The following is a 144179-nucleotide window of genomic DNA, read 5'->3' as shown; positions in this document are numbered from 1 at the left end:
TGGAGCGTGTCCAGAGAAGGGCTACAAAGCTGGTGAAGGGTCTGGAGGACAAACCTTATGAGGAACGACTGAGGGATCTGGGGTTGTTTAGCCTGGAGAAGAGGAGGCTGAGGGGAGACCTTATCGCCCTCTACAACTACCTGAAAGGAGGTTTTAGAGAGATGGGAGCTGACCTCTTCTCCCTGGCGACAAGTGATAGGACAAGAGGAAATGGGTTCAAGTTATGTCAGGGCAGGTTTAGATTAGATGTTAGGAAGCATTTTTTCACTGAAAGGGTTATTAAACATTGGAATAAGCTGCCCAGAGAGGTGGTGGATTCACCATCCCTGGAGGTGTTTAAGAAAAGGGTAGATGAGGTGCTTAGGGACATGGTTTAGGAGTGGTGGTGTTTTTATCAGGGTAGGTTAATGGTTGGACTTGATGATCTTAAAGGTCCCTTCCAACCTCACTGATTCTATGATTCTATGATTCTATGATTCTATGTCTTCTCTTCCCGCTGAAAGAGTTAGGAATAAATGGGGGAAGTCATTGACGCTAAATAAGTTTCTTTTTACCAGGTTGGAGATTATAAACTGCATGGAACCCTTGCAAACCAATCTGTCAGAGTGCAATAGGCACAGGTTTTATTTCCCTCCAGCAAGTAAGTACTTGCTGTACTTAACAGCCATCTGTCTTACATTCCTTGCAGAAGCAATTTCCCCGTTCTGCCTTTGAAAACCGTACAGGGAGCTCACGTCAGCATCGGGGTGACATTGTCCTACGGGCTTGAGACAAGCGGCTTTTCTGCAGTTGCTGCTTCGAGCAGCAGTGTGCAGTCTCACACTACACTAAGACTTTGTACAGGAAAACCAGCAGATGTCAATGGCAAGAAAGGGTTAAATGAGAGTGGCGGGGAGCACGAAGTTCAGGAAAGGAGAAATGAGCAATTTGGGAAAGAATGTTTTAAGCGTTGGTGAGGGATGTAACCACATGAGCTTGAAGGAGGAGAAGGTAAATTTTCCACAGGTGGCCATAAGAGAAGACAAGGTCACAGGCAGGGGGGATACAGACAAGAGAAGGAAGAGCACTGGGAAGACTGATCAGCTGTGTGGGGCAAAAAAAAGCCCACGGTAATTGCTCTACTCTGGCTCCTGCCCTTGGGCATCTCTCAGAGCAGAGCTGTAGCCAGCAGGGGAAGAGAGGAGGACATCACGTTGCTTCCTTCTCACAGGCCCTGGGAGGCAATTATAGGTACTTGGTGTTCCAATTAGTATTAAAGCGAATCTAGTTCAGTGCAAGCGAGGCTACTATATTCCGATTTGGATTTAGTCCAATGTTTCTAAGACAGCAGATGGGTTTTAGCTTAATTCTCTGACAAAAACAGAACCTTCAAAATGATGCTGCGTAAGAGTCCTGTAAGACATTTGTTCATAAGCACTTTCCTAAATAGCACCACTTATTATTGAAGAAAACAGCATTTGTGGACTGTTCTCACCTTTCAAAGATAGGGCACATGCTGTAGTCAAGATTCTTCTTCTTATTGTTCCATTATTTCTACAGACATAGGACAGAACATTGACTAGTAGACTATGAAGCATCATAAATAATTAAAGATATGCTAACACTGACAAAAGAGAAACAAAATATGTTTACTGAAGCAGTAACCATCCTTGTAAAATGGTTTACTTGCTAGTGCACAAAATTCACTAGCGTACAAGTTTTTTCATTCACCACTGCAAATTAGCAAAGGCTTATAGTTCTGGTGAAGGGAATTAAAATCATAGAGTACCAAAACACAAAGGACAAACCCCCATATTTATACATCAAAGTAGATGCCTGAAGTCAATGTAGTTGTTTCCTCGATTCAGCCATTTCTGGATCACACATTATGTGTTTGATTTTCCGAAAGGCAAAGCACATAAGTTTAATCATAGATTGTATATGAAGCTTATACATATGTATATAAAAAAAAAAAGAGAAGAGCTTCAGCTCAGATGGAAACCGTATCTCAAGTTGTGGTCTCTGATGCAATGTATTCACAATGCAGTTAATTATACAGAATAACCAGTTGTCAAGTTTCATGAAGTGAGATTCTATAATTTGTATTGCACATTCCTATATTAAAGGATGGTTCCTTCAGTGATTGACTTTTCTACCATTTAGAGTGTTTCCATTTACATATTTATGCTCATGAGTTTTAAAAGCAGGATGTAAACACATATCTTTTGTTAGACATACATGACAACTTTCAATGTCTTTTGACTTCTTGGCTTCCATTTACAAATTTTCTGACAAGAAGTTTTAGTAGTACATTCTTATTCTAGTTTAGCAAATGAATTATCCATTATCACACTTGCATACAGCATACTGAGATCAAAATTACCTCAAAGCCTGTAAGCAACTATTCCTCAAAACTAATTATCCCATGTCCTAATTTGTTTTTTCATCGGTAGTTCAGAATACAGTAGAAAATTACATGAAAACAGATCTTGATGTGGGGAATAGCTGTGCATATCCACGCTCTCCCCATTTCATGCCATGGACACTATAATCAAAATCTGGGTTCCTAAGCTTTTGTGGGCAGTTTTCAAAATTGAAGCCTCAGAGAAAAGTGAGAGCTATTCTATGTGATCACACAGAACACCATTTTCCATGGTTCTTGTTATAAAACGTAGATGAGGATGTCTTCTCCTTTACATCAGGGTGGATCAGAAACAATGCGCTATAAACTGTTGTATTACCTTGATGTAGAATTAGTGGAAAAGGTGAGCCGAGCCAAGGGAATTTAATGACTACACAGCACTAAATGTCTTCCCAAAACAGTTACCAAGACACACAAGGTTTAGTAGTTGCAATGAATTTTGCAGTATCTCCATATTCTTTAGTTAATGGCAGACATAACAACCCAACAGATTCAGGTGGTTCAGGCCACTTGGCAGCCCCAGAAAGAGGATGGGATTCTTGCTGGAAATGTTCTTTAAAGGGACTGTATCTTTAGTTATGTTCCAATTTAATAGTTACCCTTTGGGTTTTCTAAGTCTGTTCTCCTTAAAAAAAAAAAAAAAAAAGCTAGAGTAAAACAGTCTTACAGATTCCATGTTTATGCTAATTACCAGAAGTGTCACCCATCCTTTATTGATGATGTGCCTAAGCATTGGTTTGCAAGAGCTTGTGAAATAAGCTGCAGAACTGAAGTTTATTCATCATACTGCTACTATACTTTGATTTGCTACCTGTGTAAAATCAATTGTTCAAATCCCTAGGAGGTGTGTGTGGAGGGAAAAAAGGTTAATTCTTTCTATGCCCTTACTTAAAAGGCTTCACTATATTTAGAGAACAACCATTTAGCTAATTACTTTCATCACCTTAAACTTGAAGGATTGGCGATCCACAGAAAATGCTAGAGGAATTTGTATTAGAACACGTGCAAAGCTTGAAAGCATGAACTTTGAAGATGTGAAAATTCACCAAGAAAACAGTATTCAAGTGTTTTTTAAAAAAACATGTAAGAAGGCTTAAGTCACTCTTTTCTCTTTGAAGTCTAACTCACTCAAAATACCAACAGCTCGAGGCTAAGGATGGGAGCAAAGGGCAGGCAGAAGTGAACCGAGGTTGCACAGCTGGGAGGACCAGGCAGTCTCCCTGCCACCTCGCAGGGTTTGGCACTGCTAAGTTCATCCAGCGTGGGATGGCTTTCCATTAAATGGAAGGAGGATCACACAATACCTGTCCTTCTCAGTCGTTCTGTTCCCTATGTATTCGAGTATGAAATGCATGTACATCAGTATTTTGATTTGGATCAGGATTGTGCATTTGAGGCAAATCTCTCTCACTGACCACACTTTTGGCTCACATTATGGAGTGGCTTTGGGTACGAAAATTGGATTCCTTTTGGCCAGAACTCAATTAGACAGTGCGCTCCAAGAGTCCACTTAATGTTCTGCAGCCACTAATGGCCACCGAGTTCACAGCACCAAGGTACAGTTGACCCAGAGTAAACTGTTGAAATACACAGTGCTGTGTCCTCAGCCCCAGCTGTTCTGCTGCACACATCTGCTTCTGTTAAACAGTGCTACTTGGCAATACAGACATAGCCGTGAATCCTGCTTCACTGAGACCTCGGTGCTTTACGTGGTCTATGTCTTTTGAGCAAGCCTTTTCCAACTACGACGATGTACTACTATTTCAACTCTTCAGCATGAGAGCATGTTGCTAATGCAATCAATTAACACTGCTGAATTCTGCTGCAGCTCTGCAGTGGATTGGAATCCATCCACACACCCAACTGTATTTATGACACCAAAGGTTCAAAGCCTGTGCATCAGCAGAGAGCTCTAGTTTTCTAGAACCATTCAAGTTTTCTTTTCCCTAACACACAGAGGTGCTGCACCACTTTGTATAATAGCAGGAGACCATCTGGCTTGCTAAGTCACAAGATCTGTAGGAGAAGAGTCTCGCACTATGCCACAAAAGCCTAAGACACTGTCCTACCTCAAGGGAACGTAGAGTGCAGCCATTTGCATGAGTCTCTCCTAAAACAGTTTCCCTTTCGCAAAAAGATTTTACCTTATGGTCTTGATAGGACAGGCTACTTGAATAAAAATGGTAGGGAAGATAAGGTAAGTTGGAGAAAAACACACTGTTCCAGTTTGAAGCCTGACTATTTCTGTTCAGCCTTGGATAATCAACAACAAACTCAATGACAACATGTCAAAGCGTTATACAACAGGACCGGCTCGTGGCTAATAGCTGTGAAAAGGACAAGGATATTTAATCAAAGCCATAAATGTGCAGAACTGGACATGGGAGAAACTTTATCCTTTAAAAGGCAGAATGGACAGTCTTGCAGATAAATCATTCTTTAGCATGACAAATTATACATCTTAGTCTGCATTACTCCATTTTTGGAGTCATAGTCTGTATTAGATCATTCTCTCAAGATTAAAATTCTACTAGCTCTCTGCTGTTTTAAATGGAAATTCTCATCTGTCTTCCCTTGTTTATAGTCTTGCTGCTGAAAACTCTTCCCTCCCTCTCACAGTAGCGTTGAACCGCAAGGTCATCTCTTCCTTGTCTCAATCCTAATGGCTGGACTCCAAATTCTCCTGTTTTTTACTCCTTGCTGAAGCTCCTTTCTAACACCTTTTGCACTTGCTTGACATAGACAAAATATTTAAAACGTAAACAGCAAATCCAATATTCATGAAAATGTGTGTTACTTCAAGTGTTGGCAAATGGCCTTTGTTGTGTGTGAAGACTCTCTCAGACCTTTGAATATAACAGAAAACTCTTGGTTCTTTCCTACTCACCCATGTAATTAAGAAGCAGAGCATCAGTCAGTAGCTTATACATGTAGAGGGCCTGGTGTTCAACAGAGGCCGACTGCCTGGCTGTGCTGAATTCAGAGATATGCCTAGGAGAAACCGTGACTTTAAGGCACATCAAAAAATAACTTTATCAAAAAAATAACTTTATGAAATCACGCTTCACTTTGAGATTCAAAACCTATTTCATATATTCAGAATTTAAAATCTTGGAAGGCTCTCCTTTCATTTAGCAAAAATAATAGCATCACCTTTGAAAGGAAAGGGAAATCTTCTATTAGGCTGCTGGTTGTCATGGTATGAAAAATTGCCTCGTCTAACCGAAATCTGATTCAAATAGGTTGGATATCAGGATTTGTTAGGTTGCATTCTTAACTACATGAATAAAGATTTTTTATCTGCACAAATTCATCTGAGCAATGTGATTATTTAGGTGCAAAGACAAGGAAAAAAAAAAAAGCCGATTACAGCAATGCTCACCTAGCTCCACATTAACGTGAATCTAGTAAGTGTATTTCGCTACATGGATATTTCACAATCTATATTTAGCAGCGTAGCTGTGGACCAGACCCCAATGATGTCAGACTTTGCAGAAGCACAAGAAAAGGAGGACAAGACAGTTATTGCCCTAGAAAGCCCTCTGTGCAAATACAGTAAATGGTTTAGCCTCAAAACCTCTCGCTTATCCTAAGAGTATACAATTTTCCTAGGTATGAAGGTTTTCGGGTACCACAGCCTCCCTTACAGGGAATCTAAGGGCAGGTCTGCTTTTGCGTGGAGAAAGCAAAATGGTTTTTCTTAACACTGCAACACATCCAGACTGTCCTGTGGGCTGCACTGACTTCACTTTGTGTCCTATAGCTTCATCCAGTGGAGTCTTTAATGCCATGATCTAGGCTAGAGAATGCTTCTCCCCTACCCTGCTTGGATTGCTTGCCTGATAAACCTGAGACAGGATTGAAGATGGAAACCTATAGCAATTTTGTGGTCGTTCAGCACAGCAAGAGAATGAGAGCAATGAAATACAGCTCAGGAAATAAAGCAGATAAACCATATCTGGATGCTTGGGCTTTCCCCCACACCACCACCTTCAGCTCTCCTCTATGTCTCAGTTACATGTTCATACATCAGAGAACTTGCATTAAACCTGAAACGAGCTTCCCTGGGACTGGGGCTGAACATGTTTCCATATTTTGGTTGGTGTTTCCCTTTTGACTTACATTTATTAACAGCCCCTTTGTTGAAAAAATCTTGAATGAAGGCAAATAAAGCTGTAACTCAAAATTTTTCACAGCACTAAGCTGCCGTGAAAAAAAATTGTGGATTTTTGGTGGTAAAGAGTGAATGTACTAATACCATTTTTTTTTTTATTCGTATCCAGAATGCACAAGTTTTAATAAATTTAGTGAACAGAAATCAAAAACATGAGAGGATAGAAAAGAGACTATAGAAATTCAGCATCTATAGCAATTTTGTATTAAAATGAAGACTGTTATAGCTTAACCACCAAGTTAGGAAAAATCCAGTTCACACATCTCAGCCTAGTCAAAAGAAATAAACACCAACAATAGGCAGCATATCTTTGACCCTCTAGACCTTTCAGATTTCTCTAATTAGTGCCATTTTGTACCAATCAATATATTGGTATTATCTGACAAGCAGGCCTACTAGTTACAGAAAACAGGGCGTACCACCAAAAATACTACATCACTGAATACTGATGTGTGAGTGTAAATATCAACTCAAACACTGCTTGCATTACTTTGGCCTAATTGTTACTAGAGAAAGACATTAAAAGTATGCTGTCAGTTTTAGAGATTTGCTTTGGCCAAGTGAATCAGAATCACACATCATTTCACCTGTTTGAAATAAACAAACAAAAAAAAATCGACCTGGTCAATAAATAAACCTTGTGGTCAACAAGTAAAAAAGCCAGTAGCAAGTCATCTGATCTGCTGTCCCCTCCAGAGCCCATTACTCACTTTTCCTTTCACAGCAGAATGAAGGAAAAAAAGCAAGAAATGGTGTTGTAATTTTATGGTCAAGCAAGAGGTCAACTCTTCAGAAAAATTGCTCTCTTGCTAGTAACTTCTGAAGACACTATTCACAGGCGTAATGCAGTGAGTAATGTCACTATCACTGGAAAACCCCTCAAGACCTCGTGGCCATGTGAATGATGAAGCATACCAGAAGGGCCCCAGACTAGTGAGAACAGAAACAGAGCGAAAGAAAGTGGAGATAATGCAACGCCCCGAAGACCTGCCAACTCTCCCGCTGGCCCCTGCTCCTCCATAAACAGACAGCAGAGTGAGAGAAGAGGAAAAAGATTTGTGAATGAGCTGCAGTAGTCTCACTAGTAAGAACTCACAGCACTCATCAACTTTCCCATTGCTCCATTTCACTATAGTTTCTCTTCTGAAGCTCAAACCTAGCAGGCTGTACATCTTGATGTTTTCAGTGACAGACCAGGAAAGGCATTCGACACAGAATCATAGAATGGTTTAGATTAGAAGGGACCTGGAAGATCACCAAGTTCAAACCCCCCTGCCATGGCCAGGGACACCTCCCACTAGACCAGGGTGCCCAAGGCCATGTCCAGCCTGGCCTTGAACACCTCCAGGGATGGGGCATCTACAACTTCCCTGGGCAACCTGGGCACCACCCTCAAAATTAAAAATGTCATCCTGATATCTAATGTCAATCTCCCCTCTTCCAGTTTGAAGCCATTTCCCCTTGTCCTATCACTACATGCCGTTGTAAAACATACACATACCGTAACCAATAGAAGAGCTTTCTAGAATAAATATGCATAAGTGATCTTTTCAGGTAATTAATGATGCTCAATAAACACAGACCTGTTCTTGTCAAGAACATATTACTTTCGCATTTTACACCACAGGTTTCTCTAGGACTTAAGCAAACCACAAGCAGAAGATAATGTACTTTATGGGAAGGTTCTGTGTAGCCTAAAAAAAAGAATAATTGAAACAATAGAATGCCATAGAAGACCCATGGATTGATACAGAATTACTGTGAAAACCTGTGGAATTTGTTAGACAGAATCTTGTTTTAAAATTGTGTTAAACTATCCTATAGAAATTGTCACAGATAATATCTTTATTAAAGACTACAGAATGGTCCAATTTAAAAAATTTTCCATTGATACATTAATATGACTCCTCCAGAAAACTTACTTGCAGTTGTCCTAGACCATATGCATGCCATATGCAATATTATATGTTTTTCCTATATATTATATTAAATTTTTTTATTTTATACATCTACTAAATAACATATATATTTCTATTGCCATATTTTTAGCTGTTTTACAACACAATGCCCAACAGCAACTACCAGTATGCAAACAGCTTTACATCAGAAGAGAACAGGTAATTAAACTATTACATACAGTACCTGAAACAGTATTGAACAGTCATAAATTTTGGCTGATTCAAAACACACTAAAAAAAAAAAAAGAAAAAAAAAAAACAAACAACAAAACCAAAACAGAAATCTGTATTCTATGAAAAGCTACAGCAAATTGAGGTTCCAGTCTGTGATACAAATTGACATCCAGAGACGAGTAGGAAGGTGGAAAAGAGGTACATTATCATCAATGGTAGAGAACAAACAGTAACAGTAAAGCATTTAATTTTATCTGAAGAAATTATTCAAAACCTCTTAAATAGTAATGCAAAAATACAGAAATGCAATACCAGAACTTAAACGAAGTCATTTATAAGAGAATATTTGTAGCATATTTCCAACCTACTGCAAAAGGAAAATAAATGAATAATATTAGTGGCATTTATGTGATCCACTTTCTTCCTGTACAGTGTTTGCCTAATGTAATGAGATCTGGACTGGCTGAATATAATATAAATTTTAGAGTGTTATACCTGAAACCGATCATGCGTGTTTAGCAGAGGGAGGAAAAAAAACGTGGCAAACGTAGTATTTTTAATGCATATAATACCATGTGTTAATATTGACACTCAGCTGCACTAATATAGGAGGTTATTGCTACTGAATTAACAATGGTCACAAATTAACAGCCCTAGAAGCCCCACAGATTACATGGGCATCTTCTATATAATTTTTTTTTTTACTCTTGTTTCTATTCAGGTCAAGGCCATAACATCCTAATTTCATTTGAACAATTCAAATCCCATTCTCTCAGGCAATGTGGAAGAAGTATGACCGATAGAAGATGGATTTGCTTTATTCTCCGAAATTGAAGTGAAAATTACTTTTGTGTCACTACATTTTAATACACTCTTCCCATGAATATACATACCAGTATACATATCTATCTATCTATATAGGCGCAACTTATTACCATTCTAATCACTAAAAGTTGAGTAAGTCTCATTTACAGCTCCAAGAATTCAAAGAGGACGAGACAGAAAACTTCTACTTTTGTTTGCATGCACTGCATAAACTTATGTACAGTACTTTTCACCAAGCAGACAGTACGCAACCCTCTTCTACCCTGAGAATAAAGTCAGAAGATTTTAGGTAGGGTAAGACTGGGCTTGCCTACAGTATAAGTTAGAGAGAACTCTGTGTTTTAAAAAGGGAAACAAGTCAGTAGCTTGTTAATTGTGGTCTTATGTCTCTCTTCCCTTCTTTGAGCTCTGTTTTTTTGGATTCTTACTTTCTGTGCACCACCACTTCAGCCTCTTTTTGAATAATCAGACAAATCCCGAGTAGCTGCTACAAGTACCTTCATGTCTTCAGAAAGTTTATGCTCGTGGGGAAAACCAAGGGACACCATTCCCATTCCTCGGAGAAGGAAGCAACCTGCAGAGCTTTTTTTTTTTTTTCCACTCAAAGCACGTTACTTATACTTGATTAGTCTTGTACCCCCGGACCATCTAAGGAGTATAGTCCTAAACTAATTGCTAAGCCAAGGCGACGTGAAAGCCGGGATCTTGCAAGCAAAAACTTCCAGAAAGCCTTTCCCTCTCAAAGAATGGAGCAGATTCCCAGCCGGGATTAGCTACCACCGCTCTGCTGAAATCGTGAGAATTTACGCCAATGGAGCACCTGTCCCCAGAGAGAATTTATACCTAATTAAAGATTTGCTCCAGACTTCTGCCTCCTTGTCATGGTCGCTGTGGCTACAATCCCAGGAAGACTTAAGATATAAGAGCTATGTATTTTCCTCCGTTTTTCAAGCACTGCTTTTACTCCATCTCCTTTCTAACAGGAAACCTGCAGCTGACTTATTTGTATTAGCATCAGACACAAGGGTCTCAAGATAATTTCTTAACAAATCCTTTATAAGCCTGCGAGCATAACTGCCAACCTTGATAGGGGAAATATGGCATGCAAAGTACAATAGGTCTGTAGGGAAAGAATGCAGAGCAAAGGACCTCCTGACATAGACAGGAGATAATGTTTTCAGCGTGTAGACTCAGAACAACAGGGACGGCTACAAGGTAAGAGCAGTTAGGAAGTCTTTAAGTCTAACATATGTATTGACATCCTTTAATGGAGTAGGTTTGTGAGATAAACGTGTTATAATATTGGTCCCAGGAAATAGCTACGAGTTGAAATGAGCTGACAGGCCCGTATGTGAGGCTCAGCAGGCTCATCCTTCCTGGAAATACAGAAGTGAAACTAAGCAAGATTAGAACTGACTCTATATCCAAACATAATACCCGAGACACTTCTTCTACAGTAGAGGTTGCAATAGCTCAGATCCAATATAAATTAAGTCAATGAACTGATGCCAAACCTCCCTTTCACTCCAGTTTGCATGGATACTTGAAACTTTTACTGTTTTCCCATCCTCCTGTAAACTTACTAGGTTGGCATTCAAAATAGATTTTGCACTTCAGTGTAAGCATAATCATACCTTTAGGAGAGGTGAGAAAATCAATTATTCAACTGAATAATATTTAGATACTACAGAAGAGAAAAATACTCCCAGCTGAAGCCTCTGAGAGACAAAATGTTAGCATCGGTTACACATGTCCTGATCTGAGTACGAGAGCAAAAGCTCATTTTTGGCTTTAAGTTAACATTTTCAAAGTGCTAAAATGATTTTGAAAGCCTAAGACTTCAAGGAAGTGAATATGACTTTGACACATAGGTCACTTTTAGCCATTGTTAACCTCACTCCATTTCAGACAGACTGAAGGTATCGTGTAAAGAGCAAAAGAGAGAGTTCTTGTTTTCCTTTTAATGTAGGATTCAACAGAGGATGTGCTTTCCTAGAAAGCTTTTTATACTCTCCTTGTTTTATAGTCTATTTCAGAAATAGTAATTTTGCCACCTTTTCTTTAGCAAAAAAAACCAACAAACAAACAAAAAACCAAAAAGGCCCACAAAACAAAAACAAAAAAACCCTTTAGAAGTCTTAGGATTTTAAGACATTCCTCCCTAGCATAGGGGTTTTTTTTCTCCTTCCAAATGTTCTGCTTATTCAAAATAAGTAAAAGAAATTAATAATCGAACAGGTTCAATAAAACAGACAAAACAAAACACACCCGAAAGCATGTAATCAGCTTTCATTTCCTTATCTCTGATCCCATGAACCTAACTCATCCAAAATTGGTGACAGTAACAATAATTCTGTCTCTTCTGAGTCACAGCTTATTACGCTCTCATTCTCAGAAGCATCTTGTGAAAACAAACTTCCAGTTGAAACGCAGCATTTCAACTTCATGAACTTGGAGTTTCCCAAGTTTTAATGATAAAGATCTTGCTGCTTGCAGAGTTTGAGAAGCTCTGTATCTACAAATTTATGCCAATCAGACTATAGAAAGGAGACAAACCCAGCAGTTCTGTTTTGTTCCCAAGATTCTCTTTTTCACTTTAAGCCGGTGATTCAAGTTTTCTGTCACTTGAAAACAGCTGGAAATAACTGACAAATTGTTATTCCAGTCATTATGATAATTACGATAATTAGCTTAATTTTCTTTTTACTCATTCTTCCAAATAGTTGATTCCAGCATGGGAAACATGGAGCTCAAAATCCATCTTATGCATAAGTTTCTATTTACCAGTATTTGTAATATTCCAATCATTCCAAGCCTCTGTGTACTTCTTTAACTCTAGCAATTAAATCTAGCATAAAGTCTGATAATTTTATTTTTCTCTTTAGCTCAACGCATCTCCAAAAGACACAAAACATTGAGTTCCTTTAAGCAGCGGAGTAGCCTTCAGAGAGAGAAATTTGATAATGTCCCCTTTTGACATCCCTTACCTCTGCAATCCCACACAACTGTAAATGCTTTTCCAAATCACTTTCTCTTCTGCATTGGGTGCCAGTTTGTGTGATGCCACTTCAAGAAAAAGAAAAGATGCCCTTTGTGTTTCCTGAGTCAAGCATCAATAATTTAAAAAAGCAGCAGCACATCTCAGACTAAAGCAAAACTGAGTTTAGAAGTTAGAGCATTTTGTATTCTGCAAAAAGAAAATGTACGGGAGACAGGCAGGGTCAGAAGCCCAGACATTTATGGTTTTTGTCTAAGAAAGAACATTTTATGTCTTTTTTGTTTAACAACTTTCATTTATTTTAATCTTTCACATCTCTAGAGTTCGCAGTATACTGCCACTGTAACATCTGCTAGGGAGAGCAGAAACAATTTGCAGGTTACCGACAACTGCCGTGGGTCGCAAGACTCTGTCTTTTAAGAGACACCACGGGAAGAAAATTTATGACAAAAAGCTTTCCTCATCCCCACCTTCTGCTATTAAAGTACTGTACATTCTCAGCAAAAATAATGAATTCTCTCATTAAAAAGTAGCCTCATAATTTAAAAAATAAATTCTCAGAGTAGTCAGCTTCTGGAAATTGGTAGAGTCAGTCAGACCTTTACAAAGTAAACAAATGCTACTGGGCCAAGCTTGGCTTTTGTTGCTCTAAGACCTGTGCGGCTTACACATATCCATGAATTTATCCTCACTTCTATGAGTAGAACACATAATTCTCAGTAGAGAGGCGGAAAAATGAGACCTGGAGACTTTGAGAAAAAAACAGTAAATGCGCTTCAGTCAGTCGCAACTCTGTTTTCAGATAAGTCAAAAGGAATTCTTGATTTCGATAGCAGAGTTAGGCCTACACCAATTGCTTCTAAAAATCACATCAGAAGCAAATTGCCCAAAGAAAATCAACAGAAAAAGTAGCAACTGAACTCTGACCTCCTGAACTTCAGGCTAGTGCTATAGCCACAAAGCCATCCTCTCGACAAAGCCATAGTGGTAGTTTATAGGTGCTCTACAATGCATGGGTTTATGGTGCACAGTGCAGCACTTGGCACGCAGCTCTGTGTGAAACTGGTTTCAGCACTTTGTGTTTTCAGCACTTGAATTCAAGGTCTGCATTCTCTCGCAAACCACGTAGGAACAAAAATCCCAGCCTAACAGTTCGAGTCAACTTTGTATGTCTAATTAAAAAGAAGGACTACTTACATGTTCTTTAAAAAAAAGAAAACCCAACAACAAAGCAACAAACAAACATCTGAAAATATCAAGATGGTGAAAACCAACCAACCAAAAGCAGTTAATTCATATATGTCTTAGATAGCTACTTTTTACAAGAGTGGCTGTAAGAGACTGGATGCAAGTGGACTGCTAGTACATTTAGATGATGCTCATGCCCTTCAGAATGGTGGCGTTTGTCTGTTCAATTACTGTGTCACCCCAACACAGCACAGCTACTTAAGTCAACGCACTCATAAAGAGATACGCTTCAATGTCATAGCACTAACTAAAGGCAAGTCAGGGTACTTCAACAAGCTGGATATACTCTTGCATACATCCAGTCAAGGAAAGAGTTGGTAAGCCTTTGCACAATCCCATTCCAGGACCTGTGACTGCAGCAAGCACTAAGGGGAAGAGTGCGTTGTACAGTAAGGCTAGTAAGGCTGCACCTGCAGTGCAGTCTGCTAATTATTTAGTCTCTCCTGGTACATAACTCACAACTACACTCCAAGAGTTTTAGTTAAACTGCAAACTTCTCATTTGGGTCCTCTACAAACCCTGCTCTCTCATTAAGATGGGAATGAGACTGCTCTCCAGCATACATTACTGCGACGAAAAGAAGCTTCTCGAGCGAAGACATCGGCCTTTCAAGCAATTCCATTTCCAGTACGCATATGCTGAATGCTGCTAAGAATTCAGATTTTTCAATGCATAACCAGCAGGGTTTACAGCTGCTAAAATATGGCTCATACATTGTATATTTTCTTTAAATAGGGTCAAGGATGATGGGTTCTGGAAGAAACAGACACCTTACCACTGTTTAAAACACCTCTCAAGAAGAACATTAGCTGAAATACCCAAAGAATCAATAATTAATTTTTTATTTTTGGTTTGTACCTTGCTAATTGAGTGAGTCGCTATCCAAACAGATGCTTTCCAAAAGGGACCTTTCTTAGACTCTGGTGCTGCAGACTGCTGTCTAATGTACTAAGCCACTGATCCGTGCTGCCTTCAATTTTCTTTGATGCTTCCTATTTTCCAAATGCTGAAGCATAATTTTAACCTTGCAAGTGTAACATCTATTTCTAACATAGTTACCTCCTGCAAAGTATTTGAGCAAATTTTCCAAAGACAGTACTTTACACATGGAGACCTTCTATGTGCATACCATGCCTAAAATAAATAAACAAATACGTGGATATATAGATAAATAAATGTCAATCTTTAAATCTCGTTTTGAAGACAGATCACGTTATCTCATCAGCTGGAGACTACATCAACGGTTGTGACTTAGCGGCTTTATAAAACATTCTCTGAACCTCAGATGAGAGGCACGTTATACACGAAAAATAGTGTGTGCAGGAAATATACATTGTATATCTACAAAATGGGCCATATCCCACTGCCATTAAAATTGATGGGAGTTTTGCCATTCAATTCAATGGGATCAGAAGCAGTATATAAAGATGAATTGGCTATAAGCACACACACTGGCGCTTTATGGGCGTGACAATATAAAAGCCCTGTGTGAAGTAATGAAATGAATTATAATAGTGCTGGGTATGTCAATCTTCCTTCTTCTACCTTCAGTTGCTGTATTGGGAACATTAAACGTTTCCCTGGTTAGCCATAGAATCATAAAAATTACAGATAAAAAAGTACTATTAAGTCTACTTCCTGCCAACACAAAATTATTCCTCCCTGTACCTTTTCTAATCCTCTGTGCAGTCTAGTTTTTCACCACTCAAATGTTCTGGCATCTTCTCTTCCCTGTAAAGAATTATTCCATCAGCTACTTAATTACACACACAGCCAAGCTAGATTTTTCCTAGAAAATAAATCGACAAAGCAAAAAACCCTACCAAAAAACCATGATATATCGCTCTGAATTTCCTCTTATTTCACTTTGGGACAATTCGAAAAATACTTTTCAAAGAACTCTATCGGTTAAGTATTTCCCTGCTTTTCATAGCCCACCACATCCAGATGGAGGCAGGAGTAGCTGTGCATTTGTTATTGGTGTGACGGTGAACACCAGAAGCAGGCAGGGAGGTGAACTGACCGTTTAGGTCTCTGAATTTTGAGTAACAGAGTTCCAGAACTGTGTTCAAGTGGAGACAAGAAACTGGAAATCTTTCAGGTAAAGTTTTAGCAGCTTATGGCAGGCATATTGGAGACTTACCAAAGCAGGGAACTGGAGTTGGTGATATGGAAGATCCTTTTCAATAATATGTTCATAAGGCACACACAACGCCAAACCCCTTGATACAGGTAATTCTTATTTTGTCAGTCAGACAGCACGAGGGGTTTGGGGCCACAGGTATTTCTGGGCAGCATTTAATGAAATGTTCAGTCAAGAAACCACCATTTAATTCTCAGTAATACACACATGCTTGTCTTACGGTTCTCAATCAGGCTGAAATCATTAAAAAAGGAAGCTATCGTCATCCTGCTGTTACTGTCATGTTGTTCCTTGCCCATCCACTCCCTACTGCCTTATCACACTTCTGGGCTTTACCCTGTTTTAGTTAGGGCAGAGACCACCATCCTCCTCCCTCTTTTAGGGCAGGATGTTTAATAAGCACTGAGTACGCTAAAAAAAGGGCAGAACTGCATCTAAAATATATACTACGTTTTTATGTGCCTTCGAATCAAGGGACCTCAAGCAGGTTGAGATGCTACAAGAATACCTATTCAGCGATGAATTTTTGCCTTGTCAGTCTGTGCCGTACTTGAGTACATCAAAAGATGGCTGGAAAGCCGTTCATTCGCAGAGTCTCACTGAAGCCAGACACGCGCCTCTAGAGATCCTCCCAGTAGCAAAGCAAGTTACTCCATACAAAGGGAGAAGCCGGAGGAGTCGTGTCAGGGCCCACCCGTGACCCAAGTGCTGCTATACCAGTATTACACCAGCACGGCATGGCTGATGGGCACAGTGACAGTTAACCCAAATCTTCTCCTGATCCCTGTGAGAGCTACTCCGATGCTGCATGTAAATGAGCCCCTTGCCTATTTTGACTGCCTTATTTGATTAGCCTTGTCAGAAGTAAGGTCAGGCCAAACTGTTACGGTCATTAAAGATGAAAGCCATACATCAGGGAAGCGCAGGCAAGTTTTGCAAAGAACCAGGTAAGAATGTCCCTAATCGGCTGCAGCGCTGGCCTCATTCAAATTTGGGTAGCTGTGCTGCTTTCTAGTGCTTCTATCTTCTTTAACAAAAGGCTTAGTTCTGCAACAACTTTTGGAGCACTTCTTACCATAGAATTTATTACTAGCTGTGGTTTTAGGGTAGCAGATCCGTTTCCTTTTCCTTTGTGACCACGAAGGGTTACATCACCATCACACACTGGTAAGTGACCATGGTACTGCCACATCCATACTGCCACACTATTACAAAGTGAAACAGCGAGGAAGCATTTATACAAGCGACCACCTTAAAACACAGCTGTAGGGAGTGGAAATTCTGCAGTGGAATACAAAGACTGACACGAAACCTAGGTTTACGGTCTATCTTTTTCTCTCAAGAGCAGTTGTGACTTTTTGATCGAGGCATTTTATTTTGGTACCACTTGAAACACGTTTTTTAAATGGGGCCATGGAAGCTCTATGATGCTTGGCCCTGCCGAAAACTATGTGCAACTACTAAGAAAATAAAACCTTCCGAGGTCATTAGGCCTCGACCTCAAATCTTAGGAGACAGCCAGGAATATCAGCCAACAAAACCATTTTCTGACAAATGTTTCATGATTGCTATGAACTGTTTTAGAAAACCTATCTTTAGCAAAAAAACGTGGTGGGGACACAGCAGCACCATTTAAAAACTAGTAACTGCGTATGCCCTGTGCTCTCTGATCCGAGTTTGACAAGCTGATAACTGAGAACTTAAAGTTTCACTTTTACCTGGAAGTTAAGAGACTACACCAATATGTGCTCTTCAAGTTTCCCCTGGAAGAAAGAGTCTCATTTATAGCTGATATTGCATAAAGTTAAATCATCTTACCAGCAGGCCACGTCTCTATGACAGGACAGACTATTTAAGCCAGATCAGATTCTCAAAATTTCCTCCCAGCAAATCAATTTTTCTGATAGGAACGCTGCACCGATACAGCCATCCATTTTGCAAGGAGCAGGTAGCCATGCTCTATTTAAGGGCTCATAGCTAATTTAAATACCCTGCAAATTTAAAGCAAGCCCCCTGCAGTTTTCATGAATGATGTCCTCAAAGACATTTTTGTCCCAAGACAGCCAAATGAACTAAGGGGATCCTCCCACCCCAGCACAGGTAACTGTCTCTCTCCCCCAAAGCAACTCTCCTCTCTCCACCGCCCAGACACTCACTGACCTTCTCCTCCGCAGGGTGCAGCGTTGCTGCTCTTCCACGCTAAAAACTACAGCATCTCTTCTCTAGTACTTCATCTTTTGCTTCTACTGCTGTAGTCTTGATCTTTTCATTTTACCCCTCTTTCAGCGTGCTTCACCTTCTCTTTGCGCATCTTACCAAGAAAGCCAAGAGTTCGTTAGTCCCCTGGTTGACTGTAACAGTCCACAGCCATTTGTATGTAATCTGTTTTTCCACTCTGTTCCACGGTGGAGAATGCTTTTGACAAGCCGTAATTGAATTGTGTCAGATGTCACTGAATAAAGGATAAAATTTGACAAATACCAAAGTTGCCTTTACAGAAGGCCTTCATTTCTTATCCCCCTCCCCCCCCCGCCGAAACTAACAGGGAAATTACTTTTTGTATGTTTGGAAAGGGAATGGCAGAAAAGCATGACAGTATTTGAGCTCAAGTTATCTCTGCTGCCTCCAAGGTATACTGGCACTGATGTGTGCTATGCATAATATGATTGTGAGTAGTTGCACAAACACTCTCTTAATTGCCTTCATTAGAGACCATGCAGATTTCTCTGGCTACCACACAATACAACAAAAATGGTAATTTTCTAGCACTCAGCTTGCTCACCTGCCTTTTTCCTGGGGCTGCAATTTCCTCTAAGTTAGAGAGGCTGACTTGTTTGCTACCCCATTTCCATCAGTGTTGCTCGTGAAAGAGGAGGCAGGATGTAGTAAAGGAATTAAATTACAATTCCATGGGAAAAAGGTATAAAAAGAGAAAATGTTGCAGCCTTGTCCTGAAGGTGAGCAGAAGTCGTCTCAGGACACCAGAAGTATCTTAAGAGGTACCTGAATGGACATGAAACCTTTTCAGGAAGTGCCCTTGAGCAGAAGCTGCTTCCCCACATGTGCAAGTCTTGCCCTTTACCTCTACAGGCATGCCTCCCACCCTTTCTGCTTTTCCCTTCTCACCCCCTCCCTCCCTCCACACATGCTTACCAAATCCCCGTCACCAGCCACAACTGATTAGAACAGAACAAAACAAAACAAAAAATCCCAAAATCCCTGCACCACTCTGGACTAGCATTCACCTGCTACAAAGCAAAATAAATATCACTTATTAATTACCCTCATTTTTTCTTCCCTTTTTAGTGCATTTTTAGACTAGTTGAAAAGAAACTGCAGGAGATCAGCATAGGGTTATGCAGAACTCAGTGCAGCTTTTACATACATCAGGAGGCCTTGCTGCATAATTTAGGTCTAATGCAATGCAGTTCACGGGGACTCTCCCAGATGCTGAGATTCAGCGAAGTTCAGTTTTCAAGGATCCCTTTGTTCTTTTTGTGATTACCTAGCCCACGTTCTCCTCAACCATTCCGTTTAAGCACATATTTTAATTCCATCCCCGAGTAAGTTACATTCTTGGCTTTCCATTTCAATTTCCACAGGGCAAATAAAACTGATGGAAAGCATTTTGACAAGGGTATTGTTATTTCATCCAGTAGCCTGAGATGACTCCAAATCTGGATATTACATTTAATGTTTCCGGGACAGATGCTGTTAGGTCTTTTCATAGGAACACAATATCATCTGCATACATTAACTTCTGTGCCTCAAGTCGCACACGCTTTATATTCTCTTAAGTTTTCAGAGCCACTGCTGACAATTTAATACTACAGGGGCACCTCAATCATTTTTCATCACAAAGCAGGGGTAAGGATAACTGTGGAAGCCCATGCACCAAAGTGGCAGAGTATCTTATGCACTTATTTCCTTCAGCAAAATGCATAGCAGCAAGACACTATTCTGAGGGCAAACTTAGTCATGGAAGGCTGAAGAACCAAAGCTGCTCCTCATGATCAGCATCTGCTTTAAGCAACTAAGATTTTCTCCAGTTCAGGTGCTGGGCTTCTGAACGCTGCCCTCTCGCTGCTCTAGACAGCAGGGACAGGACCTTCTCAGCGGCCACAACGCTCAGAGTGGGGACAAACGTTGAGTGCTCCATGACCACGGCTGTACTGACGGAGAATTGCGACTGTGAATGCAGAGCCAAGGCTCATCAGGGTAACATAACATATCTTAACTTGGTGGACACGCCACTTTTCCAAATTGTCTGTTTTGCTCATCATGACTGTAATTATGTAACAAAACTCTCTGAACACTGTGCTATTATTGTGGTTATTAATCAGTCTACTTCTGTTTCAAATATGTGCTCTGGCCAATGCTGGATATATTGCATTATGTCACAAACTGAGCACCAAAGCTGAACACATCTAAATCTACTGTTTTAAGAACATTTCAATGTAATTTACTCTTTCAATTCATATTTTCATAAGATCAAAAATATATAAAAAAGAAAAAGCTGGTGTTAATATAGCTGCTGAACTTTGCAACTGTAAACAAAAGACAGTTTTTAACCAGTAAACAACGTAGCAAATATGAAACCTGTTTTGCCAGTGCTCGGAATAGTCAGTACTTAAGATGACAAACTCTGCATACAAATCAGTTCTTACAGGAAAACAGATTTCTATACGTGTTTGAGAGAGAATGCAGGATTTTCCATGACTTCAGACCATCGAAACCATTTATTTTAAAATGTAGTGTATTAAAAACAAATCAGTAATTAAAAAAAACAAAAACCAGTGCAAAACCCCACCACAGTAGACCTCCATTCAAGGATACAAATCCATTTAAGTGCATCACCTTAAAGACAATACAAAGCTCCCTTGACTTCATAAGGACTTCATTAGAAGTCCACATTAGAAGACACATTCAGTATTTTAAGCTAAACTAAGCGTCTAGCTTCCTTTTTATTATGCAGCTGCTGATACAAAACCACAATGCTCTAAATACAAGTTGCCTTGGACATGTTTGCATACACATACTATATTAGAAATAAATATTAATTTATCACATATCCCTTATAAAAAAAACTAACAAGCATCAGATGGACTACATTTTCTTTAACTTAGCTACGTACATTGGACCCCATGCTCTCCCTTTCTCTGGGAGAACCAGAAGTTCATGCTGTTGCGTACCACTGAGAAAAGTGAATTCCTGAGAAACAGCTTTAGCCATTTCACTTATGTCTACGGGCATAACATTACTGCAGGAGTTTAGAATGAGATTTATTACGTCGCTGTTTTCTGCCTTTGAGAGAGTGCATGTAGAATAGACCAGAGATCCACCAGGACGCAATGCTTTAATAGCAGACCTGCAAATAATAAAAAAAATAAATAAATCAACATAAGAAGCGACATACTGGGGGGGGGGGGGAGCAGGAACATGTAAAACTTCTAAATCTAGAGTTATAAATAGATATAAATACATATGAGAAAAATAACATAATAAAACTGTCTTAACAGTTTATAATTGACAGTTCAGGAAACTAGCTGCAACACATTTTGTTTTCTCATTTACTAATGTATTCTCAGTCAACTGAAGTGGTTTTTTTTTTATACAACAATGACAAGTAGAAAGCAGCATCCATTCCAAGCTGCAGAATATACTTCAAACATTTATATGTGCAACACAACTGTGAAAATGCTGTAAGTGTGCGTACAAAATGGGTTACACCACATCAAAAGTGCTAGTTAGATACTTAGCTAGCTGCTTGCATGAACAAATATCAGAATGTACAATAGCAGTAATAGCCTGAACTAATTACTGGGCTGTATTTTCATGAACATTTCTGCAACTTGTTTAGCAGGTTAGAGGACTCAGGGGTTTCACTGAGCTGCTACTTTTCAACCCAATTTCCTAAGGAAAAAAGACTTATTGGATCACATTGTCTGTTTATGTGCCCTTTCCTATTAATCTGTTGACAAATTTTGACTAAACAAAGGCAAAATAGTGCCTTAAGATTTCAAGTTTCCTGAAAGCTTCGTGACTACTGGTGGATGAACAGAACAGATGTTCTTTTTCACTTCCCCACTGAAACACAGTTTAAACAGATTGTTTACTTTACATTAAAGCAGATCTGCAAGGTCCTTTTTCAGACAGATAAAATATAACCTATAAGAGTATAAAAATGAGACAGGCAATCTATATTCACCCATTGCAAATTAAAAGAGTATGGAAAAATCCCCAAATCTTGCATCACAGAAGAGCATTCTTCAAATTTGGTGCCACCATGTAACTGAAAGACGAAGCTACACTAAAAGTTCATTTGCTATTAAAATGCTCTCTTAAGGTAATCCCTTTTAATCAAACGCTTTGGAGCCTTCGAGGACATAATGGCTTGAAGACTGAGTTGTAAACTAGTATTCAAACAGATCACCTCACTGCTTCTGGAAAAGGGATAGTACTGGGCTAAAGCAAATAAAATTAAAATACAGCAAGAGAATTGGAACAGGTGAATGCTGTTACTCAGTTTGTGAATATCAGAGAGACAACAAGGTAGGTGCTCAGGGGACTGCAAGTGTGTCACTGGGAATTTAGCAGGTGCACGAGGGCAGGGCAGATACTGGAAGCATGGACTCGTGGAGCACAATGACACGCAGTCATGCTGTATGGAAAGACACTGAATAATCTTAGATTGATAGATATTACTGACAATACTGCATTGACACAGGAAAAAAAAATCTACAGGAAAAAATAAAAAAAAAAACAAAAAGAAAAAAACCCCTTATCCTCAAACCACATTACATGAGCAGCCCCCAAATGCAGCGAGCATAATTCCAAGCCTAGATAAACTAACACAATGCCATTGAAACAGCAATTCCTCCAGAGACAAGCTGAGGACTCGCTAAGGGTGATATCTGAACAAAAACAGTTGAAAAAGGAAAGAAGAAAATACAAGGGAAAAAAGACAAGTCCTTTTAACAGGATTGGGCCTTTTCAGGAAAAGAGTCAATAAAGAAAAGCCTCATCACGAGCAGGATCAAAGCAGATTGCAGATCAAAGCTACTCTGAAAGTCCTGTCCGAAATAGTAAGGAAACACCAGGACAAATGACTGTTTCAAACAGAGATAATGCAGCTCTGTTCACCTTCCTAGGTGAAAACTCCTGCATGTTATAACCAATCTCTTTCTCTGGGGAGTGTACACATTATCTTGCTCACTTCTTCTATGAGTCTTGGTTATGTTTATCAGCAAGCCAATTACATATTTTACTGGAACCTATACCACTCCTATTTTAGTTAGCGTAAGAGAACAGAGCTTTCTCAACAGAGGATGCTCAAAGAAAAATCAGTGTTTAATACCTTTGTTCTATCAGTGGAGAGCGAGCAGATGGCTAGCCTATTTAGTCTAAGTGAGTAAGCAGTTCAAGTTCAGCCTGTTATAGGTAAAGAACAGGTTACAGAGTACTTACGTTGTTTGAATATTTTCAGTTTAACTGAGCCTAATGTACTTATTCTAGGATGCTTCCAAAATTAGCTAAAGCTATCACAAAACTGCAAGCTTATCTCAGACCTCTGAGTAGCTTTTTAGAGTCTGCAAAAATGTTTAAGAATGTTTTAGACACAGGTTGATATGGGACGACATTTACAACGCCACCTTGAGACAGTCAAACAGAGCAGGTGTCATCCTAACATGCCTTCCAGATCTTATTTTCTAAAATTCTGCAGTTACTAGAATGCATTTGAATTGCCCAGTTCGAGATATTCATCCTTCTTCCCCTCCATGTTCCAATACACATGTACTCCTTAGCAGGTTGCAAAAGCACCAGTACTGGACCCGAGGCCCTAAGCTGTTTCCACTGTCCCTCCAGCTACCCTCCTTGTTCACAGCTGTCCTGGCACAGCTCCAGCTGTGCAGACAGCAGCTGGGCTTATCCTGCTGCTCTCTGGCCTGTCAGAGCAACCACAGTGGAAGGTATGGAAGGTAACTAACATCAAGCAGAGCAGGAATGTACAACCTTCCCTTCTCATGAACAAAAAGCCAGCAAGAAAACTGCACACTGATTCCCCGTCTACTTGGCCCCATACCAGCTCTGGAAAACATAAAAGCTCTTTTTTTCCCCCATGTAATAGTTGCCAGCTTTCTAGCTTTCACATTAGAGCTCAAAGAAAACAAAGCTGAAGTCTAAATGGGCTCTCAAAGTTGAGCTGATCTTCACAGTATGATAAGAAACCATCTACTTTACTCATTGTCATAGAATTTCCCCCTCCAGCTACACCTTTTCTATGCATACAGAATACCAAGCCATGAGAGGGCAGCTAGTCGGCTTGGAAAGGTGAAAGCGTTTTTTGCATGACAATCAAGATGTACATTTAGCATACCTGATAAATTTACCCGTAGAAGCAGATAACGGCAACTGGTTTTCTACCTATAAGCCAGATACTACATGAACATTTAAACAGGTGAGAAAATATTTTTACTTTGAAAAAAGTAGAAAAGGTAAAAGGTAAAGGTAAATACCAAAAAAGTGGATATAGATACAGCTTACAGGGTTAAAACCCTGGATACTTGATAAGTGTCCTTTTCTTACTATATATAAAGTAACAACCATTCAAGTCAACACTTTCAAAGGCACTGTGCTCCTACAACTGAGTCACTGGGGCAGTGATTAAGCACAAAAAGCAACACAGGCTTCTGAACAAAATCCTGAAAATCTCACATCAAAACCCTCCTAACTCTAAGCCTCCTTAGCTTGGGAATCTTCACTGGCCCGTGACCCAAAGAGGTCAGGCTGCTCAGTGCAGTTATCTTTATTCGGAACCTAAGTCACGAATTAAAATATCTAAGAAGGATTACTTTATGCTGCAAGGTTAATCAATGTATCTATCCATCTTGTCAAGTTCAGCAACAGTTGTTTCAGTGGCTGTGTTCAAAGTCAACCGACCGCCATCCCTGATTAAGCCGTGCCTGGCTTTTGATAAACCTGCACTGAGCTGCAAAATTCAAAGTGAAGAAGTGCTGGGCTCAAAGTCACAGGGTGATACCGTGCTGGGCTAAGCAGATTCAGGGAGTTTGGTCCCCTAATCATCAGCATGACAGAGAATTCACTCATAAGAGAATTTGCGCAAATAAATTTAAGAAACCAGTCATCCTCTATAGTCAATGGAGGGAAACAAGTTTATCCAAGGGATAGGTCAGAGCTGGAGCCTAACTTACAGACATCTAGCAGAACCCACCACTGCTACTATGAACCCACCATCTAAGAATGTAAGATTCCTCTTACATTAGGCATCCTGATTATCCCCCAAATGCTTACTTAAAGCTCGACTCCTAGCTGAAGGGATTTGATGCCTGTTATACGGTACTTTGTTAGTTCCAGAAACGGGCTCCAAATCCAGACTGATTAAAAAGGATGCTAGGGCAGAAGACCCTAAAATATTTTTTCATATTCCGCTTATTATATTATATATACATTTTCTAAAAATAAAAAATATTAAAGGTAATTAAACTGCAGTTACTTTTCTCTTAGTGGTACAGATGACCTTCATGTTTATTAAAGAACTAAAACTTTTAGTTTAAGTATAGATTAAATATAGTTATACTCAATTCCATAATATTAAATTCAGGTATATACATTTGCCATAATGAATTCTACATGTTACAGGCAATAAGACTGCAAAGTTTCAAGCTTTATATGGAGAAACATAAGAATACACATTAAAAGCATAGGAAACCTTTTCTGGAGCCTCATGACTTGTTCACCTTTCCGTACAACCACTTCTCTTTTAGCAACAGGACAACCCCTTAGTACTTGCAATCAAGACCCTAAAGAAGCACTACCACTGTTGGCAGCTGACACGTAACTCAAGCTTTTACATTGGATGTTATCATACTACACCACTGCAGAAGTATGAGGTTACTGGTTTAGATAGTCAAGGCATAGCAAAAAAACCCTAAAATTGGTGAAAGCCATTAATATGCCCTACTAACCATGTAAGGCCTATATACAACATCTCCAAGGTTACTTCTTCCAGGAGATGATATACAACAGTACACAAAAAGTAATTACATTATAGAATTGCAAGTACTATTGCATATTTGTTACAACACACATGCTAAACTAAGAGAAAAAAAAAAAAAAGTCGTTTCTCTTCTGGGGTTCTGAACACAACTTTAGTACATATCAGCGTATGACAATTTAGGATACTCTAATGACGTCAAATAGTCCAAAATTTTAATGATATTTCCTAATCTTCAATAGCTTGGAATTACAATAGCAGGAAAACTGCAGGATAGAGCGAGATTCTACATCATTCTGTAGAAATGTGCCTGATGCTTCTCCACACTTGCTTTATACTACTGACATTACCACTTTATAGCCATCGAATCCACACTTAAATCTTCCCAGCACATAAGCACAAGACACATCTGTAATCCAAACAAAAGGGTGGTTGATGTCCAGTCCATCAGTCCATTCTGGAAGTATTCTAAAACAATTTAATACATGTAGATTGCTCTCCCCTCCCCCCCGGCAATGAGGTTTTACTAAAAAAAAAAAAAAAAAAAAAAAAAAAAAAAAGATTAGCAATACTTTATATTTTTGCAGGGTGTGTCTTTGGATACAGGTTTAATGGCACGTATTGTACTATGGAAGTCAGGGGTACACAAGATGCATTAGAATAATCTATCCTAACTGCTCGTATAACAGGAGTATTGGATAAGATTTTAAAAAGAAATTTATTATTTTAAAGCAGTTTTGTTTAGTTTATTTCTCAAGATTTACTTTAATTCCAACAATGGAGAAGATGCTAACAATAAACTGGGGAAAACAGAGCAGTATTATTATTTAATATCTCACAGAAAGAAGACCCCTCAAGAGCCACATGACAACTCTAAAACAAAAAACATTCTTACATGCAACTACAACATGGTTAGCAAGAACCTAAAAAGAGGATTTTTTCACACTAACAGAAAATGAAACATGATAGGCTGATATTTTGTTCATTCTAAAAGTCTTGGTGTCTCAAACAATTTTAAAAATAGGCAGACAATAAATATGTATTTCATAGTATAGCTAGTACCTGCATGTTCAGCCTAGTCCTCCTGTGCTTGGGTTTATGTTGCATGCCATTGGAAGGGCCAGTATTAATCATGTTAATCATTCAACCATTTTTAGTGTTAAAGTAAAAAGATTACATATATTCTAGGGCAAATTTAAAATAATACAACACTTCAACAGTGCCATCTTTTGGCAACTAGGATGTACTTCTGCTCAATATGCAAAATAATGTCTGATCAGAATAAACACTGCCAACCCTTTTACAAGCTATTCAAGACATAAAGCATCTCAAGATGCATTTGCTTTTATCCTCAATCCTATTCTTTTCATTGATTAAAGATATCACACATTTCCTTCTTCCTCTTACAACAGTCCAGATAAATTGTGGTCTTATGTCCTGCATGTTAAAGGTTTTGTGTTTGGTTTTTTTTTTTTCCCTCCATACTAAGTCAAAATGATAAGGAAATTCCTCCTGTATCAAAATACCAATTTTAATACTTTGTGATGGGTGGTGACAGATGTGCACAGGAGACAGCGACACTACTTCAAGTATTCTCTCCATACCCCAAGCATGTACTCCCTCTGCTCCTCTCTAAGTAAGCTTTGCTACTGTGGAGAGACACTGCAGTTCAGAATAACACAGTAGCAATGGGAGAAACATGAAGTGAACTGCTTTTTTTTCATCATTAGACTGAACTATAAATAAAAGTAGACACAGCCACCAAAAAAAAAAGCCCAAACCTGCAAACCCCCAAAACCCACCCTGTTCTGCTCTCGCCAAAATTTGTCCGAAAAAACACTGATAAATAACATTTCTATAGCAAACAATTTGAATTCTTCTAAAGCAAAGACTGAACCTTCAGTTTAACATTATTGTGCCTTCTCCTCTAATGCACGGTGACTTCCAAAATACTCATCCTGTTAACACAGGGCTATGAGATATCCTTCGCAACAGCAGAACCGCACTACCCTTGTAGTGGTAACAGATTGGGTCATTTCCCATTCTCAGATTTAAGAGCCACAAGTGCCAACACAACGTTCAAGAATTTTGCTTCCACTCTCAGCATTGCAGCTGCCTCGCGTGCCCACGTGCTGCGCTTCCGCACGCTCGGTATCACTAACAGCAAGGCTGTTTCTAGCTGGCGAGCCTCCAGCAGCCGGAGGTAGTCCATTTCTGCTGTGACAAACCTTCAATCCTTCCGTCGTTTTAGTCATCCCAGAATTACCTTCTTACTTTACACACTCTCAGAGGTCCATCCCTCTTCCCAGCCTAAACATTATTTGCAGGAAGAAAAACATATATAGCCCGAGCAGAACCGTCTAAGCTACACAAGGGAGAACGAAAGACCTCTGAAACCCTCTACAGACTTTGCCACACACCTTTAGAGTTAGCATTTTTCATTACAGCTTATGAACCATACATAGCAAGGACTGAAGGTGAAATTAAAGCAAAATTTGTGTCTGAATTTAAATCCATGATCCCAAAACAGCTACCTAGCTTCTGGGTGGCTTACTTGTTTATTCATGCATTTATTTATTAACTGAATAAACTTTGTGTTGCAACATATCATAAGGGACTTGATCCGTAAGTTATTTACAGGGCACTGCCAAAGGCTTAAGAAACCAGGCAGCACTTTAAAATCAGAAACTTTTTATTTTAACGTCTCTGATGGAAGACAAAATGGAGCCACAACAATGGCCACAGCACTCACTTTCTTCACTTTTGTGAAGAACTTCAAACCAACCAGGAGTCTAAAAAACTCAGTAAAATGACTCATACCTCCAGCAACATAACATACAGCGTTTCAGGGAATGGCACAGCTCAAACATGCCACCAGTCAACAGCTACCCAGCCATTTTCATCCAGAGGGGTAAGGACACAGTTTGCCCAGTAAGACACCCTGAACAGCATGGCCAATTTGGAGCCTGGGGCGATCAGTCCGTTCAAACTATTCAGCTTTTCCAAGATGGAAAGTACTTAAAGAAGGAATCATCCACACAACCCACAGAAGATTTGTTGGTCCAACAGTTGCAATTCTGAAAAATTCCCAGTGGAGCTAATTGGCTAGACAGTTATGGATAACAAGTGGATTAAATGGTCCACTACAGCAGAGCAAAGGGAAAAATTCCATGGAAAGAGCTTAAAAACAGTGTGATGAAGCAATCCTCAACGTGATTTTCTCCACTTTCCTATGTGCCTTTTTCCCTTTCTCCAGAGAAAATGGCATCCACTTTGCTTCTCTCCTCAGCTCACCTCTTCGCCTCCAGTACCATGGTTCAGAATTTCCTCCGGTCACTTCAGAACGCTCCCTAAACTTCACCCAGGGAGCTCCTGCGCAGGAGTCCAGCACACGCTCATACAGAAATCTGTTGGCACAAGGCAGTGATCGTACCTCTGGAGGCACACCCTTGTGCTTCTCCTTACCCCACGACATTCAGACTTGCCATGCTTTTAATGCCGGACACTAAAACTCAAGCAACTTCTATGACAGTAAATTTTTTTAAAGGCTCAAGACACTGGCTCTCCTTGCTGTTGCAATGAACATTAAAGGCTGATATTGTTTTCATCAGTAGCAAATGACAAACAAAACCGAATCACTTTGCCTGGATATGACAACTACCTAATTGTGAGTATTTTCATTTTTACTCCATCATTACATGTCTATGTGCCATAAAGGCTCTTGTCTTTGTGAAAGCAGAAATGTTACAGTGGTACCATATGCTGGTACCCAAACTATACAGTGGTATATTTATAAAAAACAATTTTTGCCTTCATTCTACAACAACAAAAAAACCCCACAATTCAGAACACACAATTCCTTTCCTAGGTACACGTGTAAAACTCTACATTTCAGTGAAAATACAGAGGTGACACTGAACGTGGGAGGAGGAATATCAGTATTTTTCCAGTAAATAACAGTATTTACTACACACTATGCGAAAGACTCTCTTTCAACAAATAAATCTATGACTATATGTATTCTATGAAACCACATCACTAATTTTCACATACCAGAGAAAACAGAGCAACTTGTAACTTAAGGTTTTTATATTTGTGTCCTACATTTTCAACAAAGTTTAACATTTATTCTCAGTGTAGGATATATTTTCAAAGATCTGGACTGGAGAAAATAAAGTGGGTCCAGTGGCATGTACGTTAGCCTTTAGAGACTTAGGTTGCCAATTCTACCTGATGACGTAAGGGAAAATGTCAATCTCACTTTAATTTCCACGTGTGCAGATTGGTAAATCACCATGCAAAGTCGCTGCATCATCAGCAGTCTCTGCTCTGGTGAAAACCGGGTGAAGCAGCAAGACAAACACAAATAAAAAGCTTTATGAAGCTGCTTGCACAACACCTGTTTACTTACATATGATATTAAGTAATGCTTTAAGTACCCTTTAGTTCAGAAAAATAGGTTCAGAATACTTGGGTTGAGGCTTTTTTATTTTTCCTTCCAAGTAAAACCATGTGCACAACCCTTCTACCTCCCAAACTATTCATTGAGAAAGGAAAAAAAAAAAACAACCCAAAACTTTTGGTAACCTTTTCGTGAAAATGATCAGCAATTTCAAGTACCATGTTATGATTGATATCCAAAGGAAAAAAGTTCTGTGTAGAACTGGAAACATTCATTTTATCTCAGTATCGCATAGAGTTTGTAAAAGGAGATATGTAAGTTACACAGAATCAGATATAGTTCCTTAAAAACCATAATTATAAGCAAAACAGGGATTGAAACATTTCATTAACTAGGATGTATAAAGCGTTTCCTGTTTTTATCCATGCAAGTTTAATACTTCATCATGAGTTTTGAAAAATTAGCATACAACTCAAAAGAGATAAACTAGGAAAATGAGCATTTTGCATGGCTTATTTCATAGAATCATGGAATGGTGTTGGTGGGAATGGACCTTAAAGATCACTGAATTCCAACCCCCCTGCCATAGGCAGGCACACCTCCCACTAGACCAGGTTGCTCTAAGCCCCATCCAGCCTGGCCATGAACACTTCCAGGGATGGGGCATCCACAACTTCCCTGGGCAACCTGTTCCCGTGTCTCACCACCGTCACACTAAAGAATTTCTTCCTAATACCTAATCTAAATCTACCCTCTTTCAGTTTAAAACCATTACCACTCATCATATCACTGCACTCCCTCCTCATCTTTCCCGTAGCCCCCCTTTAGGTACCGGAAGGCTGCTGTAAGGTGTCCCCAGAGCCTTCTCCAGGCCAAACAACCCCAATTCTCTCAGCCTGTCCTCATAGCAGAGGTGCTCCAGCCCTCTGATCATATTTGTGGGCCTCCTCTGGACACGCTCCAGCAGGTCCATGTCCTTCTTATGTTGAGGACCCAGAGGTGGACAAAGTACTCCAGGTGAGGTCTCACAAGAGTGGAGCAGAGGGGCAGAATCCTGGACCTGCTGGCCACGCTTCTTTTGATGCAGCCCAGGATACGGTTGGCTTTCTGGGCTGCAAGCGCACATTGCCAGCTCATGTTGAGCTTCTCATCAACTAACACCCCCAAGCCCTTCTCCTCAGGGCTGCTCTCAATCCTTTCTCCGCCCAGTCTGTATTTGTGCTTGGGATTGCCCTGACCCATGTGCAGGACCTTGCACTTGGCCTTGTTGAACTTCATGAGGTTCACATGGGCCCACATCTCAAGCCTGTCCAGGTCTCTCTGGATGGCATCCCTTCCCTCCAGCGTGTTGACCTCTCCACACAGCTTGGTGTTGTTGCCACCAGTAATCCAAAGCACAGAATGTTCAAGGTCCTTCAAACTTCTCATGCACCCTGAATTCCCCCAAATCTCTTAACTTTGTGTATGCATGTCTTCGGCACTCAAAACAGTCTCCCTTGTAGCTAACTACTAGGGAGAAAAAGGTGAAAAAGTCAAGTCAGCCAATATGTATCATTTAAAGTTAGTCTGAGCTCCTGTGGACCAGAACTGTATTAAACACCAATTAGAGCTATTTAATTACTGAGAGATGTTGTGTACAGAAGAGTTAGAGTAGTCTGAATGCCTTTGCCACGTTTTCTAAATTGTATCCTGTTGGATTTACTTTCAGCTGAACCCTAAAGCAGTTTCTTTCAGCTGCAGTAACTGGTCTAGGAATAATTACAACATCCGTAACAGTTTCCCCACTAACTTATTATGCACTCGAGCTTAACCCAAAATTTAATTTCTATCTGAAAACAGATAACATTGGTAAACTCACTTATGGGAACCGCTGCATTTTGTGCTAGCATTCAGTATCAGGAAATGAACATTCCTTCCTTACTTTGAAATTTATTTTCTGCATGAACACTCCAAATAATAACAAGATTTGCAGTGTGTTCTTGGATTATAGCACTCAGCAGGGATGCTTTGGTTTTGTTATTAACAATCATTACAATCTCAATTTTGTTCAAATCAGTGGTGCCCTCACTACTTATAAGATTTGCTGTTCAGCATTGATGACACTTATTTACATTTCAGATTTTATACAGGCTGGAGTAGGAAGATCGCTGCATCAGTTTCAATACTTCTTTCAGATCTTCATTCTCTAAAGCCTCTATGTACTTAATAAATTACACTATATTGCAAAAAATAGTTTTCCTTCCTTCATTTCCCCTCTGATGTTCCCAGCTTCCCCCCCCCCAAGTTGATCTGCTAAAATAAAACCAAAACCAAAACCAAACCAAAAGAAGAAAAAAGCACAAGACCAAACCCAGAAAAACAGATTACAAGTGAACCATTTCCTTAATTAAAAAAGTGGGAATCCCAAATTTTGGGCTGAGTACCACTTGATAGAAATGAAATAGAATTCCTCTTTGCATTTCATTCTTCTCATTTTTGTTTTACCCTTATACTTAATACTACTGTTAAACCAAAATATTGCTTGGTCCTTATACTTTAAGTTTCATCTTCAAATCACACAACATTTCTTACACTACTCTCAGCAAAATCGCTGGGATACAGCTTTATACTTGTTTTTGTTTTACAGATACAGGAACCAAGGTGAGAAATGCCCATGAGCATAAAGCATCAGGTAATCTGAAAAGATAAGACACAGGTAGCTTTGCATGAGCTGACTCACATAAAATGCAGTACAGCTGGATTAATGTAGGTTCAGCCTCTCTGAATATTACTGAAGTATCAGTAACGGGATTTAAACTCAATTTTTTTATTTATATTATGCAGTCTAGCCATAAAACAAAGGCTCTAATAGGTTAGCATTCCACAATCTTAGTTTTGCCAAATTTCCAATGCACTTGCATGAATCATTTAGCCTTTCCTGGTCTCATTTTATAATTTTGTTTTTACCTCTCACACAGGATCTGAGATGTCATTAGTATTGGAAGTTCATTCTAAAGTGATCAGATAAAAGAAACAATAAAAAAACAGTGGACAGCTACATCATTTACTAAGTATATGTTAAATACTGTAGCCGATAAAGCTTATAATCTCCAAAATTGATACCTAAGCATTTATTTCATACGCTCCAAAATATATTAAAAGACAAAAAAAATTTCCAGCGCACATAACAATAGATTGGTCAATTTACAGAACTACTCAGACCTACACTGAGCTACAAAATTGAAATTATCATCCTTTTACTGCAACTTACGAATCAAAAATACTTTGTCCTTACAAATCTAATTCTTATTGCTGTTGCTATAGTAAAGTATACTTTCAACAGAAGCAAAGTTCTCATCTTGATTTAGGAATAATTTAATTAAATCTGATTTGGACTGACAGGAACGTCTATATTTTTTTAAAAATAAGGTTCCTGCTGTCATGAGTTCGCCACTTCAGGATTACAATCTGGAGTGATTTATGTAAATTCTTAAAATTTTTCTGCATGATATATGCTTTCTTTTGGTAGGGGTTCACAAATTGGATTTCATATGTCAAATATTGAAAAGAGAGAACTGAAACAGGTCAGTGTTTTAAACGTGATTGATTTCTTCAAAGGAAATGGGTGACATGATGCATTACTGCAATAAGATACCCATATTTCTGTTATAAATCATAGGTTTCTGCTGGGCCTTTTTTCACGGGAAGTCATGCAAAACTATCTTCAACTGCTGCAATGGGAACTTTCCATAAAAACTTTCTTTTTCTTTTTTATAATATGTTATTTTTCCCTCAATTTGATTTGACAGATGGAGTTCAGACATGACTGTTACTTTGCAAAAAAACACTCAGGTCTAGAAGGTATTATTGGGAAGTCACTTTTTTTTTCCCCAGCAAGAAAAACAGCAAAGTTTGAAATGCAACACAAATGCTAGCCTATGGCCGGTGTCATTAAAAACTGTAATACATGACAACCTTGATTTGGATTATTGGGTGGATGTTCTTGAAAAAACAAACAATCCCCGCTCCCTCACCAAACCCCACATTCTTTTACTTTTTTACTCTATTAATTACAATCAGTAGTCTTTCTGTGCTACAAATAGTCAAATGGGTCTTAAATTCAAGCAGCATGTAAGAACGCGCGATAGTAGACTCAATCTCTTCATATAAACAGCCCAGAAAGCAAATTCTGCGGCAGCATTAACTAATGACCTAAGTGATGGTTGGTAACAGCTCAGTTATCAAAAGACTGTAATAAAGAACCATAAGGGATAATTTTGTGAAAGAACAAGAACAGCAGCAGCAAAAGGAGTTTGGGAAAGAGTGCCCAGCTTGGCAGGTTTATAGACTATTTTCACAGATAGTTAAAAAAAATATTAAAAATTGTATGCATGTTTTTGCTTCAGCTGAGGAATACACGTGAAACCACTGTAGCTGTGTCCACTTGTCCTGGTTTCAGCTGGCATAGCATTCATTTTCTTTCTAGTAGCTGTTGGGTTTGGTGTGAGGATGATACTGATAATCCATATTGTTTTAATTGTTGATAGGCGATACTTCACATTAGTCATAGACTTTTTCAGCCTCCCACAGAAGCTGAGAGGGAGCATAGACAGAACAAACTGGCCAACAGAATATTCCATGCCATAGATGTCATGATAAGTGTATAAATGGCGGTTGGCCAGGAACAGGAATATACGATCACTTGTCAGGATGTGCTGGGCAACCGATCACTGGGTGGTGAGAGTGGCTTGTGTTAAATCACTTTATTTTGTATATTCTTTTACCTTTGTTATTATTATAGTTCTTATTTCCTTTTCCATTATTGTTCCATTAAACTGTCTTTATTGCAACCCAAAAGTTTTTTCCCTTTCCCCTCCTTTCCTCCCTCTTCTCCCTACCCTACTGGGGAGTGGTGAGGAAAGTGAGCGAGCAGCTGCATGTTTCTAGTTGCTGACTGGGGTTAAACCACGACATCACTGAAAATATTTTGATATGGTAGCAGACTGTTCCGAGTCATCTGAAAATGGACATATATTTGAATAAGTGAGTTAACAGGACTGTACAGCAGTATGGTAGTGGAAGACCTAGGCCTCACTGCTTTATATTACCCCCTACAAATTTCCATATTCACATTAACCTAGATTAACTCTTTATTCTAAACAGCAATTGCACCAACATATTCTTCACATTCTTTTCACATGGTGAAACCTGATTTTAGTTACTGCCCCCATGTCATTCTTATTAATTACAAAAAGCTCCTTTAGTAGCTTTCCTTTGCACTCCTCACCTTAGCAGCTGGAATTGTAAAGAAGATAACTCCTTCCTTTGTATTAGCCTAAGTGTAGCTTGCTGAATATCAGAAGAGAATAGCCAACTTCTGTCATTTGAACAAGGAGCATCAACCAGTACCTATACAACAAATAAGAGCAAATAAGACAATTCACAATAAAGAAAAAATCACTTTATGAACACTGTATGCCAAAAACCTACTCGACTTACTTTTGCAATCACTTAAAACGCCTTTTTTATTCTCCCTTTTAGGGGCAGAAATTATCTAATATCATTTTGAAATGTTTTTATGGAGTTATTGGGGCAGGAAAAGATAAGAAATTACTGCTCCAAAACTTACCTCTACCTGAATAGCTCTCACTTGTTTCCTCCTTTCCTAATTACACATCATGTAAAGAACACAGCTACAAGGTCTTCAGAATTCACTACCAAGGATAACATCATCTAATACATGAATAAATGCACAACAGGCTTCATAAAGTGATTCCTGAGGCTCTGCAAATCACCTACATGATCTTGGTTCCCTTTGATAGGTCAAACATTTTTGCGGGGACCAGAAAAAAAAAGAAAATTAAAGAGAGCAGCATATGAAGAAAAAGAAGCATAACGCAGAAATATCATTTGCTAATAAGTAATAACATTACCTTGTCATATAATTCAGGTTTAAGATCTCCAATCTGTCTACCATCCAGTTCAGAGACTGTTATTAAGCTAATCAAAGGATCCGGGATGAAGGATTCTATTGTCTGTTTCAACCATCTTGACCTCAGATCATCATACTCATTACAGTGAAACTGACCTTAGAAAAATAAAAAAAAAAAGTAAACACCCTAAAATCTTTGTTTTTTCTGTTTTTTTTTTTTTTTTTACAGCTATGAGGAGTTACACCAATTTCAGAAGTACCAATCTTTTGCTATGACTGCCATAGAGTTTACACCTTATATGCATATGTTACTGCACATTTTATAACACTGATGAATTTCTATAAAGCCAAGTAAATTTCAACATGCTCCTACAGAGTAATCCATACATACTTACTAGCATATACCAACTGTAGCAATAGACTTCCATGGTAAAACAAACTTTAAACATGATCCATACCCAAAGACTAGTGCTAAGTGAGTGCCTTTCCAGGCTCCTTGACCCATTGTCTCAATGAAGTACATACCCCTTACTAATTAATAATTGCCTTTTAAATAAGTAAAACATCAATTTTGTGTATCCTGAGCCAAGCAGTCTAACCCCTTATTTATTTGAAATTTAAGCTAGAAATGTTTTAACAACAGCCTTTTGGTTGCACTTACGTTTAACAATGTAGCTGGAGTAGCTACCCCTGCAGAAGAAACACTGCTGTTGCTTACACCCAGACCAGCAAAACAGCATGCTATTTTTTCCTTAGTCCTGTCTTCTAATTTAATAAAATTTCTATTTTCACATCTCCACAGGTTGTCCAACACCATGCTTGCCACACACAATACAGTACATCTTAGCATTCACTGAGGTATATTAAGAATCAACTTTCTTACATCTTAAACAATTTGGTATGTTCAGAAGCAGCCATGTTATAAAAGTGGGTTTTTTCCAAACCTTTTGAAAGGGCAACCCACATTTAATTTACCTCAGTGGCATCACCTCATTCCTCTAGAAAAGGAAGGGAGAACCAGCTATAATCAAGAGGTGCGGGTGGTTATAGTAACAGTCTCATCAGTAAGAACATAAGGTGCTGTGAACATTCTGAGACAATTACCCCCTAAGCTAACATATAAACTTGGAAACAGCAATCACAGATTGCTTTAACTCCGTGGCCTGGAAGAGCTGAGCTGCTGCTTGCTGTTTCGTTTTAAACGCTGTGATTATCATAGCGCCCTCCGGCAACATCAAGGTGGATTGAGACACGGAGCTTATTAAACACTGATACAGACCAATTCCTCATCATTTCAGCTTTCTCCCTCTGCCTAGATCTTGCACGCATAATTTGTTATGTTCCGTTTTACACCAGTACACTTAAATTTACTTATACTATTTGCATAGCACTGGCCAGAGAGGTAGCAGAGAAAAGAAAAAAAGAAAGAAAAAGGTACAAGTGTTCTAAGATTGCAGGTTACTTACCTCCCTGTGCCAAGAAATCTACACGATTTTAAGTAACTTCCTGAGAAATAACAATAAGGGAACCAGTGGAGGAATTAAAACTTAGAGCTACTCCACTTTTGTCTGTCAGCCTGCAGTAACCTATATTTAAATAACTACTGCATTTTTTATCCTCCTTTAGGGAAACTGACTTCATGAAAATCTTACTAACCAGCATGGAACTACCTGGAATATCAATTGTTTGGGTTTTTTTGCCCCAAATCTAAACCTTGTACAGAAAACAGGCACAACTGAAATAGCCCAGGCACAGAGACAGGGATCAGCTTCTAAAAGCACCTCGATACATTACCTGGATAGGCACACTGCAGCACAGCTACTGATTTACCCCCTGGTGCAGCACAGAGATCCAAAACATCTTCCCCATCTTTCACTTCTAACGCCAGCACTGGCAACAGCGAAGCAGCATTCAGCAGATAATACTCTTTCAGTTTCCCGGCCCGGTGTTTTTGTGCAGGGAATCTCCCAGGAGTTCTCCTAATGTAACACTTCAATGATTCCGGAAGATAGGGCAAAGGTCCTTGAAAGGCAGGATGATATCCCTTCACACGCAAGATGTTCTCCAGTTCAGTGGACTGGCTGAACTTGTTAAGCAGGACAGCGTACTGCCAGCACAATGGGTATGTGAGTACATCTCTAGGTGGAAAAAAGAAAAAGCTATTTAATAACTTGGCAAATAAAATGAGCTTTCCATAGCGTAGGAAGTCTTTTCTTACATGAGGGTAGCAATCTCACCATTGGATGATTCTGGTACAATCAAAAAGGAATCATTTTGACTAGATAAAATTAAGAAAAGTATGCAGGAAAAGAATTTTAATAGGAAATTCTAATTATTCCATTTAAAACACTTCTGAAACAAGATGTTCTCTATTTTTCCTAATTTTTTAATAAATGACTGTAGAAGTTATAAATTATGAAATCTAATGCTCTTTCTGACTATACAGTACTTCCCTAGGGACAAAGAATGACTGCAATACTACTTGTAAATATCCCAACAAAAAGAATCACATTGGCTTTGCAATCATTATTCCAGCTGACACTAAAATGCAGTTTTTACAAGTGTTCTTTTCTAAATTTCCTTTTATGTTCTGCAACCAATAGATACTCCTGGAAGACAGTAAAAAAGCAGCACTTATTTTGTAGGAACACACTTGTTTGCATTTCAGGTCACTTTTTCAGACTTTTCGCCCATTTTCTATTTGAATTTCTCTCAGTATTTTTTCATTTAGCCTCAAGAAATACTCCTCAGGAATATTCACCACATAAAAGAGATATACGCCAAGAGACATTGATCCAATCTAACAAAGTTTTTAAGTTGATTCACTTAAACTAATGCTATAAATCTGTGCTTTAAAAAAAAAAAAAACAACCAAAACCAAACCAAACCCAAACAACAATGGAGACACTTATTATAATCTACTTTTTAATCCAAACAGGCTAAACCAAAGAGGGCCCTCAGTGAAATCACATGGTAAGATGCCTTTCCCTTCAAAGTAACATGGTAATGATCATGGGAGCACTCCTTATGCACTTCAGGTCAAAGTCAACTGCTTTTGTTCAAATTCCTGTTGAAAAGTGTATAAGCTAAGCAGTGAACTTTTCCAGAAGAAATCTTCTGATGGCTTTCCTACAAGCAACAACCACCAGCTAGCAGGAAAGGGAAGATGGCTTCTCTCAGTACCACAGCCAGATCTTTAGCAGCTGTGTGATCAAGGCCCAGATTAAGTGATAGCCTTTTCTGTACATATCGTTAATATTCAATTTCTTCTAATGAAAGAAATCAGCAGATGTACTTCTCTCCTAACACCTTTGTCCTAGTGTCTCAGCATACTATAAAGTTGTAGAAAAAAACCCTAACAGCACCTGTTAAGTATAAAGGGATGATTTTTAGACCATGTTTTTACAAAATAGTTGAAAACAGAAGATAGCAGTCTATTTGCAGTTGTCGTGGTTTGGCCTCAGCCAGCAACAGAGAACCAGGCAGCCGCTCGCTCGACTCCCACAGCCGTGGGAAAAATCAGCAGAAAAGGGCAAAACTCGTGGGTTGAAATATTATAATTTAACAGAACAGACAAAGGGAAGAAGAAAGAAAAGAAAGAAAGAAAAACAATAACACCGGTAAAGGAATAGAAGAACGCGATTACAGTACCGCCGCGCAGGGCACCGACCGGACCCGCACCGCCGCAGCCCGCCCCCGAGGGCAACTGACTCCCGCTCCCCGGCTCGCGCCTCTTATAGCGGGGCATGGGTCACGTGGTATGGAACACGTGCCTCCCCTGCCGGCTGCTTGGGGAAATTAACCCCATCCTTGCCGGAACCAGGACAGCAGTGCATATGCATACAAGAGAATAGAAACATCATCACGTCCAAAAGAATCATGTCAAGGAAAAAAATAAAAAATTCTAAGTTTTAGTCTTCTGTTATTTCATACTTTTATGCTAGTTCTAAAGTGAAAATAAACTGAAACAGTTATTACAGTCCATGAGTCTCTTCAAATTTATTTTATGAAGCACTTAAAAAAAAAAATAACAGAACCTCTCCCATCTCCCCAAAACAGACCTGACACTGATCCATGTATCTCCCAGTTCCGTTGTGTACTGCTTCTCAAAATGATCCAGAACTACTTGACAAATCTGCTTTTGAAGTTTCCCTGTTGTTTTATTTTCCAGCTTCAGAGAAAGGAAGAAAAAAGAAAAGTCATGAAAACAAACAAATGAAACCCTCCCTAGTTCCCACTAGAATTATTAAAAGAACTTTTTATCAACTTAAATCAACTTAGCATCAGTGATATTAGGATGCTCAAATATCAAGGTCACATTACACATGTGATTAAGACGTAACAGAAATTTCAGAGAACAAGTTAAGCTAGCACACTCTGTTCTTCCCTACCTGTGAAGAGGTCATTCAAATCTTGTTGATAATACTCCTTCTCCGTATCCACTATGCTAATAATACAGTGGTTCCTGGGACTCTTGATATACCAGGAGCAGAATACGCAAAGCATGATTATGATCACGCACTGTGATCACCTCTGCCAAGAGGTACCCACGTGCTTAACTAAAGGAAAGAAATTAATTTGAATCACTGCGGAAATCAGCTGGATTCGAGCTGCAAAGCACCGCAGTAACTACTTTATTCCAGGAGTAAGAAAAATAACATAAAATAAATCGGCTATACTTTCTGGTTCTTTTAACCTATGAAAATTTTATATTTTATTGGTCGGGGGAAGAACTTTTGTCTTCTAAGCAAACTTGTGCTATTCTGAAGGAAACCCCCCAGGGAGACACTAAGTGTTGCTGTCCGTCCGTCCGTCCGTCCGTCCGTCCCCCTCCCCTCCCCTTCCCGGGAGGGGGATCTGCCCGGCCCCCGGCCGAGCACCGCCCCCCGCCGAGCGGAAACAACCGGCGGAGAGCAGAACCTGCTCGGCTCCCAGTTACTTCTGTCGTCTCTTAATTTCTTAATTAAACCTCACAGCGCGCTTGCGGCTCCCGTTTTCCTCTCTCTAACGTGAAGCCACCCGCGTACGGGAGGGCGGCGCTGCCCCACGGCGGAGGCGGGGAGGAGGGGGGCACCGCGCTACCACAGCCGCACACCGCCGGGGGCAGCGCTGCCGGCGACAGTGGGTTCGAGGAGCTCTCCGTACGGAGTACGAACACCCGAGACACACAGGCCCATTTCCAGAAGGGACGCGGGGATTACAAACGAGGTCCGACCGCTGCCGAGCGGGACGCCGGCGCCGGTCGCCAGGCGGTGTCGGGGTTCCTTCTGCAACTACAAACGCCCCCAGGAGCGTTAAACCACCCCAAACCGCCAACGCCGCCGTTTCAAACTCAGAACCTTCCCTCCACAACGCACAGAGGGGCCCCTCCGGCGCTGCCCGCCACCCCCCCGCAGCCGCCGGCGGCCGGGCCTACTCCCATACCGCTCTACGGGCCCCAGCCCGCCCGAGGGAGGCGCAGGAAGGGGCCGAGCGCCCCTCCCGCCGCGCTTCCGGCTACCCAGGCCCAGCCGCGCCGCTCCCCCTCCCTTCCCTGCCGCCGCCTCACCTGCCCCGCAGCCCGGGCGACCGCTCGCCGCGGCACCAGGGCGGCCCCGGCCCGGCGGGGGGTCGGCAGCAGCCGGACCGCCGTGCACGGCAGCCGCATGGCCGGAGCGGGGCGGGCTGGGGGGGGGGGGGGGCGCCCCCCGGCGGTCATGGGGAGGCAGCTCCGCCCGTCCGGCCCCACCACCGCCCCCCCTCCCCCTTGTGTCCCGTCGCTCCCAGGAGGTGCCGGCGTGGGTTTGAGGGTTTTTTGTTTGCTTGTTTCATTGATTTTTTTGGTTGATCGTGGTTTTCTTTTTATTTACCGTGGGAAGCTGCACTGTCCTCCAGTCCCCTCCGCCTTTCCAGGAGGTGAACCGGGATTAGGCAGTGACCGGACCCTCCATTAATGAGCTTAACTGGTCCCCAGCCCGGACCAGCTCCAGCTGCTGCTGCCACCCGCGCCACCTCCCTCAGGCCTCTGCTAATGACTTTTCACCAGACCTTGGCTCCTGGCTGGCCCAGCCTCACCCCGACTTGGCGGCTGCTATTCAGCTGCTCGACAGCCCCCTCTGGACCGCGCCGGGGATCAGCTCTAGCTTAACCTGCTGCCGCTGCAAAGGGAAAAAAAAAATGTGAGAAACTTGGGAATTATTCACACAGATGTCTTACGCACATTTTCAGACAGCCCGTTCTCTGGGAACGGCACTCAGGAGAACAACCAGGCCCCAGTTCAGCAACTGTAACTGGTTTAGCAGCGCTAAAATCTGAGGCTGCCGAAACGCTCAGGCAGTTCCTCTTCTGAGCGCTTTGCCTGAATAGGGCCCCGGTGACCCACAAACTCCCCCCGTGAGAGAGGGCATCTTGCTCTCTTGGCCATCTCCTGCTGCAGTCGTCGTGGCCTGGCAAAACAAAGTCACCATGTACCCTCTTTCTTTCTCCCAAAAGCTCGCTTGTCCACCAGCATTTGTGCGCTCCTTCAGTAAGAGCAACCCCCGTGGCAACAGCAAGTTTGTTTAATGGTAGTTTCAATTAATGGCTGCCCACCCAGCTTCTGCGCGCCGAAACCGGCTTCCAAAATCCAGGCTGGAAAGGCTTGCAAAGGTAAAGGCAGGAGTGCTATCACGTAGATAAATATTTGAGTTTCAGGCACTGACTAATGAAGACTAAGAACATTAATGCAAACTTAATGCAAATTACCATCAAACTTGAAAGCTCATTTGCCATGTTTCAGTCAGGATCCTGACCAAGAGCCAGTAAGCAAAATGGAGACCTCCTTCTTATCAAATGTGAACGGAAACCAGAAAAGCTTTTTGATAAATGCGTTGTACCCGCAGATACAGAACAAAACTGGTGCCAAAAGTACAGTTCTCTTTGGTTGTAATTCTGCCAAAACCAGTAACATACAAGAAAATACATACAATAATTGAATTTTACAGTACCAATAAAACGAAAAAGTATGCTGAGTCACATTCCCCTAAATCCAGGGCTGTATTCCACTTGTAGATGGTGCTGTCAGTTTCGCTTAATGTGTCTGAAACCAGTAAGATTGACAACACATCAGAAGCAAAGAAAGGACTTCAATTAAACAGTTTGTTCATTCGCAACACCACAGTCACAAACAGATGAACTGCAACCAAAACAGTAAAAATGCTACTGCAACCGCTATCTCTCTCGTGTGCTACTGAAGATATGGGTTGACGCGGGGGAGAACAACTTCGGTATATTTTGAAAGGCAGGCCACTCTCTGTACCGGAACTGTACAGGAACGACATCCTCGTAATAAAAAGCAATCCAAAACTAAGTGATTTCTGTCACCTAAGCAACTACCCTTGCCACGATAAGTGACCACGTGCATGCCTGGATGCCCCGTTAAACCACAAACTGTATCTCATTTCTGCAAAATCCATTTTATCTCCACAACTCCACTATAACCTCAGTCCACAATCCTCTGAAGCTAACACATTTCCTTTAAATGTAAGCATGTCCTTGCATCCAGGAAAGCAAAGGAAGAGGACACAGTGTACGCTCAATTGTCCCCTAATACTTTCAGAGAGTGCAGGATGGCTGAAATGTCTTAAAATTAGCAAGTCAACATTCAGAGATAACACCACCACCATCAACATCCTCCAAGCCTAGCGACCAGGAAAGGCCATTGCTGTGACTTCCACTGTTCTATTTCAAGTTTCCACAGCTTCCTGGAGCAAGCACAAATTCTGAGTCTTCACCATTATTACACAGTCATTTAGAAACACAAAAGCAAACATATTCTCCTTGTTTGTTATATTAGGACAGACTTAACAAAAACGTTCTAGGTTTTGTGGAGATCAAAGTCACGGACAGCATGACTTTTAGGATAGAAAATATGTAGATTAGAAGATCATGTAAGTTAATGCTATTGGGATTAGGTAGTCTTTGGGAAACATTTTTTAGAGTGTATTTTTCTGCATGATAAATTTTAGGACACTGCTTTTAGCAGTAGCGAATGCAAACATGGTGGTAAGACTGACTAAGCATCAGTTTGAAGTCTGCAAAATCTACCGCCTTCTGAAGAAAATTTTAAAGTGTATGTGTACACTTCACAATCCTGAATCTCTTATTCTTCCTCAGTCCTTCAGCCTATTATCTAGTTGCTTATCAGGGAATCATTATTTCAGTAGCACGGCTACCTTACTTAGCCGCACATGGCTTTATTGGTCTTCACAAGTTTAACCCGCATACCTGGCTTGATGCAAGGACTTTGATTCTTGTTACTCATCCTCAATCAACTTTTCCCTCTCTCATCTTTCCACCAGCCCAATCTTTCCATCAGCCCAGCAGGAAGAGAATTTGAAGTGATCTTAAATTCATATTGACTGAGAAGTACACATAGATTGTTAACCATGCCATGGTCCACTTTCCTAAAATCTTCTGGAAAGCACAGATTTTGTTACTGTAGAGCAGTTGCCAGAGCAATCCTAAGCAAGAAAATACAGCTTATGTCAACAGTAGGGGAAGAAAACAGAAAAACCCACCCCCAAAAACTCTCACAAAACCAACCAAACAAGAAAGAGATTCTTGTGTCCTAAGACAAACTTGTCTCAAATTACACTTACTTTTAAAATGTAGTTCCTCACTCCATTTACAGATGGATCTATTGAAATACTGTGGAGTATGTTCTGTTCAAAATAGTAAATACTTAAGTTGAATGAATTCCAGAAGCTAGGAAGCTAAAAGACAGTATGGCAAAGTGGGTAGCACCCTGAAGTTACAGTACTAAGTTTTCAACTAAAATATTAGAATATCTTAGTGGAAAAAACACCATTTAAAAGTTATTTAAAGGAAAAAAAAAGCGCCTGTGCTGCTTGCTTTGTTACTGTCCATCAGTCTTTTCTAATGTGGCATCATTATACCCGAAAATAACTGTTCTCAGGAAACATACTGGTTTCTACCAGAGAAGAAAATTGTCATGAGACCACTCCTGTCAACCTTATTTTAAAAATCATCTAAAATAGCAAAACTGAGAAAGCCATTTTTAAGTGACAGGTAGGCCTTCAGAGGACAGCGTTACGGTTCTTTGGGTTTCAAGGAAAGGATAACCACCGCAGCCTTTATAAAGCTCCTATCGAGTTCTCAGCCCAGGAGGCGAGAGATAACACAGGCTTCAAGCCTGCTGCACAGGGCCTTCGTCGGCCCCACTGATAGCCAGCGGGGTGACTGATGCGCTCGAGGATTGCCAGTTACATCTGCCTCGTGGGCCCCTCTGCGGGCGCCTTGCTGCCTCCATCCTGACCCTCGTAACCAGGGCTCACAAGAGGGCCATTAGAAAGCTGGCATCGTCTGTCTGTTGCAGGTAAATCTTTTAAAGCTTTCTAATTCTCCATCAGGACTGTGGAATTGAAATAGAAATCTCACAAGATTATCAAATAGATTCTTCTAAAATCGCAGTGGTTTTGACTCGCCTCAGTATGAATGTCCGTCACGTTCTGTGTATTATTTACATGGAGACACCACGTCACTAAACCTAACCTAATGGACATCAAATATACCTACCTTTAATAAGACAACTATAGTTATTATTTTCTATTTAAAACCTTTAAATGTCTGAATAAGGTCCTTCTGTGGATTCTAGGTTTTCGCTAAAAAGGAAGAAAACAATGAGAATGACTTATTTAGAAGCACTGATTACCTTTTACACTAATTCAGCTCATGAAGATTATTATTCCTCATCTTAGAAGATACATTTAACCCACCTTTAAAAAAATTTGTCTAAAATGTATTTAGAGTTGCACATAGATACTGCAAAGTGCTCTGCTTATGTAACATAATTCTGTGTACTTACCACTCGTGTTTAAGTACAAATACTCTTAGCTTGAAAGTGATGTTATTGACAACGAAAAGCATCGGACCCTGTGAAAATCTTCTATCTTGTTCAATAATTATTACCTCTCAACTTACAACTGTGCAATTTACTACCTCTCAAATATTAAGTGCACTATCAAAGCACTTGATATGTATACATATATACATAACTTAGTGCCAATCTATCAATATATTCTAAATTTGATCACATTGCATTTGTAAAAATATCCAAAGATTCTGTGTATAAAGTCTCTCTCTTGTACATTTTAGCAATGTAAATGAGACTTGCAGCCATTAAGCATTTATGACTATACATCCTTCTGAAAAATTGTACATTTATGATAATACGGCAAACATGTTGATGCTGTGCATTGATTTTGTTCTATACATAAATGTCATCTTGAGTAAATAAAATAAAAAGTCAAGGTAGTATAAATTACTGAAAAAACTACTGTAGTAAATAATTACAGAGCATACTAATAAACAAAACTATATGGAACATTTTTAGTACTTTGGTCATATATTGGTAAAATTTATTTTAAAAGCAGAAACAAAAGTGATACATATGTCCACATACACAACACACATACCACATATTTCACATATAAGTACCAACATCTTTCATTTCAATTTCTCAAATTTTGTTTCCACAGCAGTACTTAGCTTTATTTTTAATAAAATTTTAATTTAAAATTTATTTCAGATTAGTGTTAAAATAAAAGGGTAATACATTTCTAGAAACTGAAGCTGTAAAAAAAAAATAAGATTGCAAATTTAGAGCCTGTAAGCCAAAAAATTTAAGTGGTAACATAGCTAAAGACAGTAAGATTGAGATTGCACAAGTAAACTTTTATGCAGGCCCCCCTCTCCACTTAATATTTGAAGTGAAAAAGACTAAATCCTGAGAGTAATCAAACTGAACCATGTTACACTATTAGAATACAACAAAAGTATTCTTATGCTGACAGTCACATACAAATTGTTTCATCCCTACACTAAGCTAGCAAACTGGGAATATTCCTCTCCACCCATTCCAAACTTAATATTCTTAAGACTGATTTTTTTTTTTCCTCCCAACATACACTTTACAATTCTTAGTTAATAATTTCATTTTGATTAATATGGTAGATATTCATTTGCGTAACTCATTGCTGCAAGGGGTATATGGTAAGATTTCTAATGTCAAAATGCTGAATATATACATTGCATTTTTTGGTAATAACATGTTATGGAAGACTGAGAGCGTAATAGAAAATCATCAAGTAACGCTTCTTCATAAAGCCTTTGAATGGAGGTTTCATCCTGGCTGTAACTAAATGGCATAATGATATACCTTTACACAATATACCAATGGTTGTCTCCAATGTAAGAGGAAGAAGAGCATATACAGAACATTTAAATAGAAATATATCCAATTGTAACCCTTGTTGTTTATGTATCATTTGTATGTGATTGTCTTAATGTAAAATTAACACACAACATGGAAATACTATGTAAATCCTTAATAATCTGGAGTTTCTTCTGTTTTCAAGATGGTGCTTTAGTATGATCAAGATTAAAAAGTGCTGGAGCTCATATGCATATTGGTTGATTCAGTTTTCCATCAGAATTGATGACTGAATTAGTGCAAAACTTTCATTATGTGCAACTTTCTTGTATGATGTAGTAGAAAATACAATATTCAGCTCTATTTTTCCAACTGCATTTTAACCTATGCCAAACCCAGTTAATAAAACAAAGAAAACAACACATAAAACTTTCAGACAATTCACATAGCATAATTTTGCATAAAATATATTTATCTTAGACTTCCCTTTCTACCTTCCTCCCCCTTCAGATTGCCAGAAATACGAAATATGCATCTGGTAATGTAATCCCTAATAAGAGCTATTGCTACTGTAAAAGAAACGTAGGAGTCAAACATACTCTATTTGTATGCCTTTGACTATCAGCTTTCTAATGCTTTCTAGGTACCATTTTATTGGTAGTAGGTCAAGTCAAACTTTCAAATAGTTTTATAAAAAGTTAGAAAAATATACGCAATATTTGTTGCATAACCTTCCCATATTCACTTTATCATACATGAATCTTATAAAATGCTTTAGAACCATTTATTAGCTGCAAAACTACCAAGCACTATGCAGCACCTGGAGAAAGGTCTTGGTGAGAACATACAATCCAGAATTATATGATCTTGAAGGTATTTTTCTTCAGGTTTACAGCTATGTATTTTCACACGTAAACCCACTAAATATTCAATACCATGTTCATATGAGCATCCATGGACACATAGACCTTTCTTGATTTCATGCTAAATCCTGAAGAAGAGCTGGTGATGTGAAAAGTAAATGACAAAGTCTGATCAACTCAGTACAACAGAACGAACTCCATGTTTAATTGTCACCAAGTTATTTTGCAACAAGCTGATAGACTGTCATTTTAAAAATTTTCTTTCAAGGACAAAAAATGTTTCTGAGATACCTTTTTTAGTAATGTTTTTTAAATACTATTTGTGAGCCAGTTAAGCTATGACATCATGGGTATCACTGTTGGGTCTTTGGCGTATAGTCAGCGGGGGCAGAGGCTTTCCATAGAAATCTGCGTAAGAAATGCCAGAGAAGAAAAACACGTTAATCTGTTATTTACCACCTCCCCTGCTTAAAGGCTGTTTATATAAGGTAAATTCTTGCTTCCTTAGTGAAAGCTAGGTAGCCTACAAGTTCAGAGCTAATTCCTACCAGCAACTTTCAGACATAGTGTTAATTGTCTGGAGGTGTATTGGCCAAAACAGAGTTTAATTACATTTTGTTATATATGCATCAGCATTTGCAAAATCAAGCTCAAAGGTAATCTGTAAACGTACCTAAAAATAGGAAGTGAGACAGCCAAAGTGTACAAATAACAACTGAAAAAACAAAGTATCAAAATTTGAATGTTGCTGTAGCCAAGTCTGCATTGCAATAAAGTTTTAAGTGACAGTAATGCTATGCAACATCCAAAATTTTGGGACCATTTATGCATGGCATCTATCTTGAAAGCTATACTAAGTTTCTAAAAGAACTATATTAAGAATTTTTAGATAAAAGCGCAACATTTCCTTCTGTCAATAAAGGAGTTTAAAGTAGTAAAATTGTCCAAGACAAAGTTATTAAGTACACCAGAGGAGAATAACAAGTATTCTCAAATATTTGTAATTGATATAAAAGAAAAAAAAAAACATGCAGACTGGTACATGCAAAGCATTTGACAAGCAAAATAATATCATGAAAGATGGTAAGAAGGAGAACAGGTAGAAATCAAGAAAAAATAAAAGCAGCTTTTTGAAGTATTCAAATCTCAATTTTGTTTATACAGACAGTCTCCTCCCCAACAAAGCCTTGATGGCCTGCCAACACAAAATTCAGCTTTAATAAATCATAATTTTCCAAGAAAAATATATTCCACTTGTTCTACATATGCAACAACTTGTGCTAAAATTGCACTCCTGAGCTAAAATAAAAAAAAAAGGAAGTTGGATTACATTAATCTAAGAATATGTGTACATGTTTGTAGGATCAAGGTTTTAGTAATCCTTACATATAATCAGTAAAATAATAACACTTTTATATTATTGTTGTAAAGCCTTTGATTTTAATAGAGCTAATTCAGTGTTACAGCAGCATGTGAAAAGCAACAGTACTGCAACCAATGATTACAGGGAAAACAAAAAACCTGTACAATGGATGTTTTTAGTTAGTTTCTTGAGGCCTGGCGGACAATTTTAGGGCTTCCAGGCAATTTTACCTCCTGTAATCAGAGAGGTTTATTGTTCTTGCAAATGTATCCTCTAGTGACAATAAATAGGCATTCACTACCTAGTGTTGTACTAGAATCATTAGCATGACTGGAAAAATTGTGGTCTTTAGTGAAAATGAGCTTATAATTAAAGATTTATATAATTGACTCTATGAACTGTTAACTCTGCCTAAACATCCAACATAATGTTCTCTGCTAAGAATAACACAAAAATGACTCTCTGTATATATATATCAAATAGCCTGCTCACCAACATTTAAATTTTTCAGTTTGGACATCAAATCATTATGACAGATTTATGTCTGAGAAAACAGATGAAAAACATTTTTTTAATGAAAAAATCATTAAAAAACAGACCTTTGGAGGTGGTTTCAACCTCACACTACACTAGTTTTATATATTTCAGCACCGAGGTTTACCTTGTATTTGGGACACTTCAAAAAATCAATTTTAAGACCAAAATAAAAGGAATAACTGCTATCCTAACTAACAAAGACCTGTACTAGAATACATGGGAATACTGAGAAACATCTGTTCCTCTGTTTTTCCATGGACTACCAGAAATTGACAGTACAAAAAGTCGTATTTGTTTTGAAGCTTAAGGGGTTTTCTTAACTTACATTGAGGAGCTATCAAATGTTTAATTGTTACACTCTCGGACAAAGACTTTGAGAGTACTTCTGAAAATAACCTCTATGCATAACCAAGGCTCCTTAAACTTTTAAAAGCAGACTGTTAAATACTTTTTTCTTTCCTGGCTTTTATGGACACTAACAATTTTACTTAGAGTCCTGACAACAGCATCTACTGGTCATCCTACTGGAATTGTGGTTTTATAGACTGGTTTGCGTGAAGGTAGGTGCTCATTTGCCCTGTATCCAAAGACTTTTCAGCCACTTGGCCAGTAACAGTTTCTCAAAGAAAACTGCTAGACAGAATTGCTATAGAAAACAGTGAACTTCAGAGAATCCAAAAATCCCACAGAAAAGAAAGCTTTACTAAAGGAAATGAAAAAAAAAATACTTTGAGCTTTCACTGCAAATTGTGCCTTCAAGACATTTATGTCAATTAATCATGAAACCAATATAGAAACCAGTCCTTTTTATTTCACAAAGGTTGAATGACTGAAAAACTTTAAAACCATCTTTACAGTGAATTTTGGGCAAAGCTGGACTCTCCTCCCCTCCCCCCCTCAAAATAAATCATAACTGATTTATTTCTATTTATTTCTGTGCTGAAGGGACAGCCAAAAAGTTGGTATTCAGAAAGATGCAATTCAGGGAATATTCTTAAAAATGGATCAAAGGTAGGCTCCACTGGTCTTAGGAAACCTCGAATAAGTTTCCAAGCAAAAGCAGGTTCTCCGTCTGCAAAATACGTAAAAACTAATTGAAAAACACTGTTGTGTGACAGAAAACGGGCAAGGAGAGATGGCAAGCTAAAATCAGCACAAGATGGACTTGGCAGTGTTAGGCTAACGGTTGAACTCAGTGATCTTAAGGGTCCTTTCCAACCTAAATGATTCTATGGCTCTCAAATGGTCCGAGTAGAAAAACTACTGCTTTAAGCAAAATAAGTAATTGATGCTCTTGGATATCAGGACCTAACTAAAGGTTTGACAATGCTGGACCATGAGTTTGAAGAGCTGTTTTCATTTATAAATAGTGCTTTCCTAATATATGTTTTCTTGCTTTCTCAGGATTTCCTGTATCTGTGTCAATCTTGTGAGTGTCTCAAAATTCCTTAAAAAAACATCTCGGCGAAGAGCAGGCAAAGTCTTGAATTCAGCTGCAAAGTTCTGAGCACTCCCAAGTTTCCTTTGATCTCACTGGTTACACCTCTGGTCAAGAGACCATTCCCCTACCAACATGTTTTCCATTGTCAGATTCCAAAATACTTTAATTATTATCCTTATGTTACAAATGCATTAAATTAACACAGATATCAGGTTACTAACTTGTACACGTGTGAGTAGGGAAACTTACTTAAACAGTTTTTTTCCTCTTTGTCCCACCCATGCTCTTGTTACAAAATGCAACACCTCCCTTAGGCACAGATAAAAATTGAGTATCACCCCTTCCCTTTCTCCCCTTCCCTTTCTCCCCCTCCCTACCTCTTCATCAGGCTTTTCTTTCTTGCTGCCTTCTCTCTATATGCCTTTAAAAAAAAGAGCAAGATGGCTTTATGATTAAGACTAAAAAATACATTTTATGCACATGTATTACACTCCTGTGAAAAATAAATATCTAGTCTTTAGAGAACTTAATTCCTCTTTAGGCATCTTTTGATTGTTTGGCAGAGAAATTCCATGTTCTGTTGCTTCAAAACTTCAGCAGGTACGTCCGCATGGTGCTGTACTACAGGATAGTAGTACAATCAGTTCAAGTCAGGCTTAAGCTCAAGGATCACTACAGCCACACTGAGCTCCTTTCTCTATAAGTTCCTCGATTAATGTTCTCTTTGTTCAATTTGTTTAAGTGTTCCCATTGCTTTAGTTTGGTCATCCCCATCTCATATTACTCCAGACGTCTCCATATTCACACGGCTTTTCAAAATTTGAAAAACAAAAATGTAAGAAAAATGACAAAATTATCATTTAAAACTGAAAAAAAGATGCAGTATGAGCATATGAAAAACGATATTCCATGGTCTTCCGAAAATAGTCATTACTGAAGAGAGAAATCAAGAATCTGCCGGCTACACCATGACGTTTCCAGTTATTAAACTTATTTATCCTACCAGTTTGTGAACTTTCAGGGATACTGGCTCTTCAGGTAAAGCAGCAGATCCCAAGCTTTATCAGTGACACCTCTCCTTGCAGACCAACAACCTAATTTTCCATTGGAAGTCTCACTACTTCTGCAACCAAATTTATGCTGAGCTTTTCATCATAGCTGGGACTGCAGTCCCTCATTTGCAGTTGCTAACATAAGGCACTTAATTCAAGGTGCTCCCATGTCTTTAGCTTTCCTTCTCACAAGAAAACACCCCCAAATCAAGGACAAAAATCTTCCAGACTACGCTTTTAAAACCATATGGAGACAATAGCAGTGGGTAGAAGACGTTTTAGACTATCTCAAGAGGCAACACAAGGAGTCAGCTTCCACATAGAAATTCATCTGGATGTGGGCTGTAGTTCACAGAGCTGCAGAAATACTTGGGGCCCGTTTGGGTTCAGTATTGTGAAGTGGTTAGCACTTCCAGATCAGATCATAAGATCAGCGTGGAAACAAACAGGCAGCTTAGTGCAGAACCAGCCTGGATGTGGAAGAGCCTCTATGGATGCCAAATTAACAAGCCCAGCTGGATCTCTGCAGTCCTGCTGAGGTGTTTCTGCAGTATCCTCTCTCCTGAGTACCTCAGACTTCTTCGAGTATCCAGGTAACCCAACTCCTGTCCCCATTGCATCAGATAATGATGAACTGTCTATACATGGACAATGGAAATATACTTTGAAACTTTCATTTTGAATGCAATACGTGTTCGAACTCTTCAAGTAACTGGTCCTGTTACTCTCTGTTATATCGCACATGATAGCATGTAGGTGCATGCTGCTGTGACAATAACTTCAGATCGTTAATAGCTTCTGATATGCCGTGCCACTTTAAACTTTATAAGGGAATCTCAGAGAACTTATTCTTTTTGGTAAAAAAATAAGTAAGACTTGAAAAATCAAAAAGATGCTTTCTACAAAGCAAAAGAGTTAGCTTTTGGTCAATGAAAATTAGCATTAAGAAGTTAAAAAAAAAAAAAAAGATGAAGAATGAAATGAATGTAGAAGTGAATGAACAATGAAGAATGCTTTAAAAAAGTACAAACCCCAAAATATTTTCAATTACCAGCATGATGTGTTTCACCAAGAGGCTCAAGTTTTCGAAGTCTATTAAGTTTGGGAGTTCCCCAGCCAACTAAAGGAAAACAAAGACAGTCAAAACATGCCACGACTGCACCTGAGTCTGATGAAAAGTATGGAAGCCAGTTCTCTTTGGAAGAAATCAAAGCATTTAGAAATGCCAAAAGTATATAATATATTGTATATATGGTGAATAATGATGAAATAATTTACAAATAAACTGATATACCCTTAAAAATATTGATATTTTTAATCACTTTTCATCAGCGAGCAGTCAATTCTCTTACTCTTTTTTGTGAAAATGATAACGTCTTCCCCTCCATGGAAGGGATCAAATCAATACTGCTGAAAGTTCATACCATCAAGTGGGAATCTGCATCAAAGATTTCCTGGAGAGTAAGCCTATCTCTGTATGGAGGCCATTCCAGTTTCATCATTCACAAATGAGTATTTTAAAGGTTTAATAACCACAAATTGAGACATCGATTACTGTTTGTTAGCACACTTACCTGGTGGAAGTGCTGGTGGTGGCGTAGGATTTTTGGGAACAGCATCTTCTGCATTAACAGGTTCTACTCTGTGGCCCCTTTTTAATTTTGGTTTTTTACTTTTTTTCTTACTGTTATCTATATCAAACAGAAGTAAAGCATTACATATTATACAGTTACACTCAGAGAATATGTTAGATCATCTTTTAATAGAGTTGTTGAGGTAAAATGCATCAGCATTTTATGTCCAAACTTAAACACAAAAGCATGTGAAATGTAAAATTTACACGACATTTTGCTATAGCAAATAAATTGTAAGCATAAAGTATATGCAAATTCTATGTTGTAATAAAGAAATTCAACTTAGCTTGATTTGATTATGATAAAAAAAAAAAACATTATGATAAAAATGAACCTAGTTTCAGCTACAGTATCAGTCACACCACCAAAAAGGTGCTTTTTTGAAACAGATTTTCCAATACAATAACCTAATGGTGCATTTTTATGTTTTCAACAGATTAAATTGACGTGTGGTATCATGAAAAATAATACACAGAGAGGGAAGAACTATGTGAAAAGTAACATTAAATGATGCGTTATAAGGAAGCAGTTTTACCTGAGTCAAGGCATTCTGAGGTTTGCTGCTCATTCTCTTCATGCTGCAAAAGCTGCGTAGTTGTAGAATTGCATGTTTCTAGTCTACTATCATTTGTATTTTGGCTACTGCTACATGAGAAGTGTGGGGGATCCATTTGTTCTTGCTCTGTTTGTGATTTCAAGACAATTGTAGCCTTTTCAGTCTCCAACCTTTGCCGCTTCTTTTCCTTTTCAATTTGTTTTTCATTCTAACAAAAAGTAAAAGATTTTTTTAACAACTTGTAATGCTGTAAACTGATTAATAAGACAAAAATTGAAATATTCCTAAAATATTTTTCCATCCCACATGTAGAATAGAAAATATTTTCAAATCGGTGAAGAAATTAAATTTCCAATATGCTGCTCAGATGAAGGGGGGGAGCGGGGGAAAAGGATTAACAGCAAAAGAAATGATCTTTAGGTTTATAGCCTGTTTTCTTGCTTTCTTTTTGGTCATGTGCCAAAAAGAAATGCTGGCTATACAAACAATATCAACAGTCCTGTGCAAAAGGTTAGAAAACTCCTCATTTTTTCCTCTTCACTTATCCTTTTTATTTTTTTAAAATGTTTTAGTTAAAACAAAATACACATGTGCAGAGTTTAAGAATCCAGAAAGTGCTTCCATGATTTGGTCAAATACCAATTGTGTCATACAGACTCAACGATAGGCTGTTTCACAGCTTCTATATCACTAAATCACTGTCTCCGCAATACTCACAGCTATATCCATCTCTTCTTACTCTGTATGTTATTGTAAAGAGTATTATTGTGCATGTAGCTGACTTTACAAGACATATGGATATGGGCACTTTTGTCCTGGGGAGAAGCAAATGTTTGAATTACTGGAAAAGTCTCTGAGAGCTTGTGTGTTTCTTGAGATTATGTTATCTCAAGTCCACTGATAAAAAAATATGTTGCAATAAATAAGAACTATCTGAACTCAGAAACCCAGGTTAAGGCAGCTTTGTATATTAATATGCTTCTTCAGTTGTCTCAGTTTTCAACAGAAATCAGGCTATGCTCAGAAATCTGTTGAAGTTGTCAGGGAGATATTATATAACTCACTACATCACTAAAACACTGTACAAGAAACTGATAGACCTTGAATATTTTCCAGTCCTGAATATCCAGCGGTTTAATTAGCAAATGTGTTCAGTCATCTGTTTACAATACCTTTATTTTACTGTGTCTACAAAACTTTTTGTCCTCGAATCAGTAATAGGGGATTTTCTTAACATTAAAGCATTGATTCAATGCACACAAAACGAGACTGCCAAGATTAAAAAAGATAAATAAAGTAACGCTGTGCAGACAGATTTAGAACAATTCTTTATAACGAACCATTTTTCTCATTACCTCTCAGACCTTTGTTAGCAGTAGGTCTAAAACAATTCAGCTTTCCACATATTCTCATACCTCAGAGATTACAGCAGATATAGGCTGGAAGGGGTTTTCAGAGTTCCCAGGCTCAGGATCTTCCTCATCAGGTACACTTCTTCCTTCTTCTCTTTCCCTTTGTTGTTGTTGTTTGTTTTACATTGTTGTTGTTTTAGTGTTTTGGAGTGTTGTTTTTTGGTTTGGTTTGTTTTTTTGGTGGGGGAGGCGGGTGGAGAGAGAGGGGGGATGAACAAAGAATTATGAAGAAGCCAAGCCATAAATTTTACACAGTAGAGAACACTTATAAGGTCATCTAACTCATCCTCCCATTTATGCCAGCTGACTTTTACGATATGCTTCTGTATTTTGAAAAATTCTACATTCTACAGAAATCACAATGGCAGGCTAACATCAATAAAGCACAAGTATATATTATGGCAGAGGTAGAAACACATGCTGCTATGTGCCAGAATGTTCAATCAGCACTTCAAGAAGTGGAAGCAGTTTCTGAGGACAGGATATGTGGCAGAATACATCTGTCACTGGAAGGTTTTGATTGTTCAACAGCCTGCTGAAACTTTTACACTGGTAAACTTTTATAACAATTTTTTCCAGGTATTCAATTGTTTTTTAAAAAAAAATGTAGTGGGAAACTAGACTATCTAAAACCTCTTCTATTTTTAATTCACCTCTATTTCTCATAATTCTAGATTATTCTTAATATACATAAGGGAGAACTGGTGCCAGACGGTTCAGTTTACATAGTAACAGTTAGGGAATCATATTTGCTTCAAGAGGAAACTTCAGAAAGGCACATAAACCCCAGTACACTGTTGTTGCACCAGCACTAGTTATTTTTTATGTATCAGATCTCTATTTAAGAAATATTAAATTACTATGTATTAAATAATATATCGTATATGCTCATCAAACACTTTTCGTCGATTGATCTGAAGGTACCTGCGCATAGGAAGTCCTTGTCACATCTACTTTACAGCTGCAAGTACCGAGAGTGGAAGTAACCCCATTGTTTGGAGGCACAGATGGGAATGCAGAGGACATCACTGATCTACCCATGAAACCATACTTCTTGGAAGGAATGACCAGTACTGTGTTAAAACTTACTGGCACTTCTACTCTCTGGTCTTCCATTTGAAACAAGTTCATTGTTACTAACATATTGTAGAGGAAGTGCACTTTGAGAAAACATTCAGGGAAGCAAGTCTGAACGAAAAGCAGTCTGGGGAATTATTAAAATACATAATGAAACAGAATTACACTTGAATCAAGAATAACCTGTTTCTTACAGTAAGAAATTGATTTAATGCAAAACAGAAAGACGAGAGGTAATGCCATCTCTTATATCTGAGACAAGTCCTCAGCTACAGGTAAAACCAGCAGAAGTTGCTAGTTAGCATTCCTCTAAGACACCAGGAGAGTTTAGCAAAACTTTTAAGCCGTTAATCTAATTCAGACCCAACCAATTCTTCCAGTGAATAAATACAATCAAGATCACTGAGTGGGAACAGAGTATAGGGAAAATGCCCATATCACCAGACAATCTCTTTGAGACATGTTTCAAAGTCAGTCCTCCTTGCTACACCTCTCAACATGGCATAAATCCAACGCAATCCAATAAGGTCAGGGGGTTTTGTCTATGCAGAGACACCTGGCAAACTAGCTGCATATGTATTTTTTTATAATTTTGTGAAATATATATGAGGACTGTGTCAAATTCCAGGTTTTTAAAATATGCTTAAGTAATTTACGTGAAGTAAACCAAATCAGCAAGAGTAGGAGGCAAGACACTTCACAGTAGCTTCACAGTTACTTCTCAAAGCAACTGAGACTTGCAAATCTCTGCAATATATAAGGCAGATGGGGCGACAGGGGTGCTCAGTGAATTTTGTGAGAATGTCCCTGTAAAATGATTCACATCAGCCTCTAATAGGAACCATGGTGGGCTGCTGATGACAGGAATGAATCAAGTGTCTTAGAAAAAGGGACGAAGGGGAAGTAGGAGACATTACAGAGAGCATACCTTTCTTCTCGTATCCTTCTCACTCGCTCAGCTCGTTCTAGCTTCTTTTGTTCTTCATATGCTTTTTGTTCTGTAGTGTCTCTTTGGATGCGCTCATTTAAGGCATCAAAATCTTTTGCTATGATATGTAGAAGCCAAAATAATCCCTTTTTTATTGATTTATCAATTTTTTTCCCACAGCCCATGACAGCTGAGCAAGGTTCCTGTAAATATAAGGAGAAGAAGGAGGGGAATATTATTTGCAGTTCAGATTGCCTTCCTTGACTGAAAACAAGAAATCAGCCAAACAACTACTGTTTACTCTGAACCTTGCAAACCACTGAGAAGTATGGGAAATACATTTGCACAGAGGTATTCTATAAATTTAGGTGCTTTTTTTTGCCAAGAATAAAATCACATTAGTTCTACCAAATACCATTATTTCCAGTCCTTTTCCAAAAATACTAGAATACTGCACAGAAAAACGTCTGTGGGCTTATCTCTAGACATATATATACCCCTGTTACATATCCACACACCTTTTACATTCACACCTGCTATGTGTATATACATATATTTACACACCTGTTTCTCTACACATCCATACCTACGCATCTATATAGAAATATAATTTATCAACCTCAAAGATGTCTGTTCTGTTCCACTGCTGCTTTACAATAGCCTGTGTTATACTTATCTAGTAAAATAGAAAAAATGAGATGCAAGAGAATCAGCTTAGCATCAGTTCATGAAAGAAATGTTAAGACTTATTCATAAGCACCTAGGGGATAAATAACATCCAGCGTGAATTTGTCAGAAAAACTGCCAAGCCAATTCAATTTTTTAGATCAGAACAGGTCTTGTGAATAGGGGTGCTTGATTGGAGTAAAACTTCTGTCATGGTATTCTCATCACCAAGCAAGAGAAACAGGATCTAGGCAAATCTATTGGAAGATGAGTGCAAAACCCATTGTTATTAGTTTAGAATACTTTGTCTAACTTGGAGGGTAATCTTGGAAGTGGATTGACTGGAAGCAATCGAGGAACATAGTGAGAAAAATCCGACAAAATTGGTTATGAATACACAGCTGGTAAGAAAACATCGAAGAAATAGAAGTGGTTCTTCTCTTAAGACGAAAAAGCTTCAAGGACATGTGTTAATAGCCTTCAAAAACATAAGGCATAACTGCACATAGGCAAAGAATAATTTGCTCTTCATGTTCATAGTCAGGAGGACAAGTATAATCAGCTTTAATTGCAACAAAAAAGATATGGCTTGATTCTAGCTTAGAACATGGAAAAGGACTAAATGACCTCTCAAGATCTCTTCAGAACTATTTTCCAGAATGTTTTGGAGCACTATATGGGTCTCTTGAACTGTTTGCTGAAGAACAGTTGAATGGATCCAGCTATGTATTTGACATGAAGAAATTATATTTCCAACTGATTTGTGTTCATGAATGAAGAAAGATGAAAAAAACTAACTCCCCAACATCAAAACTAAAACTTTTCTGTGTTATCTCTTCATTTGACAAGCATTTAAATGGTACTGTATTCAGACATGGTATCTGCTATTTACAACAGAAAAAAATAATTCTTACCCATTATTTCCCCCCAGAGTGCCAAACCTAGTTTGCATTTCAATACATTCCTACTTTGTCTAAATTAAGTTTCAAATATAAGCATTGTTTACTGTGGAACACTACAATGTTCTCTAGCAGAACCTAATCAAGGAGAAGATGTATAGACAATAATGTTTTGTTTCTCTGAGAAAACTAAGATAAAACAACAGACAGCACTGAGGCAATTTTCTTCTAGGTTTGCACAAAGATTATTGTTACTCTAATTCAGTTCTAAAATATATAGATTTAGAAATGTAGAATATACAGACATTTTAAAAAAGAAAATTATGAAGGTCATTCTCACTGACATTGTGTGACAGCGAGACAAATGACTCCTTTCACTTGCTTTACTATTTTGTGGGGAAATTTAAAGATCCAGAAGAAAACTAACTAAAAGAATAAGAACAAACAAAAGTTTTTTTGGTCCTTGCCTAATTTTATTAAAATCTTGTTTCATAACACCTCTGTTTAAATTCACACCATGAGTCATCACAGTGAAACACGTTGGGACCATGTTTACATTTAATGAGCCTAGTGAAGAAGCTGCCCATTTGAGTACATAAGAGCCTCACCTGCTTCCAGCTAAAATAACTTAGAGTATGTGATCTAGTTTCTTTGTTGATTAAACTCAAGACATAAATGGAGAAAAAGAGCAGCATTTTACTGGAACATATCATAAATGAAGTAATTCTAAAGCACTGGAAAAACACACTAGAATCTTTCAGGTCATTTATATTGACTTTTTTTTTTTTTTTTTTTTTTTTGCTACAGAAGTCCCTCAGAAAAGAACTGTGAACTTGCAATGTTTATTTTCACGATTGCTATATGCATAGTGCAAAATCCACTGACTGAAATGCCCTCAGAGTCATTCCATAATGAACTTAGCTATGCCCTGCTGTAACCTAATTTTCTAGAGAAAACAATAGCAATATATAGTACACTATGAATTTTGCAACTCTCCCTAGGGAATTAAAAGTCTTTTTTAAATTTTAAAACCCAAATACCAGATGGAATCATTTTGCAAAATTGCCTCCTAATTATGGTTAATAACAGCATAACTCTCATTACCTTTTAAAATGTTTCTTATTGCAATTAGGAAAAGCTTATAAAAGTAAAACCCCACAAATAGTTAAACAACAAACCGGTTGATTAAAACTAAGGCTTAAAGAAAACTTCAAGGACTAGTGATTTGGACAAATTATCCAAAATACTACCAATGTTAAGTAGCCTTCATATAGACTTCTGGTTTTGGCTCTTCCCCCTTTCCCCCTCTCCCTTTTAAAAATTATTATATTTTTAACATGACTGTGAATACTACATCTGAAATGCAGTCATTTTAGGACAGATATTAACTAGCTCTAACAGTGCTCTTTGATGACTACTGTGCCGGGAATTAGAAGCACTAGGAATTAGATTAAGTTCTTACTGTTTGCCAGATGGTCACTCACACTAAATGACGGTTTTAGTTATGAACAGAAATGAGACAAACATCACACATCAACAGTGACCCCTCCTGAATGTCGACATAGGCAAATTCTATTTTCTGCTTCTTTTTTAAAAAGGTCGAATACTGAACTTGCTGTCCAACTAAACAAGTTTTAAATCACATCAGTAATTAATTTTTCTTACATGGTTTCAGAGTGGACCAGCAGGTACACTTTGAGAACCTTGTTGTAAAGATTTCTTCAACAGATTCATAAGCAGAATGTCAAGGTGAACAGTAGAGTTGCTTGCAAAACAGATATATGCACTGTATCTTTGCTGGGATTGCAGGGTTCTAGTTTCAGTTTCACAGCATGTGGCACAATCCCCCACCTTATTGCAAGAACCACATGTCTATTAGAAAATGAAGCATCGTAAAACATACTTACAATTTGACATAGACACTTATGTTCATTGACAAGCTTTTCCAGAGATAAGGATTCGATTACATCTGCTTCTGACAGAGCTCCTTCTCTGTCCTGCTTATTTGCCAACCTAAAGAAAAGACCAAACGAAACACTTAGCACCACTATGTGAGAGATTCTCACATCTCCAAAAGCTAAGTTTTTAACAAAAGTTGGAAGAAAAGGAAGAACGAGAAGGTAAAGAGAAAATGTCTGGTTTCAGTTTCAATGCTTAATTGTTCTTTCTACTTAGTAAAAGTGTTAGTCCATGCACTATATTCAGCTGATACTAACATTAAATAATTAATAAGCACCCATAGAAAAAACAATTATATTTTATAGCTAAGAAGACGGATGTAAAAGACTGTACCATTCTACTTCAAAAGCTACACAGCACAATCTTGGAGTCTATGAATCAAAGTTCAGAACTTTGCAACTTTCCAATCCTTGCCCATCTCCCCACATAATACTGTTTCATTATCATCTCGGATCTGCCTACTATCCAGAATTTCTCTCTGACATCAAACAACTTCATCTGTAATGTTTTGAACCTGCTCTTTGTAAGTAAAACTCGAAGCTCAGATGCAGGAACTTGCATGAATAGCTCCCAAACCATACTTTATTATTAAATAGAGGGAAGAAAAAAAAATGGTCTATGAAACACATCACTTACAAAATAAGTATTCTGTAAGATGAAGTGTCATCATTGTCTCATTTCTTAGAGATATGGTAGCAAAGAAGACTCCAGAAGATAAAGATATTAATTTTTTGAGGGACTGTTATTCTTGATCAGATTTGTCTTCCATGTGCTCCATAACTGCATCCAATCTATAATTTAACTATCCTCAAGCCCTCAATTTCTTGATTAAAATGGATTTAAATTGGTCAACATCCAAGAAGGTAGGATGATTTACAGCCACCATGATCATGGGTGCCTCACTTCTTTAGGAAAACGGGTTAAAATCTTCTCAGTCATTCCCTAATAAATGCAACACGCGTTTATCCTAGTAAATGTATTCTATACAGAAAGTGGTAAGTTGTCAGAAGCAAAGGAAAAGCTTACATGAAGCAATGTGTAGAAAATGTCAGAAAAAGATTAACAACGTAAGTTTACTTAAGTATTTAGGAATGTGCTAGCCAAGCAGTTGTATTCCCTAAGAAGAAACTTAAAAAAGCAAACTTGCTGTCATGTTGGTCAATGATTTTCTGAGTTCACTTACAAGCAAATTTTAATGACAAATGGAGACAGTTAGATAGACATCCAAAATACATATTTTAAACAGAAAAACAAAAATGACAAAAAGAGACAAATCCATAGGAAATAATTAATGTTTCTTGAGGGTCTGAGAGTTGTATAAGTAATAAACAAAAGTTCATAGAGGGGTCAAGTCGAAAAATGGTTGTTCCCATCTTCTACAAACACTCTTGGTGACAACAGGATATATAGTCTTTCCTCTCCCTTTACCCTCTTTTAATTAAAAGCTAGTATGGCAAATCTCTAGGAACGAAAAAGACATTAAATAATATTTCACTCACAACAGAGTACTGTTCAAAGTTACTGTTTTTCAGCATGACAACTGGTGCTGTTTGCTTTGAATCAGTGTAGACCATTTTGGAATATAAACACACAATGCAATCTGATTTTAACGTTGTTCTGAAATTTAGCAACCTTTCCGTTTCAAGAGAACTCTGATTCAACTGTCTGGATAAAATCACAAATATTTAGCTTCCATTAACTCAATGGCAGATGGTTTTGGGACCAGACATCATAGCCTTTCTTCTGAAATCTCAAGTCATCATCAAATGGCTCTTAGGGAATGTTAGGCCAACACTTGTAATTTGGACTTATCTTACTCCTTGCAGGGAGGGAACAACAGTAGGAATTCACTCAGTTAGCAGAACTTGTCAGCACCTCAGTTTGATCTAAGACCTTATTCCTTCCCATTTTCCAGAATCCCCATATTACAGCCTCAGTTCTTAATTATTTTACTCCCAAGAGAGTTTTTAATCTCAAAGAGACATTAAAAGAAAAAGCTGTGTAGCATCTACAGCTCAAAAAACCATTCCTCATCACCATTAACCTTACACACTATGATTCATTATCTAGTCTTTCCTTTCAAGTAGAGTTTATGAAGGAGACCATGGAGACACCTTCTCAAACATCCATACTCACTCGTTCTTCTTTGCAGTCCCAAAGCATACTTATCAGCGTGGGGATCAAAACCCCTACATCCTACCCATGATCAACTTTGTTGACTTGCCTGCAGAGCTAGAAAGAGCACAAGGCTTTTCCCAACCCACCCCCCCCACTCTGAAAATCCATTCCCATTTCTCAACAAAAAGAGTAACTCTACAGTACTTTGTACTTTATATGATTTAGTGTAGAAATTCCCTAGCTGTTGTTCAATGCACATACAGAAGCTATTACATTTTCAACGTGCTTATGATACTCTGGCACTATTCATTCCCACCACCCAGCTAGGAAAAGTACTGTCCTCTCAGTATTTGGCTATGAAGCAGGGCCAAAGCTAAACCAGCAAAAAACTGAAATTAAATTCAAGAAAGCTATGGAAAGTAATTAAAAGACTGGAAGCAATTATCTCATTTAACCTATCTTTGTCACAATCTGAAAATCCTACTGCACTGCCCCTTAATGTCAAAAAGCAATCCTCAGCTGTGCTGTCAATTCCTATCTAGATCTAATTGAAGAAAATATTTCCGAACACAGACTTTGTTGCCACAGCCTTTCTCACCTCAAGATTAAGTAACTTCAATATTTACTATGTTATTGGACTGCACGTTCTACAAAGCACAGCTGAAGCAGAATGAAATGTTGGTAAACTGCATAGCTCAGCGTGAGTGTGACACTAATGTCCTATAACTTGCAGTAGCTGCTGATTTTTAACCTCTAGTATCTTGAAAGGCGTAAGATTTGTCTTTTTGGTCAATTAGCTTCCATTTTCTCCACAGCACTCCTGTTGCAATACTGACGGTATTCGTAGAATCACAGAACCAGACAATGGTTTAGGTTGGAAAGGACCTGGAAGACCATCGAGTTCCAACCCCCCTGCCATGGGCAGGGACACCTCCGACTAGACCAGGTTGCTCCAGCCTGGCCTCGAACACTTCCAGGGATGGGGCATCCACAACTTCCCTCGGCAACTTGTTCCAGTGCCTCACCACACTCATAGTGAAAAATTTCTTCCTAGTATCTAATCTAAATCTCCTCTCTTCCAGTTTGAAGCCATTACCCCTCATCCTATCACTATATGTCCTTGTAAAAAGTCCCTCTCCAGCTTTCTTGTAGATGCCCTTCAGATACTGGAAAGTTGCTATAAAGTCTCCCCAGAGCCTTCTCTTCTCCAGACTGAACAACCCCAGCTCTCTCAGCGTGTCTTCATAGGATAGGTGCTCCAGCCCTCCGATCATCTTCATGGCCCTCCTCTGGACCCGCTCCAACAGGTCCACGTCCTTCTTATGTCAAGGGCTCCAGAGCTAGATGCAATATTCAAGGTGGGGTCTCACGAGAGAAGCGTAGAGGGGCAGAACCCCCTCCCTTGCCCTGCTGGCCATGCTTCTTTTGATGCAGCCCAGGACATGGTTGGCTTTCTGGGCTGAGTGCACATTGCCAGCTCATGTTGAGCTTCTCATCAACCAACACCCCCAATACAAAAAAATACAGCCAAGGTGCTGCATCTGGAACAGTAGCATAGCCAAGTAGCTGTCTCCACCTTACGTCCCCTAATAACTGAACTGGCACAGCACAGGTCATACATTTCCTGCTGTATACCCCTTTCCCACTTCAGCCTTTAGGTCAAACTGACAAATGGGTGTTAAAATATTTATAAGGTACCAACTGTGGTATAGCGTATTATGACACTGGATTTTTTTTTCCCCTTTCGAGTAAATGTACGAACGACCTAGCCTTGCTGCCTTTTTCCTTCGTGCTTCAGCGTAGAAGAAAGCAACCCCTGCACTCACACTTGTATTTGATAGGTAGGCAGTGCTCCGCTTGCAGCTTACAAGGCCTCTCTCTATCTAGGGAGCCGCTCCTAGACACTTCCTCCTCCTGGGCAGCCCCAGCAGTGATCCGCCTCTCAGCAAGGCTGGGTTTCAAACAGGCAGAACCAGATTCCCCAAGTAGCAAGTAATCAATTTGCCTGTCTACTGCAGTTGCAGAAGTCAGCTTCTCTCTCTCACACCACCGCTCCTGAAGATGAACCCTCGGACAATTATTTAAGAACTAGAAGCAGAAGGCATGCAGAAAATACTTAATGGAATGCCACTCAAGACACATTACTTAGGCAAATATTCAAGACAATGTTTTTCAGATTATACTGAAGCTTACCCTCAGGAGTTTCTCTGTAAAGGATAAACAAGAAAGCCACCAGCACAAGTCTAAAAGGTAAAGGTTTTTCTTCTGCTTAATGTTTAGAAAGTTGCAAAGATCAGAAAAAGGCTGCGTAGCGTGGTTTAGAATGGAAATGTGCCTAAGTGCCAAGACATACAAATAATGGATGTCTACCCTGCAAAGAACTGGATATTTCTCTGGGTGAATATAGTCTCAGAGCTCTGCTGCTCATGCACAGGAATGCTAGGTTTCAAGGCAAGTTTTATGCATAAAACTTCCTTCTTTAGGGAATACGTTGGAGTTACCTTAAAGGATAGACCTAGATTTTAATTTTCCAAGTCAGTAGAACTTCATATATAGAAATTTTTCATGTTTAAAAAGCTGTAGGAGGTATATATCAAAACATACTTGAAAGCACAGGAGAGTGTCTGTTGGTTTATCATATTAAGTTTGCTGAGTGAGAAGCTTTCATATATAAAATCATGCTTGGCTTATTTCAATTTCACATAAAGTATATTTGGAACCTTCTTAGTGTAACAAACAATTTAAGCAAAAAAATAAAGGAAAGGTAGGCACCAACTGCTTTTATATCAAGTAGGATTTTTTAAGCAACTAGAGAGCTTTTGAACTTTATTTTAAGAGTCATGGGAAACAATGTGGAAAGGGAGTGTATGTGTGCATTGGCACAACTGACATCTACAAGTTCAGTAACAATATTTCTCTTAGAAGCCAGAAGAAATGCCAGAGAAAAACAAAGTCTGAATACAAACTACATGTGTTCCTTGACCTGTGTCGAAAATGTAAATTACTGAGAAAAGAGGAATAAGAAAAAAAAAAAAACAGTATTAAAGTTTCTTTACAATCCAAAAGTTTTAGTGAAAAAATTCCAGTATGAAAAGGACACGTTTTTATCTCAGCTTTCATCAAAAATCCAAGAAGTGTTACAGAAAGGGTTTATTTGGGAAGAGGGTGTTTTGTGTGAGGGTATGTGTGCACACATGTGTTTGTTTTCTTGTTTTGCAGACTTGGAGGTGTTTTTTTTAGTCACTGTTACTTTTCAACTTACACATTTCTCTCCGCTTGTGTGGGATTCTCATACTGTAACTGAAAACGAAATACTGTAGAGGGTACACACTGGGGAGGTAATCTGTAAAAGTGTCTCAGAGATGCTGCTTTTGGGGTTAAGTTTGATGAGATTCAGTTACACAAACCCATAATTTTGGGTCAAACCAGCATGGTGGCCATCCAAATTAACAAAACATCCCTGGGGTCAAAATATTACAGTATCAGAACTATCAACATGATTAAAAGCAACTTCAGGAAAATGTATATTTATGAGAATGATTTATCTAAGATCAAGAATACTAGTCTTTAAGGCTGCTTCAAGAAGCCATAGCTTTGAGTGACTGAATTAGCATTCCTGCGAAAACGAAGAGAGCGAACCTTTGAATTTAACAGCAGTCTACACATGGGAAAGAACAATGCCGTATTCTTCAGTCTACGGTCCATATTCTGTTTAAAAATTCTGTTCTACTTTTTTTTTTTTTTTCCTTCAGAAATTTCATCTCTTAACTATTATTTTTTTTCTTGGGCAATCCCGTGGACAGAATCAGGTGGATGTTTTATCCTAGTGAAGTGAGGCCTCCGCAGATATAGTAAGAAAAGGTTTGTTAGTCTCTTTATGCTGTGCTTACGTTAACCTCCATGAAAGTCAAAACTCCTGATCTACAAACAGGCAGAAAGATGTCTGTTTGTCAGACTGTTTTGTTTGTTCTTTCCTCTTCAGTTACTGGCAGTTCATTGGCTTTTCAAGGAAGTCACAGAAAACAAAATTCTTGCTATTTTTAACAAACAAGGAGATAGGAGAAGTAGCCAACGGTTTCAGGCATCCCATGGAGACCATAAGGCACTCTAAGATTAAGCTCTGAGCCCCCTCTTTCTGCAGACTTTTTGCTTTTAACTACACTGAAGTAAATGGTGCGTGTTAACAGATCTTAAACTACATTCTTCTTTAGCACTCTAAGTACCTGCGCCTTCTGGATTACTGACAACAATTACAAACCCAACAGTAACTTTTTGCTGATTGACACTAGGCTTTTTCTCAAATAAACCAGCTTATTTCATTTCTCTAGTTTGCTTTTCATGCCTTCAATTCTTATGTAAAACAATCCCTTGAATATTAGGGTAATCTATAACGAAAAACTGGTGAATAAAGCGCTACAAGATTATCAATATCAATAAAGAGTTTGCTTTCACGCAGCTGCAGGAAGATATGAGAGAAGTTTCTCTAATTCAACCTTTTCCCTAAACAGTTCCTCGAGGTCACACTTAAATAAGAGAATCATTAGAAATAAGACTCTAAACTCATCCTGTTTATAATACCTCTAGGCAACTCTAGAGCAACTTCATTCTCATATTACCTTTTGAAGTGGTCGCAAGAACGTCAACAATTATAATTTGTTTCATTTTGGTTAAGTGGCCTCATTCTCACCTCAGGTCTGAATCATATTCCTGTTTACCAAAAGCATATTTCTGACATGCTCTGCTATCAGTTTAATCATACCTATTGATCAAATAGGCTGCATCCAAAGAGATGTCTGAGCTCACATCAAGAATGTTATGTTCCACATGTGTAATTCCAAAAGCAATGACAACAAATGATATTGCTATATATTTTTGTATGAAATTTTAAAAAATGGTAAATATGAATTATTTTCTAATACTCTATTTCACCTTGATATACCAATACCTAGGCAAATATTAAAGTTATTTAGTCAAAGTTGCCTATAAGGTATGTTTTTAAAAAAGCTGCCTGGAAATCCTTACATTTATTATAGATGAGTTCCAAGGCTGTGAGATGTAGCTATATGGTCTGACAGAGATGAAATGGGAATGTAAAGTAGGTGAGATTTGGAGCCTGCAATTCTACTGTCAGGAGGACAAAAATCTTGCAACTGATTTATAACAATACAAAGTCATTAACTAGGAGTTCAAGCTATATAACCTATTAAATGGAAAGAATTTCACCTGTCCTCTGTCCTGTTGCAGCCTTTTCTCTTGCTCCTAATTTATTTTCAAATACTGCTTTAAAAATATATCAATATCTGGACCTTAATTATGTGGTCTTTTGGCAGAGGAGATTATGATTTTTTTTCTGGATTTCTGTGACCTACAGGTGGCCATCATAGTTGCACCAGCTAATTAAGTGAAGGTGCTGATTTCTAGTATTATTCTTGATGGAAATAAACAAATAAACCCAGGTATCTACAACATATACATTTACTTCTCTCTCCTGCTCATTTCTGAGGTCTCTTAAAAATCACTACTGACACTAAATGTCTGGTTTAACAGGTGAAAAAAAAACACCATGAAAACATTAAATAAGTTCTTCAGTTTTGCTTTTAATCAAGCGATACTCCATTCCCTTACCAATTACAGAGAATAACCTACAGACTAACTGATTTGCAGAGTGAGATCATTGTTTTGTCAGTCAGGACTTGTAGGTAGGTGAGTATGCATCACCGTAACTGTGACTTACGTCAGTGCAAAAGCATGAACTCACCACCTTCCATTACCCAAAGTATCAGCAGGGAAAATGAGAATTGCTGGCTGTAGACATAAATAGTGGTAGATGCTTTTCCTCAAGTCTTCCACATCTGCAGCCACACATTCACAACAAAGGTTCCAAAACTCCAAAGAACAATCTCAGTGATTCCCTGTGCATCTTTGAACCAAATACTTCATAAAATAGCCAAAAAATCCCCATGCTTTTCTAATAGGAATGTAAGAGAAGTACTGACAGTTGTAGAGATCTTTAAACTATAAAAGCTTGTAGTACAGATGATTCAGAAGCTGCTGTACTCTCCCACTCCATTAATGCTAAAGTCTATACCTACTATTATTCCCTTGTCTTCTCTCTCAGGATTCTTTCCTGCATCATGCAACACCACACAATCAACACAAGACAGCTACCTCTCCTACAACATGATTGTGTCACAGATTTCTGGCAAAATGTTCAAGAATATCTGAATTATTTTAAGTAACTAAGGTCTATATTCCCCCTCTACATCTCCCTTGAATGGCTATTCCAGTGGCATGATTTGGTTACACTTTTCCAGCAGCTCTGGACTCATCCATCTTACGAACTCCTTGAATACTCAGACCTGGTTTATTCCATTTGAATCTCATGTTTTTACTCAGTATCAATGTTTTTCCACCTCCCATGATTTATTTCACACTAGACCAACTCCCAACCCACCTCGCTTCAAAGGTATGGTTTCTGTGCTCCTACATATTGGTCATTTTGGTTTCACTGCGTAGCCTTATGGCAGTTATGGTGGATAATATTGTCTCAAGGGGACAAGCAACCAGTTTCTATTTCCTCAATGTTAGTAGGCAATGCCAGAAGCAATGTGCTACAGGTTATTTCCCAGAGACAAAGGCTGACAAATACAACTGACCTTTGTATGTTAGTATTTTTTAATATTAAGAATGAGGTACCTATTAGTACCTGTCCCGTGCTGAAAACCTTACTGATTTTGCACTATCATATCGCATATACTCTGATACAATTTAGCTACCTTCCACATATAATGGCACCTTTTTTTACTCTCATAACCAGAGCAAGCTCTCTGCCTTTGGCATTTTTCTGTTCAACCACTCCCACACTTCCCACAAACAGAAACTTGAACTTAGATCTATTTTTAAATATGTTTTTCCAAGGACTTACCATCTTAAGACAGAGATGCTTTAAGAGGATATTTTCATCCAACCACCTTGCTGTGCGATAATCCTTGGTTTAAGTGTGTTTGTTTACAAGGCATTTAAATTAAAGGAAACTTCTTAAACAAAGGAGAAAATAAACATAACCTGTAGCAAGATTGCTTACTTTAGTTACTTAAGATATATCTTCAGGCAATAGGGCAAGATTCCAAAACACCAACAAAAGTTCCTTCTTTTCTTGTAACAAATATATGAGACACCACAGCCTTTGTATAAAACTGAAATTTCAACTCAAACCCCTAGTTTTCCCTGCAGACTAGTATCTTAAACTGTAGGCATTTAAATGGTATATGGCTCACTGATTTTTTTGTTGCTAAACTTAAGACACTTAAAGCCGTAATCAAGTTCCAGACCAGAGTATGACTCCAAACATTACTCAGAGCCATTGTGCTCAAAAATAACAGTTATAGGGGTTTGTTGGCACCATATAACAGAGCTATAATTTAACTTCACTGCAGCCTAGAAATGTATTAAAAAAATAATACAAAAAACGTAAGATTACTTGTAACTTGAAATTCCTTTGGGATATGTTGCCTGAAAGTGTCCTCCACCAAGTGCCCTTATTCGACTCATAATTAAGGAAAACAAACTGACCCTTATTATTGTTGCAATCATAGGGGGAAAAAAAAAAAGAAGTAAACAGCAGATACTTCAGCAGAGGTGAAGAAAGGAGTATGATGCAGAACACAGGTCATACGTCTCAAAGAGCTCTTAGAGTTCTGTCCCTTGATTGTCTGCAAGTCCTCTTCTCCTGGTGGACCACAGTATGTTAAAATGAATGTAAAAAAGCATGCAAATTGCATCAAAGATCAAATACAAACAGAGCCTTTTGTGTCAGGCATTTTAATGAAGGTGCTGAATAACCAAGAAATAGTGAACAAAACTATGGAAATTAAAATAAACAGGAGTTTTTGGTAAGCCAGGGCTGTGTAGGAAATAAAAAAAAAAAAAAAAAAAATCATCAAAGCCAAAAAAGAAGCCATTAAATCTAATTGCAACCAGTAATAAGAGTTCCATATGATCAACTTACCTACTTCACATATTCATTTATGCCTTTTAACTTAACACAGCCCAGATCTCATTTTTGGACGTAGGCTCCCTGTTTACTGGGTCTACTGATAAATTCGATAGGTGGAAGAATATTCTATATGGCTGCCCTGCAATTAAGCCGAAGGACCTTTCAACTTGCCTTTTTTTTCCCCCTTTAAAAAATGGAGAAGATAATATAAAAATTTTAATTTCTGTCAAATTCATTATCTTTGAATTTAGGACATACACTATAATCATGACAGATCAATAATGGTGGTCCAGTCATCAGGATCTATTATTCCTCTAGTCAGTGTGCTGACGTAATTGTCATAAAGTCTTTCTCAGCCACATACGTCGTCAGTTTGACTGGAGTGATTCATAACCCTGACAAGCAACACAATAAAGTTATCAGAAGGCAATACCCTTAAAATATATTTGACAAGGATGTGAAAATTGGGTTTCTGAAGCTGTCTACTATATATAACTATATATAAAGATGCCTACCAGAAGAACAAACAACCACCAGTCGATCTGCATGATATGAACACCATGAGGGGTGGGGAGGGAAGCCTTTCTAGAAAATAAGGTATGCCAGTGACCAAACTGAAATCTGTGTGTATATTCTTACTTTTTCGCCCCAAATATGTGTATAAAAGCACATCAATAATCCTTTAACTCTAAGTACAATTTAGGTACTGGGCAAAACTGGGTCCAATTCTGTCTCCTTTCCCCTCCTTACCCCTACCACCTCCGGCTCAAATCCATCCTGTAGCCCCATCTGTTTTTTGGCTACGTTTTCAATCCTACATTGCTTCTAAGTGTGAACAGAGAAGGCACAGTGCCACACCAGTTTCACCAAGTTATTGCAGCCACAGTATTAGAGAAACTCCACTTCTACAAATTATCTTTTATTAAAGACCAGCTAGAAGCTTGTGATTCCAGCTCCAAACATATGGTTTCAGCATCAGTAACAGAGTTCAGATAAAAGATGACACAGTAGCTTTTATGACTGAGGAATGGCCAGAAACATGGGCAAACCTCACCAGTGCTCTTCAGATTTATATGTGTAAGAGCATTTAGGGCCATTTCTAAACATAGTCAATGAAGCTAGACTTTAATAAGCTAATGCTTTCCCATCAACCGATTTGCTTTGCCTTTACTGCAGTCAGTCTCTTAGCTGTTTTAATCCAAATTTTCCAGCCTTTGATGAAGAAAAAGTCTGATGAGGATGTACTAGACTGTGCTACTTTATCACTTCAGATCATCCTTTAAAATCTTTGTTTGAATGTAGGGGACACACTAAGTCACAGGAGTGCTTTCAGTCCACATATTCCCTTTACTCAACTCTAAAAGAATAGGCATATTCTCCCTCTATTGACAAAAACTTCAAGAAAATAGATCTTTCATCTCAATCAAAAGAACAACAGGACGTGCCCCTATACATATACACAAACACATAGGACATCAACAAGGACTTAGTACGTGAACAAAGCTTGTTGTGGAACACTCAAGAAGTCAAACCAACAATTTCCAAGGTTATCTTTGTCATGAAGACATCCTTATTTATTTGAAACCAGCATGCATTTCAGTTGCCAGTATAATCAACCACATTTATTGGCAAGCATGTTCAGTGGCAGGTTTTGAAGGCAAGCCCGATAGGATGTAAGATATGAAACTAGGTTCAATTGCTTACATTCCACACTTTAGTGAGACCAATGTTTAAACAAGAAAAAAAAAAATCCATTAACAGCAATCTTAAGTATTTTCTGCTTACTTCTTTGCAAGTTTGATATTTGAGAATATTTTCAGATTTGCAATTCTGTTGCCTTCCTCCTCCCCTGCCCAAGGAATACAGCTATTTCAAGACCAATGAACACAAAACATTGAAAAGTAGATGTCAATCGTTAATGGATACACAAATTGAAGATAATGTAGAGTTCTTATGCTCTTGTGTTTAACTTACTTTCAAACCATAGGAGATTAATCATATGAAAAATTGGTAGCTGCCCTTTTGAGAAATTGTACTGTGTTCTGAAAGAGTAACTGGATGACCGCATGCATGTTTTAGAGCTTTTCAGTAATTACTCGCATTCTCTTAGATACAAGGAAGTCTTGCCACCTCATATCACAAGCATTAATGGTGCCCTTAGAACTTGCTTTTAATCACAGGCTTGTCAAGCCATGCTGAATTAACATGGGTCAGCAGATGTGTTAGGCTATACTAAAACAGATTTTCAGGTCACTTCTCTGAAGCCTTGTTTAGCACTCCCGGTTCCGTTCACATGCCCCAGACTGAACTTTCCCCGCGGCAGTGTCAGTGGTGCCAAGCAGCTCTGAAACATTCCTAAAGAATGTTATCTTGAAGAAATTGCCCAACTTCTGTGCTGTGGGGAGATACACAGCAAGTTAGGCAATGAAGAGGAATTACTGTAACAGAATTAATACATGTTGCATTTTCCCCACCTCAAAGTAATGTTTTCCAATAAATTACTTGCAAGCTTGCCTGATCACAAGTCTCAGTATATTACCATAACTTCTAATGACTGCCAGGCTTTCTCTTGATGTGAATCAACAAACACTAAATTCAGATATTAAGGCATTAAGGGGAAAGATAAAAAGTGTTATGGTAAATCCACAGTGGGGTAGAATATCAACATTCTTTCTCACGATTGATCTCTCTAGCATTTCAGGTTTTGTTTTTCAGCTAATCCTCCCGCAGACAGCCAGATTTAAGTCTGTGGAAGACATGGCCACACGATTCAACTCCATGACTTACACTTTGCAAAAATCTATTTAGGGACTTTAAATATGCATAAGGGAGCAGAGATACCACAGCAGTATCATTTTAACCTGTTCAAATGTAACAAAATCATTTGCATATTGACAGGTTACTGGATTGATCCTTTACAGTTATTACAAATGCATCCTTTGGGATACTACAGATAAATACTATGGTTGCTAATTAAAAAAAAAACAGTAAATCTTTAGAATTGGGGTTTAAGAAGAAATGCACCACTGTTTCAGAAGACTGCCCCGAGACCTATGCAAACAGCCAAAAAGATACTACTGTACTGTTTAACGTTTACGCTTGAATAGCCCTTCGAACGACACACATTTGACTTAACCAGAAGACGCCAAGTAAAAATCTCATAATCTTCTATTCCTGAACATTTGACTGAAATTTTCCATTCTTGATCATAGTCCAAGGAAAACATTCACGTAGAGTTTAAGGAAAATACTTTCTTCCCTATAATTAAAAATAGTTGAACTTAGATATTTTCTAAAACATACACAATAGAAACTTTCTCTTAATCATATCTCCAGTAAAGCTTGCACAACAGATAGGGTAGAAAACAGAACTACATACACTTTCTATTTAATAAGAAACAGTACTGAATTGCATCCCACTATGGCACACAATGTACATTTGTATAAATTTTATGAACACTGCAAATGACTATGTAAAAATAGATTACAGTAATCCAAAAAAGGCTTAGAAACTCTTCAAGCTGCTATAATAGTGACATGGATCCACCTCTATGAAAACTCCGACATTAAAAAAAATAAATATGTATTTTCATGCTAAATTATTAGAGTTCTGTTGTTCTGTTTTGTTGTAGAGTTAACTGCTTCAGTTACTATCAGTTTAACTCCCATGGCAATGGAAGGCAAGGAAAAAAAATGGAGAAAGGTTTTTCAGTGTGGCTAAACTAAAAGCCTGAAGTAGCTTATCATGCCAGAACTCTAATTCACTAGATAGTCTATCCCATAAGCTCAAAAGCTGAAGTGTGTGTTTCCTCCTGAGAATCCAGAAATGGAACAGCAGATTCACTTCTATTCCCAAAAAGATTTAAAAGTTGATTAGTTTGCATCAAATAAGGAATTCCGATAACATAAGAATTCGAGTTACTCCTCTCTTCCTCACCAAAATAAGAGTCCTCTCCATATGCCATATTCCTCATTGTTCTAAGTTCTGGACTGAACACCACAAATCTACCACAAAAATGGGCTTGGGCTACAAATCACGGTATGTGGAAAAAATACTATAGTGTAGAAGCTGAGGGAAGACTGTTAACCATACCCAGCTGAAGATAAATTAAAAACTTTAGGTTATGATTAAGTCCTACAGAAACTGTATTAAATGGTGGAGCGCACTGACACCACCTATCTTGTACATTCGTTCAGAATACCTACCACTTCCAATTTATTGCTACCTTTACTTTACTTTTGTGCAGAGGGAAGTAAAAACTACTAAAACTACTTTTCGTGTATACATGTCTAACATTGATTGTTGTTACACTTTGATTACAGTGAAACAAGAAAAAAGGATATTGGAGTTAACTCCCTGTGTTGAAAGAGGGGAAAAAAACCTGAAAAAAAACCCTGAACATAAAAACCATGAGAGACCGCCTCCAAGAGCTTAAACTGAGAGCTAAGGAACTACAAACAGCTGGAGAAAACAACGGTGCAACTGTACGAGAGGAGGAGCAGGAGGAGTTTGAACAGCAGGCCATTATTTACGAAAAAGAGCCCATAACTGAAAGGCACTTGCATGAAATTCAGAAGCTTCAGAGTGAAATTAATAACTTGGTGGAGGAAGTTCATAAATTCAGTCAACAACAAAAAAGCCTACTATCTTCAATGAGAAGATTCAGTGTTCTGAAAAAGGAGTCTAACATCGCAAGAGAAATAAAAATTCAAGCAGAGCACATAAGAAAATGTTTGGATGAACTGTCAAAAACAGTGAAAAAAGCTGAAAATGAACACGGGCCATCACGTGCCACAGTAAGAATTCTAGCTTCCCAGCACGCTTTCTTATCCCAGCGTTATCTAAATGCTATGCTCTCATACAACGATGCTATAACTGCTAAGCAAGAGAAATGCAGAAGATTTATTGTCCGTCAGCTTGAAGTAGCTGGTAAAGAGGTATCTGAGGAAGAAGTCAATGACATGCTCCAACAAGGAAAATGGGAAATTTTCAATGAAAATCTACTCACTGAAGTCAAAATTACCAAAGCTCAGCTTTCGGAGATTGAACAGAGACACAAAGAACTAGTCAATCTAGAGAACCAGATCAAAGACTTACAGGACCTTTTTATCCAGATATCAGTTCTGGTGGAGGAGCAAGGGGAAATGATCAACAATATTGAAATCAGTATGAATAACACTCAAGAATACACTCAAGTATCTAAAGAAAAATTTGGGCTTGCAGTCAGATATCGAAAAAGAAACCCTTGCAAAGCAGTATGCTGCTGGTGTTGTCCATGCTGCAAATGACAAAAGAAATGAACTGTTTGAAATACCAATGGTTCCTACTTAGTAAACTGATCTTGTAAAGCAGTCTCAGGATCCCTCGATTGCTTCATTTTTCTTCCCATTTCCCCTTCCACGGAGCTCTCGGGAAAATCTGCATCTGTCTTTCCAGAGTTAGAAGAATGCAAAGAATTTTATGGTTTTCATAGAAACACACAAACTAGGGGAAAGGATCAAAGGACACAAGTGACACTTTTTTGTTCTTCCACTCTAACATAATGTGGCAACAAACTACCTTTGGTTTTGGGAAGCATTGAAAATATTGTTAATCTCAAAGACAGGATTCATAAGAACGGTTTAGTTACTTTTTTCTAAAATAATAACTAGTATTTTTAATTGCCTTGCATTTTTTTAGCACTCGTATTTACTTGGTTCAATTCTAAGGGTTTTTTTTTTTCCAGGAATCTGAAATTCTACAAAAGTAATCTACTCATAAAGCAGACATTGTTAGTAACAATCCAGAATGTGATGCCTAAACCAAACAAGAAGTCAGAAAACAGTTATCAGGAGTGTTAGGAGTTATCAAGAGTATAGGAAAAGTTACTTACAGGCTTACTTAACACCATGAAATAATGCTCAATATTATACTAGGACAATGTACACTGGCTTATGGAACAGACATTGGGTTATTTATTTTAATAACACCATGCTTTATTTCTTACAGATAGGTGTTGAGCTGATATTTTCTGAACACATTAAATATCACTAACATCAGAAGACCACATCATCAAACCTACAGGGACATTTGTTAGCAGCCTGCTGAGAAGCCAAGCATTAATAAACTGACATAGAGGTATTTATATTATTCAGCTACATAGGCAAACCCCTATCAGGTAAGGATAGGGGAATATGATACTTTATTACACAGCGATAAGACGCATTCTTTCTGCTGTCTAGCCTACCTAAATACGCAGTTGCGTCTGCAGTCTCACTTTTGCTAGTACAAAAACGAAGGAAAAAATATAACAAAAAAAAATAGAATTCCATCCTTATAAAAATAAATATGATCTAGAACCAGAGAATGATTTAGGTTGGAAGGAACTTCCGGGGAACATCCAGACGAACCTCTTGCACAAACTCTTGCTCAAATCAAGAGAGGAAATTCCCTGATTGCAGATCTTGTCCACCACTTCTCATTTTACCCCCACACCTCTGAGAAGAGGCTTGTTTTGTTATCTTCACACCTTACTAGTAAGCAGCAGGAAGATCTCTCCCTTAGTTTTTTCATCTTAAGTCCAAACGAACACAGCTCTCTGACTCTCCTCATACGCCCACATGCTCCAATCCCCCAGCAGCATGGACTCACTGTAGTATAATCAACATTTGTCATCACAGTCGTCTTGTAGTGGGAAGTCCAGAACCGGGCATGGTATAGGGCATGTATTTATTTATACTACTACAGAAATGGCCAGAAGTAGTTGAAGGTTTCCAGAACTCTAAACATCGCCATGAAATTCTGCTAATTGTGGAAGCCTACGATCCTCATGTAGGTATGCCAGGAAGATGCCTGAAGTAGTAAACATGAATACTTCCCCTGAGTACCAAAACCAGAGCAGCTAGCCATTGACTCAACCTGTCCCTGATAACTTAGACATTCTTAGACATTTCTGAAACAGCTGAATTAGCATGACAGGAAGTATACCACTGCTTTATTTTGCAGCAGCAGTTATTTCTGCAGTGAACAGAAGCAAGCAGATGTGGGGTGCTTTTGCTTTCCATAGTTCCAATGGTTGGTTTCTGCCCTGTAACCAACCCCTTTTGGAACTGAATAAGAAATAGTGCTCTAATGCAATTTAACAGAAAATAAAAATGCAACTGAGATAAAACAGTTACTTCCAGACAAAAAGAAAAAGCAGTAAAACCAAACACCAAACCAGGAACACATTTCTGAACTCCTTTATGCTGTGCAAAGACACAATCAATAACACTATATCTGGATACAGTCAGAGAAGTCGGAGCAAATTGTACTGCAATTGTGCAAGACATTAAGTGAGCTAGATTTCTTTGATTTTTTTCCCCACTAGATGCAATTAATCTACTATCAAAAGGGACTACCAAATTATTTTCACATTGCAATATTTATAAATAGCTGGATTCCTTTCATCCCAGCTTAAAATTGCAACTGAAATTAACTGTTATCAAAGCACAATCAGAGGTCTGAACCTTAAAGTGAAAAAGACTGTTTACACAGCAGTGACAAAAAATGAAATTAGATAATGTCACCACTGATACTATTCCATTAAATAATCTCCTTTAACCATTACACATATGAAAGCTACCTTTACATTCCAAGGGCAGAGTAGAAACTAGCCAATAGGCAATACAGAGAAAAAAGTTGCTATGGCCAACATGCTCTTTCATATATATATATGTATGTATATAAACATATATAATACACAGAAATATGCACTACACACAAACACCATCCCATCTTCTTTTCCTGTTTTGACTTCTAGAAAAAACCAAAGGTACATAACAGACAGCCCTGTCCTTCTCTCCTGAGCCCCTGAAAGGAAAGGCATTATGGTGTATCTGTGAAGGAGTATTGCAGCCCGCTGACAGAAGAGAAAAGCAAAATACAACAAACGCCACCTGTTTATACAGCATCCCCCATGCAGGAGTGTTCACACAAGCATCCTTATCTGAGAGAGGAACATGTTCCTGGGCTAGCCCTTCCTCTTCACACAACAGATATGTTACTTCTAAGTAAACATGGTCTTGTTAAAGAAAGAGCTGTACTTTAAATCCTGCAAGAAAACTCAAGTTTCACTAATACTCAGTAAGACAGCTGCCTATCCATACATAAATAAGTAATTCAAGTAGTTTTCAGCTGTATATTGGTTAGAATATGGCATAACAGATACATAAGACGCTGCAGAAGAACTGAGAAGAGAGAAAACCAGAAAGACTTGTGGAAAGCTTTTTCTTAATACAAGGTGCTATTAACTGAAAGTAATTAGTATTAACTACAGCTTACATTGGCATCATAAAAATTTGTTATTGAGCATTCAAAATGATTAACAGAAGAAATTTTGCAGTAATCATTAAAATAACTTTTCAGTGTTTTTTCTAGTCACATAGTTATGCAGAAGAGCAAAGAGATTAAAGCAGAGCTGCTAGTGTTCTAATAAGAAATGTGAAATATTAATAGCTATAATCCCTCATCACCAAAATAACAGGTAGAAAGTAGCTTTCTACTAAAAAAAAAAAAAAAACACAACCTACCCAGCAGTCTTTCCGGTATAAAAAAACAAGCCATAGCACACGGACTTGTATTTCCTCTTGCATGTGTTTCATGTCAAAGTAAAAAAAAAAAAGGCAAAACAGAAAACAACAAAAAATCCAATAAACAACCCCCAAAATAACCCCAAACAAAACCAGTATTTGCCTATATAATATGAAGTCTAACTGTTCCTGTTTAATAAAAGGACAAAAAAAAAACTGAATAAAAGAAAATTTAAACTTGCATAGAATTGACCTGCAAGAACTCTTACTTTCTACAACTCAATTTCCCCATATACAACAGATTGATTAACTACTCGAGCACTTGCGTGTTAAACGAGGCCTACACGAGCAAAGAAACGTCAATTAAGTAGTAACACTGAACAGTAAAAAAAAATACCAAATATAAAGTTTAACATGTTCAAGTAATTTGCACTGAGTCAATAACAGCCAATATGATCAGCACTTTAGGAAAAGTGTCTTAAAATGATACGGTGATACGTCCATGGGCAGCGATAGATAATAAGATGCCACAGTACCAATTCAATTTGAAGCAAGCATCACACTGCACAATATCAGAACTCTTATACCCCCCATATTACTGTAATACGGAGTGTCTTGTACCAATCTTATGCCCACATTGCACAATTCAGCCTGTCCTCTTTCTAGGTTATTGGAGCTACACTTCTCCCTAAGTAGTGCTCAGGCTCACTATCCATTCCTTTATCAGAAAGGATGAGGAGCAAGAGTTGTCTTCCCCTTTACTTTTCTTCTCTCATCAGTGTGTCTTCTTACACCAGCAAAAAGCAGAGTTGCCACATGTGTACATGTACTATAGGATTAGGGCATACCATAATACAATAGATTGGGATGGAAGAAAATATGCCAAAAGGAAGAGCGGGCCAGTGACTCCAATTCTACTTTTCTCCGTCATGAAGCCTGCATCTCAAACTTTAGTAATGGATCCTGTTCTTCATTGCTAAATGAGACCCATCTACCCATGATAATTCATGGCAGTATCCTGCCAGCACTACTCACAGTATAAAGTTGATTATGAACAAAAGACATCTAAGACATGCAGTGACACAAATTGTGCTTTTCAGAAAGGACTGTTGCTTGTTTTGACAGATGAAAAACAAAATAGGAAAAACATTCTGGGTAAATGTTCTGCTGCTCAAAGAAATAATAGAAATAGCATATTTACTGGAAAAAGCTGGCATTTAAAAAGCACCATATTTTTAACTTTAATGAAAAAAGTGACTTTTCCCAGGATAGAACACACACCTTTTTCAAGAGCCTAGGACCTAGTCTTCTACTGGAAAGATTTTAAAGTATTTGTTGTGGACAATTTTCCACATGTTTCATAAAGAATTGAGGGCCTCATTTGCACACCTCCCTATACTTGCACACCCCACAGTCCTAGCTGGGCACCATAACCAAAACTGCTCTGCCACCTCTCCTCCCCCTCTTCTTCCAAATACACACATTAACTTAGTTGCTCACCTGGGTGATGAATAACTATACTGTCTTTGTGGACAGTGTCAGAAAACAAGCTCTGGCCCTGGATAAAGCGGCATGGACTGGCACCCCTGTACGCTGTCTGGAGTGAAGAGCTTTTGCAGATTCCCTTCTGGCCCAGACTGGTCACATCCACACTACAGCACCTGACCCCAGTCTCTTGGGCTGCATGTGACATCTCTCTGGCTTTAACACTTACACATGTAAAATTATTTTATTTTTAATTCAACATGTCTAAAATAATGATGAGTGTGATGCATCCCATAAAAGATTTGTTCATACTGATTATCATATGCTTAAAGTTTTGGGATATAGTATGAGGGCACGTAGTGTGCAAGACCTGCTGATGCACTGTTGGAGACCTGTCCCCATTAGTAGGAGCTGAAGCTGGTATGGTCTACACCCTATCTGACCAAACTACAGTGTTATAGACATGTCCTCTCAAGAAAAGGGAGGACATGAAACTGTTGCTCTATAAGAAGAAATAAGTGAACCAGCTACCACATGCACAGTGTGGCTTATTGTGGTGACAGCACCCAAACAACAACAACAAAAAAAGAGGGGTGGGGGGAGATGGGAGCAAGTGAATGACTAAATCTCTCAGTGTAGACAAATCACATAATTACTGTGCTGTTCAAAATGGAAAAAAAAATGTTTAAGTTCTCTACTTTCATTAAGGCCTGTGTATCAAAGACTCCCAAGCTTTTCCCGGCAACCATTAAGTGTATCACTGTCGAAGTTTGTTCCTATTCCTGGGTTGTTTTGTGTGCGAGGGTTTGGGTTTTTTTGTTTGGTGGGTTTTTTTTTTTGTTTGTTTTTTTTTTTTTTTACAACTCCAACTCCACAGTGGAGCAGTAGATAAACCTGCCATCATGTAACAGCAAACAACTGGAGAATACTCTTATTTAAGTGTTACTATCAGAGATGTTTGCACTGTAACGAACCAGACCTCATACTTATAGACACCATTATCTTTTTACAGGAAGAAACATACAGTTATCTAAATTAGGATGTGTTATTTTCTTTTTTAAATCTTTAAAGATAAAAAGGAGAGACATATTTAGATACAGGAACTTCATGATTCAACATATATTTTACCCATTACATGACAACAAAATTTGCTCACTGGAGTAAAAAAAAAAAAAAAAAAAAAAAAAAAAAAAGAGGGGGGTTTACCCCACTACTTTTTTTTAGACCATTTTTACAAGGACAGTTAGCTCCTATAATGCACAGTAAGAGCTGACCTGTACAATGTCAGTACCGCTGACCTATATTAAATTTATGTGGGTAGAAAAGAGACCAAAACTAGTTTTAATTCATTCAATTCACCTATTCTCAAAAGGCAACAGACAGCCAAGTACTTTGCTTGTTGCACTACAAACAGACACAGCCTGTGCTTACCAAGCCAGAGAGGAAACACTGAATAGAGGAAGTGAAGAGAAGGAGGAAGAGTAAAACTTCAGGAACCAGAGAGAGAGAGTAGGTAAGAAGAGGTGAACATATTAGGGAAGGTGTTTTTTCATTAGTAAGGAGTTATACAGTTTGCATTTTATTTCCTCTTGGAATTATTATCAATCAATTTTCTAAAAGCATTCAACAACAGGACTCTTAATCCAAATCCCAATGTTCTGAACACTAGGAACTCTACAAGTAAAAAAGGATGAAGGTTCTATAAGCATTACTTTACCTAACAAGGAATGCAATTTCTGTTTCAAGTTTTATTTTATATATGCTGAGGTAGTCCATGGTATAAAGGCAGATTAAGAAGAGAACTCCGACAGATCAGAATTCTTGTCCAGAGGCAAATTCCCACCTCCTTACCATTGCTACCACTTCAGTATCACTTCTTTCCAAGTTTTATTAACTAATAATAAAAATATTACAAAGCACAGCCACAAATATGAAACTGATAACCTAACTGGAATGTTCCTTTACAAATACATGAATTTAATTGCCTGATGAGCAATGGTTTATTTCAAAGGTCTATCTTAGCTACCAGTCATGAAGATTTTATTTTTCCCCAGTGCAACTGGCAAGCTAGTTTGTCCACACAGATGAAAGTCCATAAATGCAAAAGAAAAAAGTAATTCTGTCTTTTTGATTATTATCTACCAGAAGTGCACCAAAAAAAGAAAAAAAAAAAGGAAAAAAGGAAAAAAAAAAAGGCATAACATGCAGGTTATTTCAAAGAGAAGCAGACACTAGGTACACACAATGATACACCTGATCCTACATATACAGCAACTTCTGCTGCTGCCTTCAAAATTCAGAATGGACTTGCATCCAATATTACAGCCAGCATGCTTAGATACATATTTCATTGTACAAGATACTGCATATAGCACAAGTTAGGGTAAATAACATTAGACTAAAATTCAGTGCTGACTATGGAAATTTTGGTGCATCAGTTCAATCTATGCTTAAAAAGAAACATGAATATCCAGCATTAACATTTCAATTGTTTCATTCTGATCAGGTCACCAATACCTCTTTCATCATTCTTTAGCACACACACACTTTGAAGTTATAGCTCACTCCTTTCTTTTCTTTAGAGTTTCGGTTTTTTCATTAGTTTTTAAGATTATAATTGGTAATTAATAAAACATCAATAAATAAGTGCTTTGTATTTAAGCATACAAGTAACATAGCAGAGAAGTCTGTGTGCCTACAGACAGCAGAGAATAAGCAAATTACACGCGCTTTTCTGGTTCTCCTTGTTTATTTCATGTGCTGGAGGAAAGCAGTAGTCCAGACCAGAGACACATTTGCGGAGTGTAGAAATCATAGAGGAGTCTCTCTCTTCTGGCATGAAATTATAACAATATTCTATGAAAAGAGAAATAGATTGCGCTCTGCACTGCAAGAGCATGGGAGAAAAGGGAATTACTTAAAGTAAACTTCAACTTTCCTGGATTTAATACTCAGAGGTCATTATAGTTTTCAGTAAATACTGGCCTTCACACATACATGCACAGACTAAAATGCACTAATTAGAAACTTAGAGAGATGTTAGGGAATTTACTGCTATGTGGATACCAAATATCTCATTATTAAAAAACAAACAAAAAACCCAACCATAACAAAAGCTGAACATTGCTAGAAGGAGGAAATAGTAAAAAAGGCTAACTTTCATCACAAATTTGGAAATCTGCTGTTTCCTTTATTCTGCTCTTGATATATTTTTTAGTTTTCGGGACTTCAGGGAAAAAATATTATGCCACAGAACTCATACTTGGCAAGTATGAGTGATGGGGGTTTGCATCTCCCACCAAAGGCATCTTCAGGGAAGAGCAGATGCATGGGTCCAGTTTAATCTCATTTGCTAAGCACTCTACTTCCATACCATAAACACTAGTGCTTACTGACCAAGCCCTCCTGCTCCACAACATAACAAGCGTTCCAGTATTTGAAGCAAATTCTAGGATTTATGTGATTTGAAAATGCCAAGAGTAGCATAGCTATGCCATGAACAGAGACACCAAACAGAAAACAAAGACAATTTAGGAAAGAATTTGTAACTCGAGATGCAGGCTCATGTAGGGAGCATAAAACAAAGAACTACTGGATCCCTCCACAGAACCGGGACACTGCAAGAGCAAGTTCTGTTCAAAGGCTTGAGGCTCAATCAATTAGAAGGAAATAACATCAAACAAACTTAGTCACCATTAGACTCAGTTAATACATTCTGCCTTCTGATTAGCTACTGACATGGATCGAAAAGCAGGAAAATGAGTGGGCTTTCTGCAGATACAGCCAAATAAACTCTATTACAGGATCAGGGCATAGAGATGTCTACAAAAAAAAAAAAAACCCTAAAGTTATATTCATTTAGAAGCACCGTACAGTTGTCAACTGTCACAGTTGCATTTTCAGAACAGATTTGTGTTAAATTAAATGCATTAAGATAGTTTGCCTTCCCTGTACTAGTAACATTCAGATAGCAATGGAAGATAAAATCTAATCTATTTTTCAACATATACACTATTAGCTTGCTGAACTACACTACACTTGATCAAAACCGATTAGCCAGTTTCCTCCTCAAACCACCAGATCATCACTACTTAAAAAGCAAGAGGCCTCTCCTCTTAGCTTTACAGGTTCTTTAGATCACAGAAATGTTGTGCAATTCCTGCATTATGGAGGTCTTATGCCCACCAAAGATATTGTCCTGATAAACCATTTTAAACCTTCATAGTTTATTTTGTAATTTCAAAAGGGTATTTGTCCTCAAAGACCTTTTGTGTGGCTGAATTTCATAAAATATGCTATTTCCAGTATTTTACAAAACCTAGTTTTCAAGCAGAGAAGTTTGTGAATCTATCTGTTCTGTGAAAGAATGTCTCCAGACCTTTTGAAACTTAAATTCTTTTTTTTTTTTGTTTTAATTAAAACACAGGGACTGAAACAAAAGCACATGCAAATACTATTAATGCAAGCCTTCTTTAATGAGATTTTGCTGATCATGTATCAGCAGCACCACCATGTGTTAAGTGAACAAGATATTTATTACTGAGAGATTACCGGTATCACAGCATATAATGAACCATTCACAATTTAAGTAATTGATGTAGGCCTAAATAGTAACAATATTTTTACACCATGTTGCCATGTTAAACTTGCAAAGCCTTTAACCTATCGTACCATTTCAAGTAATATTAGAGTTTTAAAGAGTTTAAAATAAAAAAAAAAACAAACAACTTATTATTTTCTACTGCTAATGAAAGATAAAAGAAGAGAAATAAATATCCCCAAGAAGGACTAAATAAAATCTAATGTCATACGCACTGAATGGACTCTGTATATCACCATGTACAACTCAAGAGGGAAAGAAGGAGAGAAGAAAGAGAAGGCTTTGTTCCCTAGTATGATACTAAGATCAGCATAAATAAAATATTTCAGAAATACTGTAAAACTAATTGTAATATTGCTTAGCACTAAAGTTACAGTAGTATTAGTGTACTTCATACTATACATAAATACTTCTTTGGAAGGTATATTGAAGGTCAAAATTTACAAAATTACAGATTATTATGAAAACATTTATTAACATTACTTACACTAACACGGGTTTTCCTGATATCTTAGGGCTGTTTAAAACCTCTATCATGGCTTGCTTTGTTTCTTCCATTCTTGCAATGTCACTGGAATCCACAACAAATATTACACCATAGGACTCTGCATAGTAATTTCTCCAGATATTTCGAATTCGTTTTCCACCTCCTAAATCAAATATGGTGACTTCAAAGCGTCCCTGTTTAAGGTCAATCTTGGAAAACCCAACTGTTGGAGCCACGTCTTCAGGAGACTCTGTCAGAGTTCAAAGAAGAAAGCCTTCAGTAAAAAGTGTCTTTAGATATTTAAGAAGGATTTTACATAGTGATTTGTATAGCAAAATTCATATCTTAACAACATGGAGCAAACCCTCCCTGTGAAGTGACACCATATTGCTAACCACGTATTTTTTTAAGTCAAGATTTTCCCTCTCCTCGGGTAATTTCAAATTAACGCACTGGGCTCTCAACCACTTACTTCACATTAATTTAGATAAGAGCACCAAAAAAAAAAAAAGCTCAAAATGCAAATTTTAATACTTAGCATTTAAATTGTGGTGGTGTTCAGTGTATTGCAGTTTTTACTTCCCCCCTCACCACCAATGCTCCCATCTGAACAGTTATACAACATTTGTACCATGTTAATCCAAGTTTGAGAAGGAAAACAAACAAAACAGTTAATGCATTATGACCTGAGAAGCCTTATCCTCTGCCAAATTTATTCTTTATCCCTCATGATTGCCAAAACAGCTTCAAAAGTTCAAACCATGGGCTGAAATGAAGTGACTGAAACCAGGTTCTCCTGAGATGTAAACTACTTGATTCCCTTTATTCAAGATAAAGTTTTGGCCTTTGTTTGTTTATTTTTATTTTCTGGTTTTCAGATTGCCATGCAATATTCCAAAAAACTATAGCTTTGTATTTAATACTTTTGCTTGCTCTCTCCCTTTCTGGAGGGCAAAGAACACCTGTACTTGCCTCACACCACTAAGTTGTCTCTGCAGGGGTCAGTTAATTGGACCTCTGCAACTATTATGTAGCCTGGTAGCACGAGGCAGGAGAAACATACATAAAATTCAGCTTCTTGAGAGGAAGAAATGAAGGTGTGGTCAAAAGCACTGAGCTCTGAAGAGCAGTGCAGAAGTTAAATCACCACCAGCCTTCTGCTACCATGTTCCTTTTTTGAGAGAATCCCTCACACACAGCCCAGATGGGGATTCAGAACTGACCCCTTGGCCAGAACAGTGTAAGCCAGGACTCCAGCAAAAGAATGGTCTGGGACCCTGAAATGTGAAAAACTACAGCTTCAAAACTCAGCAGGCTTTATTTTGAAGAACGTTTTGCACTAAGTTAAGTATGTGATCTTACAAGAGAAACCAATGTGAACACGAGGGTTGGTTAAGAGTGAAAGTTATTGATAGTGCTGACTGTAAAGGGATATTGCTGAAACGTCTGCTCCTATTTTACAGAGAGGTCTCCAATAATAAACACTCTTCAATATATAAACAGGCTCTGCCATACAAACTGCAGACTCATTTTGCAAATATGACTTAGGTGACCATGCTGATTTTCCCAGGTTTAAGAGTCCTCAGAACTGAAATATATTTGGTTTCTGCTAAAACCCAGCAATCATAACTGCAGTCTCCTCCTACAGGCTCTATCACTGGTGCATGGCTGAAAATACCGTGAAGACTAACTGAAGGTTATAATCTCTGCAAACCCTGTTAAGGAAAAAAAAAGCGCTTTCTAAGGCAAGCACTAGTCAAGCCCTGGGAAACAGTCACAGAAGTAAGAACTATCTTTTCCTGGAGTTTCCCTTCAGAAATACCCATCTTTATCCCATCTTTTTCCCAGAAAAAAAAAAGGACTTTTAGAAATAATTGTCACATTTAGCTCATAAAGGCATTAAAGTTGATTTTGAAACAGAATGGAAGGCTAAATAATGAAGCATCCATGTTCTCAGGGCAAAGATTCAGGAATATAAATGAGAGAATATTCATAGGTTTATTCACATTAGCAAGTTTGTGAACTTACATAACGTGCGTAAACAGAAAGTCAAGGTGGAGCCTCCAAGTCTTCCAAAACACTACTAAGTACACTCTTGTTATTATGCAAGATGAAAATTATTTAGAAAGACAATCCAACAAGGGGGCGGGGAGGACACGGACGGACCACATAGAGAATTTTTGTTTTCATAAGCACAAGTTTTGTCTCAAGTTGTATCCTGCTTGCCTGTGGCACTGGATGATGCTAAGTACCCTCCAAAATCAAGTGGTGTCTTACAGAAGTAAGTGCCTAGAAAAATGCTAGTGCTTTTCTAGTAATAAATAATAATATAAAATATATATCACTAGAACCATCCTTTATGTTATATACATACACATGCAATTTCCTTCTTTTGGACCTTTTCCTCATTATACACGCTTACAACATTGATTTTAATATAGTTTACTCATGTATGTGTGTTACTGGATGGTCACCTGAAAGTAACTTCAGCGCATGCAGGAAAAAAATAAATCAGGTCCATTCATTTCTCTTATGTATACTAGAAGGTAAAACACATCATTAACTAGAATATTTTGTATCATTGCATTAATTCAAAAGTAATTATTAATTAGAATGTGGCCTACAGCCTTCAGAGTTTCTGTCCTGTACTTTCTTTCACTTAAAGCAACTGGTGGAGACAGACAGCTTGCTTGTAGTTACAATGTTCCTTCAGCTATTTATTGAACAATTTGAAAAACCTTTCACTAGTCCAAAAATACTCTATGATGGTCATGAAATTTAAACAAGAACCCAGAACAGATTTTGTTGCAATTTAGCATTTTGCACGGTTAACAATGCAGTGGTCAACTCAAGGCACATAAGCATCAAGGTAGTCTGAACATTTGGTCTTGGTGTTTCCAATATAATTAGACACCTCTATAGACTAATTTTTTCTGTCTTAGTGGACTAAGGTTTCTAATGCTGCATGGTCCAATGTCTTAAGAGGCAGCTCTCTCCATACTATCTACCTTGCCTCTATGCCATACTATTACCCTTGAAAAACATGTAGCACAATGGTAGCAACTTTGTTGAACTACCACTGATTTGGTCTACTTGAGCTCAACATCATGATAAGTGCAGTGGCCAATGAGCAAACACGGAGCTTGCCCTGCGGCTTCTCCTGAGCATAAAGCATATGACCAGGAGCACCTACTTTTTAGTCACCCTAGCATGACTTGCTAGATATCAAAAAAGAGGATCTTCATGTTTCAAAGGTAAGACCCCTTAATTTTTCTCTCACCTGCAGGTCTTTACACAATGGGGCCTGTGACATGGTCACTTTGGCAAGCACACTTGTACCACTTTTGGTGGTAAAATCACCAAAATTTTCTTTCAACAATATGGGAGGGAGAGATAAATTAAGAGATGAAGCAATATTTTTAGATTAAAATGATGGAAAATTAGTAATTATATTATCTCTTTCAATGCTCCATGTAGATGATAAAAAAAAATAATAATTGCTTACCTCCTTGAATTCCTCGGACTGTAGCAGTTTTACCAGCGTTATCAAGACCCACCATTATTAGTGTCACCTTCCTCCATAAGGAGAAAAAAAAAAAATTCAAATATTTTTTTCCTCTAGCTAGACATCACTTATTACGTTTTTTAATACATGCATAGCAACTTTACCATGAAGTAGTAGAAAGAATAGGTTTAAAAAAACCAAGTAGCAGGCATTGTTACAATTGTGTTCAATATGTCAAACCATCTGATTAGACAGAACAGCAGAACAAGGTATGAAATAAGAAGTCTAATATTGTGCTGTAAATTCCATGAGACAATGATTTTGCTTTCAGCTCGTATTTGCCTGCTGAAATTTAATTTCACGGTACTGTAAATTTTATCCTTTTTTTTGGTGTGGTCATGGCCTCTTCAACAATTTCTGTAATTTCATTTCTATTCGCCTGTATTTTTACCGTCTCTCTGCCTCAAAGTTGTGCCTACACTAGAATTTTATTTCTGTCTCAACCAGTGCATCTGAACAACACTACACAGTATACAACACTTGTGTAGACTGGAAATAAGTGGCCCTGGTACTCATCATGCCTTTGTTTCAAGCAGAAGCAATCTAGACTGTAAATGTGCAGACAGTGGTGTTGAGTATGTACAATATATTAGCAAACTGGCATACAGGTTAGAATTTATACCAGAACAGGATTTTACGGAAAGCAATAAGAAAAACATATCCATGTATATACTTCAATTGTTCTACCTATTCACAAAGACTCAGAGGAGTCAAAGGAATTTGCTCAATTTCATGTCCCTTTAAGTAAAGGTATACTAAAAACATTGTTATTTCCAGACTTAAAACTATAACAGCATCATACATGAAGTATAATTTATGCAAGTTCTTTCAGAAGACCCAAAAAGATCTGAGAAAAGAGCCTAAAAATGAACAGTAGGATCACAGGAATTATATTTCAAAAGTAAGCTAAAACCAGAACAGCCATTAACATTTATAAACTCACAATTGTCTATAATATATTGGTAGTGTCAGAAAGCTATTCAATCTGATATAATTCTCTGAACAGCAGCATCTTCTGTAAAACCTGAACTATGTAGCACTGAAGAAAAAAAGCAAATCCTCTTACATGACTGTGAAGTATAAATAAGTGTGGTGTACCCTTTATTTCCCTTCCTCATAGTTTGTAAACAGTTTGAAACAAACTATGCACTATCTGTGCATCTCTGCTAATTGGAGGGAAAAGGACACAGGATGTCAAAGTAAAAGTAAAAGAAACAAACAAGAACAGTAGAATTCCATAAGCAAAAATGGATCACCAGGCTACCCACAAAATGTAGTATTACGATACTTAGATAAGAGTAAGAAACACTAGGGCTACAGTCTACTGTTGACAACAAAGTGTTTTAACACATTACAGCTCAGAATCTCAAAATGCAGAAACTAAATCAATTAGATAAAACCCAAATAAACTTTACATAAACATTCTAGCATCACCCCATATTGCTCAGCTTGAGGAAACAGTATGCAAAAGACTATATTTTGAACTTTATACTTTCCTCAAGTCAGAAACAAAGCACCTGAATTAGAGATGATTAACATTTCATTTTTAAGTTCAGAAGATGTATTGATTCTCTCTTGAAGAAAATCATGATTGATTTTGTCTCGTAATTAAAAAACACAAAACAACATTATACAACAGATAAAGTAAAACATAGGTGAGAGGACATGAAATACAATTTGGGAAGGTCAGCACAGAAACGTAAAATACTTTCACATGTTTACCTGATAGGTTCCTGCCACCGTTTTAACCAGCTGCAGCAATTGGCCATTAGACTGAACATCCCTCTTCACTAGCCATCCAGAGCCACGAAAGCTACAGAAACAATGGGGACAGGCCAGAACAACCCAAGAAGACCAGGAGAGAAACTGCAGAGGCCCAGATGTTGTCTTATCACTGATAGCAAGGAGGAGAAAAAAAAAAAAAAAACATAGTTAAAAAGAGGAAATGCATAGTTAGCCCCTATGTATAACCAAGGCAAGCCATTTCCTTAGCAGCAGCCTGTCTACTTGGAGTTGTCACATTCAGTCAGCCCCATGACAGTCTCATTACATCTTTCACTCTTCCATCCTCTCACACTTCATCTGCCCCCATTTTACATATCTGGGCAGCAACAACACAGTACTCATATAAAAACATAATGCAAGACCACTGCACTTAAGGAAACCTGCAAGTTAGAGCAGTAAGACACACCAAGCTATGAAATTCCAGTGCTTGCCTTGCTAACATATCCCACAGCTCTGCTGACTGACAGAAAATAAGGACCAATTTCAAGCTTGAGTAAGGCTTGTGAGAACATAAAAGGATAAGACACTAAAAGCAAACAACGTCCTACCTGTTAAGTATATTCATTTAACTGTCAATTTCTTTTACACAAAAAGATCCCACAACAAGGAAAATTGGTGTGGTAGTGAGTGCTTTGAGGAATTGGCAACTTAATATCTAGTAATCGTCACTAAATTAAACAGAAGTATCAAGTACTTTCATCATTTTGCAAGCCCACTTTCTACTCTTCAAGCAGGAGAATATTTCTCTTTCTGATGCATCTGTCCACTGATGGGAAGTAGTGATTGAATTCTGTTTTACTCTACTTGAGCATGCAGCTTCTGCTTTCCCTATTCAAGTGCCATTATCTCTATCCACAAGTCATCTTCTATCTTCTCCCCATCCAGCAAGTCACTGGGTGCATCTTTAGCTGTTGGCCAGGGTCAACCCACCACAGTCCATCTTGGTGCCCAATGTGTGACTTAAGATAACGACAGGTTTGATCTGAGCACATTATAGTTGTCAACTGGCCAGCTCCTGTGCTGGTCACTGAGCTTGATTACTCTACTGCATATTAAAGTCCAGTGCTTGTTAGTGGTTGGGAAAGGTAGTGTGGGTTTTGCCTCCCCTGGGAAAAGGCAAAGCTATTCGTGGGATTGTCTTTGCTCAAGGTCCCAAGTGCACTTGGTGGGTAATGTGGAAGGATGAGGAAATCCAGCATGTATTTCAAGGACATTTAAACTCAGGGGAAAATAACCCATGGTTTGAGTTGTACATTACAGGAACAGTACAGCAGTAACCACTTGAACCAAAGGAAGATGAGCCATGTGAGGAACCAGGTGAGTGTGGCGGTGACCCAACTCAATGGGTCTTGGCACCCAACTATCCAATGTGCCACTTCCCCTGCACTGAGAGACCACTTCCAGAGATGGGTCCCAAGTCATCCATGGTTCTTATCTGGGGAAGGGGCATGGGAGTAGGGGGGCTATGGAATAGGAGAATAATATCCATGCACATGTCATGGGACAGGGGATGGCAGTTAATGACATACCAATCTGTCCTCCAGAGATTATCACAAACCTTGCAGAAGGAATACGCACTATCACCTCAGCTCATAGGCTCATATCACCTTAGCTCCCATTTTGATCAGCAGCTTAAGCTAAAAAAAAGCAACTGGATTCATATCAGAGCAGCTGAGATGTAGACAGATATTCCGTACTGCTAACTTGCCTCCACAAGCATATTAACTGAGAACAGTGACACTTTGAATTACCACAGCAAGTTTTCTAAAGCTTGTTTCTCAAAATTCCTTTAAAAAAAAAAAAAAAAACAACAAACAACAAAACCCCACAAACTACTAAAGAAATTCCTTTCATATTTTAAATTATAAATAACCTCAAGCTAAGGTAATTTCAAATGATGCAGAAAATTGAATAATTAAATACAATAACTTTCCAAAGTTGTCATCTTCCCAATCTAGAACAATGAAAGTGGGGAAAAAAATTGAGGAACTATCCCTAACAAACATATTTTTTCCCTAATAAACTATTATGATTTAGATAATTTATACAGGTAAGAACTGAAAACAACTCCTGATCTTATGAAGCTGCTGCATTCAAGGATGGCTTTGTGTGGATCTGCCATCATTCAATGTCAGAACCAGGTCAGATTTCTTCCAGAGCAGAGACAACAGATACTCTTTAAATATTTATATTCCGTTATACAAATGTACCTGAGAATGGCTTCTCCACAGGAGAGCTTGGTGTGTGAAGAACAGAGAAGTTCCTAAAAAGGAGAGCAAAATGATTACAACTATTACAAGTATTAAAATCGGGCTCTGAAGAATCCAAAAAACCTCAAAAAAACCCACATGCAGTAGAATATGGTGCTTCATCCCACAAGCAAGTACCAACAAAGCTAACTTTGAGAACATAGCTACACAAATTTTCATCTAGATCTGCTGAAAAGCAAAATGTAACAACTCAATGAACAATGCACTGACAGAAGGGTAACATTTTCAGTGCCTGCGCATCATCACAGGATAATTCCCATCCCATATTATACAGATTCTCTAGCTTTGCAAATTGTAACAAAATTGATCTAAAGCACAGATATGGCCCACAGCATTCAAATGGGATTCATGAGATGAAGAAAACTTGTTAAAGAGTGAAGAGCAGAGGACGACTATGTCATAGCAGACGAATCTTATTTAAAAACAAAACCCCAAAGAGGCGTGAGTGAGAGGTGGCAAATAAGATAAACTGTCTAAAACATGCCACTATAGAAAGAAAGGGCATTCAACACTGCTGAGAAAATTATGGTAGGGAGGCAAATCACATCTTATGCTATTTTGGAGAGACTGCATTTCTTGAACTAGCAATATACAAAACAATTGATCTCTGAAATATGTATGGAACATACTACATGTATTTTATATGTTGCATTAACAACATTCAGTTGTTCCAGATATTATATCTGTCATCTTGAACTCTTCACGCTTGTTGAGGTGAAGCAAAATCAACATGCCCACAAACTCAGAAATATGTAAAACCATGTAGTTAAGCTAGTATATCATTTAGCTAGCAGGTCAGCACAAACGTAAAGGACTAAGAATGTCAAAAATCCCATTTTTAGGTATGAGAACAGAAAGAGTACTACAGAGACTAGGAAAAACATGAACAATAACTGCATTAAGTCTTTACACTCTAGATTTAGATCAAGAGCTACTTAGCAGCCTGTATGTTATGTGATCCAAAGTACTGGGTACCAGCAAGTCCAACATCCAAAGTCATTGAACGAATAAGTTTACTTCCATATCAAAGTACAAAACAAGCACCTTTTACGCTTTTCACTGTCAGAGTTTACATTAAATGTTCTGCCTTTGGTAGAGGCTTTTATGGTATAGAATTTTTTTTTCAGTCATATCAAGCTCTCACTTTCCTTAAAACATAATTAAATAAACCATTTAAAGCTGACCCTCCCCATAAAGTTTATTTAATTTTCTACCATGATGTTCGTCGCTTGACCTGTTTGAATTATAATTGTAAGAACACAGTATTTTAGTTCTATTGCATTATATTTTGAACAGCAAAACAAGTGACTGAACAGAGAAGCAAGCATATTCAGCAAAAACCTGAACAGCATCCTCTCTGCCAGAACTGCAGTGTAGTTAACAGGTGCAGGAAGTATAAGCAACAATTGTAATGTCTTGAGACTGAAGCATACAAGTGTTTGTGAGAAATAGCTCTAGGATCATCAGTTCTTCTGCAACTAAAAGTTACTACATGACTAGATGTTCAAGCGAGTTTTGCACTTTCCAGCCATGTTCCTACACTTCTTGTGTTTCCAAAAAGAACCCCTAAAATCCAGTGAGTTTGCTTCAGGCAAGTTTCCTTTGCTTGTCTCTTCCACTGTGGGAGTAATTTTGGGTTTGTTTTGTTTTGTTTTTTAAATCAACATTACGGGGAATATCGACTTTGCATTGCTTAAAGACTTACAAACCGGCCGCCAAACACCCACAGCCCGAGGCTGCTACTACGGACACACACCGATGTTTTTACCACGACACCGGAGCGGGGCTGGAACAAACTGGACCCGAGCTCCGCCGGCCGAGAGCCCAGCAGGACGCTCGACCCGACCCCGGCGGAGCGGCCCCCTCCACCGCAGCGACCCCACCCGCCAGCCCGCCCGGGAGACGCCCCAGCCCCGCCGAGGGCAGACCTACTCCGGAGACGCGAGCACCCGGAGAAAGCACCCCTCAGCCCTGACTGCCCCCGCAGCCGCCAGCCTCGCCCCCCTCTCCCACCGCACACGCCGCTCCTGAAAAAAAACAGGCCCCGGCCGGGCAGGGCCGCACAACCAGCCGCCTCACACCAGTAACCGCGGTGGCCAGTAGCCCCCCAGAGCCGCCGCCGCCCGCCGCGGCACTCACCGGTCGCCCGGCGGAGGCGCGAGGCGATAAGGCCGCTAACGGCTCCGCGCCACGCACACTGTCCCCGCCACGGCGGCAGCCGGCGGGACCCGGCGCTGCCCCGGGCGGCGGGAGGCCGCGGCCGAAAGCGGGGAGCGGGGAAGGAGAAAGGGAGGGAGGCGGCGGTTCTCCGCTCGGCTCCGGCGGCCCCCCCAGAGGTCACGTGCCCGGCGCCCCGCTCACGCGAAGCCGCCCATTGGTCGAAGCCGAGATCTCCGAGGTAGTGGGGACGCGTAACCAGACCGGTAACCCCTGGTTACCGCTAACGGGCGCCGGGAGGGGACAAACTTATCAGCGGCAGCGGAGCGCGAAGGCAGTCGATGCCGACGTTCGGGCGGAGAGGGGCGGGAGAGCAGGCGGGTTGCTAACCAATAGGAGCAGGCGGTTTCCCCGGTGCCCACGGCGGATCAGCCAATCAGCTGTAAGGGGGCGAGGACAGCTCGCTGCCCCCGGTCCCCCCGCCCGAAAGTAAACAACGGCGCGACCCTACAATAATGCCCACCGCTGGGCGGGCGCTGTCGTCACCGCTCGGCCCCTCTGGTGCGGGGTCCTTCGTGGTTTGCGCCCGGGGAGGATGCCGACGGACCCCCGCTTGCCCGGCTGCTGCGGCCGCCGCCCCCGGGGCCGCCCCTCAGCGCTGCCCAGCCCGGCCGCGGGTCAGGCTGGAACCGCCGGCGGCGCTGCCCCCGGCACCCTGCTGACGCTCCCGCAGGGCAACGCTGCCCGGACAGGGCCCAGCCTCCCCTCCCTCGCCTCACCGCTGCCCCTCCCTCCCGCCCCTAGAGTCTCGTCCGGCCCCGCCGCGCAGAGGAGCCGCCGCGCAGTCACGGCGCCGTGCCCTGTCCCGGTCCTGGTCCCGGTCACCCCCCGGTAGCGATGAGACCGCGGGGCAGGCGGTGCCTGCCGCTGCTGACAGGCCTGGCGGTGGCCATCGCCCTCGCGGAGGCTGCGACCTGTGAGTGAGGCAAGGCGGGAGGTGTGGGGGGCGAGGAGGGCCGGGGCGCGCAGGCCGCTGTCCGTTAACGCCCCTCGCGCTCCCAACCGCCCGTCCCTCAGCGCCGGGGGGGCGCCTTGGGGCCGGGGGCGAACTGCCGCCCGGGGGGGGCCGGCGCTGTTCCCTGTGGGAATGGGGAGGGGGGTGCAGCAGGCGGCCGCCTCAGCGGCGGTACGAAGGGCCGCCCTCCCCGCCGGCCCGGTGTATCGCCTCCTGCCTTTACCGGGTAGGTGCCACTGAGCCGCCGCGGTGGCGGGGCGCCTTCATCCCCTGGGTTTCGGCTGCTTTCTGGAAGCCAGCCGTCACTGTTGGGGCAGCTGAGCTGGGAGTCTGGTCGCGGCTCGAAAGCTGTTTGCGGCCGAAAGCGCAGCTCTGGAGTTCAGGGGAAAGTGTGCCTTCAAATAGCACTTGATTCACTTAGAAGAAAAATAGTCGGTAGATCATGGTCTCAGGAGAGTGGCATTATTGTGGAGTCCAGTCAAGCAGCCCTGACTCTTGATAAGTTCAGACCTATCAGCCTGGGTAAGAACTACTTGCTGTCACAAATAAATACGAAGATCAAAGCTTAGGTCTTCGACACTACAGTCTTTGAGCATAGTACTTAAAAGAAGACAACAGGTATCTGGAACAGGCAGAATTGCAGCTCAGAGTAAGCCAGTTTCTGACGTGTTTTACTAATGATTAAACAGGTAGAAGAAAAAACTAATGTTTGCTATTCAAACTTCTGTTTGAATGCTAGGGTTTCTGACTATGACGGGAACAGTGTGGGAAGATGAAAGTTCATTTTATAACATTTCTGAGCAGGCCCTAAAAATAAATATTCTAATAAATATTTCTTAATGTTCTTTCCTCCTCCTTTCATCACGTTTTCTGTTCCATTTATCTTCCTTACTGCATACCTCGTCAGTTTTCTCTTTTATGAACAGTGGGAAATTAGAAGTTGTCCTACTCATGCAAAATGTCTGTGGTCCATGTAGTCTGGTTTCCTATCCATGGCTCTGAACAATGCCAGGGATTTATGGAATGGGGCGGGGGGAGGGAGAAAACAGAAAGATCTTAATAATGCAGCTTGTACCATTTAACAGCCATAAAGGAAGTTGACTCTCAGCTAGTCTCAGTACAGCTGTGTTTGGTCCAACATCCAGTGTTCCAACCCGTTTTGGATAAGCTGGAGAAGGAACAGGGAAACGTTAGCAGTTGGTTGGCTTTATTTTGTTGGCTGCATAAAACATGTCACTGGTGAGCATTTTGGGAGACTCTAGTCACTGGAATTATGGAGCTGATTGCAATATAACAGCTGTACAAACAGATGATGCCACTTTCTACAGTGGCATCACATGTCCTTTTTATTCAGTTTATCGGGTCTTCTGAGATTCTAGGAGAGAGGACTAATAGGCTACAACTGCTTTCCACAACTGGGGTAAGCAGCTCTAAGCTCTGTTTAACTAGCCCACTTAAGGCAGGTTTATAGTTGCATCTGCACTACAAAACAGCTGTAAGAAACAATTTAATCTCATTCTCTCCCCCCCCTTTTTTTTGTCTTTTTAGTAGCATTACTTCTAAATAGGTGATTGATAAGTAATCACTACACAGTGTCTGTACAGCACTTACTGAAATCATAAGGCTGTTGAATTCCATAAGGCTTCAGTGATAACCAAGTGAAACACAATGCATTCATGAAGAGTTAACTATTGCTTTGGCAGGGTCAGAAGTGGGCTGGAGTTTCCTGTAATCAAACTGGAAGGAGCAGCAATTAGGGTTTTAATTTTTTTTTAATAAAAGTTCTATTGTAATTTTTGTAAGGAAAAAACAGTTGAATAAATACACTGCTAATTCTGTGCATGGGAATTGAAATATTCACAATAAAAATACAGAATTTGCATTGAGTTACATGTTTTATTTAAAGTCAGAAGTCGTAGGAAATCAGCTTAGGAGAAGGCTGAACTGCTGGGATGTAGGGGAAAAGACCTGTTTCCATTACCCCACTGTACTGAAAACATGAGGTAGCACTGTTATATCTGGTGTAATGTCCTCAAGAACATTGCACTTAGAATTTTCTCGTGCTTTATTTACTGAAAAACTGTGTCAAAATGAGAATGATGTAGCTGAATGTCAAAACAAGATTGTTTTAAGTTAGCTACAAATTAGGCCTCATCTACACCGCAGAGCCTTTGCCCCAAAGCAGTGTCAGCATGCTTGCGCTGGTAGAAATCTCCAATGTAAACAAAATCAGCAGGTGCAATGCGCAGTTTTACTATTCAGTTGTCAATCCTTTTGCCTCAGAACAGATGGTCTTTATGCATCTTTTTTATTATTCTGCTTTTATGTAATGACAAATACAGCCATTTGCCCAAATTAATTAAAATGACACTGCTAGCAACAGTTGGTGATAAATAAATTGTCAAAATGTTTTCCTGTGTATGCTTCCAGTGCAGTTAGGGCTCAGAAGAGCTCTCATGAGGCTTTTTTTGTCCTGTGATCTTGCTGTGGTTTTTGCCAGTCTCCCAGCAGATGATAGGTTAGTGATGGGCTCATGGATTGAGAAAAAAGGTCAAGGAGATCCACAGTGGCAGCAGTCTCCAATTTAGTGCTCCTCCTAACTGCTGTATGAAGGACACATAGCAACCAGAGAATCCAAATCTTTAAATATGTTGTTAACAGCCCTTGAGATATACTTATGGCATACCTTAAGATTTGTGAAAGCAGGAAACTGCAGAAGAGGAAAGCAGGCTTCAATCATTTCTTTTGTGCCAAGAATTTCTGGAAGTGGGGGTCCAGAAAGTAGCGTAAGACTTTTCTTTTTCTGAGCAGTTTTCTTGAGGATCAGTCTTCACCTTACAGGGTTCTTTCCATTATCTAGAAAGATCACCATGTACATCAATGTGTATGTAAGAAGAAATGAATCCTCAAATACCAGACTGTTGCCTGCTCATATACTTAGTAGTAGGGAAGGGCACAAACTGACTTCTCCTCCTTGCATTTCTAAGCAACTTGCTGGTTATGCTTGAAAACTTGGAAGGTATGCTGTAGTAGGGTCCAACTTATTCTTGGGAAATCTTACCTATTGCCTTACCAGAAAGATGAGTCTTAGCAGAATGAAAGCAAGTAGGTCAAAATTTGAAGTGACAAGCTTATCCTACATCAAATGGATGCTGTAACAGAAGGGTTTCTTCAGGTGAAGAATTATTATTCAATGTTGCAGCACTTCAGAGTGCTTCAGTTGTGTTCCTCATCACTTGATGGAGACCTTTAGTAATGTGTTTAGGATGGTATGGTTTTAATTGCATCTGTCACCTGGAAGCTATTCTAGCTGCAAGTTCTGGGCCTCATTAGCCGCTCTTTCTAATAAGCATTTTAAGTTTTTTCTTTCCTGTTAACACACAGACATTGGGAGCCTGTTCTCTGACACTTGGCTGCTGGCATGTCTCATAAAGGCACTCTGGGTTTGAGATATTACGTGCTCATAAACAGTTCTGAATTGACTAGGTATGCTTGAATTGATCTTCTTCATAGACTAGTGATAAATATGTATATACAATGTATATAGTTTGTACTGCAGGTGTCATGACGCTCACACAGTTGTGCTAGTCTGAGAGGTTAAGTTGTGCAAAGGTTGACAATATAAAGGCAGGTGTAGGAGTGTGGTGCTGGCTAGTTAACATGTCAGCCATGCTCTTTAACCCTATGAGCTGGACCATTTCCAATTACGGGCATCCATTATTCTCTTAATCACAAGGTATGTCCAAAAATTAAACTAATGAGGTAGTCTAATGTAGTTGCTGTTCCCGTAGTGTTGTGTGCTCTGCTAAGAACATCGAAGCAAACAGACATCTTTCATTTTTAATATAATTTCTCAACTCACTTATTTGTTAACCATTTGTGTAAAAGTCACTAAAATGACAATAAGAAGCTACATGAAAATTAAGTAATGACACATAACATGATGGATCCGAAGTATAAAAGTTAGCTGGGGTTGTTATTTTATCTTAGTAAATTGTGAATGTATTTATAGGTGGTCTGCCTTGATATTTCTCAGGATATCATTCTTACCTTTTACTTTTGTCTTGTTCTTTACAATTCTAAAAAATAAAATAAAATTGATGTTAATTACATTTAACAGATAGCCTGATTTTATAAGACACATTTTTGGTCTCTCAGAAGTTAAGTAGAATCAGCATATTTACTTCTAGATTACCAATTCAGATAATATAAAAGGCTTCACAGCATTTTCCCACTTATTGGTCACGTATCTCTCTTTAGAATATCCATAGCTAAAAAACCCCCCCAAACACAAACCCAAATCTTGTCCTGTATATGACATTTAAATTATGCTTCAGGCATAGCATTGCACAAACTTTTTTGGTGACTCAGGATTTTTTTTGTCAGAAACGGCTACCCCATATACAGAAAACAGAATCGTAGGATTTCTTGCCCACATTTTCCAAAATGATTGCAAACAGCAACTCCTGACTAAGCATTTAATTCAAATTTTTGTGTTATATTCTCGTATTTGTTAAGTGCTTACAGTGTTTTTCAGCTGTTAAAAAATAAATAAATAACAACAGAGCTCCTTTGTTTCTACAAAGTTTTATCCCAGCAGTATGCCTCTCAGTTCCTGGTGAGGAAACGTCGAGCAAATTCTTTTATGGAAGAAAGTAAGAAGGGAAATTTAGAAAGAGAGTGCATTGAAGAATTATGCAATAAGGAGGAAGCCAGGGAAATCTTTGAAAATAATCCTGAAACTGTAAGTATATGATGAATATCTATGATATAGACAGTAGTTTTTTGCAGAGGGAAAGCTGAAATTACAAAGAATTCACGCTGCAAGGCTAAAAAAACCCCACCATGCAGACCAATAACTGGTTTGAAATTCATTTGTGTATAGATTCTGCACAATTAATAATGAAGACTGTGTAAGCAAAGAGAATAGTTGAGTAGATATTATTTTAATTTCCAGTACGGATCACCAGTTTTAGACCACAGTTGTCTGCAAGCATTCCATGTGGGGAAACTCTGTTGGCTTCAATTAAAATTTTACACGGAGGATGCATGGCAGTGCAGCCCTTTTAATGAAGGGATTGGACATATCACTGCGAGCTTTTTTGCTAGGGGTGAGAATTCTGTTCCTCAGTTTATTCCCACTGCATGCTATTTAATATTAGGTATATTTTATTCAGTTTTGTACTATAAAAGGATTACTACAAAATATATGTGGTTACAATGAATTCTTGTTTTGCAAACTATGTTAAGTCCATGTTCTGTCTTTGATAACATTGCATATATTTGGATATACTGATTGTTAAGATTAAATAGTTTCAGTAATCAATAATCCGTTGTTTTTAACAATTTCTGGTTTAGTAACAGTTTTCACTTTGGTATGAATTGTATGTGAGATGTGCAACCTGTTCCAGGATTTCTTGTTTATTTTAGGGTGAAAAGGGGAAATGAAGGAGACTACTCCGCATCCAATGATGGCATTGGGCAAGATTCTTCCATTGAAAGAGACAATTTTCAAAGTCATTTTGACACCCAATTCATTTTCATTGCCTTCACTTTGAAAGTGTCCAGTTCAGTGCAGTATCTTAATCTCTCCACTGAGTCTTGTGTTTATTAAATAATCTGGTGTCTCAGCCTAAACAATAATGATCTAAGAAACTTGGTCTATATTCTGCGAGTCAGAGTGACTTTTTCTTTTTTGCTTCTTTTGTAGTTATAATACCAATATATTTTAGAATGTATTCAGTGATATATTTTGCTATAATTCTATGTACCTTAAATTTTTCTTACTCTTTGTTTTTCTCTTCTTTCTGCAGGAGTATTTTTATCCCAAATATTTAAGTAAGTACAAAAAACCTGAACAATTCTAGTATATCATTTGTTGGTCTTCTTATTTGGATAATACTAGTTTAGTCATTCTGCCCATAGCGCTTGAATGATTTCCGTGCTGGTTATAATGCATAGTAGCTCCTAGGCAATTCTGTGTGCTTAGATCCTACCAGAGGCACTAAGAAGGTTGGTGTGGGATCAGCTGTCCTTAATATACCCAAACAAGTTTTCTGATTCAAGCTGTGAGAACAGACTCTTTGAAGATGCCACACATAAGCTGTTGTAACTTCAGTTTAAATAAGTGTTTGTATCATAAGCAGATTGTGTGGGTTTGCATTTGCAGGCTGCCTTGCCTCCCATCGAGCAGGGATTTTCAGGGTTACTGCAGTTACTCCAGATTCTCCAGCTGACCTGAGGGCTTGTGTCAATGGTAAGTGCTGCTGTTAGATACTTTACCTAATGCACTCAGATCTAAGAACATACACGTAAATGGCTCGAAAGCAGTTCACATAGGCAGAAAAAGAGGCAAATCTCCATTTAACTCAGGCAAACTCAATAATTTGGAACAGAAAGTGACAAAAAATATTAGGCAAGACCAAGCATTTTCAGAGCAAGTTGTGTAAGTGACCATTTTTAACTTTATAAAGCATGCTGGAAAAGAAACATAATTAACTGCAAAATGGAAGGTAGAATTCTTCCCGAAACATAAAAGTGTGTCCTACGCTAACCCACCAATATTCCCTTGTATGTCCTCTGTACTGTACCATGTCTTTAATAGTTATGCCTGATTCTTTGCATCTCAGAAGTCCTGTTCTGTCAGTTAAGGGAAGAGACCATCTGGTTAATTTACCTTTATGCCACTCTTTGGCCTGTAGTTACATTCTAGCCCTTCATGAAATGGGTAACATTACCAGCTAAAAAATTCAAATATTAGCTGGAAGACATAGTCATTGACTCCAGACACAAGAAGGTCACAAAGCGTGAAACTTGTGATGTTGCTCAAATATTTTATTTTTTATGCCTATACATTCATATGTCCAGTGTGAATTGTTTTATCTAGTAAATTCATGGGAAGCAATCTGGACCTTATTCAATACTTGTCACGGTTGAAACATCTCTCTAAACCTCTTAAACCTTTACAGCCAGGTTACATCAAAGCAGCTTTCAGTTAGTTTGAACAGGGATGCTGTTTTTGTCATTGAAAGCAACAGAAGGCAAAAACATCCTTAATAATTACACTGTGCATGGTCATGGATGAACATATTTTCCAGATCACTTGGCCAACATGACTACTGTCACAAACTAAAATGTACTGCCATTCATATCACTCTCTCTCATTCTCATTAGAGGTCCTGGGAGGAAAGGATTTAGCAGAGTTGTGTGAACGTGCAGTGTTTCTGTATTACCCAGTGAAAACACCTAATTTACTTGATAGCCATTGTATTTCTCCATTTGGATTCATATTATAAAATCAAATAAACTGTTACTATTGGTCAGTCACCAGGATAAAGAAGAAGTAAAGAGGGTATGTGTAAAATTTTCAAGTGTTTCTAAGGCTGAAATGTTCAGTGAAATTTACGCACGTTTCTGAAAAGAAGCTGGTGCTGAGAAAGTGGAATTCAAAATTCCCATTAAAACTTACAACCTTTTTTTAATGTGTTTTCATTGAGATGAAGATTTTTTGATACCGATATCAACAGATTTTGGTTTTAATTTTAAAAGTTCTATCTTTCTGAACTTATCAATCAAAATTGTTTTGATATTGTGAAAATGAAAACTCCAGTTTTGCTAATGAGAAATAATTAAATAATTATAAGAATTAGTTTATAATAATACAGTAAATCATTTGAATCTCAAGCTGAAACAAGTCAAAGAGTAAAAATAACAATGCAAACAGAATTGAAAAATAATTTTATTGTTCTCATATTTGTCCAAATTATTTATTTCAGAACACAAATGAACACACATTTAAGGGGACACATTTCTGGATAAACAATTACAAAAATTTGTGAATGTATTGACTTTTTAATCCTCATCTAAGAAGGAAAACGAAAGTTTTCACAGGAATAGAAGACCATTTTTCATACTTTTCTAATCCAAGCAGGTATCTAAGATGCACCTTTAAGTCTCTAAACATCTGTGTCCCATAAATCTGTGTACTTAATTGCTTTTGAAAATAAGCACTTATAACATCTATCCAGCTCACCATGACACATCTCATGGATACCAGAACCTCTGAGTGCTAGAGGACACAGGTACCACAATACATTTCTTGCCACCTACCCTTTCTATTGCAGGCTGAGTATATCTTCCAACATTTAGTTGTCACAAATGTTTATCAAAAAGCATTGCTGAGTAGTAGGTCAGAGGGCACCCTGAATTGGGAAAAGAGGAACACAAGTCCCAGTTTTGGAACAAATGGATGCTACGTTACTGTACTTGCAGTAACATCTTAATCATTCATCTGTGGATGTTACCTCTGTGTCTGTCTAGTCTTATCCATCCTGTCTTGTCTTCTTCCTCTGGTGTATTTTACCAGTTCTCCTTTTTTCACTCATTGGTTTCCTCAATTTTCTTGCCCTTTATATCCTTAACTCACCTCATTCCATCTTTTCATGTTTCACACTGCCAACCCAATCCATCTTCTCTCAGTTCAGACTCTCACAAGCCATCACATCCTTTTGATCAGAAACATTTACAGACAAGTTTGTTCCCCAGTTGCCCACTCTGAGGGTAACTACACGTGTATCACTTATGAAATACTTTGCTTATACCAAGCTTATAACACACTCGTTCCTGGACAGACAAAAGCAGTAAATAATAAAAAAAGAAAAGATGTGGGGACTTGTAGAACTTACATTTGGAAATTGCTGTGAAGGATCCATACATAAACCCCATTCCTTTTATTTCTTCTGCACAATTTCTTCTGTCAATCTTCATGTGCAGCTGGCGTCCATTGGTCTGCAATATGAATATTACGTGACATGCAGCACCTGTTCTAGAGGTGCTCTGTAGTTTTGGAGCTTGGCTGGTCTCTGGGCTTTTGGATTTACTTGCAGCATAATTTAATTAGAAGCAGAATTAATTGACAAATATACTAACACAGATATTGTTAAGCTTTCTTAGTCACAGAAAGCTAAACACTCTATGGGGCTCAGTTCTTTAGTTCTTTTGAGTGAAGTAAGAAACATTTAAGAAATCCAGTGAAGCCTTAGGTGCAGAATCATAGCAAGTTTCGGTCTTCAGGAACATTGCCTTTCATTCCACTTTTTTGAATCTGAATATCATAAAAATCCTTTCTTCTTTTCAATCTGTTATCTGTTCTTTTAGGGCATTACTGTTTTTTTGTTTGTTTGTTTGTTTTAAACATGCCTCAGAATGACATCCCAGAGCTTTACAACAACATAATGTTAAAAGTAGAAACTATATTTGTAATGTGTGGAGGCCTGCAGAAAAATAATCCATAAAGCTGCCAGCATATTCAGAAAACACAAATAGAATGATGTTTTACGTGGTATGTGGATGTAAAATTATGAAAGTGGTGGGAAAAGTTAAAAGAACTTTATGTTTTTGATCAGAGCAAAAAAGGCAGTGAATTCTGTATTCTCTGCCACAGTCTATGTACTTTGAGCCTTGCTTTCTGAGGTCTTGCCAGCATGTATAAAGAGTCTTCAGTCACTCTTTATGATCAAAATTTGTTTGTCATTGAAGTTAATATTTGTAAAAGGTGACAGTGTTAGACACTGATGTATCCAGTCTACCTACAGGACCTGGACAGCCAAGGTAACGTGAGGCATTAGTTTGTCTGTAAATGTCACCCTCCTTGAGCAGAGAAACTAATCTGTGTAATCCTGAGTTCTTCGTATTGTTGAAACTTTGGTATTTCTAGTGAAATTTGTGGTAACATGATGGGAGAGAGCACTGTTCTTTAAAAAGTGAAATACGTTTTCAAAATGTAATGAAAATAGTATCAAGTCTGTACTTGGTGACATCTTGCAGGGATTAACATGGCTTAGTGAGTAATTTCTTTCTGACAAAGAAAAAGTATTTGTGGGTTTGTTTTTTCTCAGTTACTTGCAAATTCTTGCTGACAGAATTAGCAGCAAGACGGTTGTAGGGTACTTGATGTTACACATCAAAGCCCTTTCCTATTTCATGAAAGGTGAAAAGTATCTCTGGGAAGAAAAGAAGAAAGACAAAAATGATCCTTGAGGAAAAATAACCCCAAATAACAAGTATTTCCAATGTTTCCATCCCACAGAAATTTCAAACCAGTGTAGCCCTCTGCCATGCCATAAAGATGGATATAAGGATTGCATAGATGGACAAGCCAAATATACCTGTGTGTGTAAACCAGGATGGCAAGGAGAGAAATGTGAAGAAGGTACAGTTTCTAATCTCGTTATGATGTTAGTTCTCAGAGACACAATTATAGTTCTACTGTTATTGAATAGTATCAGATCTTTAAGTATACCCACACAGCTGGTCCATGAATGCCTTCCCCCGAGTAGAGATTTTTATTTTGTTTTCCTTCTAGATATAAATGAATGTGAAGACTTAAATGGAGGTTGTAGCCAACGGTGTTCTAATTTACCTGGAAGCTACCGTTGTTTATGTGAAGATGGCTACTTCATGCATTCAAACAAACGGGACTGCGGAGGTAGGAAGTGAGACTTAAGGAGGACATCGTTACATGACAGTACATTGCCTGCTGACTAGAGAGGAAAGATTTTAGTCCAGTAGTTCCGTAAATGCTCTAAATCAGCAGAAGCTTGCATTGCCTCTGAAAGATGTAGTCCTGCTTCAGCCTGGCTACTCATTCCACCTACAGCCTTACACCACTGCAAACATTTATGTAACTGTATAGTGAACCAGATCAAGGAACTGAGGCAGGTTAAAACCAAGTCAGGAAAAAAAAAAAAAAAAAAGGAAAGAAAAAAGGGGTAAAAAGAAGAAATGAGACTATATGTTAGATTCTGTTTCCTTACTAGAGCTCTGCAAAGCTTGTTTTGGTCACTACCCAATTTTACATACCCTTTAAGCATTCTGAAACAAGAATCTAGAGTGGTGCGACCAGCTAACTGTTACCATGGAAATCCTGTCTGGTAAACACTGGTTTAGGCTGAATCACTCCTAATTAGTGATGCTGCTCTTTTGGGAGTTTGAAGTTCATTGGAGAAGAAACTATTAATGAATCTGAAAATGCTCTTAATGGAGAGAAAGATTTGTCTTTTACTCACCCAGCACAATTTTTTTCTGTATGTGCATGTGTCTGTTATTATTGGCCATGACCTATGTGCTTCATTCCATTCCAGATAAAGACTATGTATTAACATAATTAGCAACTCTTACTGCATAGTTAGAAAAAAATACCACCTCATTCCATTTTACTATCATATATTTTATTGCTGAACTATGCCAACAGTTTTGGATAATGGTAAATTCTGTAAGAGGCCAGACTTGAGGGCACCTCCTGCTGTCATTTCCTTTAGTCTTTTTTTTTTTTTTTTTTTTTTTTTTTGTGTGTGTGTGTGTGTGTGTGTGTGTGTGAATGAATAATTTCCAAAGAAATTCTGGAAGAACAGAAGGTTGCTGTTTTGTCAAAAAAGGCAAGAAGATAAGTTTTTTACAATCTCTGCAATTCTTGGAAAGATACTGGAAAACTTGGTTAAAAAAATAATCAAAGATAAAAATACACCAATATACTGTAGTACCTAGAGTACTAGCTGGGTCATTTGATAAACTGGATTTAAGTGTTTCATTACATCCAACTACAAAATTATACACATAAGAGTTTGGAGTACACATGGTAACTGTAGGAAAGTAGGCCGAATTCAGAACAGCTTTGACGTAAAAAAAGTTTTGGGAATCCTAGCAAGCCAGTAGCAGAATCTGTTCTCCCTGTGCAGCACCATTTCCACAACTACTACAAAACCACTGAGAAAATTAGAATGATTCCTGCACATACAAATGGGAATTGAAGTACTAGCAGGGATCTGATGTTTTTCTGTCTACAAGACATTTAGTAAGATTGATACTATATGCCGTATCCAGTTGTCACATCTGCGTTTTGAAAATGACATTGAAAAATTGGAAACAACACAGAAGATAGATACTAAAATGGTTTGAGGGATGGAGAGACAATGAGGGACTTGAACACCTGTCAGCACAGCCAATTAAAAGACAATTGTGACATGAATTGATCATAGCATGTAAGAAATGCTGATAGGATTATCTCCTGTCTTTCTGGATGTCTTTTTCTAAGATAGGATTTTGTTATGCAGTCTGGTTTAGCTTATAGGAAATCTGCAGAATGTTTCTCTGCCTTCCTGGACGTGCATCCCTTTTCATGCTATCCATAGAACACATAAAAGAATGAGAAAGACAGGCAGGCAGAGAATTCATTTTTCACTGAGGGCGTGCAGAAGTGCCTTTTAGAGACCTCTGGAAATCTTTATGGCTATAGCTTAGTCTGCTATGAAAGCATAGTAAACCTAGCAGTTTTTCAACCTCACTTAGTTTGCACAGTTTTGTATGAGTTAGGAAAAAATGATATGTGACAAAGCAGCTTGGTTTTAATAACTTGTTTGTATTTCTAGATATAAATGAATGTGTGTTACATCCAAACATTTGTGGGACAGCCACCTGTAAGAACACTCTGGGGAAGTACGAATGTGAATGTGCCGAAGGCTACACATATAATTCAACTTCCAAGACCTGTGAAGGTAGGTCTTTCCCCCTGCCTTTTCCCTTTCTTTTATCTTCCTTTTTTTGTTGTTTAATTTTTTGGTTTTAATCCACTGCTATACCAAGCTTTCAGAGGCTCAGTGTATAGTATAGTATATATATTCAGTCAGGCGATATTACATGTAATATGTATAGTTACAATGACTTACTCCCAGCTGTTGGAGGGTTTACAGTACACTCCCATGTCTACTGTATGCCAGATAACTTTCTCAGTTCATGGGAGCTCTCCTGTCCCACTGGAGAGAGAGGACTTTCTGTCCAAGCTCTCTAACCAGCTAGCATGTTTCTTTCACAAAACTTGGAGCAGTGTGTTGAGGATGTGGATGTTCCTAGAGTGTCTTGCACCTCGTTTCTAAGCATCATTACAGTCATAAGGATGGAATATTTGAAGTCAATCAGTTTAATATATACCCCTAACTCAAGAAAAGTTATGGCAAAAGCAATTAAGAGTACTTACTTGGCAATTCCAAACTGGGCAAGACAGTTGGGAAGATTTATAAAGAGATAATCGTCAAAAATGAAAAATGTACTTAATCAAGTTGTCTCAAAAACCTAAAAAGCTTGTCTTTATCCATCTGATAGGCTGTTTAGGTGCTTAGCCTAAACTTAGCCTAAACTTAGCCCTCATGGCCAGGGGCTTAGTCTCTGTCCTTTATATGTCCTTAGATCTCAGATACTGGAAAAGGCTTTTCACTGGGGTCATTGAATTCCATTTAAAATATTCAAGTGTCTAATCCTTCCTTGGGGTATATAATTATGCTAGAAAGTAACAGCATTAGAGTGAACTGATCTCCATTCTAGGCTGGAAATGACAACATGACAGTTGTATGAAGGATTTTGTATTAAGACCACACATTTAAAATAAGAAACGTTCCTAAATATCCAGAAAAGGAGCTATGAAAAAAGGAGCTGCACCAGAAGATTCTTACCTCAGGAGCATTCTTTTCTGAAATAAAAATCTGGAAGAAAGAGCTTCAGGACAAAGTTCTGTAGCAATTATAGCAAAGTTGAAAAGTACTGATCTGATAGCTAGCGGTAAAGCAGCAAGAAGCCATTCATACACAGAATATCATAAAATAACTTTTTCAAGTATTGAAAGTATTTACATAATTGTCCTAGAACATATTTTATTTCTCTCTACTTTTTAAAGTTTCTGTTTAGTACACACATCAGAAATTAAATTTCAGTTGTAGAAGAGATATATAAGGGAAATTTTCTACATTTCCAGTTTAAGAAAAATACCTCAGTGACTGATTTTTATTTTAAATGCTGCCTTTATGTTACTGCTCAAAAGGATACAAAAGTAGCTTCTTGCTGGCTATGAATATTTTGCTCCATGGCTTTTCATGCAGCTTTCTTGTGACAAAGCTTTGCACAGTGGTAATGATTACATATTCAGATGTCTGCTTTTTGTCCAGTTACTATGGGATTAAAATGTTACTGAAAATTTTGTGTCCCTGTGTGCACTGAAATGGGAAAAACTTCACAGTAATTAATCTAGTTCTTTCTACTCTTAGTCCTTTCTGCAGATACACGGGTTACAAATTGAATTTAAGTATTATTTTTCTTCTGAAACATAGATTCCAGAGGGTTGCAAGATGAGGACATTAAAACGAGCAAAGTCTTACCTCCTAGAAGGAGGATTATACGGCTAAGCTTTCAGACCTTGTTGTAGACACATTAAATGAGTCACCAAATCCTGTCTAAGGACAAGATCGTGCAGACTGACAGTAATGTAGCCTTACAGAAATACTAAATGACATTAGTTTTTCCTTGTCATATTCCATGTATGTGGCCAAATTCAATTATGTGTATTAGAATAATCATGTTTACATACATCTATGCACAACTATCTTTATCATGACAGATACAATTAGAGTGGAATAGAAGAGGATTGGTTTTTTTTTTCTTCACCCATTCCTAGAAGAATGTTGCTACAATTCTTCATTCACACCCTTTGGGAGACACTATCAGTGGAAGATATCTGTATAGTCCAGTTTTTGTTTCATAGAAGACATACAATTTTACATACAGAATTTGATTATCTTCTTCTCACCACCTTTGCAATTTCAAACACCTTGCCGAAAAAAAAGGGGGTAGTGGGAATGAGTAAGTATGCTTATAGTGCTAGAGGGGTCTGTCTTGCAGTCAGTATCAAGAAGGCAAACCAAGCTGAACCCATATTTTAAAGAACAACCTAAGTTTTGGCATGTCTTTCCCTATATTATTCTTCTTTTGCTGAAGGGGAACTTCTTTTAAAGAAGTGACTGAACCAGTTAAACAGCACAGAGTATGTCTGTATTTCAGGTATTTGTCCCTCCCTAGCACATAGTCTGAAAATTTGAGGCAAGGAATCAGGGTTTCCCCTTCCCACATGAATCGTTTAACACACAAAACCCTGCCCCCACATTCATGCTCTGGGAAAATCACCATATTTCCCTCACATTATATAGAGTAGCTCCCTTCTAGGGCATGGTATGCACCTCTGTTGTGGCTGATTTTATCATACCTTAGCAACTTATCCAAAGCAAGCTATTTTAGCTTTCCACTGAAACAGCTGTACGAACCCATGATGCTGCTCAGATTCATGGGTCTGTGTGAATAGCTTCTACTGACTTTTATAATATGGGACTGACATTTGGACAGATCTGTGGGAAGCCTTTGAAATTGCTCAAACAAACATGCAAAGATGCTGACTACAACTTGGAAGAAAAAAAAAGCGGGATAAATATAGCATAAATGAATAAAACAAACTTTCAAAAAACTTGGTTCCCTCCAGTCTGTGCATGTCAGCATTTTTGTAGCAGGACAATTAGCCCTGCATGGGGACATCTTGCCATTTGGACTGATCAGGGATTCCAGAACATCTGCTGAGGAAGGAGACTTCATACCTATACAAGAAGCTTGCCTGTCCCTCTCCTGCTGCAGTACACTCTGGAGGGAGACCTTACCCTTGAGCAGTAGGTTCATTTTGGGTAATGGAAATTTACACCCCTTGTAAGACTGATGCAAGTCTCCAAGTAATTGATTTAGTGATAGAAATTCATCTGTCAAACTGTGTGATAAACTTTCATAATGACTTCATAAGTCTCTGTTTGTCAGCAGGCCCTGGGCCTAAGGAACATGCTCAAAATGAACTGCTGCTTTCAGAGAATTCAGCACTCAGATTTACTCAGGTGCTGCTGGTTAAGCAATGCTTGTAGTTTTACTTCTCTACTGCTAGGTGTTCAAGTACTAGGAAGGGTACAGGATCTTTCACAGAGAACAATGCCTCTTAAAGTGGCTGAACCGAGTCATGCTCCTCTGGGAAGGGTGCAGGAAGAGAGGTGCTTCTCGGAGTGCCTCTGCTCCAATTACTCTTGGAAGGTGTTAAATTTTTTAATTCCTTTAACATCTCCACAGTGAAGCGGGCTGTAGTGTTGGCTTTTTGGGTGTTTTTTTTTTTCTTTCCTCCTCTCTGTGTGCTTAGGCCTAGGTAGATTTCTTGGCCTTTTCAGATCCCAAAATGATCATAACCAGAATTATTTATTCCCTGCCCCCCCAAAAAGAGGCAGGATAGGAAAGGACACAAAGTGTTCTCTTCACCCATGGCATAGTATAGCTAGGCTATGTTTTGGATTTTGTCATTGCCTCATTTGCATGTTTGCTAGGATGCAAGAACATCAGTGACAAAAGCAGCTTCACATTCTAACACCTTATCTTGTAGTCTTAGTTTTAAATAGATATCAGATTGCCAGTCTTACTAGGAAGTTACTTTCACAGCAGAATCCCTTTCACCAAGCTGAACTTGCAATTTCCTGGGTTAGGCAACCCCTATCAAGACCATAAATAATTTAATGATTTCTAAATGGAAAGGAGTATGCCTGTCAAACAAAAGAGCAAGAGGTAATCTATTGTAGCTGGAGGAAATTGAGGAGTCAAACACATAAACATCAGCAAAATATTTCTTAACAACTGACCAAATCCTGCCACGTGACTAATGCGTGAGCATTATCTCCACAGTGTATGGGAAGAAGTATGAATAAGACTCCAAAATATACACTTAGATGTTGCAACCCACCCTTCTACCTTACTCCCCTAAGTAGTACTACAGGTGACAGAGGCCAAAATGAATGAAACAGGAATTAAGCCATGAGTAGATAGTTGGTAATTTACAGTTGCAGGTGTCTGCACATGTGTGCATGCAGAGTAACACTTTTTAATAGGACAGCTTTCTCAAATCTGAGCAAAGATAAAACTCTTTAACACTAGCAAACATTCACCTCTGAAGAGACTATAGTTTCAGACACAGTCACGATTTAATTTATATGCTTATTATTTAAAACTAATTCAAGTCATGAGGATGCAATACAGAAAACGCTTGCAAAATGTCAGATCAACTTGAACAAACATTCAGTACTCTTTCTATATTAACAATTACTTTTACTCACATAGCTGACATTTTGGATGGATGAAGCACTTAGAGTAGAGAGAAGCAGAATTTCCTGTGTAACCTTTTCTGCAGCTGTGTACCTAAGACCAGTTAGAATTTGAGCAATGCAAAAGCCAGTCATAACTCTCTAGTTAGATTTTAGGAACTGTCTTCCAATATGTATCAAACCATTCCCCATAACAGGAAAGCACACTGGCTACACTTGCTGGTCAAATGCTTGAGGTCTTCCATGTGTCTTCATGACCCCGTGTATCCTCAGAGAACCCTCCCGGGGCAGGCAGTGAAACCGTGTACAGAGCAGTTGATTTGAGCTCACTATTTATACAAGTACCGTGATCTTAATGCAAAGAACTCCCATCTTGTTTCTTTTCCTATCCCTCACCCCCTTGCAGGAGAGAGAGCTCTTCTAGTGAAATGGAAACAAGGAGGTGGTGGAGCTGGCTGTAGAGTGTTAATGCCATGTTGGCACAGCTTGAATATACTGCAGACTTCTGTATTGCATCCTATGCCTTTCAGTAGAATGCCCAAGACACTTGATACGCTTCTAGCGTGCAGTGCAATCATTCTTATACTTGCTAAGCTAGCTCAAAATGGCATTAAAACCCTTTCCATAAAGAGGAGGAGGAAAACCTCACTTGTATTCCATCAGCCTGCTACACAGCAGATGGTTCTCAGCTTGACAGAGCAGAGGTAAGCAATCATTCTGGAGCTAATAGAAGTGACTTGGGAGAGTTCTCAGTAGTTCATGCAAAGAGGGAACATGAAAGTTGGTATCAAATAGACCAGCCTATATAACGGGCCATCCAGCTTCTGAAGATCAGAGGGCAGAATGGGAGATGAGTGGAGTTAGAAATCATGCAAATACCAGCAGAAGTCTGTATTTGAATCCTGTAGCTTACGCAGCCACACGTCAGATTGCAGTGTCAGCAGGTAAGCTGACACAGCATGTGGCTGGATCTGCTGGAGCAGAACTTTAGTTGTGGCTGTATTAGCTGCAGTACAAGACAGTACAGCTGTTTCTTCTGGTTAGATCATGTACATGGGAGCGTAAGTCTGAGCACAGACCCCTTGCACTGATAAATTAGAGCAAAAGTGAGGAAGAAGAGATATTTTAGTAACACAGAACTCTTCAGCCAAACATGACACCAGTTTCCTCAACTTATTAATGAATTGTTGGCCATTTAAACGATATAGAAACTGCTAGCACTTGGCAGTAAAGCAACTGGCCCGTGGTCCTTAACTGCAGAAGAGGTAGAACTCAAAATAGCATCCACTAACTGTTAAATGTAGTATCCTGTTTTGGAAGGAGATTATGCATTCTCACTACAGCGTTTCTCCAGTAACGTTTTGGATTTTTTTTCTTTTTTTTGTTTTGTTCTTTTTCTTTTCCTCTCTCCTCCCCCAAGCAGCAGAAAAAAAGTATTTTAAATCTTAAAAAAACCCCTAGCACAGTATAAAACAGATTTTTAAAATACACACAGTAGCACAAAATTATTTATTCCCATTAGAAGGGCAGTTTGTTTCAAAACGTATTGCAGTTTCTTTAATATGAGGCCCCATATCACCCTCAATAGTCTCTTATCCAGAGAGATTTTGTTTGTTTCTATATTAGAAATGTAACAATTACATTGGCCTTTTACACAGCCTCTCATTTCTAAATTATTCATTGTGTACAGCCTACTAAATAGAAAATGAAGTTCCTTTAGTTGGTTTAGTTTATTCGCAGCTGAAATCAGATTGGTCTCCACAAATAGATGCTGTCTGAAACTTAGTTATTGATGAGATTATTGTATGTTATTTTAAAAGGTATTTTGCCCTGAGATTATTTTGGTTTTATGCAAATAAAGCATGTCCTTTCTCCACATACTTGCCATATATACTCTTAATACTCTAAGTTCTTATTACATCTATAGGGAAAGGAAGAAATCTGACCCAGAATGGCATTTCTGCCATAAATGGTAGTGATTTATTGAGGTCTCTCACTGATTCAGCCACCTTACAGCTCAGCTTCTTACTGCCTCACAAATCAGACCAAGTTTTCCCCAGCTCTGCACACAAAGCCTTTATCAGATTACTGGGTCTTATTACCAGCAGGTAATTCTGGATTGCAAATTTTACATAGGAGACATCTATTAGCATTAGTGTATCTCAGCAGCAGTCACCTATTAGATTCATGTTATGCCAGAGAACCCGTCTTGTCCATTATTCCATTAATTTTAGTTAGTCTTCAGTGTTAGTTTTCAGTCTGTGCCGTGAATAATCTGAATAAATCTTTCTTTATGCCTCCATTTCTCCTAGATATTGATGAATGTGCTGAAAACATTTGTGCTCAACTCTGTGTAAACTCTCCAGGAAGTTATAGCTGCTATTGTGATGGCAAGAAAGGGTTCAAGCTCTCTAAGGACATGAAGAATTGTGAGGTAAAACTGCAGTATGTAAAATTCCATGGAGAAAAATAACAAAGTTGGATATCTCGTGATGACAGAATAAGTCAGATTAAGGAAAATAGGAAGCTATTTGAGAACCGATTTTAAAATTGCTGAGGACTCGGAGCTGTGGTTTGGCTCACAAAGCAGACCTGGTAGGGATTTGGATGCCATTCAGTTCATGCGTGCTCATTTGCAGGAATCCTGTCAAGAGGTGCTTGCCTTAGCCAGTCATCTTTATTCCCTGCTGCTTCCAAAATACACCCCAGCTTTCTCCTATCAAATAATTTCTGTTCCGCTTACTCAGAGCCACAGTACTCCATTTGTCCATATGTTCCCAGGTTTTCCTTAGACTGCACAAAAGTTTTCACTCACTTGTTCAGAATTACTGTATGCTTTGCTTGTTAAGGTTAAAAAAACTGGATTGTTTTCCACAGTTCTCATCTGTCATAGCTTGAGAAAAAGCACATAGTAATACTTGCCAATTGAAGAACAACTCACAGTCAAAATTAGATGTTCTTGCTCAGTTTGAAAATTTACACTTCGTAGTAGCAGAAAGTTTGAAACTCTGGAGAATCCCAGTTATAGGATTTTCTTGTGAGTGGTTCTTTGTATACTTTGAAAGGTTCAAGCAGGCTGAGACTTGTTATGTGAGGTGAGCTCCAATAACTGCCAACAAAAAACACCTCTAACACAGTATAACAAAGTCGGGCTTGAACTGTAGGAACTAGGCCTGACACAAGTTCTAGCAGGTATGCGTTTGATCTTGCTTGTACTTTCTGAAATTATTCACTTGTTTATACTTTCTGAAATATCTGAGCAACACTTGCAGTCATATTTCATTTTGCTTTTTCATGAAATAGGAAGAGCATCTTCTAGCCTTATTACATGTTATTTTCAATAGTGTTGTTCAAGAGTGATTAACTTAAAAGTGATTATCTGGAAGTTAGTTTCAGGCCTTCTAATTGGGAAAAAAAATAGTTTAATCAGCTGAAAATATATTCAATCCAAAGACTAGAGACACTAGCAGACATAAAATGAAGTAGCCATAAAATTCAGGATGAACGCCTGGACATTTAGTGAAACTGCTACATCATCAATACAGAAGTCAGAGTTTGGAAATGCATTATTAACTTTTACCCAAGTACAGCACACCTTGAGAACAGACAGGCCCTTCACACCTCTTCTTCACTGTTCTCTTCTGTAGGACTACTAAACTGCCATCATATAGAAGATATGTAAGGGGTATTTTGAGGAATAACTTTAGATCAAAGAGACTTTTAGGCTCCTACCAGTCAATGAGACAGGTGCTCTAAACCACATTCTAAAAGTCTTCTCACCTCTCTTGACATGCAGAACCTAGTTCCCTGTACCTAAAGGAAATCCGAGTGCTTTACTTTTAAAGCAAAACTGTAGATATTACTTTCATTATCACAGTTTCACAAGACGAAGAAGTCAACAATGCCTTAGAATGGATACCAGCCATTTGTTTACTGAATGTTTTACTAGTTTAAACTTGCAATACACATAAAATAGACAGTATTCCTGGATATAAACATCTTTGTTAAAAACTTCAGGTAGATGAATACCTGAAAGAAAAAGCACCATTTTTTCCTTTCTCAATGACACTGCATTTGACTGACTGTGATTACTCACATTGATTTGGCTAAAGCATTAGGATTAATCCCAGTTTTACACAGTGTTGTAGGCCTTTCAGTTCCCACAAATATTTAGAACTTCTTTTACAATTTTCCTGAGAATGTAGCCTTGAGAGCTTCCTATCCCCATCTAACAGTTCTCAGAAATATTAATTCAGTGCTATTCTAGCAGGAATCGTGGTGCTGATTTCATCAACATTCCTTTCCAGAGCTCAAATAGGACTAGTACGTTCAAGGAACAGGCAGATAGAAACATTTTCTATTAATCCATTACTTAATCCACTTGTAAATTCTTACTTTTTATTCCAGATAAATGATTCTAGTAGTACTAGAGATTGTTCAGCTGTGAGTAGTTGTAGATCAATACTGACAAAGAAAATAAAAGGCTATTTTAATTTTTTTCAATTTTTTATTAAATTTTCTCAGGACACAGCTCTGGCCCCATTCACTTCTAACATATGATCAGGTTTAGATTCCAGGCAACTTTAATAGTGGAATCTGGCAGGACCCTAGTAGGTGGGTATCACAGGTCCCTGGTGAAAGAAAAGAGCCTGATGGAAGATTTGAGTTCTTGATTCAAATACTAAATATTTAAATATTAGTTGCAACCCACCAGAACTGTGTTTCAACCTGAATTATCCTCCAACAGCTTAAATAAATGGAAATTTCAAGCAAAAAGAAAAACACACCCCTTCATTTGTACGTAGGTATTCAAGTTTAAAAAAAGAAAAAACAGAGGTAAGCCATTGCTTTAAAAAAAAGGACAGGCTAACAGCCAACAATGGAAGTTGCTTCATGAACTATCACAATGCATTAACAGCTTTTTTTATTCTCTACCATTTTCAGTCTGTTACAGCGTGTATCCCACTGAACCTTGAAAAGAATTATGAACTGCTTTACCTGGCAGAGCAGTTTATAGGAATTCCGGTTCTGTACTTAAAGTTTAAATTGCCAAATGTCACAAGGTAAGCATTTGCTGTTGGTAAAAGTATGCACTGAAATCATGGACATTTATTTTTATTAATTTTCTGAGGGTTTAGAAAGAGTGCATTGCATGCATAAATGATATCACCATCTCCCCACTGGTTAAGATACCTTTATACAGAGAATGAATTAACTCAGGTTCCTATATATACTAGCGGAAGCTGGAGTCACTTGAACGTGGACAGGCAAGAGTAATGTGTCTGGAGTCAGTTTACAGTATCTCTTCTTGGTTGTTGGTATCGTTCACCCACCTCATCAGTATAGACAGCAGCTCTCTTATATGGCAAAACTAAAAGGTCAGCAAGTTTCTTCCAGATATCTCAGAAGCAGGTACGAGGCAGTAGGAGCTGTGTCCCAGCCAGGAAACAGTGCACAGCTAGGGCAAGACATGCACCATTGGCATTCAGGTGTGATCATATCTATGAATAACAGAGTTGGAGTCTTCCAGCTATTAGAGTCCTGGTTACCAGTGCTGTTGGAGGGAGAGGTGTATGGACTGGGAGAAAGAGTTCAAAGAGATCCAGACTTGAATAGGCAAAAAAGGAAGAGGCTTGAGGGCAGTAAATTTAACAGGCAGCAGGTCCCATTGGTTTGTGGAAAAACGAGCAAGAAGATTGGTGCTTCCTCATGAGAGAAGCTTACTCTTCCGCTGCAGGAAAGAGCAGGGGCTGGGGAAGGTGGGAGGCAGTGACACACATACAGGAAGGCATTTAGAATTCTCAACATAAAATTCAGGTGTTATAGGAAAATAATTACTGTACAGCTTCCAGTTATATGTGGGAATGGCTTTCATTTGGATGTTGCTGCTGCTTCACTTCTGCTCTGGGTTGAAACTGTGACATGCTACACACATACTGCTGAGAAACAAAACCAGGCCAATGCTTCCCACCTGCTTCCTTTCACAGGATGTTCCGGGAACACCGATAGAACACAGAAACTTGTCTAGAGTGCCATCTGTATGAATTCCTTTACAGCTGTCAGAACAGTTGCTAATGGTAGTGACCCCTTTATTACCCTTGGACTTCTTCACTGCAGCAGCTGAAATTATAGCATTCCTTCACTTACTGACCAAACAATTTGAGAGTAACAGCAGCAGCAGCTGTTGAGCTGGTGATCCGCAGAGCCTCAGAACCTTACAGAAGGACATAAACATTGAGAACTTTTTCCTCTGCTGCTATTCTGAGTTGACCAGGCATTAATGCTCTACTGGAAGACCTTTCTAAGATGATAAGTGTTTGAAGCTATCTTAATAGTCTCTGTGTAAATACAGAATGATTTTTTTGTGGGTCTGCATGTGAGACAATGACATCTAGTGGACAAAGAACAAGACCGAGAGTGAAAGCAACCCGAGTTCTTAATTACAGCTCTCTTGCTTGTTTCGTTTGTCGCCATCAGCAAAACCTAACTTCCAAGTGCTATGTTCTCTCCTTTCATCTTTAATCTATTTTATCTAGTCCGAAAGTTCTAGGAGACAAGGCTGTATTTCACAATACTTACACTCTCTCTCTTTCACTGTGCAGGTACTATAATGTAAACCATAATTTTGCTACATATACATGTTCAACCAATGGCCAAGATCCAAACAGCAAATCCTCAAATCAGAGAATGATATATAAAAGGCAGCAGTAATGAAAGCAAATTTCTAGGTTATAATTATTATAGGACAACACTTAGCAACCCTGTTGTACTGAAGCACATCATAGATCATGTATTTTTTCCATATCACATCTCCATGAAATGCAATAGGAATATTACATGTATTTCTTACTCAAGGGGGTGTGATATCTTTCATATGTAAAGCTCATAGCAGATTTGGGAACTGAACCAAGGCTCTTTCAAATCCCAGCTCCTGGCATTAATCTCAAAACTTTTCACTGGATTTGGATGAACAAGGCTTACATTAGATTCTGCTTTTGACTAATTGTATGCAAGTATCACAACTGCTCAGATACAGAGTTACCAAAAGTTTAATATCTATTTACTTTTTTTTTTTTACCATAGTAATGAGTTATTCTAGGCTATACAGGATTTCATGTTTCCTCTTCTTATTAAGATTCCTTCTTCACAACTCAGATTTACAGCAGAATTTGATTTCCGGACATATGATGCAGAGGGAGTTATACTATATGCAGAATCCCTTGACAATACAGCATGGATCTTGCTTGCTCTTCGTGATGGGAAGATTGAAATTCAATTCAAGAATGAATTTGGAACAAAAGTCACTAGTGGAGGCAAAGCCATTAATGATGGACTGTGGCATATAGTAAGCTGGGTTTTCCTCTTCCCTTTCCTTCCTTTAATCCACTATGGGAACATTCTGTCTTCATAAGTAAAATAGGGAGAAACTAAGCAACTATTAAAAAGGCTTAAAATGGTGCCCTCAATCCCAGATTTAAAAATCAACCAAGAAATGCTCCTGGGAAATCATGACACCTGTGTAAAATTGAGAAAGCTGGCAACATAGGAATTATTCTTCATAGTCATGAAAAAGGAAGCAGCAGAATATTAAGAAGGGTGATTGCATGGTCAAGTGCATAGTTATTAGATACTTTGTCTAGAGAGAAAGTTTTTTGCATCTCCTAGATCAGAAATCCATCTTGTTCTTCAAGCTTGTATACCTAAGATGAAAAGCCTTGCTCACACGATCTATAATTCACACCCAGTTATTAACATTGGTTAGGATTTGTTTGTTTGTTTTTAAAAGGGGGGCGAGAAAAGTTAAGATTCTGTGTAGACCTCCTGTTTCAGTTCAGTACAACTTCCTTGATATTAAAAACCTGCTTTGATGCCTGGTAATAGTGGGAGCAAGCATTGAACCTATTTTATCTACGTCCCATCTGAGGATTCAATCTTCTGTAGCAGGTTGCGGTGATATGGAGAACTGTATGCCAAATGTGGATTGGATATAAAGCAATTATAGAAATCAGCTTCTTGCAAACTCTCTAGCACTTAAAGCAAACTAATCAGCTGCATGGGTTTTCCCAGGTGTAGGATGGGGGTGGAATGGAAGATCACCCTCCTGTGGACGTCCATGGATATGGACAGTTGTCACAATTCAAGTTCAAATATGCTGTAAATGTTGACTGCATTAAAACTGTTTTACAAGTTAGATGTTTAGAGAAACATTAGTAATGCTTCATACAGGTATATGTAACTAGTATTCAAAATACTATACATGTTTGTGTGGGTATATATGTAATTATTTGTATTTAATTCTAGATATCAGTTGAAGAACTAGAACACAGCATCAGTGTAAAAATAGCTAAAGAAGCCGTGATGAGTATTAACAGCCCAGGAACACTTTTTAAACAATCACAGGGTTTCTTGGAAACTAAGGTGTACATTGCAGGATTACCTCGCAAAGTGGGCAACGCTCTTGTTAAACAGGTGACTAAAATAATAAGAGTACTGTTGATTAATACTGTTCCGTTACTTGTTTGGTTTTTTATTGTTTACTTAGTAGTCACAGAGGAAGGAAGAGTGGCATGGAATCCATTTAGAAAATGAAAATCAGGTTATTAAACCACTGTTTTGAAAATAAACATGCTTGAAGCTTCAGTCTTCAGTTAGGTTTCAGTTATAAAAACAAGCACTTATGGTCTTATCTTTCAGGATTCTGTAGCCTGTTTCCTAACATAGCTCTAAGATTCCCTAAATCACCACCACTTCTGCTGCAAGAGCATTTCAGGGTGATTCATGGTTTTGGTGCTGGCTTTTGCTAGGCTCTGAATAGGTGTGGAATTCACTGTGCAGGCAGCATGATAAGCTTTCATTTTTAATAGATTTTAAAACAGCCCGGGCTAGACAAGGCCCATGGTTCTTTCACTCTTGTATCCTCAACATCTCTGTCTTATGCTGGGAATGAGTAAGTCAAGTTGTTGCGACTGGCTGCTTCTTAGTCCAGGAGCCCTCAAACTAACTGACAGTCTAAACAGAGGCAAAAGGTAACTGTACAGTAGAGGCTGCTTTTTCTTTTTAAAAAAACAAAACACACCTATTTTTGCTCAAAAGTGAAGCAGAGAGAAAGAATATGAAGCTATACAACATCCCCTTACCCAACAGAAAGTAATTCCAGAAATTTCTTTGTACTTTGGTACAAGGAGAAGATGAAGCCTTGAACAAGGAACAGTGCTAGTCATCATTGTCTTTCGGCTACAGAAAAGCTGTTGTGACCTCAACTAAAGGACAGCATGAGCTTTAAAAATTGAAGCAATCTATTTTGTACAGATGACTGGCATCAAAATGGGAAATGTTATTAAATCAGAAATACCTTTTGAAGGCTGAGGCACTAAATGCATGCCATTTGTTTTCTCCCAGCATCAGTGCTGTAATCTATAGCATTGATAAGGCTATTATTGGCTAGCAGAAATAAGTTGATATGAAAAGTAATGCCTTATTATTAACATTTTTAAAACAAATTTGAGTGCAAACACCTAGTGCTGTAATTCTACTTTCTACAGATTAACCCTCGTCTAGATGGGTGCATTCGTGCCTGGAACCTGATGAATCAGGGACATTCAGGTGTAAAAGAAGTTATCCAAGAAAAACAAAGCAAACACTGTTTAGTAGCAGTGGGGAGAGGATCCTTCTACCCTGGCACTGGAATGGCAAAGTTTCAGATAAACTATAGTAAGTATTTTTCTGTCTATTGCTGTATTTTTTGCTGGACTGGTAATGGAAATGAATCGTTTAAAAAAAAAAAAAAAAAAAAAAAAAAAAAAAAAAAAGAAAGAGACACACACAAACTAAGCTATACACCAGTGCATCCAGCAATGATTCCCGTAACCTCTGTTAGAAATTTGCTGGAATGAGAATTCTGATCCTGTTGGTGTCATACATTTAATCTCTGAAGTGCTTTAGAGGTTAGGAAGCTTATTCTTTATTTGCAAAGGATGGGCACTGTTGAACGCATTCACTTTCCAAAGATCTAATTCTGACCCCTGTTCATCAATGGGGAAAGCTCTCCTATTAATGACAGAAAAAGAAGACTGGGGATGGAGAAAAGGATCGCTGATAGTTTTGTGTATGCAGTTCTGCTTCTAAATGAACGTGCTATCTAGTGGTTTCTCTTGCTCCTTCCCAAACCCAAAACTTTCTTGCCTGACCTCCTGCCCTAATTTCAAAATTTCCAATCCAGAATCTCCTTGTGCACATCTGAGAGCCCAAAATGAGACATCTCTTGAGCATCTTCCCAAATCCTGTTTTCATTATACTCTTCCCCATCCCAAATGCTATGCTACCTTTCAGCCCTGCTCTGATCCCCAATCCTTTTCATCCCTGAACTTGCTATTCTTTCCCAGGCCTTTTCTTTAAATTCCCTCTCCCACTTCAGAAGATTTCTTCAGCTTTTTATATTCTATGCTTCCAACCAACTTATATCCTATGCCACTCAATTTTCCTCGACTTTCCTCCTATTCATTCACTAACACCATGCAGCCATGACTCCTCCTGGCCTTTGTGTTTGCGGCTGCTGCCATGACTTCACAACCTCTCCTTTATGTTCTCATGCTCCCACCACCCCCAAATCCAATAGGCTGTCCACACCTACTGCTGCCCTTCTATGAGCTGTTATAGCCTACTGTCTCCCTGCCCATTTGGCTCTGTGTAGGAATATGACCTAACCTCGTATTTTAGGAACATGGGGTGGGGAAGAGACATGGTAAGAAGAGATACAAGAGATGACAAATACCTCTTTAAATATTAATTTTTATATTATCTTCACTATGAATGCATCATATGAAATTAAATCTCCACTATCAGCATATTCACTTTATGCACCTGCATATTCCTATTTTAATAGTGGAACTGCTTTGAAATGTAGAAGTGTGTGAGAAGTGCTAATCTTCTACTTAGTGGCAGCAATTTATAAGTAAATTTTTTGGGGGGTTTAGTTTTTAACTACCCTTTAATGAATGTGGCACCTGTTCCATGTTAAAAATGGGGAAGATAGCAAAAAAATAAAGTCCAATAGGCACAGAAGATTAGGGAAGATGGAGGATTATAGTTTGTGTTTTTTTTTCTGATTTATGGGTTTTTTTTGTCGTTTTTTTTTTTGGGGGGGGGGGCGGGGTGTTTTGTTTTTAGACTTATAGTTCTTTCTAAAAGTTCCAAAGTTCAATGCTTTTTCTGGAGATTAGTACTAATTTTTCCATAGTGGGAGCAGATTAAATACTAATTTTTAACACCATATTAATTTTTCATTAGCAGATGGATTTATTAATTTCAATTATTCTTTTTAAAACAGATAATCTTGACAATGCTGAAGATTGGCTAATAAATGTGACTATGAGTATTCGCCCATCCACAGACACTGGTGTTATGTTTGCCTTGGTTTCTAATGAAACGGTGCCTCTTGCTTTGTCCATAGTGGACTCTAACTCCTCAGACTCACAGGTGATCTTACAATTGTCATAGCAACTGATATGCATATAAGTCACACCTCTTATTTTTTTTTTCCTCACTTAACTTTCTACTCCATTTGTGAAAAATTAAACTAAAAAAAAAAAAAAGGCTACTCACACTTACAGTGGAGCTGGTAGGCTGAATAAATATTTTGAAGAGCACTTAGATCACATGTTGATGTGCAGAAAATGTATTAATAGTAATTATTGCTACAGCTGGGACTAAGCACTAAGCGCTCTTATGTCAGGTAATGTCCATTACATCATGCTTTCTTTAACCTTTCCTTCCAAATGCACAAAGCAGAAGGGGGAATATCATAGAAGTCGAATCATGATATTGTAGTAATGACATCATGTTAGTTTCAATTTATAAACAAATCTATTTGTTCTTAAATTTTCATTTACATCTGTTTACATCAAGTATCCCAAGATAGAATATTATTATATACCATGGCTAATCTATTCTTTTGCCTGAAATGAGAGCCTCTAGTGAATGCTTGGTAATCTTTGAAGTTGTACCAGTACTCCTTTCACCTTTAAGAGAAACAGGATTTCACCTCAGAACCATAGCCAAAGATTTTTTTTTTCAGTGAACATTCTCACTTATAAATTTAAGAATATCCATGAATGGTATTATACATCGACTTTGGGAACTTTTCCAACTTAAGGTAACAGTCTTTAAAGTGTGGCTCTAACATTTCCTTTTCTTCTACTTCCAAATTTAAAATGCATCAGAACTAAGTAAAATTGTGTGTTGAAGTTATGTGTGACATCTTTTGTGACCTACCATTCTTCCATTTAGAAAATCATTGCAACCATTGGAAACATCACTGTTGCACAGCTGGAATCAAAGAAGTTATGTACACCCAGAAAAGCGCTGGTTGGACTTCTAGTAACCAAACAGCAACTTGAACTGTCTGTGGATTCACACACAGACAAAAGCAACTCAGAGCAACTGTCTATCCTGCATCAAGCAATGATGGCAAATGTTGTTACCTACTTGGGCGGCCTGCCAGGTAAATTGTATTTCTTTTCATTAATTTGATTATTTGTACAAGCCTAATTATATTCAGCCTTACCCAGGCAAGAAAAAGCCTACAACTGAACAAAAAGAAACAGGGCTTTTCCCCCCCAAGTGCTTCTTGTTTCGTCCCATCTATTCAGCTTTTGAGGGAGACTGCTTTTCAACAGTAGTGTTAATAAGCCCGTTAAAAGGCATGAGTCTCCCTAGAGGTTTGAATTTGGAAAATATCTTGATTTTTGAGCTGGGGAGAAGTGAGCATTGCATATTTCTGAAATGCCACCAGCTGGCAGAATTTAGGAACTGCTTCAAGTATGTAAGAAAACCAGGCATTTTAAGTAAATTGTGAGAAGTGCAGAAGGAGAAGTCACGAATAGGGTTTCAGCAATTAAACTCTGGGCAGTAGATGACTGGTAACCTTTATGAGACAGAAAATGTGTTGGAACAGCAAATATTTTGTTTAAAGCAAGCTGCAAGTGTATCCCTGGTCTTAAGACATGTATAAGCATTATTTTGTACAGAAAGTGTACGCATGCTTATCTATAAAAAAGTTTGCCTTCAGGGTTAATCATGAAAAAAATAGCATTGCCACAGACGAAGATTTTTTCAAATCATCCTCAAACTTCAAAATTGGTAGGGGAAAGACACCATGGTTACAACGTAACTACTGGCGGGGCTTTTCTGTATCCTCTATTAAAGTTATTTTAGGGAGACTAAGTCACAATTCCTAAGGAAATCCTAAAAGGTTGACCAACAGTCTTGAATTGACATCCACTTTACATGTATGCTGCAGTGTCATAGCACTGCCCCAGATTATAGCTGGTCTTTACCCGCAGGAGACAAGGGTGCACAGGAGCAGAAAGAGGGGAGGAACTGAGTATCCACTGGAGATGATATCTTTAGGCATTTCTTCCAAGGTGGCATACACAGGGGAAGTTGGAATTATGGTTCCACCCTCTAGACTTGCTTGCCCGAATAGAAGCAAGGTGTTTAGGGCAGCACCGCAGATACCACAGCATCTGTCTGAAGTGGTGGTTGCCTCAGCATACAGGCCCACATGCTGGAATTTACTCATTTTCTACAAGTCTTCATACACTGGTAATCAAGGATGTAACAAGATTTAGGCACCAAATATGACAATTTCTCCTCTAATTTTGTTTTCAAATGGATATGCAATATCTTGGAAACCAGATAACCAGGTGAGTTCAATTCAAATTGGCCCTAAGACCTCAGAGCAATGCCTGCTTGATTTTGTGCTTAACATACTGTTTCCTGGAAGCTTATCCATGATCTGATGTTGCTGTAACCCAAACAATACCTAAATGAGCAACAGATAAAGTGAGTCTTCTACAGAGAATTCACTTGGAAGCAGCAGTAAGGAAGCAGTAAAATGCGTAGAGATCCCAGGGGTCCCCTATCTGAGAACTTGCAGATTTGAATCCAGAGTAGCTTTCTGGCAAAAGCAAGATGGTTCTTTCTGTGACCTCAAAACCCATAGACATCTGTTTATAGGTCAGGACAGGAACAGTGATCTCCAGGAAACAAACTGTTGGTTCACTGTTGTCAGTACAGGAAATGCTACTATGAAAAACATTCACATAGTTAGGTTTCTGGATGGGAGAAGACTTCTAATGCTTATTTCAAATTTTACTGACCTCTCTCAGCTTTGCTGACTTTATCTCAATCTCAAAGAAAAGGGAGAAGAACTTGAGTGTTTCCTGCCAATTTGCTCTTTTCTCCCATGGATGAGTAATGGCTGGGGAGTGGAGTGTTCCCCATGTTTTCACTAATCTGAAAAATACATAAAAATTTGCATGCCTTGGCCTAATAAATTGAATGTGTTTCTGTGCAGATGTTCCTCTGGGTGCTACGTTAGTAACTGCTTTTTATAACGGCTGTATGGAGGTGAAGGTCAACAACAGACAGATGGATCTGGATGAAGCCATTTCTAAACACAATGACATTAGATCTCACTCGTGCCCACTGATTATGCAGTAACCATTCAATTCTTAATTTAACTTTTTTCTTTCAGATACAATTTGCGTAATTAGTTTCATGCCATAATGAAGCCTGTATTATTTTATTCAATATGTGCCAGGAAAATAATCAACAGCGTGTTTTTCCTCCCTTTTATATAGAATGGGAGGGGGGGGAAATCCCCTCTCTTTTCAGCTGTAAAGAGACAATCAAGATGAAAATTCTGTAAAATGTTCTTTTATTCATATCAGCGATAAAACTTAAAGCTAGATTTATCCTCCATGTTCACACTATGCTCTTAATATATTTCGTTTAGAGAGTAAGTTCAGGAAGTTCTGTTTAGAACCAATTTTACTTATTTTTCATATATCAGCATAAAGTTACAAGTTGAAAATTTTAGTAATGTATTTGAATCTAAACAAAACCGCTCTCATTAAAATTTTCCAAGCGTAAGATACAAAGAGAAATCTCTACAGGTTTTGTAATATGTGCTCTTGATAAAGGAAAAAATACCCTAGGATCCAGAGCCCAAGCTCTTTGTGAATATGTTTACAAGTTGTATCAATATTGTTAAAGCAACTTCAAGACTGAAATGTTTTTATAAGTAGCTAAACTTTTGAAAATAGCTGTCATTATACTGTACCAGCTTTAATTCTTTTATCTTAGGAACCCAGCTTTAGACTTTTAACAGAGTTGTGGATCAGGTCAGGTGATTTACTTTCAAATTGGCTTAAAGTACACCCCAGGCAATTTTAGAAAACAGCGGAGATGGGATGAAGGAAGGAGTTCAGGTCTTCATCACAGGACATCAAACTGGAATTTGCTAGGTAAGCTGAGAAATTGCAGCAAACATTTGTTCCATTCATGACAAATCTAGCACTCCTCAGTATGAGCACCCTCTAATGGTCCATCATATTACCTTTACTTAGGTCAACCTAGCATTCACAGAGCCCCGGAAGAGATTTATTTTTGACCCTTGTTACAGCTGTGTTTCTGACATACTCGAAAGCCTAAGTTTTGCTACTAACATTAGAATGTAAAGCCATATTCTGTTCAGCCAACTGAACAGAATGGAACAGGTAGTTAGAAAAGTATTGTTTTCCTCAGGTGTGCTTATTTCAAGCATTTCTAATATTTCTTTAACATCCTTTGAGTGTTCTTTCCATGTTCAAACTAATTTTCACACAACCAGAAGCCTCCCTGTGCAGCTCACCTAGTGGTTTTGTTAACCCCAAACCAAATAAATAGCAAGAGAATTGCTGTAAGCGATGACTACATGCTCTCATCCATCAACCAGAGAGACATTTATCTGCCAGGATTCTTGACCTGAGGTTTACTTTCTTTGCTTGAGACATTGAAGTGGAAATGTATGTACAAAAGGATGGATTGTGACAATACTCATTTTGAGGATTGCCTTTCTCCAGAGATACTCCCAGTGACATTAGCAAGGTTTCTTTTATTATTGAGTGCTACCATTAGTACATCAGTATTGCGGAATCTGAACCCATCTTTCAACGTTATTGCTTTGTCTGAGGTTATTGTTAACTTCACTTCCCACTTGTGTAATGTAATACACACCAGCCAGCCTCAGTACAGTCTCCGAATCTGTTCGGCGCTGGTTCATACGTAGCTGCTTATCAGCAGGAATACCATACAGCTGACACCCAGGGGCTAATTGCCAGTGAACTTCTAGTTCACTTTTCTAGGGTGACATGTAAAAAAAGCTTTGATTTCTCCAGACTGCATAGAGGGGAAATAACTGCAGGAAAGCATCCCTCCTTGCTCTCCTCCCATCCCAACACCCACATTCTTCATTTGGGCCTAAGCTGAAGAATAAGTTGACTGAATAAGCAGGTTTTGCATGCAAGGCGCCAAATTGGGACTTTTGACATCAAATACATGCAATTACTTCATTTATAGTATCTCAGCAGCAGTCACAGGGGGAAAAAAAAAGGCTTGGTTGGTTGGGTTTTTTTGGAGGATTGTTTAAATGTAGTAAATGGTGTAGAGATGAAATGAAAAAAGAAAAATCATTGAATTTTCCCACACAGACACCATTATTTTTAATGGAGGAATATTTTAGAGTATTGTTGTTGTAATGAAACTTCTGCACATTTTTTTTTTAATGTAAAAGTGCCTCCATATTGTAAGAATTAAATAAAGCAGCATTTGCAAGTTTCTTTTCATTTTAAGTTGTATTTGCGTATCTTTGTTCATTGTCATTGTGCAAGACTTGTTCTAGTGGTCAAATGGCTTACTCAGGAGGGTCAGCATCAAAGAAAAGAATTGGCTCAAATAATATGCTATTCAACACGCACCCATATTCTCTAGGTAAATTTTTAAGTTTATTAATAGTTTAATATTGCCTGAGGAAATTAAGCTTTACTTTAAAACTACATGTGGGAGAAAGGAGATCAGTGAAAGTTTTTTATTCCTATCTTTTCTCCTGCATCAATGTATTTCATTGTTTTAGGCATAATCATTTCAGCAAGGGCCATTCAGTGTTTATATGGAACAGCTGGACCCACTTTGTGCTTTTTCAGCTCCTGCGCACCAAGTGTTACAAACCAGTATGTCCTTATTTCCTTGAAAATGAAATCTAGTCATGGAATTGGTTCTCATTTATACTAGAGAAGCTTCCTGCTTATATGCCTGATGAAGGCTTACTTTACATGCTTTAATGCCTGCATGTGTCCTGGTAGAGGTAACTGGCTAGATCGTGTGCAAACACCTTCAGTATTGATATTCGAGATTAGTTCTAGAGCCATCATCTTCAAAGAAAGAGAGGCCAAACTGATTTTGAGTCATTCTAGTCCTGTTTATAACTGAACAATGCACTGATGTTGGTCCTGTGATGTCATTAGTCATAAATACATGCTTAATATTTTGCTGCTTCAGCAACCTTGTTATATCAGAATGACCACCCTGATTTGGGAGCAATTCCATGTTTTATCTGCCAAAAGGAACAATTACATACCAAAAAAAAAAAATAGATACAAGGAAAACCATAACAGCTAATGCCAAAGGGGTAAGAAAGACATCACTTTGTGAATAAAAAGAGAACTGATACTCAGACTCTGGTTTTGTCCCACCTTCTTTTCCTGACCACAGTCCTGCAGCAGCAGTTCAGAGCTAAATGACCTTGGCTCCTGTCATTTTAGTTTATTACCTGGCATGTTGGTACACAAGTGCCTGCAAGATGGAAATATTGTTGTACTATCATTGGAAATCAAAAGGAACATCTACAAAAAACTCCATCCAAACTACCTACGAAACCTTAACAAGGTTTACCATTCATGTTTTTAAGAAATGCTTCCTATCCACAAAATGACCGTACCCCCATTGTTGCACTGGACATATCCTTTTGCTCTAAGGGTAGTTACATTTCAATACGAATATGTGAATAAGCAGCTAAATCATAGAATGGTTTAGGTTGGAAGGGACCTTAAAGATCATCGAGTTCCAACCCCCCTGCCATGGGCAGGGACACTTCCGACAAGACCAGGTTGCTCAAAGCCCCATCCAACCTGGCCTTGAACACTTCCAGGGATGGGGCATCCACAACTTCTCTTGGAAAACTGTTCCAGTGCCTTACTACCCTCACAGTGAAAAATTTCTTCCCAGTATCTAATCTAAATCTACCCTCATAAGCTGGTTCCGAGTAAGGGAGCTAGTCTATTGCTTATAGACACTTGAATCAATCAAGTGGTTGCAAATTGACACAACTGTACATAATTCAGGGCTTAATTACATTGTTGTTTTAAAAAGAAAAAAAGTTTGAGGTTTTGGGTTTTTTTTTTTTTTTTTTGAGGAATTCATAGCACCTTAGCAAATCAGGAGTGTGGAAAAAGCACAAGTAACAAGAAAACAGTATCATGCAACATAGGTTTGTAGAGCCACGGGTATCCCCCCCTTATCATTCAGGATGAGGACCATAGGAAATGCGACAATATATTAAGTAAAAAACACACACCACAGACCCCCCACCTGAAGCAGTTAGGTAATTTTGGGAAAGTCAGACATGCAAAAATACTTTAATAAGTACTGGTTGCATCATCGCATAATTTCATACGCAAACATTAACATGAAAGCATCCTATGCAGCAATCTGTGCCAGATTTTTGTAGTAGCATGGTGCTTTGTTTCTACCTCTTGATTTTGGAAACACCAAAAAGGCAGAAACCCAGCCCACTTCGGTGCGCTGGCTTCTATCCAGTCTAACTGAGCACTAGGGGAAGGGACACACACACACACACAAACCCATCAGAAACAATGCTAACCAAAAAAAACCACCCAAACACAACCACAAAACACCACACACACCAAAAACCACAAGCCATTTTGATCCAGTAGATGTTTTTACCACCTTCTGCCACTCTACGCCCCTCTGAACACATAAATGCCTCTTTCAAAAAACACAGCTCACTTTTTAACCATACTTGGCAGTTTTACACCATCCGGCATGGCAACGGTTTGCTCGGAAGTCGGGGACGTGTCCCCCTGCTCCCCAAGGCTGGTTTTACAAATGCATGTATTTGGACAGGCAGGCTTGCATGTAAACTGGAGCTTAAACAAGGACTTCAGGTTGCCCTTGAGTATCTGTCATTAGAAGAGTAACTGAAAGCACAAGACTCTAGTTTGTGATGCCAGACCTGCTACAGATCGAGTCCTTTGCTCACCTTTCCTCATAAGCAAAATAAGTCCTAGAAGCACTTCTAATAAATCTTGCTTTCCTTTTGCAAGCCTTAACAGTTCCACGTAAAGTGGTGCTGTGTTTCTCAATGCTGGTTAGAAGCTGTGCTTCCCTTCCCTCTCATCCCCCAGTTAAGAGGTAAATCAAAACCAACACAACACTATATGACTCTGCAGTTGCAAAAAGCCACGCAGTTAGATTTTCTAGATACAGAACCAGAATCAGCCTTGTTCTTCTCTGATCTGGCCAAGCTGCCTCTGCTCAAGGCCCACCACAGCACTAGTGGAGAAGCACATGCAAACAGCAATGCTGACACCCGGCATAAGTAAAACAGAGAGGTGGTGAGGGCCACAAGACTGGAGAGCAAGAACTTACTGTGGTTTTATTTATGGTATCATAAATAAGATATTAATTTACTAAAGGTAAAATCTTAATTAATAGGACATAAGAAGACCACTTTAAGACACATGCGAAGTCATATGTGAGTTTTTGCAAGTTTGGCACAGCACAGAAGGTACAGAATAAAAATGGTTTTGCTTGAAACAAACCCCAAGAAAAAGCAGTTCACATATGAAACAGCCAGTATTTCTAATCACCGTTCAGCAGTTGCTTACCTTTCCAGGAAAGGTTTTTCCCTTCTTCAAGTTCTAGTATGGTTCCCATCAACCAAAACTCTGTTAAAAAAAAAAAAAAAGAAGAAGAAGAAGAAACAAAAAAAAGGGTGTTACTAGAGCAAGCCTTACTCTTTTCTAGCCTATCACGTCCTGCATGATGATTCCCACCAGCTGGCTACAGACTCCTGCTAACGCAGCCCATTGAAAAGCAATCTTCTCCTTTAAACCTGGGTGGAAGCCAGCCTTTTGCTTAAAGAGTTTCTTCTGGAACAGAAGGTCATGTAGATTTAACAAAGCTGTTTGCCTGGAAGAGGCAAAGCCTGTATCACCTTGTAATTCATGACTTTATGTTACCACACCGGGCAACAGAGGCATTAAGCTGCACAGAGGAACTGAAGTTTGTGCCTCGGTGAAGGTTTATGAATGCTCTCCCAGTCTTTCAGAGGATTCATAAGTAGTTCATTGGCAGCTTCACAAAATCCTCATAGTGAAGTCATTACTCTGCATTTGCTGTCTTCCACAGATGCGAGCCAGGATGACATCAGGATCTGCCCCAAACTGTCCTTCCATCCGCTGGGGTGGGCCAAAACCTCCCGTCCTTGGGGTGCTCCACCCCGTATGGGAAATGAGATTAGGAAGGGTCAAGCAGTCAAGAGGGGGACTGGTGACCTGTCTTCACAAGCAGAGGCTGCTTTTTATAGGCACTTAGCTTTTTAGACAGAGATAAACGAACAATATTTCCAGGCATGCTCCATATAAGAAAAGACTCTTTAAATAAACGATGGATAAGAACAAACATTTCAAGTAAGATGAGCACGGTTACTGTAGGTCTTTTTAAAGCGAGCTGAGCCTTGCGTTATTATTTTCCAAACTTCATTTACACGGGGAAGACTTTAAAGGAATAACTCACTAGAAATACAGGCTGAATTTTTTTCATACAAGCAGACAGAATGTAATTACAACAATTTGGGACAAGATGTGTTGGTAAGTTATTTACATGTCACTGAAAAGCCTGACCATTGATTTAAGTGGTGTGAATATTTTGTTCCTGCAGAAAATGTTGTGGTTTTTTTTACTGCTGTTGCAAAGCAGGTAACTGAAAAGGTTTCTCACCTGTTTGCGCTCTGTAGCAACCTTTCTTCTGAACTGGCTTTGGACTTTTATCAAAAGGTGAAGATACCAGGAGTCCCAGGTTCCTCACCACTAATGACATTAGCAGTTGATACATTCAGCAGTTCCTTGCTCTGTTTTGCGTGTCAGTGATGTCATTAGCTGAAGCTGGTGAAGCAGAGCTATGACCTGTGACCTCAAGAGCAGAAAATGTAGTTTAGCTCATCTATAAGAAAACAAGAAGTTTTGACAATATTTCAAACATTTGGCTACTGCCAGAAGCCTGAAGAAACTGTCGCTAACCAAGGATGAAATTGATTTAATCAGTCTTACCTTACAGTCTGTTGTAGGTCTTGATACAAAAAAACCACCCTCCACCCCCAAAAACCCCAACCAGCGAAACTTTAAAAGTGGACATTAGTTCCTCAGGAATCTGCACAATGAATATTAAACAGACCCCCGAAGCACTTCGTGCCTTTGCCCAGAACCAATTTGTTTTTCTTTGTTCAGTGCACTGATTTTTCTGCTGCTAATACTGGGTTTAACTCTAAACTTGCAGAGAGTGTTTGTGTCAGCAGATGGCAAAACAATACATGAAGGAATGATCTCCAAGGGCGCAAAGGGACATTAGGCATCCACCTACAGTTGGAAGTCAGCCACTCCACTACCCTTCATGCCTCTGAAAATCTGTTGTTACACAGACAGAAGAGCCTGACCTACACAATATCTCAAAGCCAAAACTTAAATTGTGTGCTATTCTTTACCAGAACGAAGATCTACCTGGGTACAAAGACAGAAGTTTATGTTTGCAGTCAGAAGAGAAATGCAATAGGTTCAAACAAAACCAAAACAAGTTTGTGACAGTACTGCACTGGGAGACCAATTTTAAACTGTCCCTGCTAAGTATGAGGTATACAGAGAGTGAGAAAGTAATTTTCCAGAAAATCCAGAAATCTGATTACTTCCTATATATGTTGTACATTGTACTGTACAAATGCATAGCGGAATACATTTTTAAGTGTTGAACATAAGCTGTGTTTGGTTAATGCAGCAATACCAAGTTTAAACTCCTGCTGGAAACTTCTATCCAGACTCTCAGTTCCTAGTGACAAAGAAAGTTGCAATGACACTAACACCTTTGCAGATTGCAGCTGGATTTATACACCGATGCCCCAGTGAGAGTGCTGGGGGTGCCGGTGTGTTAGCAAAATTCGTCTCCGTGTCTGTTCCACCAGAGTTTGAAAGTCTGGTCGCTTGGCGTGGCTGTGTCTGAGCCTCGGAGGAGGGCTAGCTGGCTGTCATTCAGTCCTCCTAGCAGAAAGGAGATACTGGCTGGCTGCGTGAGGCAAGCAGAGGAGAGAGAGCAGCCCATACGTGTCTGGTTGTTTGAGGCTTATGTTCAACCGCTGTTAGGAAGGCCTACCACCTAGGGGTACCAGGGGATGCTCAACTGCTGCGTAGTGCAGAGAGCAGAGGACATGCAGCCTATAGATGATACACCTACACTGCAGGAAGCAACGAGATCTTACACCAACCCGCCTTGCTTTAAACAAGCTGTACTTGACGCCAGCACGGGGCCTCGTGTAAGCCCATTTGCTCTGCTTCACAAGGGGGAGAGAAGGCCCAGGTAGCACTGCAGCTATTCTGGCTACCTGTCCGTCGCCTCCACAGACACTGCAATGTTTACAGGTTGATTTGAAATGCAATTCTGCGTATTCATATTATCTATAAGGATCCATCCGCTTAAAGGCTTCGGCTTTGTGCTGCCGGTCACAAGGTTGACTTTGCACTAGAGTACAATGCCAATTTTGTTCCATTGCCTTATAGGGAAGAAAAACAGTCCTGCCCCTCACCCTTTTATTTTGACTTTACAGCAAGAAAAATTTTCTCCAAACATTGTCCTGAAGACATATTCTGTGTTAGTCCCCTCCTTCTGCATATGAGGTTTCCCATCCACGATCCACACCAGTGAAAGCAAATCTGTGGATGTACTGCTGCTCACTGAGTGTTCACGTGAAAGTTCATCTGAGTACAAACGAAGCATGTTGAGGTCCCAGTGAATGCACGCGTTTGGCCTGCTTAGCTCAGCGATAAAATAATGGCTACGGCAGCTGCCAGCGCAGCTTGGCAGTGTGAAGGATGTGCTGGGTTCTTCCAGGCTCAGGCACTCGCTTTCTTATGACTGGGTTGGCCATATAGGACTCCAACTTTTTCTCTGCATGTGTAAAACTCCTCTTTTCTAGACCTTTCATTCTTTTTTTTTTTTTCAATTCCAGAGTCTTCAAGTCTCCTTATGCTTCTAGATGAGGAAATGTCTACCAGACCCTCCTTTTCTGATTTGTGCCACACTTATTTCCCTGCCTCTGTTGTTTGATCACAAAGTGGGATTCAAAGCATCTGGTACCATCCAACAACATTTCAGTCTTAATACTTGGATAATATAGCTCTGCAAGCTGTACTTGCACTTGTGGGAGAGCTTCATCCCCCGCTCTTCCCCTGGACAAGTCTGTGGTCCATCAAAAGAGGATGTTCTGCTGCTAGGGTTACTCTGAGATGCCATAGCAGTCTGCTATATAGTTTTGAAGGGAGAGGTGCTAGCTATCATGGAGAACCTGAATTTTGAGCACTCTCAGGGTAGTGACAGCACAGCCAGGCTCCTGTCTAGCCCTCGAGGTGACACAACCAGCTGTTGTTGAATTCAGGTCTGACTCTGTGCCTGGACTCACCTTAACAGCTGCACTTCCGTCTAGCCCGTGTGCAGGGAGTTGCTATGACTTCGTGGACACCAGGGCCTGCTTTCAGATTCTCCGAGACTGTTTTCTGGAATTTCTGTTTCTCTGCTGAGGAGTTGAGCCCTTGTTTCAGAAAACACAGGTCTTGTCGTGACCCTTCAGAAACTCTACTACCCTGACAAAAGGGACCCTAATGTCAACACTGATGTTAGATACGTTCCTGAACAGCACTGCAGGGGACAAATGTTTTCCCACTGCTGACCCTTTGGAGCTTGACTTAATGTACTGTTGGTTAACTGCTCGTCTTCAACAAATACCTGCAGAAACCCAGCGGGCTGGATCCATCACTGGAAACAATCTGTGGATAGTTAGCTGGTCGTGCAAATTGTGTTGTTGCTACGCTTATTAAATGTCTAATTATCTGCTTTGGAACATTATCACTAGACCTGCCGTCTGCTTCTCCTACCTGCTGAGGGCAGGGGAAGAGAATGAAACAAAGTACTCTGATCCTTCCAGGAAATACACATCAGAGGTTGATGGTCTTGCAGGGATGCTGACCAGCTGTTTGTTTATTATTTCTTTGGAAATCTTTTGTCTTGTTTCCAATAAAACATTTCTGTCATAGGTTCACTCTATTTCCCTAAGACTGGGGCACTGTTTTTCATTTGTATTCTCTGTTTCCTGGCCAAATACTGCATTACAACCAGAGAATGCTTACAAGAATGTAGCAGCATATTGGGGTGGAAAATAAACATTCTAGGGATATTGCAAGTTTTTCCAAAGCAAGCAATACACCCTCAGCAGGGTCAGAATTAAAGTTCATCTGAAAAGGAACACAAACACAGGACGGTTTGAGCCAGCACAAATAAGATTTCTTATACAAAGCGCTCTGCGTTGTGGGGCAGAGGAGCTTCTGCTTACAACATGGCAAGAGGTGATGGCCCATATTAGGATAAATCTGCCATGTAGCACTTCTGTCTCCATCTATCAGCTGCAGCGACATGTCCACTCAGCCTCTCTGCCTCTGCCTCATTGGTCAAATACGTTTAATTAAGATACTAAAACCAATGAGAAATGGATGTTTCTCACATGGCTAACTACTGCTGCGCTGTCAGTGGAACGTGTCTGAGCAGAGAATCAGATGTTTTAAGGACAAAACATCCCCCTGCCCTGAGAATTTCTACCTTAGCCGACAAAACCCCTTTGACGTCAAGCTGCATTATTTTGGATGACCTGTTGCCAGTTTCTCACTCAATGCTTTGATATAATGCGATACACCAGATCTCAAAGAAAGGCTGACATTTGTTACGTTTATGTAAGCTGTTAAAACCAACATAGTTACCAGGAAACACAAAAGATGGGCTTATATAAAATATTTGCTAACACAGCTATCAGCCTGGCAACATCAACTTGGAATTTGGTGGTCTTTCCACATGCTTGTCAGTGATGACTTACATTTTCTCCCTAGGGGTCAGCTATCCATTTATTTGCTGGTCCATAAATCAGGTTTCTGGAAATAAAGTCACTTTCTGAAGCTTATGCAAGATCGGCTGTAAAGAAAATGCATGTGCAGGCATTGCTGTCTAGAAAAAACTTGTTTGATTTTCCTCCGAAATTCTTTTTTTTGTATTGCAGATGAAATTCAGAAATGCGAAAGAATTACAGAGAAGTGGAAAATTTGTGAAATTCGGCTTTGGAGGAAATACAATGCTGTGTTTAAAGATGATTCTTGTAGGTGGAGGGCTGGGCACTGGGTTTCCTGGGTGGGCAGGGTGGGAGTTGCCCCGTGACGCCTCTTCCCCAGGTGGGATGGCCCCCGGGGCGCCCGCTTGGCTGTGGGGCTCTGGGGGCTCAGGGGCCTTAGCAACAGTGCGGTTCCCATTAAATCACAAGAGGAGATGTTCAGTTCCTCACCCAGGAAATTCCCAGTCAACTCCAGCTAGAGGAGACAGGAGACGAGGGTGTCAGTGGGGTGAACAGAAGCAAGAGAGGGCAGAGCTGCTGGCTGAGGGAGCTGGGCTTGTTCAGCCTGGAGAAGAGAAGGCTCCGGGGACACTTTGCAGCAACTTGCCAGCATCTGAAGGGCGCCTACAAGAAAGCTGGAGAGGGACTTTTTACAAGGCCATCTAGTGATAGGACCAGGGGTGATGGCTTCAAACTGGAAGATGGGAGCTGTAGATTAGATATTAAGAAGAAATTCTTTACCCTGAGGGTGGTGAGGCACTGGCCCAGGTTGCCCAGAGAAGTTGTGGATGCCCCATCCCTGGAGGTGTTCAAGGCCAGGCTGGACGTGGCCTTGGGCACCCTGGTCCAGTGGGAGGTGTCCCTGCCCATGGCAGGGGGGTTGGAACTGGATGGTCTTCCAGGCCCCTTCCAACCTAAACTGTTCTGCAATTTGATGACTCTGAATAATACAGTACGGTCCCCTTAAACCCAGCTCAAACACCCTGCAAAGGCTCTTTACGCATTTGAAACCCTTTTATTTCCCCTCCTTGCCCTCGGCTGGGAACACGCCGACACGCCGCAATCCTCCTCCCGGCGCCACCGAGGCCCGAACGCGCGGCCCCTGGGGCAGCACCCGCCGCCGCCGGCAACCGCGAGGGGGCGCTGCGGCACCGGGAGAGCGGGCGCGCGCCGGGGGGGGGGGGGGGGGGAGGGCGCCCCTCCTCCTCCTCTGCCCCCCCTCTTCCTCCTCCGCCCCCTTCGCGGGCGCAGCCTCCTGCGCAGGTGCCATCGCCGCGGTGTTTTAAGCAAGAAAAAGATTAGAGCAAAACGGTGATTTCTTCTTTTTACAGAAACGCCGTCAAGCGAAACCGACTGCATTTAATTTTCTGGAGGAACTATAGTACAATTTTGGAAAAAAAAAAAAAAAAAAATCCTGACATTTTCAGACTTGTGAAGTCCTGTAAATTCACAGTGAATTATTTATTTATTTATTTATTTATGGGCAAACGGGATTTCTGTAAAAAGTAGACATCTGGTATGGATGAACATTTGAAATGGCATTTGAAGATTTTCGTGGAGTAACTTGCAGCACACCTGAAATGATCTGCGTAAATTCGTCCTTCCGCTACTAGTATTATCTTTGAATTAAAGGGAATTAATAAGGCTGTATCTCAGATACAGCTTTAACAATTACACATTATACATAAAATCAGAAAAAAAAAAAACCTATAAGGATAAGAGCAAAGAATTCATTAGTCTGGACAGGTATGGGCTTGATAAACGAAAAAGAAATATTTGAAGCGTATTGGGTAGAAACTACTTTTCTTTTTTAGCTAACCCAAAAGCGTTTCATAAAAAGGTATCGTCAGTGTACTCTGACAGTAAGCTCAGATAAGCAGGGAATCCTCTCTAGTTAAAAGCCAAACTAAGGCCGTGTATCTGAGTGTAAAGCAGGCTGAAAGCAGGTGCTCAAGTTAGAGCAAAGGCAACAACCACTTACTTATCTGACCGCCCCTGGAGGCGACCTAAAGTTGTATTTACAGTTATGTGGCTCCCTATGCTATTTGTGACAAAGGGGGGTGGGGGTGGGGGTGGGGAGGAAGTGTGTTACGGGATCAGAATTCAGTGCTTAAGATCCTGTTAACGTACAGCTGGATTCCCACCCACCGTTTCTGGTAAAGGTCTCCTCTATGTTCAGACAGGTCTGACAAAGCTCTCTAGCCAGAAACCACTACCCTATTCCTGCAAGCCACACCGAGACCCTGGCATGAAAAGGAAAACTAAACCCTCACTCAAAATAAAAACGACAAGTCCAGATATTATCATGGACGACGTTCTCTGTAGCCCAAATGCTCTGGGATGAAATGAGCACATCTGCTCTATGTCAACGGGCACTTTGGGTAGCATCTTCGCATGCAGAGCGTCTCTAAAGTCGTAGCCCTGTACCACACGGACAGCAAGAGTTTTAATGCACAGCAGTCGGGGCTTTGGCTGTGCTGTTATTGACCAACATAGGTCTTACCTCTTTAGGGGTCACAGGATTGTTTATGTATAGTCTGTTTATGCCACTGACTGTAAAAAAAGGAAGGCAAAAATGGCCACATGAAATCATTTTCTATGCAGAAGCTTCTCAGGAGGCACAAGACGGGCAGAAAGTGGATTTTTTCCTCAAATGTGCTTCAGTCCCCCGTGCAGATGGCAGATTTTGCACCAAGGAACGGAAGAGGGAGTGCTGAAGAAAAAAGGAGGTGAAGTGCACAGCTCTAGGCTTTTTCATTGCTTTCCAGAGCTCCAAAGGGACCGGGGGAAATGGGATACAAACTGGCTGGTCTGACTTATGCTGGTGATCAGGCAGGGAACAGGTGGCCCTTGTATGCCTTAACCAAAAATATCACTTACAATAGCCTTAATCCTTATTTTTCCCCTGAGTCCTACAGATGGGGAAAAGAGCTGAGGCCAGTCTTTCAAAATCAGCCCCACAAACGCTACAGGGAAGAGGGAACAGCAGCATTTCTGCCAGACGTATGAACCACCAAATGCCTCACAGTCCCCGTATTACTTCTTCCTCTCCACTCTTTATCCCAACTGTACAGTGTGTGAATCTGATTTAGACTGGTAAGGCTTACAGCTAGAATAGGAGGTAGTCTCTCCTGTTAGAAGTCAAGCAATGAGTAAAAAAAAAAACAGTATTACCTTCCAACTGAATTTGGAACAATTATCCATACAGAAGAAATGAGGCTGCAAATGTGATCTGTTTTGCCCCATGGGTTTGGGGTTTATTTTGTTGTTGTTTTGGTTTGACTATAATAAGGGAAGTTTATACCAGTTTGGAAATACGGAAGTATATGGATGCTTCGCAAAGCTGCATCAGATACAGAACGTCATAGATCTCTAAACCGAGGCTGACTTAAACCGTGCTAAGATGCACGGAGAGCTGACTGTTCTTTGAGTTTCTTCAGAGCTTTTGCCCAAGTTGCACATTTACAGCGTGGCCCTTGTCCCTGTTGTGTTGATTTATTCTCATCCCCTTTCCTACCAAACCATGTCAGCATCACCTGTTCCTCAGGACAGTCCCCAACAAGTGGCTCCAACAGGGAGACTTCCTTGAGCCCCTTCGTAAGGAGCACTCACAAATGTAATACTTTCAAGCTTTTCAGCTACAGACTTGTCCTTCTATAGTGGCCTTTTTGCATTTCAGTAATATATTGGCTCCATCAAACTTGCTGGCAAACTTCCTGCTTCTGATGTATTTGAAAAAAAGAGAAGTTTTTATTGTTAGATTTTGCACACTTGCTCCTCCGAATCTTTTTTGGCCAGCTTTATTATGGCTTCACGTTTAGCTTGCCAGAAGTTTTATTATCTTTTCTATGTTCTTCATTTGAACTTCCACTTATTGAAGGATGTCTTTTTTACTCCTAATAACCTTGTTAGTTTGCTTTTAGCCATACTGGCTGCCCTTCTCACCCGCAGTTCTCTTAGACTTCAGGAGTATTGGACCAGACTCCAAATACTCTTTCTGAAAATGCTAAAAGAAAAAGAAAAAATTACCCAACTTCTTGAAAACTCCCTGAATTATGTATTATTTTTTTTAATTAAGTTCGAGACTGAAAAGTGTGCCCACCCTGTAGCAGAAAACCAAGGTTCAAAGTAACTTGCTCCCTTTTAGATCCCCCCTAAAGTGGTCATAGTTTTCCAGGATGAAAATAGAAGCATCTGAAAAGCTGGTGGAGAATACCTTTCATGTGGGGAACCCCAGGAGG

At 39.0% G+C, this 144179-nt stretch overlaps 4 protein-coding genes and 1 long non-coding RNA gene across 6 annotated transcripts; 2 read left to right on the top strand and 3 right to left on the bottom strand.

Moving 5' to 3' along the window:
* Positions 1-20629: 20629 nt before the first annotated feature.
* NSUN3 (NOP2/Sun RNA methyltransferase 3) lies at positions 20630-41896 on the bottom strand (the record flags this gene model as incomplete). Of its 2 annotated transcripts, none has more annotated exons than XM_082484463.1 (6): positions 20630-21289; positions 35605-35726; positions 36251-36405; positions 38044-38387; positions 40311-40420; positions 41798-41896. In XM_082484463.1, 6 exons carry the CDS (start codon positions 41894-41896, stop codon positions 21028-21030), a joined length of 1092 nt encoding a protein of 363 aa, XP_082340589.1. In that variant the 3' UTR covers positions 20630-21027. The 2 variants fall into 2 exon arrangements, with proteins under 2 accessions (XP_082340589.1, XP_082340590.1); XM_082484464.1 differs by lacking the exon at positions 41798-41896 and adding an exon at positions 40641-40666.
* Positions 41897-48520: 6624 nt separating this feature from the next.
* Positions 48521-92445, bottom strand: ARL13B (ARF like GTPase 13B). The gene is made up of 10 exons (XM_082498303.1): positions 92350-92445; positions 90568-90638; positions 87063-87312; positions 61776-61881; positions 58304-58506; positions 56302-56398; positions 54866-55094; positions 54271-54387; positions 53748-53816; positions 48521-48711 (listed from the first exon to the last, which is right to left on the bottom strand). Exons 1-10 carry the CDS (start codon positions 92406-92408, stop codon positions 48635-48637), a joined length of 1278 nt encoding a protein of 425 aa, XP_082354429.1. The 5' UTR covers positions 92409-92445; the 3' UTR covers positions 48521-48634.
* STX19 (syntaxin 19) lies at positions 76351-77229 on the top strand (the record flags this gene model as incomplete). Its single annotated transcript, XM_082498304.1, has 1 exon — positions 76351-77229. The coding sequence occupies one exon, from the start codon at positions 76351-76353 to the stop codon at positions 77227-77229; it is 879 nt and encodes a 292-aa protein (XP_082354430.1).
* Positions 92446-92502: 57 nt separating the features above from the next.
* On the bottom strand, positions 92503-96891 carry LOC309683759. The gene is made up of 3 exons (XR_014270238.1): positions 96822-96891; positions 94623-94675; positions 92503-92521 (listed from the first exon to the last, which is right to left on the bottom strand). It is a non-coding gene; the product is annotated as an uncharacterized lncRNA (long non-coding RNA).
* An 845-nt stretch (positions 96892-97736) lies between these two features.
* On the top strand, positions 97737-129457 carry PROS1 (protein S; the record flags this gene model as incomplete). Its single annotated transcript, XM_082488317.1, has 15 exons — positions 97737-97815; positions 102441-102598; positions 103668-103692; positions 104024-104110; positions 107942-108064; positions 108218-108340; positions 110280-110405; positions 117158-117279; positions 119790-119908; positions 122001-122190; positions 123147-123314; positions 124388-124556; positions 126172-126320; positions 127131-127344; positions 129202-129457. The coding sequence occupies 15 exons, from the start codon at positions 97737-97739 to the stop codon at positions 129345-129347; spliced, it is 1998 nt and encodes a 665-aa protein (XP_082344443.1). The 3' UTR covers positions 129348-129457.
* Positions 129458-144179: the final 14722 nt, after the last annotated feature.

Source organism: Vanellus vanellus (assembly GCF_965231255.1).
Source record: "Vanellus vanellus genome assembly, chromosome: 1".
Classification (NCBI taxonomy): Eukaryota; Metazoa; Chordata; class Aves; order Charadriiformes; family Charadriidae; genus Vanellus; species Vanellus vanellus.
The sequence above is the reverse complement of the archived record's forward strand: the minus strand, read 5'-3'. Positions and strand labels throughout refer to the sequence as shown.

Excerpts from the sequence above, each read along its gene's own strand:
- ARL13B (XM_082498303.1), bottom strand. The coding sequence starts at position 92,408 with ATGTTCAGTCTAATGGCCAATTGCTGCAGCTGGTTAAAACGGTGGCAG. Across the intron at positions 90,639-92,349 it reads CGGTGGCAGGAACCTATCAG|GAAGGTGACACTAATAATGG; the intron begins GTAAACATGTGA and ends CTCCTTATGGAG. Across the intron at positions 61,882-87,062 it reads TCAGGAAAACCCGTGTTAGT|GTTGGCAAATAAGCAGGACA; the intron begins GTAAGTAATGTT and ends TCTTTTCTTTAG.